The sequence below is a fragment of the Phalacrocorax aristotelis genome, chromosome 17 (assembly GCF_949628215.1).
Source record: "Phalacrocorax aristotelis chromosome 17, bGulAri2.1, whole genome shotgun sequence".
NCBI lineage: Eukaryota > Metazoa > Chordata > Aves > Suliformes > Phalacrocoracidae > Phalacrocorax > Phalacrocorax aristotelis.
Genome location: NC_134292.1, coordinates 709281 through 810432, shown reverse-complemented (window position 1 = coordinate 810432; position 101152 = coordinate 709281). Strand labels below are relative to the sequence as shown.

General features: G+C 57.5%; 8 protein-coding genes across 27 annotated transcripts; 6 read left to right on the top strand and 2 right to left on the bottom strand.

Annotated features, from left to right (window-relative positions):
- Nucleotides 1-9666: 9666 nt before the first annotated feature.
- AJM1 (apical junction component 1 homolog) lies at nucleotides 9667-19582 on the top strand. The gene is made up of 3 exons (XM_075112063.1): nucleotides 9667-9823; nucleotides 13381-13454; nucleotides 15361-19582. Exon 3 carries the CDS (start codon nucleotides 15424-15426, stop codon nucleotides 18664-18666), a length of 3243 nt encoding a protein of 1080 aa, XP_074968164.1. The 5' UTR covers nucleotides 9667-9823; nucleotides 13381-13454; nucleotides 15361-15423; the 3' UTR covers nucleotides 18667-19582.
- A 553-nt stretch (nucleotides 19583-20135) lies between these two features.
- Nucleotides 20136-21703, top strand: PHPT1 (phosphohistidine phosphatase 1). The gene is made up of 3 exons (XM_075112007.1): nucleotides 20136-20318; nucleotides 20673-20797; nucleotides 21302-21703. The coding sequence occupies exons 1-3, from the start codon at nucleotides 20156-20158 to the stop codon at nucleotides 21392-21394; spliced, it is 381 nt and encodes a 126-aa protein (XP_074968108.1). The 5' UTR covers nucleotides 20136-20155; the 3' UTR covers nucleotides 21395-21703.
- Nucleotides 21704-24884: 3181 nt separating this feature from the next.
- Nucleotides 24885-36178, top strand: MAMDC4 (MAM domain containing 4). The gene is made up of 29 exons (XM_075111921.1): nucleotides 24885-25050; nucleotides 25698-25811; nucleotides 26224-26397; nucleotides 26614-26739; nucleotides 27032-27177; nucleotides 27308-27392; nucleotides 27622-27750; nucleotides 27987-28133; nucleotides 28332-28426; nucleotides 28695-28853; nucleotides 29502-29586; nucleotides 30026-30175; nucleotides 30342-30449; nucleotides 30663-30794; nucleotides 31049-31179; nucleotides 31280-31391; nucleotides 31709-31825; nucleotides 32060-32194; nucleotides 32309-32439; nucleotides 32517-32733; nucleotides 32947-33084; nucleotides 33192-33313; nucleotides 33431-33521; nucleotides 33809-33955; nucleotides 34264-34398; nucleotides 34675-34802; nucleotides 34897-35011; nucleotides 35140-35315; nucleotides 35888-36178. The coding sequence occupies exons 1-29, from the start codon at nucleotides 25011-25013 to the stop codon at nucleotides 35933-35935; spliced, it is 3633 nt and encodes a 1210-aa protein (XP_074968022.1). The 5' UTR covers nucleotides 24885-25010; the 3' UTR covers nucleotides 35936-36178.
- A 1174-nt stretch (nucleotides 36179-37352) lies between these two features.
- On the bottom strand, nucleotides 37353-41021 carry EDF1 (endothelial differentiation related factor 1). The gene is made up of 5 exons (XM_075111946.1): nucleotides 40732-41021; nucleotides 40554-40605; nucleotides 39218-39378; nucleotides 38491-38584; nucleotides 37353-37908 (listed from the first exon to the last, which is right to left on the bottom strand). Exons 1-5 carry the CDS (start codon nucleotides 40807-40809, stop codon nucleotides 37847-37849), a joined length of 447 nt encoding a protein of 148 aa, XP_074968047.1. The 5' UTR covers nucleotides 40810-41021; the 3' UTR covers nucleotides 37353-37846.
- A 243-nt stretch (nucleotides 41022-41264) lies between these two features.
- On the top strand, nucleotides 41265-69670 carry TRAF2 (TNF receptor associated factor 2). Of its 11 annotated transcripts, none has more exons than XM_075111928.1 (11): nucleotides 41271-42067; nucleotides 45467-45687; nucleotides 46297-46375; nucleotides 46739-46837; nucleotides 57306-57377; nucleotides 59096-59170; nucleotides 59265-59441; nucleotides 59867-60226; nucleotides 61161-61338; nucleotides 64880-65028; nucleotides 65803-69670. In XM_075111928.1, exons 1-11 carry the CDS (start codon nucleotides 41942-41944, stop codon nucleotides 66019-66021), a joined length of 1755 nt encoding a protein of 584 aa, XP_074968029.1. In that variant the 5' UTR covers nucleotides 41271-41941; the 3' UTR covers nucleotides 66022-69670. The 11 variants fall into 11 exon arrangements, 10 of the variants coding, with proteins under 10 accessions (XP_074968029.1, XP_074968035.1, XP_074968031.1 ...); XM_075111930.1 differs by lacking the exon at nucleotides 41271-42067 and adding an exon at nucleotides 42096-43094; XM_075111933.1 differs by lacking the exon at nucleotides 41271-42067 and adding an exon at nucleotides 44019-44067.
- Nucleotides 69671-70806: 1136 nt separating this feature from the next.
- On the bottom strand, nucleotides 70807-90195 carry FBXW5 (F-box and WD repeat domain containing 5). Of its 6 annotated transcripts, none has more exons than XM_075111926.1 (10): nucleotides 90086-90195; nucleotides 89680-89893; nucleotides 86939-87096; nucleotides 86152-86326; nucleotides 78940-79088; nucleotides 77092-77572; nucleotides 74174-74321; nucleotides 73334-73546; nucleotides 72577-72829; nucleotides 70807-71036 (listed from the first exon to the last, which is right to left on the bottom strand). In XM_075111926.1, exons 2-9 carry the CDS (start codon nucleotides 89870-89872, stop codon nucleotides 72583-72585), a joined length of 1764 nt encoding a protein of 587 aa, XP_074968027.1. In that variant the 5' UTR covers nucleotides 89873-89893; nucleotides 90086-90195; the 3' UTR covers nucleotides 70807-71036; nucleotides 72577-72582. The 6 variants fall into 6 exon arrangements, with proteins under 6 accessions (XP_074968027.1, XP_074968028.1, XP_074968023.1 ...); XM_075111927.1 differs by having other exon boundaries at nucleotides 90068-90088; XM_075111922.1 differs by having other exon boundaries at nucleotides 70807-72829.
- Nucleotides 89727-94571, top strand: C8G (complement C8 gamma chain). 5 transcript variants are annotated; one of them, XM_075111945.1, is made up of 8 exons: nucleotides 89727-89812; nucleotides 91534-91673; nucleotides 92355-92414; nucleotides 92510-92580; nucleotides 92900-93007; nucleotides 93308-93409; nucleotides 93730-93768; nucleotides 94307-94571. In XM_075111945.1, exons 2-8 carry the CDS (start codon nucleotides 91621-91623, stop codon nucleotides 94318-94320), a joined length of 447 nt encoding a protein of 148 aa, XP_074968046.1. In that variant the 5' UTR covers nucleotides 89727-89812; nucleotides 91534-91620; the 3' UTR covers nucleotides 94321-94571. The 5 variants fall into 5 exon arrangements, with proteins under 5 accessions (XP_074968046.1, XP_074968045.1, XP_074968043.1 ...); XM_075111941.1 differs by lacking the exon at nucleotides 89727-89812 and adding an exon at nucleotides 90341-90756; XM_075111944.1 differs by lacking the exon at nucleotides 92355-92414.
- Nucleotides 94572-97275: 2704 nt separating this feature from the next.
- Nucleotides 97276-100453, top strand: PTGDS (prostaglandin D2 synthase). Its single transcript, XM_075111953.1, has 7 exons — nucleotides 97276-97608; nucleotides 98718-98857; nucleotides 98998-99074; nucleotides 99239-99352; nucleotides 99605-99706; nucleotides 99944-99969; nucleotides 100285-100453. The coding sequence occupies exons 1-6, from the start codon at nucleotides 97510-97512 to the stop codon at nucleotides 99967-99969; spliced, it is 558 nt and encodes a 185-aa protein (XP_074968054.1). The 5' UTR covers nucleotides 97276-97509; the 3' UTR covers nucleotides 100285-100453.
- Nucleotides 100454-101152: the final 699 nt, after the last annotated feature.

Here is a 101152-nt window from a genome sequence, read left to right as displayed (position 1 = left end):
AAAGCAGATGCGGGAGCTCTCTTTATTTACACCAGAGCCCCAGGAGGGTGCGTGGCATGTTTTGGCTTTGGCAGCAAGGCCAGAGAAATCCCACCCTGTGGGCGAAACGGGAGTATGGAAGGGGAATAGCAGCAAAAAGGTGTTTTTTAGACTTAAGACTTCTCCCTTTTTCAGGAAATGGTGAGCTGGTTAGAGCTACAGCATGAGGTGTAATCCAGTGCCAGCAAGCCTGAGTGAGGGGAGAAAAACAGGCCTTGTCTGAGCTGGGCTCTCCCATGCCTAGTCTTTCAAATAAGCTAAATATAAAAAATCTGTGTATGTGCTTGTTGTTATGGGGAAGCTTCTACAGGATCACATAGATATAAATAGTTCCTGTGAGCATCTCTAGAGGTACCAGCATATTTGCTTTTGAGTTTATCAGTCATCCAAAAAAAAAAAAGAAGAGCTTGAGGCTGAGGAGCTGCACTTTCTTGCAGTTAAGGCTGACCAGAGCTGCATGCTGTACAAGGTCTCAGTTTAGAGCGGCAGGAGGGAAAAGTGCAAATTTATCACTGCATTTGTAGCCTGCCAGCTGGGCCTGGTTCGCAAGCACAGCAAGGGGAGCCCTGTCCTCAGGGGCTGCTGCTGGAGGCACACACCTGAAAGCCATACTGCCCACTCCCCTGCCTCCGCACCGCCGGCTGGTTGAGATCCACAGGATTGCATCTTGGCTTCCACTGCGCCAGCTTGAAGCCACAGCGTTCGTGATAAGTCGTGACAGGTAACTCTAAGGTCCCCTGTTCCCACCTGCTCTGTCTTCCCAGCCATGATCGCTCAGCTGCTGACCAAGCCTCTGTGGGGTGTGGTACAAGAGCTGCCCGACAGCAGCCTCTGTGTGCTTGAGCATCAGGCTGGTCTGGCAGCCCTCCAGGAGGGGAGGAGACTAGTCTGCAGGAGTCTGTGTGCCTGCTTTGTGGACAGCACGTGTAGTATCCTGGCTGGGATAGCCGGGGCTGTGCTGCTAACCCAAGACGTGAATGAGAGCTGTGCGCCCAGCGTTTATTTTGGGGAGTGTTCCTCACTGTACCCGTCCCTGGAGTGGGACAATCCAGCGTGACAGTTAGCAGCTTCTGTCGCTCTTGGTGGGTCCTGGTGTGTGACTTGATGCAGCTGCTGCAACAAGACATGGGTGAAGTCATACTCTGAGAGCAGACTGATGTTTTGATCTCTGCAGGCTTCACAGTGTGTGCTGGCATCCCTGTGGCTCCCGGCTGGGAGATGATTTTAGCAAGACCTTCCAGCTCACCTGCATCTGCGTGGCCTGGAGCTGTCTGACTCCTCCGTGCTTGTACATCCTCTCCCCGAGGATTCCTCCTGTGCAAAGGCAACATGTTCACAGCATCTTTCTCCTGATGGCCCAGGTCTCCTTAGCACAGGTGGCTGTCCCTGCTTTTTAAAGCTCTCGCTCACGTTAATCTGTGGTGGATGTCACAAAACTCATCCCTGCAAGAGAATCAAGCTGCTTAGCGCTGCTGCTGAGCTGTGTACCCCAGCCCTGCATGGCACGGCTAGTGCTAAAAGGACCATGTCTCTTAATACCTAACCTATGGCTTCCCCCACCCCTTGTCAAAACAGCACAAGGACAGACTGATGGGTCCTTGTGGCTCCCACCACCCCTAAATCAGCTCAGTTCCCAGGATCCCTGAGGGAAGCTGTGCATCAGTTTTCTGCCTTGAGGCTCGTGAGCTGTCTGATAATTGCCACCCAGATTTATTCCTGGCCAGCTTATGCTTATTTGTTCCTTTGCCAGCACTGTTGTTTAAATACTGCTCCCTGCTCCTAGCCCTGTGTGGACGGGGCTCATATCCCTGCTCTGCTTTTGTTCTGCTGAACAGGTTGTCCCCTGGCTGTTGCTAGCAGCCGTCACTGGCACCAGCTCCCCTTTGAGTTCATCTTCCTGTGGCCGTGCCAGTCCAGACGAGGTCATGCCAGGGCTGGTACTTAATGATTCCGGTACAATACATCTCCTGCTGCACGCTGTGGTGGGGCTGGCCTTTTTCACAGCTGTATCCTGCTGAGGACTTGCAGCTAGCAGCTGGCTCACCAGTGCACCAGGTCTTCATCATTCCCCATGATTTATGACAAGGGCCACATGCAAGGAGCGCAAGGATCCTGCCCTTTGAGGGATTCAGCTTCACCCTGTTTCTGTTGCTCCCATAACATCATAACAAGTTTTTCCCTGGCTTGCTGAGGCCCAGGGTGGGAAATTTGCTTCCTTCCTTCTAGCAGCGAACATGAAAAGGTTATTGAAACTCAGGTTTTAGCAGAACACAAAGTGAATGTGGGAGCTTGCAGGTGCTCTTGGAGGAGGCGGCTGCTGGAGGTGCTGCGGAGCCAAACACCTGAGCTGCGACAGGCCCCAGCACAGGACAGGCAGGCAGAGCTGAAGGGAGGGCAGCAGGCAGGCAGGTGGCTGGGCTGGGGACAAGATGGGTGTGCTGTCTGCAACTTCCCTGCAGTCAAAGGTCCTGTACCTTGGAGAGACTGTAGTGTTTGCTTGTCCTTCTGGGATGCCCCTGTGCTCACCAATGAGTGATTCTGGGGAAGTCCCTCAGTAGGATGGACTTAAGCACCAGTTCTGTAATCTAGCAATAGTCTCAATCATGGCATCATATAATTAGTCCAGCATTGGCTCAGTCTGCTGCTTAAAGACACCAGGGCAAGTGGTTGAGCCTTTTTAACTTGTGGGTTTGCTTCCAAAACAAGCCTTCAGCATCTCAGATGTGTCACACATGTTCCTGGCCCTAGAGCAGCTCATGGTGAGTAGCCAGTCTTCATCTTCCAACCACTTCACGGGGAAGTTGCTGAGCAAAGGGAAATAATCCCCTGGCACCTTCAGAGAGCTGTTGTGGCTGAACCCTGTGGGTCCCGTAGGCTCAGGCAGACCTTGGCCAGGTGAGATGTGGCGTAGTCAGCTAAAGCTGCAGGTTCAGATGTGGGGCAGCCTGCAGGAAACCAGGTTAAAGCAGGAGGTGTTCCCTGTATGCACATACACTCTGCTCGGAGATGTATGTGGGATATTGCTGTGGGGCAGCAAGCCAGCCTGTGAACCCATAAAAATCCTAGTTATGGCCAAATTGTTGGCAGGCTCTGCCTTACAGCGGGAGCAAGCAGGGGAAGCAGTGGTGTAGCTTGCTGTCACCGCAGAGATGAGATGAGGGGAGGAGGAGGGTGCTGTGCCCCCCAGTGGCATGGGACACGTGAGAGATGCCGGTCTCCCCTCTTCCCTCTGCTTCTCCCTGCTCCAGGACAGTGTGTGTCGGCATGGGGGAGCTCTGCCTGTGCCTGAGGTTTGGCCTTGGTGGCAGCTGCAGACACAGACCATGCTGGCGTCTGCAGGCTGGCTGCAGGAAGGAGCCAGCAGGCTGGGAAAGAGCAGACTTTTCCCCAGAGCTGTTAGGAGAAACACCCCTTCTTGTGCCATTGGCAGGAAATGGCTCCATGGTAGGGTACGAGGTGGTGGGCTCCCGCCCTGGCTCTCTGCCTCCAACACTGCCTGGTGTTGGAGTCGTCAGCCTGGCACCGAGGAGGTCAGTTTGTGTGTCAGTGCAGGGGCTGACGGCTTCAGGGGATCATGAGTGAATGATGCTGCCATGTGGCATTGCTTGGGCAGGCTGGAGTGCTGCCCGGCAGCCCTGCCCAGCGCTGGTGCTGCCCGCTCTCCCTGGGCTGCCAAGGCACAGCTCCCACCACGTGCTGGTGCTGCATCCCGCTGGCAGGGCAACGCTGAGATCCTTCCTTGTGGGCACCATGGCTGGCACGGCACCCCAAGCGGGGCATCTTCTTGCCTGTGGCACTGCTGTGGGTCAGCAGGTGGATGCCTTGTGCTCGAGCTCAAGACTCGTTGCCTGCCGGCCTTTGGGGACCGACCCATCATTCCCAAGGAGGTGGGCAGGAATGTGGGGTTTACAACCCTCTGTATAGGCAGGGACCCTAAAGCCAGCAGCTGCCTTACAGACTTCATGCTCGCCCCTTTCTGCCACCAAAGCTGTTGGGGGCTGCGGGGCAGGCTCCAGCTCCCTCCTGAGCTCCTGAAGCAGGCAGCAGGGCCTGGCTTCTCCCTTGTTTCAGAGCTGGGGGAAGGGAGGTTATGCAAGGGAAAGGGGAAGAGAGAAGCTGGAAGGAGGGGAGACCCCCCTGCACTCAGCCTGGGCATCACACTAATGCCAGCCAGCTCAGCTGCTCCTTGCTCAGGGAAAATGAGAGCATCACCCCCAGATGGGAGCCGGGGGGTGCCCAGTAGGCAGGTGTGAGGGGTGAGCGAGCGAGCAGGCAGGCAGGGTAGCAGCCAGCATCCCATCTCATCCCGGCTTTCTGCCTCGCTCCCAGCTGTGGGATCCCCATGTTGCCTTGGAAACGGGGGAATTCGCATCAGCTTGCCATGGTGCTGCCTGCATTAGGGGTGGGGGCGGGGGAGGTCTTCCCCTTGCCCATGCCAGACACTGTCCTGCCCTACCTGCTCTGTCCTGCCCTACCTGCTCTGTCCTGCCCTGTGCCCTCAGGCCTGCCTGCGCTGCTCCCCACCTCATCCCTTTCCTGCAGGCAGGGCAGGGGGGTGAGGGCTGTCAGCCCCCAGCTCCGGCCACCCCAGGGCCACTCGGCCGCCCCTGCAGTGGATGCTCTGTTCCCCAACAGGCTGCAGTGCACCACATGCCTTGGCTGCCCATGCAGTGAGGATGGCAACCAGGGAATGGTGAGCCCAGGGTGAAGGGAAAGTATCAAATATTAATCCTTGCTGTAGATTCAGCAGCGTGGGAAGGAGTGGGGCATTGTGCAACATCCCCAACACCTTCCCGGTGACATCCATGTTGCACGTAGGTCCCCAGGTGGGCTTTCCCAGGGCCCCTGGGGGCACTGTGGGGCACTGGGTGCTCATCACCCCCATTTCCCATAGGGTGGCCATAGGTAGGTGCCACAGCCCCTCATAACGTTTTGGGGTGCCCCACACCATTCCCCCAGTGCTGGAGCCCTCACCCTGGTTAAACACTGCATTTGTGGCTGCAGCACTCATCGGGAGTGACCCAGCAACACGCTGAGCCCAGGGGCTTGCAGCCAACCCCTGCCCACCCAGCCTGGTCGGCCCCTGCCCATCTCCCCTCCCACAGCATCACGGGCCACAGGTGCCACACCCCGGATCCTGCATCGCCTCTCAATGCTCAGTACAGAGCGCCAGCCCGCTCCCTTAGCCTGCACCTTGGGTTTGTGCGGATGTTTCTGCTGTGTTCGGGAAGCCAAGTGAGACCCAGAAGCCATCTCCTAGCCTGCCTCACCAGAGCTGCTCACACTCGACTTGAGTCATGCCCTGGCCCCGTTTCTTGCCGAGCCATCACCCCACGGGTGCAATCGCCCTGACGCTGGGCTCTATCTCACAGGGGGCCCTGAGGACAGGTTGGTGGCTGCCTGTGCCATGCTGTCGCTTCCCATCACAGTCGCCATGCTGAGCTGCCCAACCTGCGCAGGTGCTGCTCGCCTCCCTCTCAGCTCTGTGCAGTGCTGTTGGGGCTACCTAGCCCTTCACCAACAAAACTGACATGGAAATCTCTGTGCCAGGCAGAAGCACATCCCAGGCTGCTGGCAGGGATCTGCCACATCGCACACCCACTGCCCTGGACAGCCTCAAGCACCCACGGGGTGGGATTAGACTGCCCTGTGACCTGGACTGGCAAGGGCACCCTGTGGGAGGATGGCTTGGCCCCCCTCTCCCAAAGCTGGGCATTTTCAGGACCTGCTGGCTGCTCGGCATCTGCCAGACGCTCATGTCCCACTGAGCACGTCAGGCGTGTGACCAGCACTGGCCTGGCTGCCCAGTCCATCAGGATGAGCAAGCGGGTCAGCGTTCCCAGGGGTCACGTGTGGGGACCCTGCTTTGGTGGCCCCTTCCTGCTGTGAGCTGCACCAAGGGGCTCAGGGGGCTGATGCTCAGGAGATCCGATAACCTGAGCCAGGTGGGTATTGAATCTCACGAGCAAGTGGGGAGAGAGCAAGGCTTCAGGCTGGGCAGGCAGCTAGTGAACCCAGCAAGCCCCGAAACCTTTGGGTTTTTTTCCATTTTCCTGCCATTCAGCACCAAGGCTGGCTCTGCCAGCTCATCCCGCAGCAACTCCCTGGCACCTGCAGGAACGTGCTGGTCAGAGGGAAGCACGGGTGATGATGCGCAGGAGGGCTGGGGACAGAGCTGGGCTCTTGATGACCTTGGCACCTGGACCGGCAGGGCAGCATCAAGGAGGTATCCAGCTCCACTGCAGCCATGGCATGACAGGTGGCCTTTCAGGACAGGGGTGGTGGGTGGCCCACAGGCGCTGCCTGTCTGCATCATCCTCTGGCCCTGCATTCCCAGCTCTGTGTGGCCTTGGTGGACTGGTCCTCAGGGAGGACCAGTGATGTGAGCCCCCATGTCCTCCCCAGGCCGAGGTCTCTCCTGCTGGGCCAAGTGCCCAGCATCACCACGGATCCCCAGTGTAACCTGTGGGCACATTGTCCATCTGTGCCTCAGTTTCCCCCTTGGCCAGGGCATGGCAGAGCTGAGCCTGTTACACACAGACACAGTGATCGGGGACACGCTGCACATGGTGACAGGGAGATGCACAAACCAAGCCCTCAGCTCCAGCCTCTGCTGCCCACCCTGTCCTCCCTGGCAGAGCCAGGGCATGCTGCAGCACCACGGGTGCTGGCAGTCAGTGGATGACTAGTGTGAACAGCTATAGCTACCGTGACCTGTGTGGCAGGGGGCGGGGGCCTCTCCCAGCTGCTATCAGCACAGACCACGGCAGGAGCACAGGAGCGTGCTGCTGGTGGTGAAACTGAGCCATGGGGATGCAGCACACATCTTGGCTCTGCTCCCTGTGGGGCTTGGGGGAGGACCCAGCACCAGCCCAGCCTGACAGAAGAAGGGGTTTGCCCCCGCACGAGCCCAGCCTGGCTGCTCCTGGCCCTGGTGGGGAGCCATGGCAGGGCAGGTGGGCCACGCACCCCAGACATGGGGACAGAAGCCACTCCTGCCTGCAGACAGATGCCAGGCTGGCCTTTTTGTTGAAGGGCTGTGGGAACAAGCACTGGCTCGTGTCATCCCTCTGGCTGCTCACATGTCCCCAGAAGCAGGGCAGGGGCTCCTGGCAGCTCGGCTAGGGACAAGCCTGGACCTGCACAGCCATGGCGAGGACCCAACACCACCGTCCTCTGCGCAGGGGTAGGGGACAGTCCCATCCTTCCCTGCAGAGCCCTGATGCACACGTGGGGCTGTTGCTGGGGACTGCGCCAAAGGGGTCTCCTCCATCTGAGGGGCTGCCACCCCTGAGGGCAGCAGGCACAAGGCCAGGGGGCAGCCCCCCACCCCTGGCTGAGGGCCACCCCAGGGCTTCTTGGTACCCATGGGGCTGCAGGGGAACCCCCGCACCAGACGCCCCAGAGTGGGTGCCCAGAGGTGTCACAGCTCAAAGCAGCAGCATGTCCCGGTGCTCAGGGGAAGGCATCAGCCACTGCCAGAGCCCCTCTGCCCACCTCCCAGTGAGCCTTGAACAGCCAACATGGCCACAGCCTTCAGTTCCCTCCTCCTGTGGGATCTTCCTCTTCTCCTCTCCCCCAGGCTATCCCCGGCTCAAGGAGGAGGAGGAGGAGGTGTCCACAGCCCCAGTGACCTCAGCACATGCCATGGTGCTGCCATCTCCAGTGGCACAGAGACGTGCCTATGGTCCGGCTGGATCCCTCGGCACTTTCTAGCCTAAAATAGAAGCCACACAGTGGGGAGCAGATGGTCCTACCACCCCTTGCCACAGGCTTTGGGGGACATGGTCCAGCCCGCTGATCCCCTGCCCTCAGGCAGCCGAGGCCCCGTGTCTTGTTGCAAAGCACAGAGCTCTGGAGAGGTGACCTCGATCTATGCAGGTGTCACCCAGGGCCACAGCTGCGTGGACAGAGGGTGGCACAGTGGGAGAAGCCCTCAGGGCAGGCATCTCTGTGCCAGCCTGGCAGCAGCATCCTCCATGCTGGGACTGTATGCATTCCCATAGGATTTGGGCTCCTACATCATTTTGGTGATGGCACCCATGGGTGATGCTAAACCCTGGCACCCCCTGGGCAGCGAGCTGGCCTGAACCGTGCTCCCACGTGCATCAGCGACCACGTCACAAGCCTTGCCAGTGCTCAGCTCCGGCACAGGGCTGGCTGGCATAAGACCAGCAGGAGGTGGGGAGCAGATGGAGTGGCACGGTGGGGGCCGCGGGGGCAGGAAGCCAGGGGCAGCGGGAGCGGCTGAACCGGCAGCCGGAGCACTGCATCCTGCAGAGAGGAAAATGGAAGTGCTGGGGGAGATGGTGTGGCCTGGCTGAGCGTGGCTTCAGGGCCCCAGGGGGCCACTTGGCCCTGTCTGTGCAGCAGGGATGAGCTGACCCAGCTCCCCCCGCCCAGCTGTTTTACCCTGCTTAGCCGTCAATAAGTTCCTGGGGCTCAGCCCAGTCCCAGGCAGGGCGCGTGCTGCTGGCCTCAGTGGGCTCAGCCGTGCCCACAGCATCCCTGGGAGCACAGGGCAAAATGCATCAGCCCAGGCTGCGTTCCTTCAGGAGTCATGGCAACACCAGTGTGCTGCAGACCAGCTCACCCCAGCGCTCCTCTGCCCGGTGCAGACACAGGTCTGCAGGAGGATGCTCCCAGCACCACAGTGGAGGGAGGGGAGGGTCTTGGCTATGGAAGATTTTGAAATCAAGAAAATCCCAGTATGCACCTACTGTGCAGAGACACATGGGGGGCGGCAGACCTCAGCTCTGGGCCTGGAGTGGCGTGAGCTTCTGGCAGGACCCTGGTGCCAAGGCCCCTTGCCAGGGCACCCACAGGTGCCGGGACCCTTGGCTGCACCAGGGGTGCCAGGGCCGTGGGCAGCGGAGGCTGGCTCAAGCAGGTGGGAGATGGGGAAACTGAGGCAGAGCTTCAGCGTTGGGGCCATTGCGTGCTGAGAGGTGTCGAATGCTGCCTTTGCCCATCTTGGCACATCGCCCGATGCATCACTGCATCCCCCCTGCGGGGCTCCGGCCACCACAGGCAGAGACAGCCCCAGCCTTGGGGAAACCAGGCCACTCAATGGAGGAGCTTAACAGGGGATTTCGTTGCCCAGTTGGCCACAGCCAGGCAGGGCCACAGTGATGTGCCAAGGTCAGGCGGGACGTGGCGCTGGCAGGGATGGGCCCAGGGAGCTGCTGGCACTGGGGGGGCTGCCGGCACTGGGGGGGCTGCCTGCATGAGGGCAGGCACCTGCGAGGGCACGACTCCCTGCAGGGGTGGTGGGTTCATGGCGCATGACATGGGGCTGAACCCCCCAGCACCTCTCTAGGAGACGCTGGTGCCTCATCGGGGGCACTGGGGATCCCGCGGTTGCCCACACCCGGGGTGCGGGGGGACACCCCGCGAGGGATGGCACCAGGAGAGGAGCACGGGGGCGCCGGAGGTTCCCCGGACCCTGCCCGGGGGTCCCGCAGTGGGCGGGGGATGCTGCCGTGGAGTGGGGACGGAGCCGAGAAGAGCTGGACCGGTGACCGGTGATGGGGACCGGTCACAGGGACCGGAGCCGGGGGCGGCGCCGGTGGGTGGCTCCCGGTGCCGGCCCCGGCCGGTAACTCCGCCTGCCGTATTTATGGGAAAACAAGCGGCGGCGGAGCCGGGCGGCCGTGGCGGAGCGTCGGGCCAAGCCGAACCGGGCCATGGCCACGGCCACAGGGGCGGCGGCAGCCCGAGCCTAGCGCGGCGGCGACGGCGGGGATGCGGCGGGGGGGCCGCCGGGGCGGCGGGCGCGGAGCAGGTAAGGGGGGCCCGGGCAGGGGGCTGGGGCCTGTCGTACTCCCGGGCGACTCCGACCGGGCCATCCCCCCCCGACCTCCCTCACCATCGCATCCCATCCCATCCCCCCCCGAACCCCACCTCATCCCCCCGTGCTCCACATACCCATCCCCCCGGAGGACCCCGTCCGGGCCATCCCATGCCCCCATGCTCCCCCATCCCCATAACCCCCTCCCCATCCCACCCACCCCCCGTGCCCTCCCCATCCCCTCCCTCCAGGCCCCCCGGGGCTATCCCCATCCCGCGCCCCCGGGCCGAGTCATCCCAACCCATCTCACTCCATCCCCCCGTGTCCCCCATCCTCAGCCCCATCCTCATCCTCAGCCCCATCCCATCTCTTTCCCACCCTATCCCGCCGCAGTGTCCGGGCCGTTTCCCGGCGATGCTGGCCCCTGGGCGGGCTCAGCGCCCTGCGCGGCCCAGCGGGCCCGGTGCCGCCCGCTGTCACCCGGTGCCGCCCGGTGCCGGTGCGCAGCGCGGGGATGGCCGGAGCCACCGCCCTGGGATCTGCGGGGCGCGGCGGCAGCAGCGCACGGGACAGCCCCGCTGCCCCCAGCTGCCTTCCCGGGGGCCGCCCCACGCACCCCCAACTCGGGCCCGGGCATTGCAAACCCACGCGGGGTCCCCCGGGCCCGGGGGTGCCCCCAGCCTTCCGGCCCTGCCCGTTTGCGGATGCCCCTCCAGGGTGGGGTGCCGGGGCCTGGCCGGCGGAGAGGGGAACGGGGGGCACCGGGGGCTGGCTGGGGTCGGAGCATCCCTTGCAGTCCCTGGGGTGCTGCTCACCCCTCCTCTGGATGCCAGCACCGGGGGTACCCTCCTGGGCTGCGGGTGCGGCTCTCCCTGGCAGGATGAGCCCCTCCAGGGGTGCAGGAAGGGCAGGGGGTGTTGGGGTACCCAGGGTGGCTGTGGCCATGCAGCCATGCGTGCAGGAAGCCTGGGGAGTTTCAGGGCAGGGGCTGGGGGGATGAGGGGGTTGCCGGGGCACACAGGCTGGGAGGCATGGGAAGGGGCACAGGGCTGTGGGAGTCAGTGCTGGGGGGCCACAGGGTATGTGTGGAGGAACAATGCCACAGGGGCACAGGGCGCTGTGTGTTGGGGGGTGCCCTGGGGGTGGCACAGAGGCGGGAAGTGTCTATTTGCCACATACAGGGGGCTGGGACCGGGGGCAGTGGGTTCCTTCACTGCGGGGCAGCACCACGTGCCAGCTCTCTGTGCGGGCAGTGCCCGGGCAGTGTGTGCCCGGGCAGTGTCGGCCATCGGCACCCTCCCGGCTGGCACACGGAGCCACAGGCCTGTGCGCAGTGGGGCTGTGGGCTGGCAATGCCCACGGCAGCACAGCCTGCATGGGCACCGCACCCATGGCAGTGCGCTGGTGGTACCTCCAGGGTATCTGCATGAGCAGAGCGGTCACAGTGCACGTGAGATGCTGCCCTGGCCGCGTTTCCAGACGCAGGCACCGCTGGTGTGCTCAGGGCAGTGTGGGTGCTGCCAGGGTGCTGGCAGTGAGCTCAGTGCAGCGCTGCGTGTGCTGGCAGCGCGCTTGGGCTGCCTGCGGGGTGGTGCACTGGCAACATGCTCAACTGCATGTGTAGGCAGTGTGCTGGCAGCGTACCCGGTGCAGTGCGCCCATGCAGCATGCAGGCAGGCAGCGCACTGCCTGTCTGGTCAGCGGGACCTGTGCAGGCAGCGTGCGAGCAGGGTGTGCAGCAGTGTGTGGGCAGCATGCGTGGAGCAGTGCCCTGGTAGCATGCTCAGTGCTGCATGCAGGCAGTGCCCTTGCTGTGTGCATGGGGCAGGCATCAAGCTGGCAGTGCCCGGGCAGTGCTCCCTGCAGCATGTGCAGGCTGTGGCGCACTGGCAGGGCGGTGTGTGCAGGCAGCTTGGGGCACTGCACAGGCAGCGTGGGGACAGCAGGCTGCCGGTGTGTGGGGCAGTGCCCTGGCAGTGTGCTGCGGGCAGTGCACAGGCAGTGTGAGGGAAGCATGCTGGCAGCGTACGGCACACTGGCAACACGCAGGCAGCGTGGGGGTAGGCTGCAGGGAGTGTCCTGGCAGAATGTTCAGTGCAGAGCAGGCAGGCAGCACCCTCACTGTGGGCATGGGGCAGGCAGTGGGTGGGCAGCACACAGGCAGGGTGCTGCAGTGCCCAGGCAGCACAGTGTGCACTGGCAGGGCACTGCACAGCCCCACTGGACAGACTGCACATGCCACATGTAGGCAGTGACTCAGTTCCTGGCAGCCTCCCGTGGGCCCCCCCAACAGCCCAGGGTCACTCCTGGCTCCCAGCACCCTTGCGCTGCTCCTGCAGGCTGGAGCTGCCAGAAGCTGGGTTCTCACGTGTGGCACGTCCGGAGCAGCATGCAGGCGGTGTGGGGGCTGGCCTGGGAGTGAGGGCAGCCCCTGGCTGTAGGCAGAGCCCCATGGGCAGTGGCGGGTGCATGGCTGGGTGCTGAGTGGGGCGGAAGCATGTGGGTGGCACCAGCTCTGCAGTGGTGCCAGGTTGAGCCATGGCGTGGTCCTGTGGGCTGGCACAGGGTGTCCCGCTGGGTGCCCCTGAGCAACACCGTAGGTGTGCTGGAGGGGAGCTGCTGTGCCGGGGACGTGCTGAGCAGAGGTGTCCGTGTGTCCTGCTCAGCAATGGGGGCATGGGGAGCTCTGCAACAAACTGCCTGGGTTCTTCCTGGGGTGGGGATGTGGGCACAGGGCTGGCTGTGTCCCCGGGGGCTATGTGCCCCTGGGGGGTGGCTCCCATGCAGAGAGCTCCGTGGGCATCAGCAGCCCTGAGCGCGCTGCCAGCTAGTGTCAGCATCCCCAGGGTGACAGAGTGGAGACCCTGGGCAGGTAGACCGCTGCCCGCTGAGAACGGGCAGGGCTGGGGGTGAAGCAGGGCAGCCGGTGTGTGCCTACCAGGGGGTAAGATAGCAGAGGGGATTCGAGAGGGGACTCAATGTTGGGGACACATGGGGTGTGGGAGCACGGCAGCATTGGCAGTGTTGGCGGGGCTGTCCCGGCTCTGCCCTCCTGATGGGCAGAGGATGCCCACGGCTTTGTGGGTGCTCTGCTCTCCCTGCGGTGCCGCAAAGTCCCAGCTCCCCACCGACCCCCTGCAGCACCGCCTCCCCAGCAGCCTCCCCACACACCCACAATGTCCTCGCAGAGGAGGAATAATTTGGAGAAACCATGGCAACCCCGGGCAGCGCTGGGGATGTCAGCACCATGCTGTCCCCGGGTTCCCCTGCCGCCATGGCCTCGTGTGGCTCCGCAGGCAGCGAGGTGCTGCCGGGGTGGGTGAGGGGATGTGCCAGTGCCCGTGGGATGCAGTGCCCATGTCCACAGGGCATAGGGGTGCACACAGTGGCCTTGCTGGGCTACAGTTCAGTTTGGCTCATCAGGACTACAGCTGCAGGGGGTCTCTCAGGGTGCTTGATGTCCCCCCAGGGTGCTCCGTGGTCCCAGCAGCTGCCCTGCCACCATGGCCAGGGGTTTCCTGGGACCCTCATGTGTCTCTGTTATTTTGCAGTGTTGGGATGGAGCCGTGGCGGAGCCCTCGGCCAGCCCAGTCCACCCACCACATCCCTGCTGCCGCTGGACCAGGTAGGACCCTGGGCTGTGGTTCCCTGCCTGCCAGCCGCCCCGACACCACAGGGATGGGCTTCTGAATGCCACTGTCGGCACTGCCACGGTGTGGGGTGCTGCCCTGGATCTGGCCCAGCTCCCAAGTGTAATGCAGCGGGGCTGATGCTGAGCCCTGGAGGACTGGGATCCCCATGTCCTCCTGGCATCAAGCTCTCCACAGCCATTGGGCTCCACAGCCCCCCCTGGGGAGAGACACACCCCAGCCTTCCAGCTTCACCCCAGCTCTGGCATCCGTGCCCCCCCCAGCTTCACGGCGAGACAGGGTTTTACCCAGGTTATGAGAGGGAGCCTAAGCGTCCACTCCCCATCTCCGCGTAGCCGATACTGCTTCTTGCCAAATAAAGTCTGTTCCTTTTCTCCCAGCAACACATTCCCTGTGGTCCTCTGCTGCTGTTTAAAGCCAAATTCCTTTTACTGGCCTTTGCCACATACCTTTACGGTTTCATGGAGCAGCTGACACCCACCTATACTGCCAGGCCCCTTGGCCAGGTGGCCAAAAAAACAAACCTTCATAGAAAGTGATGAGCATTAAAGCCAGCCAGGTATACCTGCTGTGGGCAAAGCTGGTTGTACGTCCACTTGGTGCTGATGGCAACCTGCAGCTGGCTCTCGATGGGCTGAGAGTGAAGATCAGTGCCACAACACACCAGGGCCTGCGGGCAAACTGCCTCATCTGCTCCCCAGGTCACTCTGGGGGGCTCGTGCTTGTGCCCCACCTTGACACACAGCTGTGTCATGCATGTGGCCGGGGAGCCGCACGGTCGGGGCTCTGCCATCCCCCAGTCACCTGTGCAGCATCATCCCAGAGTGGGTGGGATGCACGGCACTGGTGCACAGTGGGTGCCAGACCCCATGTCCCATGGGCATCGCAGCCATAATCCTGTTGGCTCTCCAGCCTGTGGCCCGGGCAGAAGATGTGTTCTGGCTGCAAGACACAGGAGAGAACAAAGGTAGCAGGTGCTGAGCCGCTACAGCCCCTCCAGTGCAGGGTTATGGTGGAAGGTCCCTGGCCTGTCCTGCTCGGAGCCGCAGGAAGCAATGGAGGAGCCACTTGTGTCACAGGGGGTTGGGGCACTGGCCATGGCACCCCTCGGCCAGCCCCCAGCGCAGCCTGTGCTGGTCCAGAGGAGACCCAGGGAGTGATGTGGCTGCAAGCAGCTGGGACTGCTGCTACCCTACAGAGGTGTTTGTGGGCCACAGTACAGCCACTGTGGGGAGGGGTTATGGCTCCTTCTCCCCCAGAGCCCCAGAGCTGCGTAGGCTTCCCAGGTGCCACAGCGGGTGCTTGTGGTACCCATCCCTGGGTGACGCTCCTGCCTGTGCTGCCCGCAACACTGGCACTGGGTGCAGCGTGTGCTAGGACACGGGCAAGCATGGTCCCAGGAGACCCCGCAGCCACTCGGATGCTCACAGTGCAGGGCTGGGCATGCATTTCCCTTCCACTACAGAAAACCCTGGTGTTGAGTCTCCCCAGCCTTGTTCAGAGCTGCCATTTCCCATGATGCTGCAAGAGTGTCCCCATGTCCTGTACCCCAGGAACAGGGGCATGGCAGTCGGTGGCCACCTCTCCTCGTGGTGACTGGCACCCCTCCCTGGCTGCCCTGTGGTGCCTGGTGCACCTCTAGGTGCCCTGCCATCTGCTCTTTTCATTGCATTCTGGATTTGGAGCCCTTTTCCAGCTTCTTCCCCCAGCTGCAACCCGACTACTAACGGCAGCAGCGGAGGCTGGGACACCCCTGAACCCCCATTTCTGAAGAGGTGGTGAAATCCCACCCCGAGCAGGAGCTATGTGGATTTATCCAGTGCCACTGTGGCTCCCTGAGGTGCCCGCCAGGATTTAGGCGCCTCATCTGTTCTCTTGCAGGGCTGGCTGCCTTCCTCTGAGGCTGTCTGAAGGGGAGCTGGCAGGAGAAGAGTTGCTTTTAAGATGACACGAACGGACCCACCTGACATCCTGGTGTCTACGGTATACCAAGACATAAAGGTGGCCACTGCAGCCCCCGGGGATTCGATTGTCTGCCAGCCCCTAGCACAATGTGATGCCTCCATGTCCTCGTCCCTGCCCCACGAGCCGCAGCCCTTCAACAAGCGCCATTGCAGGAGCTTTGACTTCCTTGAGTCGCTGGACGAGCAGCTGGGCACCACCCCAGCCATGGAGAACCCCTGCCCATGTCCTGGCACCCCTGAGCCTGCACCAGGGCTGCCAGGCAGGCGGGCACCACCAAAGCCGGACCCTTACGCCAGCAGAGCCCCTCCACCAAGGGGTGAGCCAAAGCGACGCGCCCGCTCAAAGAGTGCACCACGGGTGAAGTCCACCTTCACCCCAGTGCCCATTGCCGTCTCGGCATCACCACCACCAGCCCGGCGCGGGCGGGAGGTGCTGCGGGTGGCACGGGAGCCCTCCCGTCCCGAGCCCTCGCCACGCCGCGAAAGCCAGGTTCCCCTGCGGGCACTGGCTAACGAGGTGCACCCCATCAAGCTGCAGCCGCAGCGCAGCAGCGTCAGCCGCATCTCCCCACTCTGCCTCGGCAGCAACTGCTTCGAGGAGGGGCCAGGCGCCAAGGTGGGTGCCAGCCCCCATGTCAGGTGCCGGGTGGACATCAAGCCAGACGAGGCGGTGCTGGTGCATGCAGCACGCAGCCTGCGGGCAGCTCAGAACCGGCAGGAACTGCCGCGCTGGCCCCGCGCGCCCGGGGCTGCCCGCAGCCTGGCAGTGCCAGGGAGCAGGCAGGCATCTGCATCCCGCACGCCCACCCCCAGCGACTCCTACAGCGGGGATCCCCCGCTCCTGCCCTACCCTGGCGAGTACTATGAGGCAGACCCGCGGGCGTTGGCGTACCAGACAGTGCCGGTGCCGGCCTCGCGGGACTACAGGGAGTACCCTGAGAGGGGCTGCATGACCTTCTCGGCCCCCGGTGTCCCTGCCAAGTTCTTCTACGCTGAGGAGCCAGCACGGTGCCCCAGCCCCGCCATGCCCCTCCGGAGCTCTGGCTATGCCAGCTACCCCTACCCTGGCCGCCACAGCATCCCCCAGCACTTTTACGCCGAGGACCCAGCCAAAGCCGCCATCCACACAGTGCCACCCCGGACGTTGTACGTGGAGGAGGCACGGGGCTACCCGGTGCAGGAGGCGCCTGCCCGCGCCTTCTACGGGGACGAGCCCCGCTTTTATGCCCCCCGCAGCACCCCTGTCAAAACTCTGTACACTGAGGACACCCGGACATACCCAGCCCTTGGCTCCTCTGCCCGGGTCTTCTATGCTGAGGACTACGGGAAGTACCGGGAGCGGGAGGTACTGTCACGGACGTGCCCCCCGCCCCGCAGTGCCCAGCCCTTGCACTTCAGCGACTGGTACTGCCCCGAGCGGGGTGCGCTGCCCTACCAGACCTTGCAGGTGTCCCGCTTCACCCCGCAGCCGGCCGGGCGCGAGGCCATGCTCTCCTCCTGGCATGCCAGCTATGGCATAACCCCGCCGCGGCTGGGCCGGGAGAGCCAGCACTACTCCAAATCTTGGGATAACATCCTGGCACCAGCGGCGCGCAGGGAGGAGGTCCTGCAGCGCGGACGCAGCTATGAGAACCTGCTCGCCCAGGAGCAGCACCGTGCCTTATCCCCCGAGGAGCGCCGGCAGCCAGTGGTGATCAACCTGTCAAGCTCACCCAAGCGCTATGCTGCTCTGTCCCTCTCGGAGAGCTCCATTCTGGAGAGGGTGCACACCGATGGTGGCCGCGGTCCCCCAGGCCGCTCCTGGTATGTCACGCCGGAGATCACCATCACTGACAACGACATCCGTGCCGACGGGCTGGGCAGGAGTGAGAAGCGCTCGGCCAGCTGGGACGTGCTGGACGCGGGGCGGGAGCGCGGTCCCTACGCTGTGCCCTGCACCCCACAGCCCGTCCCCAGGGAGAGCAGCTCAGGGCGCCAGCGCAGTCTGGAGCAGCTGGATGAACTCATCACTGACCTCGTCATTGACTACAAGCCAGCGCCAGGCCACCGCGCCGGGGACAGGGACAGCCTCGCTGAGCAGCTCAAGCAGCTCCTGAGCAGCAGTGCCCCAGGGCCCCCCCAGCGGGGTGAGGGCAGGAGGGTCCCTCCCAGCGTGCCCGAGGGGCCCCGACCCACGAAGGAGCAGCCAGGTCCTAGCTCCCGTGCCAGCGCCCCACGCCCCCCACCTGCCCCGCTGTCTGTCGGCCCCTTTGAGAAGTCGCCAGAGAACTGCTCGCCCGACCTGAGCGCAGAGGAGGACGACATGATGATGTGCTCCAACGCCAAGTGCCGGCGGACGGAGACCATGTTCAACGCTTGCCTCTACTTCAAGTCGTGCCACAGCTGCTACACCTACTACTGCTCCCGGCACTGCCGCCGTGAGGACTGGGACACGCACAAGGAGAGCTGTGTCTATGGGCGCGTGGGCAGTGTCTGCCGTCACGTCCTGCAGTTCTGCCGGGAGAATGCTGAGGTACACAAGGCCTTCTCGCGCATCGCCAAGGTGGGCTACCTCTCCCGTGGCCGCGGCGTCCTCTTCCTGGGCTTCCCCAACGCTGGCTCGGCTGAGAACTTCCTCCAGTTTGGGCTAGAGAGCCTGCTGATGTCCCCCACCTACCTGTCCCTGCGGGAGCTGGAGAGCTACTCGGACAACCTGGGGGAGTATGCCCGGGAGCTGAGGGAGACTGGCAATCAGTATGACCCTGACGAATGTTTCCTCCTGAATGTAACCGTGGCTGTCACCCAAAAAGTGCCGGAGAGGCCATCGCCGAAGATGCAGGTGCCGACGGTCAGGAAATATGCCAAGGTGGCCTTAGCCTCCTCCAGCCCCGAGAAGAAGATCCTGAAGAAGGAGCGGGACATGGAGACGTTGATCCTGACGCCCCCGCCCGGCACAGCAGACATCGACAAGGAAGGGGAGGAGGGCCGCAAGGCGCGAGAGGTGTGCTTCATCAACATCCAGCGGGAGCTGCGTATCCGCGGTGTCTTCCTGCGGCACGAGTTCCCTGCTGTCTATGAGAAGCTCTGCGACTTCGTGGAGAGCAACAAGCGCTTCACCCCCACCACCATCTACCCCATCGACAAGAGGACGGGCAAACAGTTCATGTGCATGATCATGGCAGCCTCCGAGCCCCGCACTCTTGACTGGGTGGCCAGCCCCAACCTCTTGGATGACATCATGTGAACGTGGGGTGGGGACCCCCCAGCATCCCTGGGTCACCCCCCCTTTGTAGATAGGTGTTGCCCCATTGGTGTGGTGGGATGGGGGACCCCCAGCTTGGATGCAGCACCAAGGGGAGGAGGCTACGATGGGCTGCGGGCAGCCAGCATTGGCTGGGGGGGGGACCACAGCCAGAGCAGCGGGGGGCCTGGGCTGTGGGAGGCCACGGGGTGATGGGAACATGGGCCAAGGTTTGCTGTGGGACACAGGTTCCAGCCAGTGTCCTGACAAGACCCTGCAGAGCCCCCTCAGGGTGAGCAGTGCTTGGCCAGGGCAGGGGCACCCCAGGCACACCCTGGCCTCTGCCCAGCAGCCGGCCCAGCTTCCAGCACACCCAGAACCCCCCACGCCTACCCCACACACCCTGCCTGCACCCGGGGCCCTGCCCAGCGCTCCCAGCTGTGCCCCCAGCACCCGGGGTCCTGTGGAGCACCACGGCACCGGGGAGGCTGTACCAAGTTCATGGGTGCTGCTGGCAGCCCTGTAGGGTCTGCGGCAGTGGCCCTATGTGGTTCGTGGGTGGGAGCTGGGTTGCACAAGGCCTCTGTTCCTATAGCGTCTCTGTGTCCAGAGCATGCCACTGTATGATCTTCAGGGGCAGTGAGGACTCTATGAGGGTGTCTACAAGGCACCCTTGGGTGACCCCTGGGACCCTGTAAGGTCTCTGGGTGCAGGGTCCCTGCACGTGGGGTGGGGGCTGCAGGGGGTCCCTAGATGTTGACGCTGGCACAGAGCCATGCGGCCCGGGTGTGGAGCCGGGCCTGGCCCAGGTATGCAGCGGGAGGGTGGTGGGCGGCCACGGTGCTGCTGGGGAGCCCGTCCGCATTTCCCTGGGCTCGGGGTGACGGATCCGCGTGGGGCCGGCACGGCGCGGTGCGGATAGCCGTGTGCGGCGCGGGGGAGCAGGTGCGGGGGGTATAACCGCGGCAGAGGGGCACGGGGGGTCCCGCCAGGCTGGCGGTGAGGGTGAGCCAGGGAGCGCCCGCAGCGGGCTCTGGCTTTGGGGCTGCCCGAGGGGGCGGCAGGGACGGTGGAGGGGCGTGGGGGCAGAGCCGCGGCAAAGGCAAAGAGTGCACGCGCCGGTTCCGCGCCAACCGCCTGCTGCCCCGGGGCTGCCTCGCGGCCCTGCCCGGCCCCGGCTCACGCAGCTCTGGCCGCCCTGCCCGTGCCCTGCAGGCGGGGTGTCCGCGGCCCAGCGCCACAGCCAGGCCTCTCTCCCCTCCGCCGCTTCCACCACCGGCGGACCTCGGCACCCCGCTGCGAGGCGGCGGGACACGGTCCCGCTGCAAATGACCCCACCGTGCCCCCCCGCAGCCCCGCCCCGGGCCCCGCCCACCGCGCGGGCTCCGGGCAGGGCTCCGCCCATCGCTTGGGGGCGGTGCCTCAGGGGCGGAGAGGGCGCTGGTTGGTCGCTGGGGCGGAAGGGGCGGGGCGCGGCGGCGGGGCGGGCTCGATGGCGGCGGCGGCGGCGGCGGCGGCGGCGGCGGCGCTTTCGCGGGTCGCGGACGTGGAGATCGACGACGGCGGCGTTTTCAAGTACGTGCTGGTGCGCGTGCGCGCGGCTGGCGGGCCCGGGAAGGACGTCGTGCGTGGCCATGGCTGGGCCGAGTACCACGGTGAGAGGCGCGGGGCACCGGCACCGCCGGCCGGACTCGGGGTCCCCGGGGAAGTCTCCGGGTGGGGGGTCTTGTGGAGGGTCGGGATCCCCGGCAGGGTTGCGCCTGGAGCTCCACCCCGCCACACCCGGGGCCCGGGGGTAACGAGGGAAGCGGCCGAGGCCGCCCCACGCCACTGCCCCCTCCACGGGCCGCGGCCGGGCCCGGCAGCTGGCATGGGGCTGACCCGGGCTGAGGCCCGACCCTGGGCCGTGGCTCCCACGAGGGGGTCCCCGCGCCCTCCCACGGGCGTTCCCCGCGCCCACCCAGGCCCCTTCCGTTCTCCCCCCGCCCCACGGCTCCCTCCCCCCGCAGCCGACCTCTACGAGCGGACGGCGCAGGAGCTGGCGCAGCAAGGCCTGGGCTGCGAGTGCCTGGGGGGCGGCCGCCTCTCCCACCGCCCCGAGGAGAGGAAGATCCATGTCTACGGGTACTCGGTGGTAAGCGAGGTGCCACGGGGGTGGCGGGGTCGGGGGGACCCACCCGTGGACGTGGCTTCTCCCTCCCAATGGCAGTACAAGTGCCTGTGCCAGTCCTGCTGCTCGTGGCTGAACAGGCACTGCATCCCCTCGGGAGCAGAAGGGCCAAGCCGGAGGGTGGCAGAGGGATGCCTGTGTCCCCTTGGTGCTCTTCTGTGTGCCCCAAGGAGGGTATCTGTGATACCGGTGCCAGTTTTCCCAGCTCTGGGTGGCAGTGTCTCCCTACCTGGGTGCCGTTGCTGTCTGGCAGCTGGAGCCAGGCTGAGCTGCCCATGGTCTGAGCCGCTGCCACAGGGGGATTGGAGCTGATCAGTCTTTCATAGACATGGGCTCAGTGGCATCTTCCACTGCTTGGGGCTGCTGCCAGAGCCTCTGATTGCAGTGAGCCACCCCAGGGGTTTACTGAGCTCTCCCATGCATGGTAACCACCTCAGCTCTACTTCAGGACCCTCATTCCTCTACCAGGGCTTTGGGCGAGCAGACCACTCCGTGACTACAGAGAAGCTGAAGGCACAGTATCCGGACTACGAGATCACCTGGGCAGATGAAGGCTACTGACTTGCTCTGGCTGGGCATCAGCATCGGCACCAGCCTGGAGCTGGTGTGGCCACATCTGGCGTCGGGGTGGTGGCAGCAGGCCCCCCATGCTCGGCAGCGCTCTGGGCTCTCCTGCTTTTACTTTGTGTTGAACTCGTCCATTCTCCAGCCTCGCCATACTTCCCACGCACTGTGGGTGTTCCCCATCTCCCCAGCACAGCACAGCAAAGCCTTGGCGAAGCTGGTGGGTGCTCTGCCCCAGCCCCTCTGGTGGTGAGGGGGGTTTGTCCCACGTGTGTTATGTGAGAATTAAACACGTTGGGGAGTGCAGCTGCTTGTGTAGTCACACATTCATGGCAGATGAGGAGAAAAGTGATGGGTCCACCTGCCTGGTGGAGGGAAGGGCAGGGTGGTCCTGTGGGAAGGACCATCCTCATCTCCTGCTGGGGGGAAGCCGAGCTGCCTGGGAGCGTGGTTTGGAAGAATATGCCTATTCTCACCCCAGCAGGTGGTCACACCTTGAGGAAGACCATCCTTGAGTTGAGCCCTCTGGATGGCCAGGACTGGCTCCCGCCCCTCAGTATTTCACTGAGAGACACTCTTGCACTTCCATGAGGAGCAGGGTGGGGAGACTGGAAAAAGCTGCTGGTGGGAGGAGATCTTAAGGGAGACATGCGGGTCAGGTTGGCCAGGTGGGTTGCTCAATCTCTGTCCCATACAAGGTTGGGGCTGAAGGACCCTCACCTCCCCTTGTCCCAGCCCTGTTTCACTTGTCGAGCCATGATCCTGTGTGTGCCCGGCTCCTGCCCGGCCGCTTTGCCTGCTGCTGCCGCCTCCCTGCCTTACCCTTTCAGGTGATGGTTCCTCTGTGCCTAGAGCAGTGCAGGGTTAGCACAACCTGCTAAAGCTCAGCCCCTGTGCCTGTGTCCTGCCCCAGACTCAAAAGGGAGATCATGATGGATGGGGATGAGCTTCATGGGCCAGGCTGGGGTGCAGGGCCTGCTGCCCAGCTGGTGGCTCGGGGCTGGAGCTCTGTCTGCTGCGGAGGATGGTGCCTAAAGCCACCGCCAGCCTTGCAAGCTGGTGGAGGGGGAGGCAAGCTGGGGGCTAAGCCCAGGTACCCGAGGCATGCATGAGGTTACACTGGGCCTCTAGAAGAATAGCTCTGCTGTGCCTAGATCTTACTTCCTGCAAGGTGTTGACAGTCTCCCCCATGCCAGGGGTGAATGTCACCCAACAGTCATGCATGCGTGGGGTCTAATTCCCTACCATGAGAGCTGTTAAATGTTGAGCCTGGACACGTGGGGGCTGAGTGCCTTGCATTGTGCAAAGGGAAGCACAGCTTCCCTTTGAGTCACCAACTCAGAGCTTGGAGGCACCTTGGAGGTGGTCTAGTCCGGCTGCCTGCCCCAGCAGGGCCAGGCCCAGCAGGTTGCTCAGGGCTGTGCCTAGGTGGGTTTGGGGCATCTCCACAGATGGACACCTCACAGCAGCCTGGGCAACCTGCTCTGGTTTTCACGATTCTCACAGGAAGGAAGGTTTTTCTTAAGTGGTTTTTCATGTTCTTGCTTTGTTCTGTTGTCTCTTGTCCCTTAATGGGGCACTTGCTGCTCAGAAGAGGCTGGCTCCTTCCCATCAGGCCTTTATACACACGGGTGATGTTCCCCTGCACCTTCTCTTCTCCAGACTCAGCAGCTCCAGCTCTCTCAGCTTCTCCTTGCGGGAAGTCCAGTCCCTTCATCATCACAACCCCCAACTGGATCTGCTCCAGTATGCCCACATATCTCTTATACCAGTGCCCAGTATGCCCCTGTGTTTCCCCAGTGCAGAGGGGAGGGATCAGACCTGCTGGAGATGCCCTGCCTATGGCGCCCAGGAAGTTGGTGGGTGCTTGGCTGTAGGCCACGATGCTGTCTCATGGTCAGTTTGGTGCCTGCTGGGTTTCCAGACGGTAGGGGAAGGGCAGGGCTCCTGCCTGCAGGCAGTGCTGGCTGCAGGGTACCCTGGGAGGGTGCAGGGTTGCTGGCCTCTGGCTGCCCTTGCTTATGCTGGGGGAAGGAGCTGAACCCTGCGATTTACTGCATCTGATGCAATCATGCTGCAATCTGCTGTCCAAGGCCGTCGGCTAGGAGGGGAGAAACCTCTGCACTCAGCCTTCAGCAATGGGGGCCCCCCTCCAGGCACAGGGGTTGCTGGCAGCGGAGGCAGGAGAGCTCCCTGGGGCAGTGCCAACCCCCACAAGCCCTGGCAGCAGCTCCCCCTGGCCAAGTGGGGAAACAGAGGCAGGGCAGTAGTTGCCATTATCAGGCAGCTCTGGTGGTGTCATGGCTGCTGAGCCATGCTCCTTCCAGGCTGAATGGACTGTTCCTAGGGCTCGGCCAGGGTTGTTCTCCCCTAAGAGTGAGCTGGTTGTGACCCTAGAGCCATGCCCCTTTGCCCTGTGGCAGTCTTGAGCTGGGTGCTGAGATGCTCCTGCCAGGCAGAGTGGTGCAGGCAGGGGTGGAGGCTGTCTCCTGCTGATGGTACCTCTGGGGCCCCAGGGCCAGGGGCTGCCTGCTGGGGCTGAGGAACAGGGTACTGGCTGGGGAGAGGCAGCTGTGAGCCTGGAGGAGCACTGCAGGCAGCCTGCCAGGCTTTGCCCTGGGCACCCTCCCAAACTGGCTGCTGCACAGACCACACATGGCAGCAGGAGTGTGGGGCTGCCGGGCTGCTCTGCCTGGACTGGGCAGGCTGAGACCACCCTCCTACCTGCCATCGGCATGTTTCTGGGGACTGCCCCAGTGGGTCCCTGGGGCTGGGCTGTACTGGAGCCTCAGCTTTTGGCAAAGCCAGCTGAGCTGGGTGCTGGGACAAGCTGCTCCTTGAAGTCTCCAGACAGCCAAAGTTTTGTTCTGAATTCAAAGCCCCAACATCTTTATGGCTAAGTGCTCCCCCCAGTCCTATGGATCCATGCCTGCTGCAGTTCACCATTGCATCATGACCCATTTTTACCTTTCCTGCCTTGGGGGTTGCTCCTTGCACTCCATTTCCACTGCCCCCCAACACAGCTGCCCTCCCTAGCTGGGGTGCAACATGCTGCCAGCCTGTACCCTGCACCCAAAGGCTCTCCTACTGCTTATGCTCAGGGACTGTTTCTCCCTGTGGTTAGACATGATACAGCTCCGGCGGCTGGCACACCACAGCCCCCATGGCCCTGGCAGAGGTGCCAGCTTCTCCAAGTCTGGCAGCATCACAGTCTTGCCGGGAAGAAGTGGCCTTTTCCCTTGCTGAGCCAGTGTGTGCCACCAGACTCTGCGAGTGGGCTGTGTCCTGGTCAGAGTGGCACCCAGCATCTCAGCACGGTTGGAGAACGGGGACTGAAGAAGAGGGGTTTGGTGGGGAAAAGCAGCCGAAAGTCTCCTGGGGACGCACAGCAGTGCCAGATGCCAGGACCGTGGTGACCTGTCCCAGCCCAGCAAACCACCTCACCATAAACCCCGCTGCCGAGGCTGGGAAGCTGATAACGGCGGGGCTGAAGTCCAACACAGGGCAGGTCCTGGGGAGCAGATTCCAGCCCTGGGCGTGCAGCGTGGCCTCCCTCGTCAGCCCTGTGCCGCTGCTGACTCTGTTTCACCCTTGCTTTGGCCCGGAGGTTGAGATGGCCAGGCTGGTGGTGCTCGCCTTCCTGCTGCTGCCAGGTGAGCTCTCTGCCAACATGGGGGTCGTGCTGCAGAGAGGGAAGGGGCCATGGTGCTGCCTGCTTCAGTCCCCAGCATGGGGTCCGATGGGGATTGCTGCACCCCCCAGCTTTGGCAGGGCTGTGCTACTCTGGGGGTGCTGGAACAGATACAACCCAGGAAAACCCTCCTCTGGGCTCCGGCATCAAAGGTCAGCCTGGGATTCCACAGGGAAGTGCGTGCCGGAGGCACCAGCACTGGGCTGGGTATTGCCAATGGCTTTGCTCAGCATAGGGAGGGAAATGCCCAAATTCTCCTGTTTCCCCCAAAATGGGGGCTGAGACTTGGAGCAGGGGTGTGAAATACTAGGCTGGAGGGTCAGTGCCCCAGCCCTGGCGGGCTCTGGCATCCTGAGTGTGAGCGGGAGTGGGGCTGGTGGTGGGAGATGGCAAAGCAGGAGATGTGGTAAGTGGGGGGTTCTGGGGCAGTGGCGGCAAGTCCCGTCCAAGGGACAATGCTGCTGGGAGCTCAGCGCTCCCCCCAGCACGGTCCCAAACTGGGGAGGGCAGATAAATGTCACCTGCAGACCACGTGTGCCCTCTGTCACCTGCCATGGGCACCGTGCCCAGAAACTCGCTGGGTTTTTAGCCCAGTTATCTCTCCCATAGCTGGGACCATCCTCCCTGGTGGGTCCACGGTCATCAACAGCTGCAGCAGCGCAGCTGAGTGGCTCTGTGACTTCATCTGCGACTGCAGCGCCTGCTCTGATGAGAACAAGTGTGGTGGGTGCCCAGCCCCCCCAATCCCCAGCCCCACTCCCAGTCCCTGCTCCTGGGTGGCAGCAGGCAATGGAGCTGGGGGCACCATGGGTGCAGGTCCCTAGGGTGGGTGCAGGGTGCTGTGGTGGGTGCTGGTGCCAAGGGTGGGTGCAGGACCCCATCATCGGTGAAGGTCCCCCAGGTAGGCACAGGTCACCGGAGTGGGTGGAGATCCCCAGGCTGGACACAGGTCACCTGGATGAGTGGAGGTCCCCTGGCTGGGTGCAGGACCCCAGGGTATGTACACACCTACCCAGGTGGGCAGAGGTCCCTGGGGTGGGTGTAGGACCCCAGCACGAGTGTAGGTCCCCCGGCTGGGCGCAGGTCCCCAGGGTGGACCCAGCCCTGCCCTGACACCCTATCTACCTGCTCTCAGGGTACTTGCGGGGCTCAGCCACACTGGGCACCCCCTTCACCTGTGATTTTGAGGAAGGCGACTGTGGCTGGCAGGACGTGAGCACCTCGGCTTACAGATGGGTGCGGGGCCAGGCCAGCCCGGCCATGAGGGGCATGGGGCTCCACTCAGACCACACCATGGGCACCGACCTGGGTAAGCGGGAGCTTCTCGGCCGCTGATCAAGCTCTGGGCACCCACGGCACTGCACCTCTGGGCCATGGGTGCCCTGAAGCCAGGGTGCCAGGACACCCGTTCTTGTAGGGTGCAGGAGACAGAGCAGACCCATGCTGGAGCAGGAGCAGAGCTGGCTGCAGCACCAGTGCCATCCCATGGGGCTGCAGCCCCCACTCTGCTCTCTGCCCTCCCCAGGGTGGTTCATGGTGACCGTGTTCCCCCCGGCAAAGGCCACAGCCACGGCCTGGCTCAGGTCACCGGTGATGCGGGAAGCAGCTGCCACATGTGAGATCAGGGCCTGGTACCACCTCTCAGGAAGCGGTGAGGGTGCCCATGGCGGGCACAGATGAGCCTTGGGGTACCGGGCACAGGGAAGCAACAATGAGGGGCAGTGGGGAGGGATGGGACTACCTGCCCCTATGGCAGGGGCAGAGCCACTGGCACCTCAGGATGGCTCCTTGCCACCCTGCTTGCCTCTTCCGTGCTCCACAAGCAGAGCTGGTACAACCCAGGGGTCTCATCTCCAGTCCCCAGTGGTGGTAGGGCTCGGTTCATCCCCATGGGTACCCTGGGATGCTCAGTGCCGAGGGCTGCATTTTGGGGCTCCCCGCAGGGCTCAACCAGACAGAGCAGCCGGTGCTGCGCCTGGCCATGGTGTACAGGGACGAGGTGGTGGGGCTGTGGCAGAGCCCTGAGCACAGAGGCGAGGGCTGGCACCAGCTGGTTGCCTACACAGGCCGGATCAATGAGCAGTTCCAGGTGAGACAAGGCCATGTCAATACCTGGGCACCAACCCCATGAACAGGGGTCAAAGGAGCAGTTCCAGGTGATGCACCATGAGCCAAGGATGCCCGGGCAGCTCAGGCTATCCCTGTTCTCTCATCGGCAGCTCATCTTCTCCCTGACAAAACCACCCACATGCAGGGCAGAGCTGGCACTCGATGACATCATCTTCAGGAACTGTGGCTTGCAGGGTGAGTCCTTCATCCACTGGGATGAGATGGGATCCCCAGGGAACTTGGTTTGGGCTTTGCACACTGCTGCCTGCTGTGTCTTGAGGACACCTTTCCCTGGCCAGGGCATGGAGCAGGTAGCAAAAGTCTGTCCCTCAAGCAGCCCAAGGAAGGATGTGGGGGGAGCCCAGCACATGCTGAGGTCCCTGCAGGGCCAGCCCTGTGCTGATCGCATGTCCCACCACCTCAGAACCCAGGCAAGAGGTCTGCAGCGTGGGAGAGAGCCACTGCCGCCGGGGGTCCTGCCTGGCACAGCACCGCTTCTGCGACGGCACTGATGACTGCGGGGATGGTTCAGACGAGGATGTAACACAGTGCAGTGAGCATTCCTGTCCCCAGGGAGGGGGTCCTGCCCCCTGGCCCCCCGACCATACAGAGGGGCTGAGGATCTGCCCTTGGCAGGGCAAAGCAAGGCTGTGGGGCTGGCAGGGTTCACTCCAGCTGTGCCCATGGCTGTGCAGCTGCAGGGGTAAAATCACCCTGAGGGTTTTGTGGCAGGGTCAGCCCATCACAGGGATCTCCCTGGGTCACTCTGCTCTCCTCCCCTCTCTGCAGAGCCCTTCATCCACTGCTCCTTTGAGCAAGGTCTTGGCATCTGGAAGGCAGAGGTTGGGCAGCCAGCGTGGGAAAGGAACACGAGCCTGAACCTGGGGACCGCGTACAGCATCCCCACCCGGGACCACAGCAATAACAGCAGGGCAGGTACATGGCTGGGCACTGTCACCCCAAGGGAGCCCCACTGTGGGTCCTTGGGGCATCACTGGCCCTGGGGTGGACGTGCCCTCCAGCCCCTCAAGTAACCCACATGTGGGCTCGGCCTAAGGCTGTGCTGGAAAAACAGCATCTTGCACCCACATGCCTGCTTGGCACCACTCAGCCCCTTCCCGGTGTCTCCCGCAGGTTTTTTCCTCCACGTGGGCAGTGCCTCAGCCACGGGGGCCAGTGGTACGGCACAGCTGAGCAGTCCCACTTTCCAGGCCACCAGCTCCTGCTCCGTAAGTCATGGCTGGGACCCCGTGTCACAGCCTGCATGGGCATGGCCCCACATGGGGCTGGGGCTGTGACTGGCCCTTTGCTGGAAATGGGCAGTGGATTTTGGGGGGTGGTTTGGTGGCATCTCCAGTGCCCCTTGGGAGCTCTGAGCTGCTCCAGCCCCACCTTTGCGAGCATCCTGTGGGGTGGCAGCTGTGCCGTGGGGTGCAGGGGCCTCCGTGCCCCTGCCCTGAGGCTTTGGTGCTTGCGCACCCCCCTCCCCATCCCCAGCTCGTGCTGTACTGCTACCTCCACGGCTCTGCCACCAGCAGCCTCAGCATATCCTATGTGACCAAATCAAGCAAGCACCTGGTGAGAGAGAGGATGGGCGACCTGGGCAGCTGCTGGGTCCGGGAGAGAGTGCACTTCAATGTGACGGAGAGCTTCAAGGTCAGTTGGCGCTGTGCTGGGGCAAGCTGGGCTGCCTGGGGTGAGGGGCACAGGGCCACCCCCAGTATGCACCCATGGGACCAGGGTAGGAGTTGAAACGGGAATCGGACACCAGAGCTGAGTCTCCTGGTGCTGGCATGTGTCCCTGTGCCCACACCTCCAAATCCCACTACTAGTGCCCCCAGCCCATGGACCATCCCACTGGAAAGGGGAGGGGGAAGGTGTCTTCATCCATCCCATGTCACCCCATACCTTCCCACTGTCCTGTTTTCTGTCCCCCACAGCCACCCATACAACTTGACCCCTTCTCAGCTGGCCCTGAAGGGCACCCCAGTGGCCTCCTGAGGGCACCCAGAGAGCACCCCTGGGCAGCCACAGGCCATGGCTGTGTGCAGGGGCAGCACCATCACCCCAAACCCACATGGCCCTGCCAGCCCCACCCCACACCCCCCTTCCAGCCACAGCATCACCCCGGCTCCCACTGAGCCCCTTCCTGGGGGAAGCGCGTGTTGTCCGATCACAGGAACTGACCCTCAGCTGTCCCATCTCATGGCTCCTCAGTGTCCCCCCTGCCCCGCTGCATCACCCATCCCCTCCATGCTGTGCAAGACCCTGTGTTGATGATGCTGGTGTGGCGCTTCCCTGCAGGTGCTGATCGAGGGGGTGGCCAGCGGCACTGGGACCGTGGCCATCGATGACCTGATCCTGTCTCCGGGCTGCATGCAGGAGCAGGGTGAGCCAGTGGGTGGCTTTTCCGCCCCTGCTCTGGTGTGGCCAGTGGTCTCCACGTGTCTTGTGCCCATGGCACCATCCATAAAGGACCCACCGCAGGGTCTGTCTGGTCCTCACGGTGACCATCGTGGGCGTAGCATGGGAAGCTGAGGCTCCCTTGCTGGGTCTCACAGCTTGGGTTGCCTGGGCTCCTTGTCTTGCAGCTGTGACACTCCATCCCCTGTGCCAAAACCTCCTGCCCGAGCCCTGTCACACAGGCAGCTATCATCAACCCCCTCTGTCCCCTTTGGTGGCAGTGGGCAGGACAGGGATAGGGCTGGGGGAAACAGAGAGCTAGGGAGATGGGCAGGGACAGGGGACCGTGGTTTGAAGGGGTGATGCCGATGATGCTACCAGGCCCTCTCACCACTGCTCTCCATCCTGGGGTGTTTCACCATCAGAGAAGCCTTCAATTACACTGCTGAGTCATGCGGGTGCCAGCCCCTGCACAGCTGAGGAGGTGACATGCGACAGCGGGAGATGTATCAGTGCGGAGCTGGTCTGCGACTTTGCCAAGACATGCAAGGACAGCTCTGATGAGAAGCACTGTGGTGAGAGCCATGGGCAGGCAGCTGGCTTCCCAGTAGCCAAGCGGCAGAGGGGACCAGGGCAGGGTGACCCGGGCACCCCTTGGCTGGCACAGCTGGGGTACATGGGTGCCCGTGTGGCTGCTGGGAAGCGTGGTGGCCTGGCGGGGCTGAGCCTGGGCTTTTGCAGGATCAACCACCTTTGAGATGGGGGCTGGGGGCTGGCACGATGTTAGTGTGGGGCGGCTGCGCTGGGGCGTGCAGAAGGCCACCAAACCTGCTGACACCTTCCTCACAGGTGAGGCTGTTCCCACTACTGAGATGATGCTTTTTGGTCCCCAGAACTGTGGGGACTCCAAGGGTGCAGGGACTCCCCGCTCCCTCCCGACCAGGGTGGGTGGGTGCCGCCAGGGGAAGGGTTGGGGTGATGCCCAGGCAGGGTGCTGGGCTGGGTGTGCTGCCAGTGATGCAGGGACCCTGCCCTGAATTCTCAAGGTGTTTCCTTGCCCAGGGAATTTCCTGGCCCTCCAGGCAGGAGAAGGACAAATGGTGGCTGCTGCAAAGGCACGCACACCTATGCTGGGCCCCTCTGGCCCTGCCTGCGCCATGGAGATGAGCTACCGCATCCACAGCAGCCCCCAAGGTAACCCCAGTGCCTGGCCCTGGGGTGCTCTGCCTGCTTTCCTGCCCAAACCTGGGGTGTCTTGCCTGCTCCCTGCCTGCTTTTGCTGCCTCTCTCAGCTCTGCTCTGCCCCATCACACCATCCTGGAGCTGGGATGTCCCTGTCCCTGTCCCCTGCGGCTGTGGGCTGGGTGGCTGCCAGGGCCCTGGGGGGCTCCCAGGATGCGGCTGGGGCTGCTGATCCCTGCAGCCTCCTCACCACCTCTTGTACCCAGGCTTCCTGGCTGTCAGCATCGTGGATCACAGCACTGGCACCACCCACCTGGCCTGGCACATGCCAGGGCACGGCAGCGCAGCAGGGGGACACATCCGCATCCTGCTGGGGGAGAGGCCAAGGCCCTTCCAGGTGCGCCTGGTGGCACAGGGGCCAGCCCGGGTGGGTGCTGGCAGGGCAGTGCCAGTGCCACGAGGCACCCCGGGGCTCACTGCTGCCATGCCACCCCCAGGTTGAGCTGCAGGGGCTGGTGGATCTGGATCTGCAGGACCCGGTGAGCGCCGCCATTGACAATGTGACGTTAGTGCAGTGCCACCCTGATGTGGTGCCACTGGAGGCCACAGGTATGGCATGGGGTCTGCAGGCAGGGAGGGTGCCCATGGGCAGGAGGGGACCCCGGCCCCCCACCTGCAGATATGGATGCTGCTCCGCAGGGGCTGCTTGGTGACCGTCACTTTGTCCCCAGCCCAGGGACAGGACCTACCATGGTGCAGAAGCCATGGGGCCAGGGCTGAGTATGCATCCTGTCCCTGGGCACCTGCATGGGTTGGACCTGGGGAGTGGGGTGGGGGAGCAGAGGGAAAGGGACATTTTGGGGACCTGTTTGTTTTTGGGGTGCCTTATCCCCCCTCCCTTGCCATGGTTGCCTCTCTCCGGCCAGAGCTGTCCTGCAACTTCGAGAGGGGCATGTGCGGCTGGTACCAGGATCAGTCCAGCGACTTCAAATGGGTCCGTGGCACAGGGCAGGGGCAGGGCTTTGACCACACCACTGGCTCAGGTAAGGGCCTGGCTCCTCTCCCAGGGACCCCAGGCAGCCCAGGGGACCCCACAGCCTCCTGTGCCCAGGGCCAGGACATGACCTCTGCACTCCAAGCAGCCCCATGCCTGTGGGGCGAGCTCAGCCACAGTAGCCCAGGGACACCAGATCCAGGACTGGGGTGTGGGTGATGTGGGCGCAGCTTGGAAAATCCATGTCCATGTCCCCTCCACTCTGGCTGTCCCTCACACTCAGGCTACTTCTTGGCTGCGGACCCCTCTGCACCGTGGAGCCATGGGCAGCGGGCACAGCTCATCACCTACCGCCAGGAGCCTGCTGCCACCCCACGCTGCCTCTCCTTCTGGTACCGCCTGGCTGGCCCGCAGATCGGTACGCAGCCTGACGGCACCCTCCCGGGGATGCCTCAGATGGGCTCCACTCCCCTGGCGATAGCGGGGTCCCCAGTGGGTGCAGGACAGCTGGCCAACACTCCCCTCTGCCCAGGCACCCTGAACCTCAAGATGCAGCTGGAGGGAGCAGAGGAGACAGTGCTGTGGACCCGGCAGGGGACCCAAGGCAGCATTTGGCACCAGGGATGGGCAACGCTGCCGGCCACGGGCCAGCAGCAGTACCGGGTAAGGGCCAGGTGCCCCCTGTGCCACCAAGCACCAGCAGGATGCAGAGCCATCCGACACTGCTGCCTCGGTGGCAGGTGGTCTTCGAGGCCCTGCGGGACAGGTTCCTGGGGGACATGGCGCTGGACGACTTGACACTGACAGCAGGGCCCTGCGGGGCAGAGCTCTCCTGCTCCTTCGAGGCAGACACCTGTGGGCTGGCAGCCAGTGGGCAGCACACCTGGCTGTGGCAGAACAACAGCACCGGCACCACTGCTGGCCCCCTGGCTGACCACACCACTGGCACTGCCGCAGGTATTTGGGCCACAGCTTCCCTGGCCTCTGGTGGAGCCCTGCTGCCTGCCCTGCCTGCCCTCTAACCCTGGGGCTCCCCAAACTGGGGGGGCTCCCCATCCTGGGGGGAATCCCCAGTCTGGGGGAGGGGGCTCCCCAGCCCCTGCAGTCCCCTGGAGCCCCTCTGAGAAGGGCCAGGTGGGGATCATGGCACAGGGGCTTCTCTCCCCCCAGGCCATTATATGGTGGTGAGCACGGGCAGGGGCTCCCTGCCTGCAGGCCATGCAGCTGCCCTCACCTCCCAGCCCTACAAGCCCTCCACACCCACCCAGTGCCTGGCATTCTGGTACCAGCTGAGCACCGGGACCCCAGGTGAGTGCCAGGAACCCAAAGAAGTCCCCGGGGGCACCTCTGGATGGGTTGGGGTTCTGACATGGCACAGCTCTGGACCCCTCCTCCATGGCGGGGGCCCTGGGCAGGCTCCCTCGGTGTCTTTGTGGAGCAGAGTGGTATGCGGAGGAAGGTGATGAGTGTGAGCACCATGGAGGGGGATGCCTGGCATCGCGGCCACGTGACCCTCCAGCCAGATGGGGTCTGGCAGGTGAGACGGGGCAGGGTGCCAGGGACCGCATGGTGGGGAGGGGGACAGACAGGGGACGACAAGGGATGCACAGTGGCTACCAGCCTCAGAATGCTGCCCTGTCCACCCCTCCGGCAGGTGATATTTGAGGTGGTGGGAGCTGGGGGTGACCACGGGTACATCGCATTGGATGATCTGCACGTATCAGGTGGAGCCTGCCCCGAGCCAGGTGAGAGCCCCATGCTGTGGGGACACTGTGGACTGGCCGGGGGAGATGGGCACCCCATGGGAGCCCACAGCCATAGGGATGGGGACAGCCCGTCCCATCCATCATAGCTCTGCTGTGACTGCTGGGCACCCTGCTCCTGCCCTGAGCTTGGCCTGGCCCAAAGCTGAGGACAGTGGGGAGTGGGCTGGGGGCTGCCCCCAGATCCAGATGCCCCATCTCCCACTGGGCAGTGCAGGGCAGTAGGTGCCTGCAGTGCTGGGTGCATCACAGCCCTCCTTTCCTCCCAGCATCCTGTGACTTCGAGTTGGACACGTGTGGCTGGAGCAGCCCCTCAGAACCACACCTGCACAGCTTTGCCTGGGGCTGGAAGAGCGGGGTACCCCTTGCCAAGTACCCTGGCCCCGAGCAGGATCACACCCTGGGCACAAGGCATGGTAGGAGACACCCATCCCTCCCAGGGCACCCTGGCATTGCTGGAGGGAGGAAGAGGAGCTGGGAATGGATGAGGTCACCAATGAATATCCCCCCCACAGTGCATCCCAGGGGGCTGGCTCCACAGCATTGCCATCCCCTCCTTGCCTGAGAGGGACGGCTCGGTCCCAAAGGCTATCAGTCAGGAGTGGGGCTGGGGTAGGGAGGTGCAGTCCTCCGGGCCCTGCTCTGGGCATTTTGGCAGGGAACAAGACACATGTTGGGCTGCAGAACTGGGGGGACACCCTGTGCTCTGTCCCTGCCCATCCAGGTCACTATGTGCACTTTGACACCAGCGTGCTGGGCCTGAGGGGCACCACTGCCCAGCTGGAGAGCCAGCATCTGCCTGCTGCTGCTGATGCCTGCCTGCAATTCTGGTACCACTTGGACATCCCGGAGCACCTCTGTAAGCACTGCAGGGGCAGGGAGGAGGCGCTGTCCCTGGGCAGAGTGTCATGAGCCCACGATGGGAGCCGGGGGGCTCAGTAGGGGCTGCAAACCCCCTCCCCACACACGGGACCATGGACACTCTGGTTTGGCTCCAGCCGGGCAGTGGGGATGGCCCATTCCCACCATGTACTGCCATCCCAGCAGAGGATGGCATGGCCAGGAGGGCCTGTGGCTCTCAAGGGGCTCTGTGTAGCCACTGATGCTGGCGCGCCTGTCCCCCTCCATGTTGCAGCCAGTGGGGAGCTGCGGGTGATGCTGCGCAGTGCATCGGGGCAGCACACGGTGTGGAGCGTGGTGGGGCACCAGAGCCGGGGCTGGCAGGGCGGTGTGGTGCCTGTGCAGAGCCCCAGCGAGTTCCAGGTGAGTGAGATGGCCCTGGGGAAGAGGATGCCCTACGGAGGTGTGGGGTCCCCTCCCCGTACATCACTCCCCCACACCGCACCTTCCCCTGCAGATCATCTTTGAGATCACCACACAGAGGTGGCCGACGGAGGGGACGGTTGCGCTGGACGACATTGTGTACAGTGCCACGGGGGGCTGCCGTTCCAGTCTGGAGGTGTCTGTGGAAGGTGCAGGACCAGTTCTGGCTGTGAAAGGTCAACCCGGTGCCACTTGGGGTGCTGGCACTTGAGGCTGGGGCTGAGGCCAGCTCTCCTGGGTGGTGAGTCAAGCCTGGCAGCATCTCCTCTCCCTGCAGAGAAATCCTCCGGCAGCTTTGTGGCAGAGGTAGTGCTCAGTCTTCTCCTGGCCATTATCATTCTGGTGCTGGTGGCTGCTGGAGGCTGGTACTGGCTGAAGCGGCGAGGGCTGGCGAGTGGGACACCGGCAGAGACCAGTGCTCCCCAGGGCTTTGACAACATCACTTTTCGAGATGTAAGGCCAGGGGTGAAGGACTCTCCCGCTTGCCCCTAACTGCGCCAAAACAACATTTTCCTAAAAGCTCAGCAAATCCCAGCAGAGCCTGCACTCTGTCAACACTCAAGGAGGTGCAAAGGGCTCTGCTTCTTATCTGGTTGTGAGCAAACAAGTGACCCCCAAGCTGTAGGACTGACCTAGAACTGCTCCTGCTGCCATCAGGGAGTTGCTCCAGAAAGAGCTGAGGCTGTGATCCTCCTCCCCAGAGCCCTGCAGGGAGCAGGTCATGCAAACACTGCTCATCCTCTTCAAGCCCGCAACTTAAAACCATGAGAGGCAGTTTAAGCTACAGTTTCCTTTGATGGGTTTGGTGTCATGTGGTCCCCAGAAGAGCCACAAGCCCTAGGACCAACCCCAAATGAGGATGTGGAGCCCCCCCCAGCCATGCTGAGGGGTTTGGTTCCTCTGCTGGGGTCGTGGTGGGCCAGCACACGGGTTCTCCCCTCTGCAGCCTGGAAGAAGTCCTTGTACTTCAAATTAGACACAGCCTACACTTACTGTAACCAATTCCTGTTCACCCTCCTTTACAGGACAAGGTCATTATATCTCCAGTGCCAACAGAGGGGGATGAGGATTGAAATAAGCCAGCAGCAGTAATTGCCTCCTCACAGCTGTGAGGTGTACGCAGGGCTGAGCATCCATCCAGCAAAGCCTCACACTCCAGCAGCCGCCTCTCAGCATGTGACATCAGGCAGTGGGGAGCTGCCACGGGCACTCACCCCAAGGTGCCAGCCCCACAGAGGGACATGCCTCTGTCTCCACTGCCTCCAAGCACTCGGAAAAGCGTTGTTGTCTTTTGTAACACAGACTTTCTGCACCAAGATGTAGTGATGTGCCCATGCTTTGACAGGTGCTGTCAGCAGGAGTTTCTCGCAGCAGCTGTCCTCACCCGAGCAGGGTCCTGGCTGTGGAAGGGGGCAAAGTGCACAGTCCTGGCCACCCCAGGGCTGGGCAGATCAGCAGGTGCTACCTGGAACAGGAGCCCCTTCCCACACCCATGATTAAGCACAAGAACTCCCAGGGCACAGAGCCACCATGAGGAAGCCGGGGGGCTGGGAGGGCAGGGGGTAGAGGGGGGGCACCATCCAGCACGCTTCCAGGCAGAGAACAGTCCCGGCCCCACTGTATGGGTGCCCACCTACCGCAGGACTGCCCACATGCTTTTCAATGGCTCTTGATAATTTGCATTTAAATGTCATTGGGAAAAGAAAAATGTTCCCAAGGTACAGGCTGGGATCAGGGCCAGGGTGCCCACACCTGCACCCAAGGCCACCCTAAGGCTCAGGACCCCTTTCTTCCCCCATAGCTTTCAAAACTTAATTTAATACTGTGCAACCCCTAAGCAGCCCATGGCCAAAGCGGCCACCCAAGTACAACAGCAGATGGACTGGTTCAGCCTCTGTGCAGGTGATCCACCGCACAAGCATCCTGCTCTCCTCAAACCCCCGGAGCTCATCCGGAGGGGCTCAGGGCATCCTGCTTGTTGACCAAAGCCTGTTTTTCCTCTTGCCCTGCCACAGACAACTCTCCCTTCAATTCTGTCCCACTTAGATTACACCACAGTCACATCGAGCACCATCCCTACAGCTCCACCACTGCACTGTCCTGGCAGCGCCCTGCAGGAATGAACCCCCAGCAAAGCTGTGCTCATGCAAGCTGGGTAATGGCAGAGGTGAGAGGTAAGGAGTGCTCTGGCTTCACAGAACGCCTCCCCATCTGTCTTGCTCTGTAGAGCTCAAGAGACTCCACTCACCTCCACACAAGATAAAACTACATCATTGATTTCATCGCCGGGCTGCAAGCCAAAGCTGCAGCCCTCACCAACAGGCAAAGGAGTGGAGCAGCTGGGAAGGCTGGGACAGCACCAGCCGTTACCCCAGACACTCCAGGTAGTCCCACTAACTGCACTCCCAGAAGAAAGAGCGTGCTGCAGCTCCAGTCACACCCAACTACAAAAATTTACTACCAGCTGGCAAACATGCAGAAACTACCCTGTGCAACTGAAGGGTATCAAACTTTATTATAGATCTCTTTAAAACAGGCTGGAAGGAACAAATATTTTTGCCATTGTGATGCAGTGACTGAGTCATTTCAAATGCAGACACTGATCAACCCCCAACTCTCCCTAATTATTTATATATAATATATCCCACCCATTCCCCAAATTGTTCCAATTAAAGGATCACATTTCAGACCATCCCAAGTGTCTTAACATTAGCTGCTTCTAAACACCAAGACGCACAAGTTTTCTGGCAAATCAGATGCAGTATTTTTTTTGGTTTAGTTCCTCAATCTCTGGATAGGAGGAAGGAAAAACAAAATCAGGAAAATCGCGCCTTTTTACAGCAGGTACAGATTCGGCAGATTTCCCCCCAAAGCAAGTCTGAAGCCCTCTTGTCCAGCTTGGCAAAACGAAGAGAGATTCTGGTGGCTAAGGAGAACCAGCCAGACAAGATCAGTCTGAACAAACTGATTTCGAGGCTTTGTTGTCATTTCCCTTTGGGGCCAGTTTCCAGCGGTTTTCCAATATCCTTCCCACGCAGTTTAAGGCCTGGAGTAAGACAAAGGAGACAACCACCATCAGCTGCCATCAGCACTTGATCACTTACCTGATAGATCTGAGGAAATCAAGTTTCGCTATAAGGAAGAGAACATCCAAAAAAGAGGGCAGGGAACCAGAGTCAGGGAGAATCCTACTGTAGTTTCTAGGAGCACCAGACTAGTTTCAGACAAAGCTCCAATTCTTGCCTATGCACCAACTATCTTCCTAGAAAATGGTATCTGAACTGGCCTAGGAGAGTAACATCAACACTGGTGGCTGCAAGACGCTTTCCCAGGTATAACCAGGCCTTCATGAGTATCAGTATGTTGTTGATTTTGGAGGGACAGCATGCAGGGCCTGTCACCAGGACATAGCCCCACTCATGAAGAACAAAGAACATGAGCTTTGAGTTCTGATTTCACTCAGCAGATCCAAGTTTTACCAGAACACGGATTAATGACTCCCCACCCACAATAACCTACAGCCAGCAACTGATCCTGATGAGGAAACTGTGAGTAACGGAAACCAAAACATCCCTCCTAGGCACTGAAAACATTATCACTATTTTTGAAGTCTCCTTTCTTAACTCACCAATGGCTCTTTCAATCTTGCCCATAACCTGGTTATTGGGGATTGCTCTTCCTGATTCGTAGTCAGCAATAACCTGTGGTTTTTCATTGATTTTCTAAAAAGAAAAAAGTAGTCTCAAACACTGGCTCCATACACAGCAAACAATCAGCACCAACCCCCCCAGCACTCACACAGGTAAGTAACAGCCTCTAATTATGCCAGATCAGAAGACAAAGTGCTACTTCCAAGCTTACTTCATCACTGTTACTGCCTCCCTCCACTATTTGAGTGTCACAGCAATGGTGACACCCATCCTGGACAGACTTCTATTTCCCTCAGCCTCCCAGGAACAGCAGTAACACTACGTATTGCTGTTCCTTAAGACAGCAGTGAGCTTCTGAACACTGTGTCAGACCCAGATGGTAAAAAAAAGCCTCATGTCAGTGCTGAGTTGATGGGAGGAAAAATAAAAAAAGCCTCCTACCAGCTCACCAGCCGCAGCAATGCTCCATCTCCAAGCAAGTGTTCAAAGGCTGCACAGAAACCCCCAAAACATTTCCTACATAGCTAATATTGCCTGGAGACCAGATATCGGAGATGTTGTGTTCACCAAACTTCCTGCTCATGATATCATCCCACCACACCTGCCCACAAGGGGACAGGAAAAGTGTCCACCTTCGCCTCAAGGTGCCTAAATCTGCCTCAGGAGAGCGGGAGCAGAGGCCAGCGGGCCCCAGGCCATACTCACGGTGGCCAAGTCCTTCTGTGTCATGCCCTTGCTCTGTCGGCCCTGCTGGATCACTTTGCCCACCTCCAGGGGAACTCTGTCATGGTGCAGCTCTTCTGTTTCTCGGTCGAGCTTGGCCGTGTTCTTTGTAATAAAGTGTTGTTTGTTTTGGCCTGCTGCCCCTATCATTCAAAGCAAGGACAAAAAAAAAAACCCCAACAAACCCAAAATAAACAAAGGACAGAAAAAACCCCAAGGCTCAGAGCTGCGCCAAAAAGTATCAAAGTGCTTTTCCTAAGCGCTCGGCTGCCCAGGATCCCAAGGAGCTTTCAGGACTTCAATATACCAACATCAGCACTGATCTCAACCAGGTCCTGCCCACGGCAGGTCAGAGGACATGTTATCTTAATCCTGTTAATGCTGGTGTCTAAACACAGCCATGCAGAGCTCTCCCCTTTCTTGACTTCACATCTGAACTTCACGCCAGATAGGCTAAATTTTGCTATTGCTCAGGGATTTAATATTCAGATTTTACCCCAGGCACACGTTTATGCTACAGCGTGGAGAGGTTAATATTTGAACTTGCACATTGTTTGCTCAGGTATGAGGCAGCATGAATAAGTGGCTTTTAATCAATTTTCTGATGCCTTTCACATGTAAACTGTAACCCTACTTAGCTTTCCTGAAAGCCTGAGACTCAGAAACATGCTACTTGTTTTGCCTCACTTTAGTTACAGTGAACTGTAAGTTTTTAAACTTTAAGTCACAGTTTGAATGCTTTCTCTCAAATTAGTCTCTGACATTCAGTCTCTTGATAAAGCTGACTAAACCTCGTTCAAGGACCACCTATTTATTTACTTCCAGCTATCATAATCTCATCCCTACAGTGAGAGAACCTGAGAATTTACATGGGACAGGAAACAGGGAATTTTAAAAGAGCAACACCACAGGAAGATAAGCAGACATTGAAACCCTTAGGAATATGTTATCAACAAGAAAAACAAGCTGCAAAAATTGGCAGTTTAAGTTTCATGGTCACAAAGGCTCTTCCAAGAGCTTTGCAGCCTCAAGAATACTAACGTTCCTGTTGACATTTTTATTTATATTCGCTCTGATGCCAGACACCGGCCAGCGCTCCGCTCTGGGCAACCAGAAGCTCGAAGGTGGCTACAGGGGAGGGCCCCCCGCGTCCCCGGGGCGCTGCCCGCCCTCCCCAGCGCGCCCCGCTTTTCCCAGGTCTCTGTGGCACCGGTCAGGACGGCCCTTGGCTTAGCAGGGGTGCTGCCTTCGGCCCCCTCCCGGCGCCGCTCCGGGGGCGGCGGGGGTCCCAGCCACCGCACGGCCGCGGGATACCCACACTTCTTGGAGGTCTCCACGTCCTCTCCGCGCCGCTGCGCCGCCAAGATCGCCTGGGGAGAGCAAAGGTGCCGCGATGAGCGCTCCGCCGGCCCCGCCGCCCCCGCACACGGCCCGGGCCCCGCACACGGCCCGGGCCCCGCACACGGCCCGGGCCCCGCCGTTTCCCTCCCGCTGACCTGCTTGGACTTGGCCTGGGCCGCGCTCGGGCCCTTCTTGCGCAGCACAGTGACGGTGTCCCAGTCACTCTCCGCCATGGCACCGACACCGACCCCGCCCGCCGCCGCCCCAGGGACGCACCCGCCGCCTCGGGGGCGCAGCCCAACGCCCGCCCCCTGGAAGGCGGAGCCCGCCTCCTAGCCCGTCGATAGGGCAGCACGCACGCCCTTCAGGAAACACGACCTCTCATTAGCTTGGAGAGGCACGATGGCAGCGGGCGGGGCCTCGGGGCGCCTCAATAGACTTCGTGATAATGGCGCTTCAGGCGTGACGCAGTCGCTCGTAATAGGCACAGAAACCTAGCAATCAGCCTGCTCGCTATTCAATTGGCTGGTGTACACAGGAGGCTGGAGGCGGGCAGGCACGCGCCTGTGCACTCCGAGAGGGTGCGGTCACTGCCAATAACCTAGTGCCCAGAACGGATTGGCTTAGTCCGCGGTGCTGTCAGAATCGCTGACCAATAGTCGTACCCGCCTGGGCAGAGCCGGGCATGCGCCATGGCGTTGGTTCGCGGCGGGGCCAGATGGCACGGTCTGGTTGCTGGCGGCCCCCGGGAGGCTGCGGCAGGACGCTGAGGACCCGCGGGGGCGGGCGGCGCGGTCCCTTCCGCCACCGGTGGAGCCGCCACGCCGCGCCTGCGCACGGGGCTTCCCTTGGGCCTCTCGCAGGGCGGAGCGGGAGCCGCGCCCCGCCTCCTACCCCGCCCCCGCGGCGCAGGTCGCAGCGCTTCGGCCGCTTGGCGGAAAAATTCCGCGGTTCGCGTCCGTGTTTGTAGAAAACCCGGGTAAGGCCGCGGGTGAGAGGAGGGGTGTGCCTCTGAAGGGCATCCGGGAGACAACAAAACCCCTCCGCTCTGCGCCTGAGTCGCCCGAGAAGTTCCGCAGTAAAGGCAGGAAAACCCAAACCTCTCGCTCTCGTCATTTCTGAAATACGGGCGCGGGGCGGCACGGCGGGAGTTACAAATCCTTGGCACTGCTTTTGCTCCTCGTAGCAGAGGGCAGGGGAGCGGCCGGGTTCCAGCGCGCGTTGCTCAGAAATCGGGCGCCCAGAGAGCACGGGGGATTCCCCTCCGCCCCGGCAGGCCCTGGCCTCCGTCCCCGCCACGTACTCGGCCCCGGCTGCCCAGGACACTTAGGAGAGGCTAGTTCTGGGACTTGAAGCGGAACATTAATGAGGTGCGTTACTCTGCGTTGCAAGACTCGCTCCTCCAGCCCTGCGACGGCAGCTGGAGGGTTGCAACAGCAGGTTCAGTCGGAGCAGCCCCGCGTGGTTCCCGACCTGCCGCTGGCGCTTCAGGTGAGACGCTGGCAGTTTCCTGCCTCTGTGGGAACAGCACGCCCTGCCCTTGGCGCTGCTGCCAGGGTCACAGTTCATTCAGGAAACGGAGAAGGGGCTTTTCTTTGCCGAATTACATAATCCAGCCAAGAACTTCAGCAATGTAGAGGTTTGCATACCTGCTTTCGCAGACAAGTGCGGCTGTGCCAGGGAAAGGGAGGCTGCAGCGGAGTGAGCGAAGCAGTTCCAATGTGGACACACAGCGTGGCTCATCCCAGAGAGGGCTGCATTGCGGCGTTCCCAGTGCCGACATGTGCTCGGGGATGCGCCTCGTCCCCAGCGCCCCGGCCCCTGGGGGAGTCCCTGGAATCACTCGCCCTGGCCCTGCGGGGAGCAGTTCACCTCAGTTGGTGCCTGAGCAGCACATGGGCCCTGCACAAAGGGCTCGGTGCCTCCCCGGGCTCACCGGCAGCACCAGGCCACAGCGAGCTGCCCTCGCTCGCCTCCCTCCTCTGGCCCACTCTGCTCCTGTGCTGTCCTTGCAGCCGGGGTCACCGGGAGAGACACCTTGGCCAGCCACTGCACCAGGGGTTGCACCTGACTGGTCGTGCCTTCTTCTGACCAGGGAGGATTTCCCCGGCGCTGGGTGAATTCCCTGTGCGGTGAGAGCGAGACCTTCCCTACCCCACCGGCGCAGGAGGTGGTAAAGCCCCGAAGCCTCCGCGCCGCCTCATCGTGAGTGCAGGGAGGGCACCGGCAGCCCCCAGTGTGTGAGCTGAGCTGGGGGGACACACAGGCTGTGGAGCCTGAGCGAAAAAACCTGCCACTGTGACCTTTTGCTGAGCGAGTTCCCCTGCAAAAAGCACCTCGCGCTGACCTCACTGCCGCGTGGCAAGTAGCTGTGGTTCCCCAGTAATTTTTTTTTTTTTTTTAACAATTAAACCGAAACCCGCCTGCCACCACCCGTCCTTCCCGGCGCCTCCGGCGTCCACTTTCCCTCTGAGCGGGTGCCGCGGGACGTGGGGCGGCCATGGCGCTCTGCACACAGGTAAGCAAGTGCCCAGTGCCACCCAAAATGGCCAAAGGCATCTTAAATCACCCCTCTGGGGCCGGGGGCTCACGCCAGGCTGATCCCCATGGGCCAGGGGCTTCTCGCCACAGCCTGACCCGGCTCTGGTGGGTGAGGGGGGTAATGGCAGGAGGGTGGCCATCCCCACAGGGTGAGACCCTGGGGTGGGGAGTCAGGGATCCCTCAGTGAGGGTGCCCAGGGTGCACCACTGTCCCTCTGCGTCCCCCAACACGGGCACAGTGGGGATGAACGGGTCCCAGGGGGCTGGGCCCCTTCCCAGCAGGGGGGGCCTGAGGCAGGGATATGGTGGGGGCAATGGGGGGGCAGCAGGGGGGGGATGTTGGGGGATAAGTGGTATGTCGGGGTGATGGGAGGTGGCTGTGTGAGGGGGTGACACGGGAGAGGCAATGCTGTGTGTGTGGGTGACTGGGAGTGCTGAGGAGAGGTGACGCTGGAGGGGGCCTGAGGAAGTCACTGCGGGAGAGGTGACTGTGGGGGTGACTGGAGTCGTAATGGGGCGTCTGGCGGTGATGGGTAGGTGCCGGTGTGGGGGTGCCTGTGGGGTGACGGGTAGGTGCCGGTGTGGTGGTGTCTGGTGGGGTGTCAGGAGTGGGTGCCGGTGTGGGGGTGCCTGGGGGGTGACGGGTAGGTGCCGGTGTGGTGGTGTCAGGAGTAGGTACTGGTGTGGGGGTGCCTGGGGGTGACGGGTAGGTGACGCTCTGGGGGTGTCGGGGCAGTGACAGGGGTAGGTGATGCTGTGGGGTGCCGGAGGGTGGGGCTTGGCGGTGACGCAGACGCCGCTGGCCCCGCCCCAGGCCGGCCCGTCGCGAGGCGGGACCGTTGCTAGGCACCGACGCGGCCGGGGGGCGTGGCTCGGCGGGGCGTGCCACACGTGTCCGGTGGGTGGGGCCTGGTGGCGCTTCCGGTGCGGGGCGCGGACGGAGGCGGCCGGTGAGCGCTGTGTTGTCCTCCGGTACCGGGTCACGGGGGTCGGCGGGGCCGGGGGCCGCCAGCAGGCGGACGGGCCTTTCTCCGTGCGGCGGCGACCCGGGCCTCGCTCCGCCTTGAGCCCGGACCGGGCGCGGCCCCTCCTCGCGGCGGGCGGGCCGAGGCGCTCGGGGGGAGCGGGGCGGGGCCGACTCGGTCTCTCCCCGGTCACGGTGGTGCCGGGAGGCGCTGCCGCCGCTTGGCAGCCTGGGAGCGGTTCCGCCCCGCGAGGGTTAGGGCTGCAGCGGGGCCAGCGGTGACGGGGGCTCCCGGAGCCCCGAGGCCCGGCCCGGCCCGCGGGGGCAGGCGGCGCCCGGGCCTCCCGCCCGCTTCACGTTCCCCATTGTGGTCCCCGGGCCTCCCGGGAAGTGCGGGTGTCTGCGGCCGTAAAGACAACTTGGCGGGGAACAGCCAGCCTTGGTGCAGCTGAAAAACTGCGTTTGCATTGAAGACCTGGTTACATACACGCAGCACGGGCTGCAGGCCGCAGCCGGCCGGCGCGGCTCCCGCTGCCGGCGGGAATCGGTTGTGGAAGGGGATCTTCCTCGCGGCTGTCCTCGCTGTCTGCGTTCTGGGGTCACTTTATCGGCTTCAAGAAACCCCGGTACACGCAGAAGCTGGACGTTACCTGCCTCGCTGCTCCCTCAGCTGCACTGGCTTGAAGGAAATACCTGGATGTTCACCGTGGTGTGTTTTCAGTGGCTGTGGGATGTAGTTGCAGGGCGTGAAGGCAGGAGATGCATCTTTAGATCATTAAAGTGATCAAAGCAGATGCATTTAATTATTTTTCTCCTTTCTGATTTGCCTGTGCCTCTCAAATCTTTGTTTTCCAGGCCTCTGGAGAGCCCTGTATGCCCACCTGGGCATTGTCAGTAAGTCCGGGCTCTGCTGTGTGCACAGCATCCCCCTGTGGCCCCAGGAACTGCTGGCTCTGGGCAGTTATGGTTCTTTCTGACAGATGTGAAAACAAGTGGTGGTAACCTGTGGTTGCCTCACTCGGTGCTTGCAGGTTTTTGGTGGACTGAGGTGACTTATTTGTATTCTTGATCAGCTTTAGGATGTTTGTTTTGGGGTCAGAAACCTTGATTTTTCTGGATAGGCTGCATTTCAACAAACTTGGACAGGAATTTTAGTGAGGTCTGTCCACCCTGTCTTTTTGTTCTGGGTTTAATTCTAAAATTAACTGTAAAGTTTCCTTCCATATTTTTAACTAGGTGGAGGCGGACTTGTGGTTTACATCGGTGTATTTACATGTGCTGTTGGGTTTTGGGTGCCAGTGTAATATGCTGTGAGTAACATAGTTTATGTGAAGAATTACCACCATCCAGTTATAACTGAACAGGGAAAATATTTATATTTTCAGGCTCTGGAGAGACAGCCAGAATTTTTTGTTCACATGGCAGCAGCAAACTCTACTCCACCTGGCTCTTTGGATTTAAACCAGCCTGGATTTGCAAAGGAGATACTGGGAACTAAACTGGAGGTCAAATACCTCTGCTCTGATTGCAAGAATATATTGAGGAGGCCGTTTCAAGCTCAGTGTGGACATCGCTACTGTTCCTATTGTCTGAAGAAAATTATAAGGTAACTTTTATGCCTTCAGTCTGAAGGCAAAGTGCTTGAAAAGGCATTTTCAAGCAGAAAAGGAGAGAAAAGTCTCATTTTTAGGGCCTTCTCAGTGAGGGAGCTGCGTTTAATTGTTGAGCTTCAGTATCAGGTGTTCTGTAGGGAATTTGTAATCTCTGATTTGCTTTTATTGTTCTGGGGGTTGCTTCAGAGTTCCCTTTTCCTGAATCTCCCAGATTGTTTTTGCTGTTCAGGTGGAGATCCAGGTGGATCACCCATCTCCTTCAGTCTTTCTCACAGCTACTGCAGGAACGTGCTCCTAAAAGTCATCATACAGTTGTCGTGCCAAAATGTGAGAAATTTAAACACACACTGACTTCCAGAAAAAGTTTCGTAGCGTTCTGTCTTACTCTTGTCTTTAAGTGAAAGGAGCTGAACAGAGTGGTTAATCAGGAGAAGAAAAAAAAATGGGAATCAGAAATGGGTGTCAAAAATACACATGAGCAAAGGCCCAATGTGCTGTTTTAGAAATAAGAAAATGCTTTAATTTTATAAAGCTACCAGAAATCGTTTTACTGTTAAACCATTAATCGGTCTCTTTTTGTTGTGTTTTTTTCTGCCTGCTAGTGCTGGACCTCAAAAGTGTGCCACCTGTATTCAGGAAGGAATATATGAAGAAGGAATTTCTATTTTGGAAAAAAGCTCGGTAAGCAAAAATGCATTTTAAAAAATAAAGAAGCTCGCTGATGTCATTAATACCACTTGCGATTTTTGTTTAAAATACAGGTTCTGAGAATCCCTTATTCCTGGGAAACGTTTTCTTCAGTAGTGAGAGTTATGATTAATCTGATGGACTCCCCAGCTTCTGAAGTCCAGGTCATATTAATATAGCAGTGGCCTACTTAAAAGCTATTTACAATTTGTTTGCCATTAGCACACCTTTGAGGATGTCGTATGGCAACTGGCCTGGGAGGAGTCTTAGTACAGTCTTAATAAAGAATGAATAGACCCAACCAAAACTGCAACCCCTCAGTAATTTTTGTGATTTGCTTGGTTTTTCCCATTTTAGGCTTTCCCAGACAACGCAGCTCGTCGGGAGGTGGAAAGTCTGCCTGCTGTCTGTATTAACAGTGGCTGCACTTGGAAGGGGACTATTAAAGAATATGAGGTAAAGATCAAAGCAAGGCTTCCGGTGTCTACGTCCTTTTTATTTCCTCTGTGTTTGGGGAAGACTCAGGTGGTTTTGCTTGTCCACTGACACTGGTGGCAGTGGTGGGAACTGTCAACTCCCTGGACTTCACTGTAAGCTGGAGCTATTTCTTGACTAAGCTGGGTCTGTGCCCTGCTGAGGCATAGGCAGAACTGAAACAATTTCAGATTTGCTTGTGATCACAGGCACCAAGCACGTTATTTCTGTGGTGGGAAGCCCCTGCTCTGTCTTCAGCTCCTTTCTGCTATAAAAGCCAAGTGAACTGGCAAGAAACTGCTGTGCCATGAAATTGTTGTGGAGTTCTCTGTGTTATGCGAACCTAAAACCTACTTCAGACCTGTGAGCTTGGGGAAAGTGGCCTGGCCACAATCCTGTTTTGAGCTAGCTGCCCCTGTAGCTGTCAGGGCAGTGAGACTGGCCACCTGTTCACTCTAAGCTGCTCTGGGCCCGTGAGCCTGCTCTTCTTGAGGAGCCCATCAGCTCTTTAATCCAGGCCTCTTTTTGTGGCCCTGGGCATTTGGTCCTTAGCATGCCTATGGCTAACATACCTCATGAGAAGCGTGTTCTTGCTGAGGATGGCAGCGGACCCTGTGCTTTCCAACAAGTCAGCTCTGCTGTGGCAGTTTGCATCGTTAAAATGCATTGGCAGTTAGGAACGAATGTATGTTCACCTGTGAAGCTTTGGTGCTCCTGAAGGACAGTTCTGTTGTCCCTCTTGGAATGGAAGAGCCACCACATGGGGGGCCTGAGATAAGAGGAATAAATTTCATTTCCCTCTAACGCTTGCCGTAGGTAAAGTTTGTAACCCTGTGGTTCGTGGAGCTTTGGTAGTGACCGAGATGTGTGTTGGGAAAAGGTTTAACCTCGGTCTGTCTAGGCTAATGTTTGGATTCTCTTTGCAACGCCCCTGCAAGATGGCAGGAAGAAACAAGAGCTGTGGATTATGCCTGAGTTTTCTGCCTAGCTTGCTGAGCCTGTTGAGAGGTGCTTCTGCACCTCTCCTTCCTTGTCCCACTGTCCAGAACCTTCTGCTTCTTTATGCTAAAAGTTCAGTCCAGAAGATGAGGGGATGTAGGGTGCTAAATGGTCCTCCTGCCCTGGAATCTTCGTTCATAGATTTGTAAGTGGCTCGTGGTGTGGATGTATGACTGAATAAATGTCAAATTAAAAGCTTCACACTGATGCAGCAGAGTGTTTGGGAGTTGCGTTTCAGGGTACAGTGTGGTTTACTGATGTTCCAGTTCAAGCTGTGCTGTTGGTGCCTGCGGATTGTTTGACCCGTGCTTTAATTTCTGCTGGTGACCAGTAACTAGAAGTCTGGTGCCCACTGCAGTGTTCAAAATGGTCATTGTAGTAGTGAGCTCATCTCCACTAGACTAAAACAAGTAATATTTGTCTTCAGCTTCCAATGCTATCGATTGTGCTGTGACTGATGAGCTCTTCTAAACTTTTTCTCCTGGGTTTAAAAAAAAAATCTTAAGAGTTCCTGCAGCGCTCAGCAAAAATCATCAGCTGCCAAAGGTCCTCCCTGTGTGGTCTTACAAGTGTTTGAACGTAGGCTTGAGTCCAGCCAGGACTTGCACTAGAAGTTTATAAAGGCAACAAGCTGTGGTGAGATGTCCGTCTTCTTGCAAGGTTTTATGTATGTGATGCTCTGGGATCTTGTGCACAACTGATTAAGAGCATCTGAACTGATAAGGCTGTGCCTTTTTTTTGCTCTCCACCTAATCTTCAAAAGGTCCTGTTAGGTGCTTTGCTAAAACAGAGTATGTTTTGTAGAGGTGGGGCTCTGGAGCACTTGGGCTGCAGGTCTGCAGCACTGATCTCGACTGTTAGGGTTTTTGTTAGTCTTGGGACAGTCTTGTGTGATGAAAGGGGAGCAGGGATTTGGAGCAGTGCTAGTTGGTTTGTCTGGGGACTGAGCTTGCCTTGCCTGCCTACCACAGGTGGCATTCAGTCTAATGGGGGTAAGGTTAATATGGGTAAGGTTATTTTGTGCCTTCTTGGGAAAAAACTAATTCTTTCCTGGGAATTGGTGGGAGGAGGCAAGGTCTGGCTTATGTTATCTGTCCCAGCTGCCTGCCAAAGAGCTGTGGCGTTTAATCAGGCCTGGCTGTATTTGTGGAGTCAGATCGTAGGAGATGGTATCTGTGCCTGAGGAGGGCCGATGAAAGGAGGCATCAACCAACCATGTTAGCCTAGAGTCTCTCTTGGTACCATGGGCTAGCATTAAACCCTGCCTTATGGGTGGGCTTGTTAGTTTAGTACCACAAAGCAGTGTTTGCCTCATGTAGTACCATTGCATCTGTAGCCCACAATGTGTGTAACGTCCTGCAGCAGCTCAGTGCTCCCGCTATGGAAAGTCCCTTGCTGTGCTATTTCCGACAGGACATGGAAAGTCCCTAAGAGCAAATTCATTGTTTGCTAATTTAAAAATCATGCAGTTGTACTGAGAGAGACTTAATCGGCTGCTATCCATGTACGAATCGAGATACTGTCACTTTTGGTTTGATAATCTTACTAGGGCATGAACAAGGAAAAAGGTGTTCAGCTGAAAAGCTCTCGGACTTCTAATAAAACTGATTTCAGTTTTGCTTTCTGTTCAGGCAGCCCAAAGTTCAGATCTCAAAGGGGCATACAAAACTGAAAGAGTGCAATGTGCTTGGACATGACTTGCACTTCTGCTTAAAGCTGGATGAAGCATGTGAAATATTTAAGTGCTCAGCACATGTCTGGGTTTATAAATGCATTTTTCAGACTTTGTAAATATTTGGTGGCATTTGGATAAAGCAGTTTGTGGTGGGGCTGCAGGGGTTTTCCTTTTAATCAGTAACCTCTTTTCATGTATAAGTTTCCTGATGAGTCTGCCAGAATGTACATACAGAAAAGTAGGCTGTGGGCAGGAGCCTTTAGATTTAGATGGAAAGTCTGAGGAGGGTTGCTGAAACTAAAACTACTAGCCCGTTAGAGCAAAAGGAAAGGCCAAGAAAACACGTCCTGTGATATCCACGTAGAGGGAGTTTGTGGTTTCTCAGCATTGCAGCGCTTCTTTTCTTGCCTTGCAGTACCTCCAATTGCCTACACCTCTCTTCTGTTTTATCAACATATCTTCAGTTCTCATATACCTTTTATTTCTGCTTTTCATACTGCCAGCTTCCTTTCTTTACCCCCCACCAGGACTGGGATGGGAGGAAGGGGCTGCAGGGGGGTGTTCGCATGGTCAGCCTTGGCATTTGCATTTGTTACCCCAGACAGAGGTTTTAACGATGCCCTGTTCATCTCAAGAGATACAGATTTATCTGAGACAGAAGAAAATGTAATTGTCTAAGTTTTGGAAGGAGAACTAAGTTTTAAGCTTAATCCTGACAGCAGTGTTGAAAATAAGTTAGTGGGGGAGGGGGCATTGCTAGGAGAACAGATGAGCTCAGCTAATGAGGATAGGTGACTGTCATCTGTGGTGAAAACCTACCCTGATCCAAAATGGAGGGGATGTATTTTCCTTGTGGTCAGTTGTCACCTTGGTTTTAAAGGGTTCACTTTAACTGAAGCCTGGAAGGCTGTAGAAGATGCAAAACTCAGAATTTAAGCGATGTTGCTCCACAGCCCGTGGTGTTGGAGAGTATGTCTGCAGCCCCTTCTGGTCTATGTGGTTTCCTGGGGCCCAGAGGGCAAGGTAGCTGGGCAAGCCCTTCTTGCCCAGTGTTCCTACTGAGAGATGCTGGAGAAGCCCTGCTGCACCTTCTGTAGAGAAAACTGTCCCTCTTCAAAAAGGCTGCTGGTGTCCCTGAGCCAGGGGTGTCTCCTGCTTTGTGATGCTTCACCATTTCATGCCTTGCCTTTCCAGCTGCATCCTAGGCATACCCTGATAGTTTTTCGTGGTGATTTTCAGGTTATGCTGAAATCTTCAGTTTCAGGCTTTTGCACATTGCTTAAGAGCAGAGATGCTGGTCTTCGAAGCTAGTTCACCTGGCTCCTGTTGCCTCCAAAGTGTACTTCTGAGTGTTTTATGGTGGTGTTGTCTGCATGGGATACAGCATTTTAAGGGCTGTGGTAAGCACACTTGACAATGCTGCAGCAGGACGACCAGCCTTCCTTTTAAAATCAGGTCCAGCTTTTATTGGCTTTTTTCCGAAGGTTTTGGCTTCACGTTACAGTGTGGTGTCGAAGTGCAGTTTGCAGCCAGCTCCAGCCTGATCAGCAGTTTGCCCAGGACCAGATCACTTTCTTGTGGGAGGAATCATGACTTGTACATGCAGGTGACCAAAAGGACCTCCTGCTTCAGAAAAAGGGTTCTGACACACCTTTACTTTCCAGAACTGGAGCTGAGGTCCCCAAACAAAACCTGACCTGCCTTTCCCTTACAATCCCTGAAGTCAAGTTTATGTAGCTGGCTGCCCAGACACGAGACAGTTTCCCATCCAATCTCGTGGTGGGAGGTAAGCCACGGGGAGTGCCAGAGAGTGTGCGTGGGAGGGAGTTGGAAAGCCCCAGCTGTAGAAGGTCTGCTCTTAGCTTCGAAAACCAGCTCAGCCTTCTTGTGGTGGCCCATTGAATTACCAGTTTTGGCGTCTGCCCCATGGAAAACAAAAAGCTGTAAGTTGTGAACTTTGAAGTTGAGGTGAGTGCTATGTGTCCCTTCTAAGCCATGATGAAACCCCTTTTCAAAGTCGCATGAATGCAACTTTGGGAGTTGTGGAGCAGCACTTCATGCCCAGGGTGATGTTCCTGGGGCTCTGGGTGTCTGACAGGAGCCAAAGCCACAATCACACACACGTCCTTGGGCACTTCCAACTCTTCAGACAGCCTAGAGAAATTGGGTTTGAAATCAAGCCACTCACCACAGGCTTGACTTCTACAGCACGTGAAAGACACCCATCACAGTTGTAATACTTGTCTGATTTCCGCTTTTCTGGGTGCCAGTGGTCTCAGCCTTGTGCTGTAACTGCCCTTCTGTTCACAGCCTGCACCTCTCTGCTGGCTGCGAGGCAAAGGAGTCGATCTTGCCACTGCCCACCATTTGTAGCTTGCAGAGTTTGGCCGCCAGCAACACCACCCTTTCTAATGTGAAGGTCAGGCAGACCACTGAGAAGCTTCATCCTGAGGCTGTCCCTTTTGATTTGAGCTATTAAGGTGAAGCTCTGCGTGCTGGTGAAGGTACTGCTGGAAAGGACAGAGATCTCTCCAGGGGTGTTGTCCTGGGACCTGGTTGGTACAGGCAGTGCTTTCAGTCTGCTTAGAGCACAGCCGTCAGCACTGCAGCATCTCCTGCAGCTAATGCCAGTGGTTGGCTGTTAGAAGTAACTATTGGTGTTGGATTCAGATCAGTGCTACAAACGTGCCAGCACCTGGCATCATCAGTGTGATGGTATGATTGGTGTTTGCTCCCTGGGGACAGGTTGTTCTCAAGCAGTGGCCTCATTAGATGTGAACAGCACATCTTGGGCATTTTTCATGTGACCATGATTGTAACTGTTAATTGTAGCCTAGAAGACCAGTGGATTCATCTCTGTGAGATGATCCTGATTGCTTTGAACCTCCCTTACGTGTCAACCAGCTGTTTATGGAGACTTGGTGTAGTCCAATGCTGTAACTTTTAATTTCCTTGGCAAGTGGATGTAGTCTTTTCATTTTGCAATGCAGCTAGCCGTGTCTGAGATGAAGGACAGTGGTGCACAGGCTCCAGCTGGCTGTGGTGCCAGGTGAGGTTCAGAGTCAGGCTCATCTAAAATGCTCTGGGGGTCCTGCACAGCTCCGTTTCAGACTAGAGTCTCCCTAGGAAAACTGATCCTCTGGGATGACGGAGGGATTTGGAAAAGTGTTCTGGAGCATCCCACTGCCTTGTGCTCATGTAGCTCAAAGCAAACACGGAAAGGCAGAGTCTGTTTTAGGAAATGCTGGAAAACTCACTGCTGCTTTCAGGTGTTTCTTACACCTTCAACCTTCTTCAAAACATGCTCTTGCTTTCACATCCGTCTTCAATGGAAGAAACGCTGCCTTGATGTTCCTCTACCAATAAACCCCAAATCAAATGTCTGTCTAATCAGTCCTAAAAGCCCATGAACAAAAGCATTGAACCCTGAAAGCAAAAGTTCTTGTGCTGGCTCTGAAAAGAGGTGTGAGCGAGGCCCCTGGGAACCCCTGACACCTCTTATGCCAGTTTTTCTCCTCAACTTGGGTGGATGCCATGGCGTTGGACAGCAGAGTGAAGGTGATGCTGGTTTCCCGTGCCATCACTGCCACACGCACACCCACTAAAGCCACAAGCAGTTACTGATAGGAACTTAGTCTTTGTTTTTGACACTTTCTTTGAGGTTTAATTTTCTGTGATGCTAAGTGGACTTGCTCAGATCTCTATTACCAGTGTGTCCCAGCAAAGGGGAGCAGTTTGTGTCTGGCAGCAGCTGATGCGATGGTCTTGGGAAGCTCCTGTTCCCAGTTGGCACTGTGAATTACAGATTGGGTTCCTGCTTTCCAGCCCTGTGTTGCTAGGCTCCGTGCAGTAGAGCAAGGACCATGTGCAGCCCAGCCCACCTGTGTGGGGAAAGCTTTGAGCAGGCCTGGCTTTAAACCAGCCTTAGGACTGCCCTGCTGAGGAGGGGACACAGCATAGAAGGGCATGTTGACTTCAGAGGAGTAGGACATCCCAAAGTACCTCTGTTCAGTGGCACATTCCCCTCTTGGAGGCTCTGGAGCCACTGGGGACCTGGCAGAGGTGCACAAAACAACTCATACTTCTTGGTACAAGGAATTCAGGTTCCCTTGAAAGCTAGGCAGGTGTCTCTTTTACATTGACGACCCATTTTAAGTGTTTTCTCTATGGCTCTGTGGGCCCACCCTTTTTCTTGTAGCCAGGCTAAGATGCCAAAGGAGCTGTGTGCTGGACGTAGCGATGCTGGGGCTGGGGACTGCCGAAGTCCACTCCAGTGAACCCTGTGTCACTTCAGCTGGCTTTCCTTTGCCATCCTGTTAATTTTTTTTTCCTTTTTGGTGCTCCCTTCCTGCTGCCAGGCCCTTCAGCTTTGTCTGTGCTTACGGATGCTGTTGCCATGCTCAGAGAGGACTAGTGGACTAACTTTGAAAGATCAACCTGCAGGAGACCGTTCGCAGAAGCGCTGCAGTGTGCACCTCGCACCAAGCCTGTTCTGCTGCACCTCATCTCTCTGCTAGCCCTGCCCTTTGCGATAACCTTCCTGCAGGGCTCTGGAAGAGGCATCCTACAGCAGCTGTTTCAAAGGTTGCTTTTCTCAGCCACCTGCCTTGCCTCTTAGCTGAAGGGGGAGCATTGTGTCATGCTGATGGATTTCCCAACACAGTTGCAAGGCCTCCATAAAAACCGGCTTGCATTAATATGGCAGGTTATGAGTGGGGCAGCTAGGGAGCTCTGCCACCACGATACAGGGGTAATAATTTTCAGCAGTAGCCTCTTCCATAGTTCAAGTCAAGTTTAGCAAAGCACTGAGGGGCGAAACGGCAACGGGAAACTGCAGTTTTACCTTTTGTCTTACTTCTGGAGGCACAGCAGAGCAGCTCATCCTGGCATTCATCAGGAAATGAACATTGCATCCTCTAGGGATCAGCTGCTGTTATTAAAACCAGCTTTTTCCCCTCTGTGTGTCTGCACTTTTCTGCATGGCTGCATTGAAATGTGCTGCCCTTGCTGTTGCAGAGCTGCCATGAGGGGAACTGCCCGTTCCTGCTGGTTGAGTGCTGGGGGTGTAGGGGGAAGATCCTGCTGAATGGGAAGGCCCCAAGAAAAACCTCAACTCCAAATACTGCGAATCGCTTTTCTGCTTCCCTGATACTGAGGTAGGAGAGTTGCAGCATGTGCCCAGGCAGTTCCGTTTGCCAGCAGGCCTACAGGGGAGGGGGGCTGAACACCTCCATTGCAGCCTGTTGGTGCTGCTCCAGAGAGGAGCACGTGTAGGTGCTGGAGGACTGAGCGGCCGCAGCGGTAGCCCACGAATGCCTGTGCCCTGGGCAAGTGCTCATAGGCTGCCCTGGTCCTTCCAAAGGCGGCAGTGGTATCTGATTTTCTAGTCTCTCAGGTGGGCTCCCAGAGAATCGCCTGTTCTGATGGCAGCATGTGAGGTACAGGCTGCCCCTGGGTTGTCTCAATGCTTATTTTTAGGGAGCAAAATTATTGTGTGGATCAATCACTGGTTTTTATTTTAATTGAGTGGGAAGAGCGAGGTGTTGTGCAGGCGGTTAAGTCTGCCCAGTTTGATTTTTTCCTACCCCTGCTGTGGGATGCTGAAGGCTGGACTGTGCCTCAGTTTACAGCTGGTGGGTGAGAAGTCAATGCTGAGGTAACTGGAGAGTAGCCATGAAGGTCTGAGCCAGACTGTTGTCTTCCAGCTCTACTTTAATTCTTCTATTGCAATCCCCTCTCTTCAATCCCCATCTGACTTGATTTCCATGACAGGTTCACTTTGGGAGAGTGACTCTGCTCTCACCCAGCCCCATTCACACTGATGGCTTTCCAAAGCTGCCTGAAATGTTCACAGCAAATGCCTGAGTGGCAGAGATGCTCATCACTGCTGCAGAAGCTCATGGCTGTGGGTTTGGGAAAAGTGTAAACAGAAGGATTGCCCCATTCCTGGGGGAGTAAATAGTGGCAGATCAGGCTGGAATGCCAACCCCTGCTCTTGGCTCCTGGGTGGGGTGGATCTTCCAGCAGCGATACCATCCATCTCTGTTTAGACACCCATGTAGAGGGGGAGGAACAGGGGATTCCAAAGAGGCCGAAACTGTGTATACAAAAATGTTTGTCTAGAGGTTTGGATCTGTGCTGGTTAAAGCTAATGCTTCTGGGTGTCTTAAACAATTTACATATGGACCAGTTGCACTTCCAGCTTAGCCATGCGGGATGGTTTTCCTTCTTGTGTTGCAAGCTGGGCCCACTCTGCAGGGCTGCCTGCGTGTTGGGTGTTATATCGCAGTGCAGCGTGAAGTTGGGATGGAAGATAAATGCTGGGAGGTGGGGAGTACAGAGGGGGTGGTAGTTTCACACCTAGCAAATTGGCACGGGAGAACATAAGCTTTAAATACTCCCTTTTTAAATAGTTGCCTCTACGGTGAAGTTTCCTTCCTTCAGCCAGACTGTCTGTTCTTATGCCAGCGTTTTGTGGGTCGTGGGTAAGATGCTATCTGGTGTTTCTAGAACATGAGAGTAGTAGGTGGGGAGAAGAAAGGTTTCATCCCCTCTGAGTGGGATGGAGGAGGTGCTTTGCCTCATCTGCTTCTGCCTCCGCAGGCAGCGCTGTCTGTGCAGGCAGCACTGCCTGGATGAGCCGTGCAGGCTAGCCGGTCACTCTTCCAGGGACAGTGCAGTGAGGCTTGGAGTCTGATTACTCATTTGAAGTATAAAAAAAGAGAGAGTAACTAAGAAGCTGAAGCTGAGCCACTAATGGGTTTCACTTTCCAGTTTCTGATGTGGTAACAGCGTTTAAGTTTGTACATGTTTCCCCTCCCAGATAGTAACCTGTTTTACTGAAGAATAAATATTTTTGAAACAAAAGTTTTTGAAGCATCTGGTTTCAGATTACTACTTCATAAATTCTTCTGGGTTTTTTTTTCCTGTTACTACCATGGCAAGATACTTCAGCGCACTTATCTTTTAATCTGAATTTTGAACTGCATATTCATGACATTTACAATACCTTGTTTCAGCTGGTTGGTGTATAAGGAGAAGGTTTAAGCAGTGTGGAAATGACACAGAAAGCAGAGGCACATTCCAGCATTCCCAATTTAGCCGGTATTGCTGGCCCTAGTATCTGCTGAGGACAGAGTATCCCATTGCCCTGATCATATCTTCAGCTCCGCTGGCTGCCAAAATAGACTGTGGGTGCTCTTGCTGCAGGGGTGGGTGTTTGTGGGCAGGGGGCGTTGAATGAGACAGAGGTAAAATTTTTTTCTTTCGGGTTGAAAAATGGTTTTTTGATTTGAATGTGAAGATACTTTTAGGCAGCTCAGCCCAGTGTGTGATGAATAGGTCATGGTTTCGTACTTCAGCTGACCGATAACAATTACAGTGGAAAAACTAAACAAATTATCTTGCTGAGATAGTGGCTTACTTCACTCAACCTGCCTGAATGTGTATTTTCCCAGCAGAGCCATAAATGGAGCTTCCTGTTGATTATCTTGTCCATCAAAGTAGTAATTTGATTTGTTTTTTTCTAAATTATAGCAGCTTTTTAAGTTGAGGCTGAGGCTACATAGGCACCCAAAATCCTGGTAGCCTGGAGATCACACAAATGAGTCAGTATGCAAAATATCAGCGTGACCAAGATTTCAGTATAGGTTGGTAGAATACAATGCTTTACTGTAATAAGGTATAGAACGACTCCCGTTGAATTGTACTCATCATAGAACCTCATTGGAGCTTTTATTTAGAGGATCAAATATTCTGCTGTTTATTCCTTTACAGGCTCATGGTGAAGTTTGCCCTGAATTTCCACTGACTTGTGAAGGCTGTGGGAAGAAGATTCCAAGGGAGAAGGTATCCATCTGACTGCCAGTGAAGTGTGTGCCATGGTGGCGTTTGGCGTTCTGATGGGCTGACACCGGTGTTCTTGGAGTGGGGGGAAAAACAGAGACCATTAGAAAGTGGGGGGAAAACCAATTAAGGGGCAGCTGTTAGTACAGATGTGACCTTTCCATAAGGCTCAAAATACTGGTTGGGTACCGGTGAACATGACTCATTGGCACTTGTAGTTTTGTGTTAGTGCTGCCAATGCCACCTCCCTTTGAGTGGTGTGTTTGCCATGTTTGGTTGTAGAGTCTCCATGGGAAAAACGTGTTTCTGGGTTTAAAGGGTACTTATGTCATATGTAAAGCAACTATATCAACCACAGTTATGGAAAGGGAGCCCATGTCCAGCTAAATTAGTTTATTTGTAATCAATCATGTAATGGAATCCACATCTATAGGGTCTTCATGCTGCTGGCTCCTGGGGCAACGCTCAAAAGTCTGAAAATCAAAATTTTGGGAAATATCTTCAAAAAGCGCGCTCATCTGAAACTGTCCTGCCTGCTACGGGCAAATATTTAGTAGCACTGATGCAAAAGGCCCTTGTAGCAGGGTAGCGGGGACAGAAGCATCAAAAAGATGAGCAAAGAGTTCTTCTAAATGTGCAGCATAATGAAGGACTTCACTGGGGTCTTGGGATACAGATCCGTTGTCTGCAGGCTGAAGGTGGAGCCCGGCAGAAATGAGGCTTGTAGGATTCCTATAGGTGATCTATCCTTTGTTTAAATATTAGCTCCCTCTTCTTATCTCTCTCCAAACTTGATTAGCTGCAGCCATTGTAACTCCGAGTAACCTGGCTTGTTAAGCAAGCCAGATGGATCTAGAAGCTTTTAAAAACAGTTTTTATTGACATCTGTTGTAGCAGATGTAGGTGTTAAATGTGGAGTATTGTGGTTGTTTGGAACAGACCACTGATATCTATCTGATGATGACAGGTATATCAAAAACAAGATGATAATGTGCCAGTGCTTGTTAGCATTAATCATACATTGTGTGGGAACCCAGACGAGTCATCTTGGTGGCTGCGGGGGTATTAGTGGTACTTCTCTGTAGAAATATCCACTGCTGGCCTCCGTTCTTCATGGCAGCTGCCATGTGGTGGCTGAGGTGTGGCCTTTTTTGGCACCCCAGTGAGGGGATGCTGGATCCAGCAGAGCATCTTTGCTTGCACAGGTGGACTTGCAGTAATTGTCGAACATACTCAGGCAGGACCACTGGGAAGCTTTCTGTCCTCAGATTTGTAATGCTTAGCTGGAAGTAAAAATACCAAGCTGTGGCACACCCCAACCAGGGTTACATGAAGTGCACAAAATTAAATGGCTGTCTGTTTCACAGGGTTGTTCCTCATGCCCTCATGCCTCATGCTTGTTGCTCAGCATCCATAACATGTGCCTGTGCTGGTTGCTTCTTCTTTCCTGCATGTGCAGGTGAGACCTGAGACCCCGTGGCCATCAAGAGAAAGAGAAATAAACTTTCCTCCCAGGTGTCAGTGCTATATTTATATATGACAGTGGAAGTCATATAGGGTAAGGGTAGGCAGTGTCCAGGTTTAACCACTCACTTTGGCAGCTAGTGATTAGCAATGGCTTGGCATTCTTGAGATCGTCTTCAGTTTCCTAGACATCAGCAAGATGGAAAGGGAGCTAATGGGGATACATAAAATCTAATGTTGCTTTCCTTTGTTTCTAGTTTCGGGACCATGTGAAGACTTGTGGCGGATCTAAAGTGCCTTGCAGATTTGAGGTTGTCGGATGTGCTGAGGTGGTAAGGGCTCATCTGTTGATGTTTATCCTGGGACTTGTTTTCAGTTCCATTGTTAAAGTTAACCTGCAAACTGCTGTCACTCCAACTGTTACAGATGTTTGCATTCAGATATTCGAACAAAGTGGTGCTTCAAACCCTTTTCAAATGGAGCTTAACATCATCTGCTGTCCAGAGTTTGGGTATCCAGAGAATGAAATTAACGTGGAAGGAAACCTCCTCCTTGAGGAACACCCTGAGTGTTTTGAGACTGGTGTTTATGCTTCTTTCAGCTGTAAGCACAGAACTGGGGCCAGGCCATATTTCTCCACGTGACTTAGTTTTCCCAGCTCCTACTGGTGATGTTCATATAAATCCCTCCTTGGGGGGGATTACAGGATATTTGCTCTAGTCCTTTTGTGCTGTTAAGTACATCTGACAGAGCCCTTTTGGGAAGTAATGGAGGAAGAGAGTAGAACTGTGTGTACAGCTGGGGAAACGTTAAACATCCGTCATTGTATGTGATCTGCAGCATTTCTAAACCAAAACAAAGAAACCCGCCCCCACCCCAAACCAGGTTTTTTAACTATCTTTCTTTGGTTTTTTTCCTTTTTATAATTTAAAGCTAATGCTGTGATCTCAAGAGGAGGAATTTGTTCTGTGGATGGTGACAGTGTAGACTGAGCTTGCTGAATGGGGGATGTATTTCTTTTCATGTAGGTGGAAAATGAAAAGCTACCAGAACACGAAAGCAAGTGTTTGGCGGAGCATCTCTACATGCTGCTGAGTTTTGTGCTAAGCCTCAAGGCTGGGTCTGGAGACCTAAAGCCCCTTCCTGCCATTTCTTCATCACAAAACAACTCCCCACAACTGGCAGCAAACTCTCTGGGCTTGGAGTCGAAGCTCTCCAAGTCCCTGGAGCTCTTGGGAAGATGTGAGGCCCTTGAGAGGAAAACGGCAACCTTTGAGAACATTGTCTGCGTGCTCAATCGGGAGGTGGAAAGAATGTCTCTAACAGCCGAAGCCTACAGTCGGCAGCATCAACTAGACCAGGAGAAAATTGAAACACTGAGTAACAAGGTGTGTAACCACTAGCTTGGGCTTTCCAGCACTCTGCTCAGAGACTTTTTTCAGTTTCCTTTCTGTGTTAATAGCAAAGCTTCACCGCCTAGCCCTGAATCTCCACAAATCTGAAGGCAGAACTAAAATATCATTTGTGCCTGTGCCCAACCCTCAAAAGCCTCCTGGAAAAGATGGGTATTAAACTGACATGCATAAAGCATTCAGATCTCTGTTGGTAATCAAGTTATGCAGACACCAAGATGTCGTTCCTAGGTGAAGTTTTCCAATGAGAGACAGGGCACTCAGCATTTCACTGGATCTCCCTGAATCTGTGGGGCTGCTTACCTTCCAGACCTTTCAAAAGGAGTGTAATCATTGATCCTGTGCTGCAGCATTGTGCCAAGCACAATCTGGAGTTGTGAAGAAGCTGGGCAACTTCACCAGTGTGCTGCAGCACAGTCCCTTCTGAGCGCTGCCAGGGGGTCTTGGCAGCTGGGAGCTGTGCAATTTGCAGCTTATCTCTGCTCTTGGCAAGGGAGCTGCCAAAACCGGTGTGGCTCTGTCAGCTAGCAGTGATTAACCCTGTGGAGACCTTGCTGGCTGGGTGTAGGTTCCTATCTTTCTCAATCTAGTTTTGTCACAGTGCTGAGAGGTTTTTTCCCCCCATCCTCACTTTTTGAGCTGCTCATTGGGAGGATTTTTCTGTTTGCTGTGGGGAAGTTTCCAGCTCAAGCACTGAGTTGTATTGATATATAATGACAGGGTTCAAAAGGAAGCTTCAGTGAGTTGGCTTATGATGCTAAATTTCTCCCTCCCGAGACCCCTGTCAGTTCTGGAGGATGTCTCTCACTGAAGAGTTGTCCTGAAGGGGATGCTGGTGTCTGCTGGCTTTCTTGGGTCTCACAGCAGTACGTATTTCTAACCAGGCTGCACCGTGTATCCCACTGAGCAGGTCCGGCAGCTGGAAAGGAGCATTGGGCTCAAAGACCTGGCCATGGCTGAGATGGAGGAAAAGATCCGCAACATGGAAGCTTCCACCTACGACGGTGTTTTCATCTGGAAGATAACGGAATTTGCCAGGAAGCGTCAGGAGGCGATAACAGGCCGCTCTCCTGCGATCTTCTCTCCAGGTTATTGCCCACAAATTTGCAAAACTGCAAAAGCCTTTTGCATCTCAGCTGGGTGTGGGGTTTGCAGTGGTGTCCTTAGCAGGGGAGATGCTGGCCATTCAGATGTACTTCTCTTCTGTCCCTCTTTCCCTGTGGAGCCTGGAACTTTTTTTTTTTAACATTGGCCTGAATGAAACTGCTCTGCTGGAAGAGGTGCTTTTTTGATTGCAGAAAACGTTTTTAATGGCTTGGAATAGAGAATGGAACCCTCTCGGCTCTGGAATAGCCCTGCATAACCCTTTAGTTAGAATTAAAGTAGTCAGATTATAAAACTAGCAATGAAATGGTTAAGGAAGGGAGGAAATATATATTAGAGACCCAGAAATATATTTCAGTGCCTAAAGCATGACGGCGCAGGAGACAATGTCTAAATAAAGCCCAAACCACACCTAGGGGAAGTGCTTGAATATCTGCTAGTGGAAGGGGCTCTCCTTGCCAAACTGCCCCAGCTCTGCACTGTTCTTCCTGTTCTTTAAAAAAAGAAAACCTCAGACAGCGAGCAGTAGGTTGTGATCTGGCTTCTTTGCTTATGAAAGCATTTACCAGGCTTGGAGCTGTAAGATGAAACCATCTCTTCACACAATTTCATTGCTCAGTGGGGAGCTCACTTCGCAATGTAATGGTTGAAGGGACGAATTTGTGTTTGCCTGAGCAGGAATTGCTTAGATCTAAGCGTGCTGGAGAGCTTTTTCAAAATGCCCAGAGCTGCTTGCAAACCTAGAGCACGTACCTTACGCCTGCTTCCTGGTGCTGTGAAAAAGCAAACCTGTGGCTGGGCCACAAGATAAAAGCAATTGAATTTTAAAAAACTATTTTAAAATCTTTTTTTTTCTGGATGAAGGCTGTTCAGAGTCCTTTTTCTCTTGAAAAACTGAAAGAAAAAATGATTCCCCTTCTTGAGGGGAACTAAACTGCTCCTGAAACTGTGCACATGCAATTAGCATTTCCTTTTAAAAGTCAGCAGCAGCCGTGGAAAACCCCTGCTGTCTGTCCCCTTCGGGAAGGGCAGAACTTCCTTCCTTTTCCCAAAGTGAACAAATCTGCTTCAAATCTATTTCATTTGACTTAGACGACCTTAACTCTTGCACCCTGTTCATCTCCTGCACTGTGCTCAAGAGCTGCTTGACCTGAATGTCTCCAGAGGCTTGTGGTTTTGAGGTAGATGCTGGACAGTGCTGGCTCTTGCCCTCTGGCCGTGGGCATTCTGTCTCGCTGTGCCCCAGCCTGGGGGCTCCTCCGGCCCCTCCACAAGCTGATGCCAGCTGGGATCCTCACAGTGGGGTGGGATTTGTTTGTTCTAGGTTGGAGAATCAAGTCAGCTGGTGGAGGGATGTAAGCGTCAGAGTCAGGACAAGGGAGGGAAAGGGGTGAAACCTCTCTGAATGCAAGAGGCTTCGTCTGTCCAGACATTTGTTCGGCTGTGCTCTGAATGCACAGTTCCTCCTAGAACTGCAGCTCGTGGTTGCTGGTGCCTCTTCCATGCTGCATGCTGGCCAGTCTCCATCCTGTGCCTGCCAGCGGTGGCAGGGCAGCAAAGGCAGGGCTCAGGGCTTTTGTAAACTGTTTCATCAAAGGAGAAACTACTTTGGAGGCCACCAGACTGTGTCTTGTGTTGCTGGTTGGTCTCTGCTATCTGCTGATCAAAATCTTGTATGTGGCTGGAGGGATTGGAAGCTGAGGGTTGCCTCTGCCTAATGCTGGGACTGCCTCTGGAAAAGGCAGGACTTTTTGTTTTATCTTCAAAGTGCAAAGTACCAGGGTTTGTTTCCTGCAGTAGTAGATTGTGTTCCGTAGATGAAAGCTCCTCTTTCCTAGTGCAGCTTTAGCTGAGAAAATTAGGCTGAGAAGCAAATGTTTCTTGTGGAGGTGGGCTTTTTTATCTTAGAAAGTGAAGTAAATAGACTAGTGCTGTTCAGTCTGGGAAGGGAAGAGCTGGGAGGAGAGGTCTGGGTTGGGAATAGGATGAAAAAAGGGAAATTAGTAGAATTGTATGGTTTGTATTTAAATGTAAAGGCGAGGAAATACCAAATGAAATCAGTGTTAAAGAGAAGGAAGTAGAGTTGCCGCTCACTTGCGTTGTGAGGACACGGTGACTGCCACAGGGTTTTGCAAAGGGTAAAATGAGAAGAGTTCCAAAAGGAAAATCTGCACAAGAAGGGTTCACTGGGGTCATGAACCGGGACAGTTCAAAGTGAAGCTCCTGTTGGAAAGGCACCCGCCGCTGGCCATCGGATGCCAGCGGGGCAGCTTGCTCGGCTCTTGCTTTGCTTCTGATGCGCTTTGCCTTTGCTCAGGCCGGTGGGAAGCAGGATGCCTGTGCTGAGCTGATGGCATGGTGCACAAGGTGCTTAGCACTCTGGCTACCTGGTGCCTTTTCCTGGGTACTCCAACTGCTCTGGGGCCATCCTTCCTCCAGTTCCCTGCCTGGTTTTTACATTCACAGTGTTACAAGAGTGCTGAGAAGCACCAGGTAGGCTGTGAGCATGGGCTGCTTGGACTAGCAGAGGGTGGCATCTGCCCTGAAAGCCTTTGAGTGAAGCAGGCAGAGAGGAAGGACTAGAGGAAACGATCTGGGGAGTGCCAGGAGGGAACTGGGTGACAAAACCCTGATCTCTTGCACCTTGTCCTGTGGAAGTTCACAGTATGTCTGCTAGTGCTGGTCTGCCTGTTCATAAGAATGCATGGACTCCTGCAGTAAAATACCATCTCTTATCTCCTGCCCCATGCTATGGGGCTGCTGAGCATCACCAGACCTGAAGCACGTAGCTCTGTGCCACTGGGAGAGGGTGGTTTGCAGTGAGTCGCCCTCCAAGACCTATTTCTGTGGCCCTGCACAGGTCTGGTATCACAACATGGGCATTCCCAGAACTGAGAGAAGGAAAGAGCCCGAGGTCCCAGAGCCCATACCCTGCTGTGCCCATACAGGACAGCATGAGCCGCTGGGATCCTAATGGGACACCAAAGCTCACTTGAGCCTCTGCCCCCATTAGAGGTAGCCAGCTTACAAAGAGGGTGCAGTGAGTACTAAGGATGGTCTGCTTCATGTCGGGTTGTTTTTGGGGTGGTTGTGTTCCCACTCGTCAGTGTTACTGCCACGAACTGCAGCTCCTTCAGCAGTCACATGCTGCGCAACTGGCGACTCTGTTATGGGATGCAGTGGGAAGCACCCAGCTCCCGGGCAGAGCTCCAGGTTTGGGCTCTGCCTGGGGTACTTGTGCCTGCGGTGGCAGGTGGGGAGAACTTGGGAGGCTGGCGGGCGCCCTGCTCTGTGCCACAGCACTCAGCATCTCAACTAGACCAGAGGCTTGTGACTACCTGACCTTGGGCTGTTTGTTTGTACCTGGTCCCTTTATGGACCACCTCTGTGGTCCATGTATTTTAAGACTTAGACCTGGTTTCTTCCAGGATCCAAGCTTCAGAGTCCTCAGTTCAAAGGAACCTGTTGGTGCCAGGCTTTGCTGGGCTTGACACTCACTGTGTCTGTTTTTCAACTCTTTGATAGCATTCTACACAAGCAAGTATGGCTACAAGATGTGTCTGCGCATTTACCTGAACGGGGATGGCACTGGGCGTGGGACCCATTTGTCCCTGTTTTTTGTGGTGATGAAAGGACCCAATGATGCGCTTCTGCGGTGGCCCTTCAACCAGAAGGTAGGTGTGGGACAAAGCCGCTATGCCCAGCAACATGCCTCTCTAGTTTTGCACCCACTTGAGCTTCTAGACACCATCAGTCTGGCCTACTTAGCAAGCAGAAGAAGGAAGGACTTTGATATGTCGGCCACTCTGGGGATTCCCCAGTTGTGCTGAAAGCACCAAGCGTGCTACAGGGCAGGGGCATGAAACGGCAGAGGCTGCAGCAGGAGAGTGGCAGCATGTTTGGAAAGTAAGTGGAGCAGCAGCATGATTTGGGGCGAGGGGAGGTTCTTGTGGCCTCGGTGCTTGGGGTGAAATGGATGCTCACTTGATGTCAGAAGCTCAGATTGCAGTTCCTAGACATTGCACTTTTGCGAAACACTTCAAGACTGAGCGGGCGAAGTACTGATGGAGAGAGTGGGGCTGCCGCCTTTTGCAAAAGGACAGCAACCCTGCGACTTAATGAAATACCTGCATGGGGTATTGGTGTTGGGGGTGGTTGCCATGCTGGCCAGTGTTAGGTTTTCAGAGTTGGTGTGACAGCCCTGTGCTGCCACACAGAAGTTTCCAGTGACGGGGCAGGATGTGGGAAGGTTTCTGCAGAATGTCACGGAGATGACGTTCTCTGCTGACCCTACTTACAGGTATTTCTCAGATTTGTAGGTGCATGATGTGACTATGGTTGCGTTGGTTCTCACACGTTTCACAGGCTTCAAGTGAGCAGGCCACTGGCCTGGGTTTGCATGTGCTTTTTATTCATCCACTCTTGTATATTTTCACATTTCCCTGCAGGTAACCCTGATGCTCCTGGACCAGAACAACCGGGAGCACATCATCGATGCCTTCCGACCTGACGTGACATCCTCCTCCTTCCAGCGACCCATCACGGAAATGAACATTGCCAGCGGCTGCCCACTGTTCTGCCCTGTCTCTGTGATGGAATCCAAGAACTCCTACGTGCGTGATGATGCCATCTTTATTAAAGCCATCGTTGATCTCACAGGCCTCTAACCCTCCTCACCTCCAGGAGCAGTGAACACACAGCCAGCCCCACGTGGGGCATTCCCCTCTTGTGCTGCCCTTCAGGCAGGTCTCGGAGCAAGGAAGGGGCAAAAAGCAGAAGGGGAAAAGCCCTTCCCAAAAAGGGACCTTCGCTCTGAGTGGAAACAAGGTGTCTGATGGGAACCTTCTTCCCTGGTGTCAGACAGACCTTCCCTGAGAAGAGGTTTGGGTGGACGTTCACAGTCTGCAGGGTACAAGATGATTTCCTGCAGGGACTTGGGTGTCTGAACTGCCGCTGTCTAGGCTTCCAGTGGAAACCAATGCAGCTCTTGCTTTACCAGTTTAGTGCACAGCCTCAGTGCTCCCTAGTAAAACAAGGGTTTGGCCTGCCTGAGCACCACCTCGTGTGGATGTTTGGCTCAGCCATCCAGGATTTTCTTCAGAGATCTCCATGTTCCTGGAAGTGTTGTGTGCTGCAGGGGTGCCATTGCTCTGCGCTGCTGGCTGGTCTGCACCTTGGTGGACAGGAAGGGTGTGTGGCAGGCCCGGTGCAAGTGGGGCGAGAGAGGTGCCAACTGGTTTGCTGCTGTTTTGGTGCCATCGGTGCCTGCAGAAAGGGCTGCTGAACCAAGTTGTGCAGCAGGCAGGGGAGCAGTACCCTGTGTCTGGCCCTCGCTGTGTGTTTGATGGGTGGTTTGTGCTTTGAGCAGGGTGCTGGGAGTATGGGATGGGTCAGGCAGTGCCCTTGCCTGGGAGGGAGTGTGGGGCAACACTGGGGATGCCTGTAGTGAGAGGGAAGCGAATCTCCCCTGGAGACTGCCCGTCCTGTCCCAGGAGAGGAGGGTGACGCAGGGCTCAGTGCAGGACTTCAGCCCCTGAACCCTGGGAGCCCCAGGTGGGTTTTTAGCCAGACCCCATCGTTCTCTGCCTGCCTGCACCTGAGCAGCGGTGGGCAGGATGGTGGCAGTGCTGGAAGCTGTCTTTACACACGCACAGATGCTTCTGAGCTGACTTTCAGCCCCATCCCGGGGCAACTGCAGCAGCACAGATGTGCCAGCCTTCCCAGGGCCCTCTCCAGCTGCTGGGCACATTACGGCCACAGCTCCGCTGCTGTCTGCGCCTGCGCTGCAGCTGTCCATCTGCACAGGCACTCTGACCTCTGCAGCTGCAGTGCTGATGGACACGGCCTGTCTCTTGTCCACCTGTGTGGTGGGCAGTTGCTGGCCAGCCCCTGCCCTCTCCACATGCCTGCCTCACCCACGAGCAGCAGCTTTCCCCTGTCCTTCCCTCAGCTCTGGGAGCACGGTGCCTGCTGCTTTCCAGTCATTGCACGCTGGAGTGCTCTGTCTGCTTGGCCCCTCATTGAGCCTTCAGCCACCTGAGTAGGATGTGGGGTGGCTGGAGAAGTCCTCAAACGAAGCTTGCTGTTCCTTTTTTGTCTCTGAGCTCCTTGCACTGCTCCCTTCTGGGCAGCAAGTGCTCAGCACCCACAAGAAGGTCTCTGTATTTGTGAAGAAACTGCTGCCATGTCTCCATCATGGCTAGCTGGGCCTTCTGGAGTTGTTTTGTTGTGGCCATGAGTAACTCCAGACTGGCAGTTAGCCAGGCTGGACTCTTGAGGCTTTGCTGCCTTCTCTGTCTGTGCTTCCCTTACTGTGTCCGAATGCGCTGCAGGAGATGGGTCATTGGTGACAGCTGGCTACTGACCCCACCTTGCAATAATAGTCCAGGGCCCCGTCCAGCTCCTGTGCTGCTCCTCTGGCTGGGAGGGGGGCCAGCGAGGCTGGAGGGTGGGCACCCTCTTCTTGCTTGTGGCCGCAGTGTGTCGCCCTCGGCTGGGAGCAGCAGCAGCTCCCCGGGGGACACAAGGCTATGGTGTGGGCACGAAGCCCTGCTGCTGGCAGGGCCTTGCCTGGCACCCAGCCCTGGGCCATGGACATGGAGCCCACCCTGCTCGTGGTCTGCTTCCACCTCTGCTCTGGCACAGCTGCACAGCCACCCCGGCAGGGCCAGGGGAATGAGCTGTGACCCAGGCAGGGCTTGGGGAGCCCTGCCAGGGCTGGCTGGCCCCCCACACCCTGTGTGGTGCCACTGCCCTGACTGCTGGCTCTGTGGGTGGTTTGGCGTGTCCCTGCTGCTGCTTGGGGGGACTCGGGGTGCCTGATGTCCTTCTCCTGGCTGGTGGGCAGCTGAGCCAGACCCTGACCCAAGGGTGCTGTGCTGGCTGGGGGCTCTTCCTGCCTGGGAGCGGGTGCTGGGACAACCTTTGAGCCCCTCTTTGAATTCTCCATGTGGATCTTTCCATACCTGTTGTGTGCAAAGGCTGGGGGTGGACTCTGCTGTTTCAGCAGAAGTGGGGGGAGGCTGTGCCAGCACAGCAGCTCTGGGTGAGCTGGGGGTGCTCATCAGGTGGGGTGGCTGCAGCAGGGTGGGCTGAGAAACCTCTGGGCATGGCTGCTATGAAAAGGTGAGGGGCCCTGTACAGGCAGGGCCTGCCTGTTTCTTCCCAAGGGCAGTTGGTCAGTGGGTGTGTGTCCACCTGGAACTGCTCTTCGCAGAGCAGGGCTGAACCACTGCCTGTGCCCTGCCTTGCTGCTGCCTCCCCTGAGGCCCTCAGCTCTTCTCAGCAGTGACGAGTGGCAGGACCCTTCCTTTCCACAAGCCACTTTCCAGCCTGTCCTGAGGAATGGAGCAAGCCCTGTGCTGCCCCTGTCAACCTGTTACCTTAGGAGAAAAAAAAAAAGGCCTAGCAAAGCCCAGCGCTGCTCCCACCTGCAGCAGCTCTCCACAGCCAGGCCCAAGGGAGGCTCCCAGCCCTGCAGAGGCTGGGAAGGGCCTGGAAAGGGGGAGGAGAATCAGCTCTGCTCATTTAGCAGTTGGGAATTAAGTGTATTGGCCTGGGGCAGGGGGAGGTGTGGAGTGTGGTCTGAGTTGATGTGAATGTCTTTTTGCTCTTGTGGTGCTGGACACCCCCCCAGCGGCCTGCAGCAGGGCCGGGTGGCTCTAGCCAAGTGGTCCCGGGGGTGCCTGTGGAGACACTGGCTCAGCTGGGGGGTCTGGGCTGTTTCAGGGGGTGGGTCCTGGTCCTCCTGCCCCAGCAGGCATCTGGAAGGTCTGTGCTTCAAGCAGAGACCAGGCTCTCCCCGTTGATCCTGCAGAGGGGACAGCGGGGCTGTGCTGGTGTTGGGGAGGGGCATGGCAGGGGTCTGGCACAGCAGGTGAGTCCCTGTGACAGGAGATTGTACTCGCTGCTGGTTTTCCCTTCCCTCGTGGTGTGGCTGAGGAGCGGCAGACCTGGTGCTGACAATGCTGGCTGGCCCTTTTTCATTTTTTTTTTTTAGCAGCTCTGGAGCGTGCAGTGGTAATTGTAGTGTGTCCCATGCATTTCAGGCAGGGCTATGGTACCTTCCTGGGCACAGCTCTGCCAGCCTGTCTGGCACACAGACACTTGGCACAAGCCACCACTGGAATTTCTGTGTTGGTTTGGGTTTTTCTTCCTTCCCCCCCTTTCTTTTTTTTTTCCAATTTGACCACAGCTATCAGAGAACACCCATCTCAGCCTGGCACTGTGAAGTAAGTTGTTTGGGTTTTATTTTGGTTTATTTTCTTTGAGGATGGAGTATGGGCAAAACCACCAATAAAAGCCATTGGAAGGGCACTGTTGTATAATCCATGGGATCGTGGGGCTCCAGCACTGCGCAGGCTGGAAGAGGAGCAGTGGCAGGATTACCTCAGGGTGGGGGGGTTATTGCTGTGCTGGAACCTTCCCGCCACCACTGGTTCCCTGCGGTAATGGCGCAGCCTGGCAGGGTTTGCCACGCACCAGCACTGCAGCTTCCAAACACAGGGTGCCAGAGCAGGCAGGGAAGGGACTCCTCGGAGAGAGGGGTATGCGACATGGCCCCAGCCCGGCTGCTGGAGCGTCAGACACGCAGGGACCACAGGGCTGGAGGGAGAAGGTGCAGCAGTGCTGGGCCAGCTTCACCAGCAGCAGCAGAACAACTGGAAAGGTAAATGCAACACATTACACTCACGGTCCTGGGTGCTATCCACTGAGTCGCTCTAAGACAGGCTGGTTTTTCTTATCCATTGTTAGGAGCCAAGTACCTGTGCTGCTCCCCCTGTCCTTGCAGTAGGCCCTGTCCTGCCCCTCCAGGGCTGAAGGACTAAACCCATGCTAGGGAGTAGCAACACAGCTACCTCTGCATGCACAGCTGTACAACAGCCAAATTCAGGGGCCTGGCTCCAGCCAGACCCAGTCCTTACAGGTGCAGCTGCTGCACAGTACACCAAGGACCATGGGAAAAGCCTGTTACAGGGATGTTGGCACTGCAGCTCATGATGCTGCTGCAGCTCAGGAATTCCTGCCAGCAGCACAGGGCTAGCCCCAGTGCTTGCTCCCTGCCTTACCTTGTCAGTGTCTGTTAGTGCTTGGAAAAACAAGAAACCAAGGAAGCCAGGATGCTCCAGCCCCCAGACTGTCCTGGAGCCTGCAGCGATCAGCCTTGGCAGAGAAGAGCTTTCCCAAGGCTGCCATGAACTGCTATTCCACTTCCCCAGGGCTGTCCCATCCTCTTCCCTGAGGGCAAAGATTTGGGCAATTCTCTGTCTCTCTCCTCTTCTGTTGTTTCACAGCTTTCTGCTCACACCCCACAGCCCAGGGCAGGTTACCTTCACGTTGGTCAGCTACTTCTGCAGTGCCCCAGCAGATGCAGGTGCAGCAGCATGACACTTCTGGCCTCGGTTCTGTTTTAGTAGAACAGCACTTAGAAAAACAAATGCACATTGCAGAGATGCTTTAGCAGAGTATTTATTCAGTGCCATAGTGAAGAGCAAAACTCAGTACAAACATAAACCTTCAGTGCCTTGTTTACAGCTACACCGAGCCGAGGGACGAGAGATTTCACAATTGTGGGGGAGGAGGGAGGAAGGTAGAGGCTGTTCCTTCGCTGTGTGACTGGACAGAGCTGGATGTGGATCCTGTGCACACACACACACAAAGGACTCCCTTGTTTCTGGAAGTCCTACGATGACAGAAAACCTGAGTTCAGAGGTTTTGGATACAGCCATGGGCACCCACTGGGGCACAGCAGAACGAGGGTACAAACCCTCCTGCCAAGGGCCACAGGAGCTGTTAAAGCCATCAGTGCATATCAAGACAGTATCTGCTGCCTCTGTTAAGTCTATTTGCAACCCAAGGCTGTGAGTGGCACAGACAACTGCCCTGAGCGTTCCCAGGCGAGTCCTGAAATGCCTCCCCCAGCCCCTGGCTGCAACATGGCTCCTTTCCAGATACAGCCCAGAACCCAGCTTCCAAGAGCGACTGCAGCTCCCAGAGTCACCACTGGCCCCCAGCCATCTATGTTCCATATCTTGACTTGGCCTAATTTTAAGACTCTTATATTTGGGTACCTGCTGGAGGGAGAAAAGCTTCAGGGACAGACAGAGTAAACACTACCGAGTTTGTAATCCCTTCAAGTGAGGCAGCTCCACACTCAGAGGGGTCCCTGGGAGGAGCTGACCACAGAACGCACAGCCTGTCAGCCCAGGTGGAAGGAAGCTTATTCAACTGTCACTTCAGGCAGAGGAGGGCTCCGGTCATCTGTGGGTGAATACCTGCAACCACCCATGGGTGCCTACACCTATTCACGGAGAACATACCAAGAGAACCTAAAGTGCCACAACTTCAGTAGCGTGGGAGGGAAGTGACCGCAAGACCCACCAGCCATCCTCATGGCTGCCCCCTTGGGAAGGGATGGCAGATCCCCTTAGAATAAATACATTACCAATGCCATAGCTTATTTAAGTGCTACTTACTTAGCAGAGGAAGACAGAGGCAAAGCCAGCACCATGTTGCCACCAGTCCCCCCCCCCCACTCTCAAGTTTGGAAACTGGCAATACCAACAGGTAGTTGCTAACAGAAGGCATCGATGGGGCATGGGCTGCATGCCCAGGGGCCGCACGAGACCCCAGCCAAGCCCCTCCAGCCCTGCCTCCCCCACTGCCCTCTCGTCCCTGCTGCCCTTTGGGGTCAAGATGCCATGTAGGAGGAGGCACTCACACCACCCAGCAGCCAGATGAGTTTTGGGACAAACAAACATTAATAAAACTACTATATTACGAGTCCTGCAGTAAGGCAGCACAGCAGTGTACCACGGCTTCTGCCAAGTGCTCTGCAGCCAGTAGCTCTCAGCAAGGTCAGCCACATCCCACACTTGCACAGTACAAACACTGGAGACGTGCCTCAGTCTGTTCTCAGAGACCAAAGCTCACCTAGAGAGAGCTGTGTGACCAAGTAGCAGCGTTCATGAGAAGCTGTGGGGAGCCTAACCTGCAGTGACCAGCTCGGGCTGCTGCCTGCCAGGCCCAGGAACGGGCCCTCAGCTCATACATTCTGTCTTTGAAGCAGATGCTCTGAGGAGGAAGCAATTCCCACTACAGGGGTCCCTCCTAACTTGGCAAATGGGATTCGTGTGCCCAGAGCTTGTCTCTGTTGTGCAGGCCTCAAAGCTCTGCAAGCTCCAGAGGTGGCTGCAGTGAGGAAGCTGCAGGAGCAGGTGTACCTGGGTTCAGCTTTTCTGGTTCATGAGCCAGGAGAACAGCAGTTTCCTAGGCCCAGGCTTCCTGGCCTGCTGGACGCGCACCACGCGAGGGGAGCGCCACACCTTGATGGTGGTGTCATCGCTGGCTGTCAGGAGCAGCTCCTGCTCCACTGGGCTGAACGCCACCGAGTTGACCACGTTGTCATGCTGCAGCTTGGCTAGACAGATGTTATAGTGCCGGTCCCAGATGTAGCCGTGGCGATCCTCTGCCCCACTGTGGTGGACAAGACACTGGTAAAAGGACCTCACCCCAGCAGCCCTGATAACCTGCTGCTCCCAACCCCCTTCCTTCTGCACAGACGGAGGTGGAGGATACCCCAGCCTGGCCAGAGGCCCCAGCCTCCATCTGCAGCCCTGTCACCCATGAGCTTCAATCCGAGCAGGCCAGCTCCCTCTGGGATCCAGAGGCTGTTTGAAGTGTCCCTTCAACTCGCCCCACCGCACCTACTGCCTGCAGCCACCTGCTGCCAAACATGCCACAGCCCAAAATTTCCCCGTTCCTCACTGATTTCACAACAGGACCAGAGCAGACAGCCTTTACCAGCACCCTCTGATTCAGTCCTTCTGCGCTTTATTAACCTCCTCCTGCTCTGCTCACAACACACAGGAGTTTCCAGCATGTGGACCAGCCCTGCTTGCACAAGCCATCCTGCAGTGACAGCCCCAAAGTCCTCCTGGATGCAGAGTCAGCATCCTGCCCACCCCCATCACCACACACCTTGCTACGAAGTCCCTGCTGACATCCAGGAAGATGAAGAAGCACTCCTCGTTGGGCGTGTAGGCCCGATGCGCGCGGAGGGCTCTTTTCACCTCCTTCATTGTCTTCAGATCGAACACGTGCAGATCGATCTCCTCGGCGATGGGAGGCGGCTGCATCGGGTCAGAGATGACGCAGTCCCGAGGCCAGGCACGGCTGTTCACGTACAGGTACCTTGGGGAGGGGAGCAGAGGGGTTACCCTGCACCTCACCACAGGTGGCAAAGGTCACAAAGCCCCAGCAGTAAATGTGCAGCGTGGTCAGGGAGGGCAGGGACTGAGCAGTTTCTCTGGTCCTTAGCAAGCCTGCAGTTCTGCTCACTAAAATCCAGGCTAACACAGAGGAACATGTTGCTGAACCACCTTCTGCACCATTTGGAAAGGAAAGGGCTACCACAATTGGGAAGGTGAGTCCTAGGGGCTAGGTCAAGCCTCTTTAATCCCACTAAAACCAACTTTAAGGATGGCAGTGTTATTGATCTGCCTCGGGAAAAAGACATGTTGGTGTGGGCGGCTCCTTCAATCTTAAAATGCTCCTTGCCTGACGCTATCCTGAACCAAGCTCAGCAGCACAGAGGAAGGAAAGCATTCCTGCTGAGATCTGGGGGGATGCTGAGGCCATGACACATGTCGTTAGCAAAAGGACACACATGGGATGTGAAAGAGCAGAGCAGCCTATGCAGGCACTCTGCTCCACCTGCTACAGTCATTTCTTCTCCTGTTCACCCCACAAAGCCCCCAAGCAGCCGAAGCCCACGCCCTGCAGTGTCTGACGCCAGCACTGCCATCTTGCCACACTCACCTGTGGTCCGGGGAGAGGCCCATGCCAATGATGTGCCCATGGATGTCAATGACGTGATCCAGTGAGTCAAAGAACTCATCAGAGCGCCTCTCCTCCCCAAGCACCGGCCCAGCAGTCGTCATCTGATGGGGCAGGATTCTTTTAATCCCTTGGGGACAGAAAGCAGAATCAGGTGGTTCTGCAGGCTGCTGCCAGCAGACAGCGGGGCTGGTGGAAGTCCCCAGGCTTCAAGAAGGGGCTTCCCTTAGTGCTGCTAAGAAAGGAGAACTGGCTCACTGGCTGAGGACTGGGACAGGGCTGCTGCCCCTGCCAGGCTCCTTCAAGCTCTCTCAAGTGGTGCTTTTTGCCAGGACGCTGCCCATAGTGACGCACTGGCATGTTCAACCCCAGCCAGGGAGGTGCTCAGTGCCCAGCTGCCAACCCCGCTGGTGCAGCCACACCTTGCACCAAGCCCAGACTGCAGCGCACTCTGAAGCACAAGGAAGCCGCGCTGGCCTGCAAGACACTAGTTGCAGAAAAGTTCTTCTCCTAAATGAATCCTTGGGCTGGGCCCATTTCCTGCAAAATCCAGCCTGGAGAAGGCACAGCAGGACATGCTGGCTGTGGCAGGGCTTTCCCCCACCACTGTCAAGCGTAGACGGGGGTCAGCCCCAGAAAGCTCCAAGGACAGGGGTTTTGAACTTCCTGACTAAGGGAGACACATACTATGGATCAAGCCCTCTCCCCTTCCAGCTCTAGACAGAGGTCCCAAACACAAGCCACCCACAACGGCTTCCTAGAGGACTCCTGTGAGCCTCAGCAGCTCTTGGCCACACATGGTCTTAATCCTCAGTGGGTCCAAGAGGATGTCCCATCCCATTGCCCCTCCAAGGGAACCACAGCCCAACACCCTTGATTTTAGTCCTCTCCCACAGACCTACAAGGTAGGGGTGGCACTGCACTGCACCTCAAGTCCAAGACCCTTCACATCACTGCATCTGAACCTGGGCAGCTCAGGGCCTTCAGGACAGGACCTTCACTCTTCCACCTAACTGGCATTGCTCAGCGACACCTTCATCCTCTTTTCCACAGCACTACACCCCCAGTTCCAAACTCAGCTACATGGCCCATGCACACAAGCAGAACAGATGGCTTTGCCCATGACTCAAGCCTGCCACCAGCACAAGGGAGACAGGAGTTCAAAGGACACTCCTGTGGAAGTGCTGGTGTGCCACAGATCAGGCAGGATAGTGCCGATGTCCAGCAGCTGGAGCACAGCTCCCATCAGCAGCTCCAGCCCAGCAGCCTGGCAAGAGAAAAGCACAACAGAAAGCTCTTTCAAGTACCAGCTCCCTGAGGGCGGACAGCAGATGTACAAAGGCCAGTTCGACACATCAACCGATGGGCAAAAATAACATTGTGCAGTGACTCATGGCTGGGAGAAGAGCCGAGTCCCTCCAAACAGCCAGTCTGTGCCACAGGCACTGGCTGCCAGCCAGGGAGTCACTGGAGTTCAAAGGCACCAAAACCCATGGCCCTGGGAGGCTGCGCTGGAAGTCAGCAGAGTCCAAAGGCAGACACTGCCTCTGCACCATGCTTTGCCTTTGCTCGCTGCAGGCCCCAGCCTGTGAGGTGGTGTTTGCTCAGCCCGGCAGATGAAGATGCCGCGCTGCTTACAGGGCTGAGTCAGGGCAGACCACCCACCACGCGTCCCGAGGCAGGCCAAGGTCCACCACATCTGTCTGCAGATCCAGCCACGGACAGGAGCACAGAGCAGAGCTACACTCAGTCCAGGTCACATTCCTAACTTGGGTGGGCAAAGACCAAGTGACTTCTCTGCATTTCCTACAGCTTTGGAACTGCCTTACTGGGCTGTACTGGTGCAGGACCAAGTAACAGAAAGGTTAGAGAGCCTGCAGCAGGAAAGCGAGGCTGTAATTGTGCAAGCTGCAAAAGGAACTGAAACTGTCTAGCTTTACAGAAGTCTTCTTGCCTGGAAGCAGCTCTCCTTCCCTCCCCACATTTCTACTAATCTGTCTTGTCCTTTCCACTGAACTTCTCCGCTACCTTTAGGGGCTTTTGGAGAAGCAGCCAGGCTACCTGCTTCTGCTCATCACTGCACCGATTTCCTATAAATTCAGACTCTGCTAGTCCCCGTGCCTCAACAAGAGAGCCCTGGATGAGCAAGGGAAGTCCTAACCCAGAAAAAGGTCACCAGCAGCACCATTGCCTGGCTTGTGCTGCAACTACAGCCCACTGTACCCCACTGAGCAAGGAGGCCGAGTGCCAGCAAGCTGCCTGGGATCAGCTTGCCATGGAAACACCTGCTGGGGCAGCTAATAATCCACCGTGAAGCCTCTTCAGTACCAAAACAGAGGTGTCCCAGTGTCTTGCTGAGGCCAAAAGGCATATGATACAGGGTGATCACATGCTGGGCAGTGGGGTAGTCCAGAGCTGAGGTGCACTGCACAAGCAACACACGTGAACTCCAAGCTGCTCAAATTAGTCTTGCCCTGATGCCCTCTCCACCCCCACAAGACAACAGGACCGAGGCCCTTCCACACACTCCTGTCAGGGCAATCACTGCCCTTCACATCCACCCACTTGTCTGCGACTCATGGCTGATGTCCTTAACTCAGGAGTTCCTTCTTGATCTTCTGCTCAGCCCTTGCCATGACATTCTTGTTTGGCCATGTGTCAAGCCTGGTAGCCACCAAACAACCCTCAGGCAAGTGCTTGCAGGGTGCAACCCCCTTCAGTGACCACAGGCATCTCAAAAGCCTCCTGTGTCGAAAATCCAGTAGGCCCTCGCAAAACTGCAACTCACCACAAACAGGCAGCAAATAAAACAGGTCTTTTCCAGACTCAAATTCGGAGCATAGCTGCAGCCCACAACCCCAGGGAGGATGGCATGCCCTGGGCTCAGACCACAGCCTTACCTATCTGGTGTGGGGAGTAGGTGAGGCATCCTGTGGTGAAGATTAAGTATTTTGTCTTGCTGTTGCTGTCTGTGGAAAGCAGGTTCAGCTCAGGCGGTTTAGTTCTGTTGCGTACGAACAGCTCAGCCACCTTCGTCTCCAACTCTGTCTCGGTCATGGCAGGCCTCACACGGCCCTCCATGATATCATCAAAGAACTGCTGCAGCCCATCCTCTGCTGTCACACCCCTTTCATCTGGCAGTTCCTGTACTGCTGGCTTGGGAATTTGCTTGGGCTTGGCTTCCTCTTCCTCACTGTCACTGCCAAGATCAAAGACTGGGCAGGTGGAGGAAGCAGCTAGCTGCTCCTCATAGTCCAGGAGCAGGTCCGGGGAATCATATCGGCTGCAGTCAGCCACCATCACGGTCCGGATAGTGCTGGCATTCAGGTTCTGGATTTTGAACAGTCTCTTCACTACATTCACATTCTCAGACTCTATGCCCTGCAAGTAGAAAGGAGAAGTAAGCAGGAACCACCTCACGTCACTCCTGCAAGCTCAAACCAAGAGCCACCTGCCCAGACCTTGAGCCAGCACAGCAGACACCAGCCACACACCAACCTCTCTTCGCACTGCTGTATGGAGCACTGACCATGAGAACCAGCCCAAGAGGCTGGCCAGCTTCATTGCACTCCTTCTTACCTTGGGGGTGGGCACACCGAGAAAAATAGCTCCTGCAGGCAGCCAACAGCAGAGCTGGGGAACACAGAGGCTGGGCAGCCTTGCTGCCACCGCCCCTGCCTGAAGTCATTAGCTGGTGCTGCTCGGTGCTCTACACAACCTTCAGGAACAGGCCTCTGCGATAAACAGCTGCAGCATGAAGCGCCATCCCCCTGGCCTACAAGCAGCTCTGGAGTTTGAACTCCATGCTCCTGGAGTTCGCCTGTACCCCTCAGCAGGACCAGCCTGGTTATCTGCTCACAAACACAAGTAGCAGGTCTCTTCCTGCCTATCTGCTCTGGCAGTCTGCAGCTGCACTTCAACAGCCCCTGTCAAAGCGTGCAAGGTCCTTCCTCACCTCTTGGAGAGGGAAAAGATAATGATGTAGTGTCAGCACAGCACAGAGATGTGGTTAAAGGAAGGGTCTCTGCTACCAGAAGATTTCACCCAGGGCCAGCATCAATCATTCATGTTAAAAAACACAAAACGCCAAGATGTGCAGCTGTGACACCAAGACAGAGGCAAAATATGGGAGAGGAACATGTCTGAGCAGGACAAGTGCCAGAGAACGAACAAACAGCAAATGAGCAGCCTAAGGCCAGCACACACTGATCTCCAGGTCTGATCACAGCATAAGAGACAGCACCTGCCCCACAGAAATGTCAGCAAGGACAGGCAAGGCTGAGCTCAGCCTCCCAGCTGCTTCTGGCTCCTGGGAACAACATGCTGAGCTGCCAAGTGGGAAAATGGCCGTTGCTCAGATACATGCCAGACTACAGCCATCCCAGGCCCAGCTTCATACTATCGAGGACCTCAGCAACCCTGCTGCAGTTCAGCCACTCTCCTTGTTGAGCAATGCATGCTCTAGGGCACTGTAGTCAAGTCCTCATCCCAATTAGTGGGGCAAAAGTTAATGGAAGCTGAGGGTAGAGTTGGCATATTGCAATGGGTACCACAACACCAAGCATTGAGGAACCTCACACAAGGGTTGCCTCAAGCTCAAGAACCTGAGGGCAAGTCAGAGGAGACAAACAGGGAGGATGGGAGGACTGGGCTGTTCTTTCCTGCTCACACCTCCTCCGCAGCTTTTCCTCCCCCAGGAGCCAGCAGGAAGCTGGACTGCCTGTGGAGCTGGAACAAAGGCACCTCACCTGGAAAGCATTGTTCAGCCACAGCACAGAACAGGAGGTTATACGCCCAATCCGATGCAGATTGCCAGATATCAAGTTGGTTTCATTCAGCCAGCAGCCAAACACATCATAGGGTTTATTCCTCACCCTGGAAAGCAGCGTGAAGTTCTCTGGAAGGGAGGGGAAACACGAACGTGAGGCAACAGCTCCCAGCAAGGGCTCTGGAGGAGCCATGGCAGAAGACATGGAAAGTGGACTCATGTCTCTGCAGGAGAGGCACTGATACAGCACCTCTGCTGCAAGCTGAGTGGACACTGCCCAACAACCTTCCAGCTTCCAGCCACCACTATGGAGATGGATTATTTTTGTCTCTTTTAGAGAGATGTGTGGGGAGAGTACACCCATGGGAAATCTAAATAAAAGGGCAGCCAGATGGAGGCAGACCAGAGAGCAATCTAACCTCACAGCCTTTCTCTGAGCAGACACCCCAAGGACAACAAGTCAAACACGTACAGAACTTCTTCACTCCTGCCCCTGGGGCTCCGCCTTTCTGAGCAAGACAGCTGTGCATTTAGCAGCACTCCTTGAATTTTGGCACAGTGGGACTATAGCACATCTCTGTCTACATCTCAGCATTTCGCTGAGAGAGAACACAGTTGGGATTACCAAGTTTCACAGAACTGAAGCAGAAGAGGTGATGCAGACCCAGATGAATGAGCCTCAGAAAGCCACATGAGACCTCAGGGTGGGACTAGCACCACTTGAGTCAGAGATGGTGGCTTCAAGACAAGAGGTAATGTGGATGACTCTTGCCTCATCCAGACTGTCACTTAGCATAGAAGTTAAGTGAGAATAAATATATGCCACACTGCCTTCAGGTGATGATGTGGTGACCTGAGCAGAGTTAAGGCTATCTGGAAGGTTTACCCTATGAAACTGTGTCATGGTTTTAGCTGGGATAGAGTTAATTTTCTTCACTGCAGCTGGCACAGTGCTGTGCTTTGGACTTTGTATGAAAACAATGCTGATAACACACTGATGTTTTAGTTGTTGCTGGGTAGTGCTTGTACTAGTCAAGGGCTTTTCCAGCTTCCCATGCTCTGTTGGGGGCACCAGAAGGCGGGAGGGGAGGGGCACAGCTAAGAGAGTGGATTCAAACTGGCCAAAGGGATCTTCTATATCATGTAATGTCATGCCCAGTATGTTACCTGGGAGGAGCTGGCCAGGGGAGGGAGGCAGCAATCGCAGCTTGGGGACCAGCAGCATCAGTCAGCAGGTGGTGAGCAGTTGGATCATTTGTGGTTTGGGTTTTTTTCCTTTTCCCCTTTTCCTTTTTATTATATTATCATTGTTATTATAATCATAATCAATATTATCATTATTTTAATTATTAAACTGTTCTTATCTCAACCCACAAGTTTTTTTTTTTGCTTTTGCTCTTCCAATTCTCTCCCCCGTCCCACAGAGGTGGGGGGAGTGAGCGAGTGGCTGCGTGGTGTTTAGGTGCCGACTGGGGCTGAACCACGACAGTCCTTTTTGGCGCCCAACATGGGGCTCAAAGGGTTGAGGTAATAACAGTTGCTGGCCACAGCATAGACTCTGTTCTCAATATTAGTTTATCCAATCTGCACCCTGCTCTTGTATTTGCTGTGTCTGTTACAAGATTGGTGTTGGTTTTTGTGGTCTGCTTTGCTCTGCAGTCATTAGTGATGTTCTGCCTGGGAGAGCTGTTTTTAAAACATTGGCCTTCAGTTTTATTTGGTATTTGAAGTTTATATTGAAGCCGTTACTGTACGGCGGGTACCACCTCATGGATACAATTAGCAATTGTACCTCCTCCTCTGAGAGGTTTTTTATGGAGGAAATACAGAACGGCACCTTAGCTGCCATCGTATATAATGCCTCCTCCTTTATTACAACAACTTTTTGGTATCTTGAACATCCTTGGAGAGTTAAGATACACCTGTTGGTATTGCTTTGGCAGACGGTTTCAGCTCTGTCTAAGGTTAATAAGCAATTTAAGAATATCATTCAGAGATCTGCCCCAAGGCTCGATAGCTATGCGTGGCAGGGTATGTGGGATAGTGTGGGCAAATGCCTAAGACAGTGGGCACCCCCCGTGACGTGGGACTTTACTCCTGAACAAGTGCAGAATCCTGAGAAATTAGTAGAATATTTGGAGGAAGTGTGTTGTCACCCTGGCCATCCCAGAGAGATACAAATCACTGCAATGGGCTGGGGCCTGGCCCATGCCTATCGAGCCCTGTTTAACACTGTTCAGTACCCCCAAGGGGAAGAGAAGGCCTCTGTATCTAAAAACAGAAAGACAAGGAAAGCAACAAGCACTGCAGCCACTCAACCCCCCATGACAGATGCTGTGGCTACTCCAACCCCGGTGACAAGCGTTGCAGAGAATCAACCCATGCCAGTATCAGTTGCCCCCATACACAAGAAGAAATCCTGGAAGAGAAAGTCAACTCATTTGGAAAGAGACGATGAAGAAGCAAGGCCATCATGAGGAGAGGAGGAAGAAGAGGAAGAACTTGTACAAGAAACAGAAACTACCCGATCCCTGTCCTTGAGTGAGTTGCAGGATACGCAAAAAGATTTCGGCCATCGTTCAGGTGAGCACATTGTCACCTGGCTGCTCCGATGCTGGGATAATGGTGCCAGCAGTCTGGAATTAGAGGGGAAGGAAGCCAGACAACTGGGATCTCTTTCTAGGGAAGTGGGCATTGACAAAGCAATTGGAAAAGGAACACAAGCCCTCAGCCTCTGGAGGCGACTCCTGTCCGGTGTGAGAGAAAGGTATCCCTTCAAGGAAGATATTGTATTTTGCCTAGGAAAATGGATGACCATGGAGAAAGGTATCCGGTATCTGAAGGAACTAATTGTGCTTGAGGTGATTTATAGTGACCTGGATGATCAACAGTCATCCAAAGATCCAGACGAAGCCCAGTGCACACAACCCATGTGTCAGAAGTTTGTATAGCGCGCACCATCGACGCATGGGAACTCATTGGCAGTAATGTCCTGGAAAGATGGCAAGGCACCAACAGTGGCAGAGGTGATTGACAGACTCTGGGATTACAAAGCAACTCTCTCTTCCTCCCTCATCTCAGCTGTGGAGAAACTGTCCCGGGAGGTCCTGGAACTCAAAGAAGGTATGTCCTACTCCCCAGCGGTACGGACCAGTATCTCAGCCATTAGGAGTAAGCGTCCCTCTGCTCCAGAGAGAGGATACACACCATGAGGCACCCTATGGTTTTACCTGCGTGACCACGGAGAGGACATGAAGAAGTGGGATGGAAAAACCTACCTTGACCCTAGAGGCACGGGTACATGAGCTGCAAGGGAAAACAGTCACTCAGGGGGGTTCTTCCAGGAAAGCTGCTGTTCCAGGTTCCAGCAAGCAATTCCCCAGACAGAGGAGCAGAAGCGCTGATTTTATTTCTGATCCTAATAGAGACACTGTGATTCATATTTACAAGAAGTGAGTGACGAATACTATGATCAGGACTAGAGGGGTCCTGCCTCCAGCCAGGTGGAGGAAAGGGATAACCGGGCTTACGGGACTGTGTGGATCCAATGGCCTGGCACGTCCGACCCACGGGAGTATAAAGCTTTAGTGGACACCGGCACACAGTGCACCTTAATGCCATCAAACTATATAGGGGCAGAACCCATCAGCATTGCTGGAGTGACAGGGGGATCCCAAGAGCTAACTGTATTGGAGGCCAAAGTGAGCCTAACCAGGAATGAGTGGCAAAAGCACCCCATGGTGACTGGCCCAGAGGCTCCGTGCATCCTTGGCATAGACTGCCTCAGGAGAGGGTATTTCAAGGACCCAAAAGGGTACAAGTGGGCTTTGGTGTAGCTGCCTTGGAGACGGAGAGAATTAAACAGCTGTCTCCCGTGCCTGGCCTCTCAAATGACCCTTCTGTTGTGGGGTTGCTGAAGGTCAAAGAACAACAGGTGCCCATCGCCACCACAACAGTGCACCGGCAGCAATGTCGCACCAACCGAGACTCTCTCATCCATGACCTCATTCACCAACTGAGGAGCCAAGGAGTCATCAGTAAGACCCACTCACCCTTTAACAGTCCCATATGGCCAGTGCGGAAGTCTAATGGAGAGTGGAGGCTAACAGTAGACTTATCGTGGCCTGAATGAAGTCACTCCACCATTGAGTGCTGCTGTGCCAGACATGCTAGAACTTCAATACGAGCTGGAGTCCAAGGCGGCCAAGTGGTATGCCACAATTGATATCGCTAATGCATTCTTCTCAACCCCTCTGGCAGCAGAGTGCAGGCCACAGTTTGCTTTCACTTGGAGGGGTGTCCAGTACACCTGGAATCGACTGCCCCGGGGGTGGAAACACAGTCCTACCATTTGCCATGGACCGATCCATAATGCTTTGGAACAAGGTGGAGCTCCTGAACACCTACAATTCATTGATGACATCATCGTGTGGGGCAATACAGCAGAAGAAGCTTTTGAGAAAGGAGAGAAAATAGTCCAAATCCTTCTGAAAGCTGGTTTTGCCATAAAACAAAGTTAAGGGACCCACACAAGAGATCCAGTTCTTAGGAATCAAATGGCAAGATGGACGTCGTCAGATCCCAATGGATGTGATCAACAAAATAGCAGCCATGTCTCCACCAACTAGCAAAAAGGAGACGGAAGCTTTCTTGGGCGTTGTGGGTTTTTGGAGAATGCATATTCCAAATTACAGTATGATCGTAAGCCCTCTCTATCAAGTGACCTGGAAGAAGAATGATTTCAAATGGGGCTCTGAGCAACGACAAGCCTTTGAACAGATTAAACAGGAGATAGTTCATGCAGTAGCCCTTGGGCCAGTCTGGGCAGGGCAAGATGCAAAGAACGTGCTCTACACCGCTGCTGGGGAGAATGGCCCTACCTGGAGCCTCTGGCAGAAAGTGCCTGGGGAGACCCGAGGTCGACCCCTAGGGTTTTGGAGTCGGGGATACAGATGGTCCGAAGCCCACTATACTCCAACTGAAAAAGAGATATTGGCAGCATATGATGGGGTTCAAGCTGCTTCGGAAGTGGTTGGTACTGAGGCACAGTTGCTCCTGGCACCCCGACTGCCAGTGCTGGGCTGGATGTTCAAAGGAAACATCCCCTCTACACACCATGCAACTGATGCTACATGGAGTAAATGGGTTGCACTGATCACCCAGCGGGCTCGAGTAGGAAACCCCAGTCGCCCAGGAATCTTGGAAGTGATTATGGACTGGCCAGAAGGCAAAGATTTTGGATTATCACCAGAGGAGGAGGTGACACGTGCTGAAGAAGCCCCACTGTATAACAAACTGCCAGAAGATGAGAAGCAGTATGCCCTGTTCACTGATGGGTCCTGTCGCCTTGTGGGAAAGCACCGGAGATGGAAGGCTGCTGTATGGAGTCCTACACGACAAGTAGCAGAAACTGCTGAAGGAGAAGGTGAACCGAGCCAGTTTGCAGAGGTAAAGGCCATCCAGCTGGCCTTAGACATTGCTGAACGCGAAAAGTGGCCAGTGCTCTATCTCTCTACTGACTCCTGGATGTTGGCAAATGCCCTGTGGGGCTGGCTGCAGCAATGGAAGCAAAGCAACTGGCAGCGCAGAGGCAAACCCATCTGGGCTGCCGCACTGGGGCAAGATATTGCTGCCCGGGTAGAGAAACTGGTTGTAAAGGTACGGCATGTGGATGCTCACGTCCCCAAGAGTCGGGCCACTGAAGAACATCGAAACAACCAGCAGGTGGATCAGGCTGCCAAGATTGAAGCGGCTGAGGTGGATCTGGACTGGCAGCATAAGGGTGAACTATTTCTAGCTCGATGGGCCCATGACACCTCAGGCCACCAAGGGAGAGATGCAACATACAGTGGGCTCGTGATCGAGGGGTGGACTTGACCATGGATGTTATTGCACAGGTTATCCACAAACGTGAAACGTGCGCTGCAATCAAGCAAGTGAAGTGGGTAAAGCCTCTGTGGTGTGGGGACGATGGCTGAAATATAAATATGGGGAGGCCTGGCAAATTGACTATATCACACTCCCACAGACCCGCCAAGGCAAGCGCCATGTGCTTACAATAGTAGAAACAATGACTGGCTGGCTGGAAACATCTCCTGTCCCCCACGCCACTGCCCGGAACACTATCCTGGGTCTGGAAAAACAAGTCCTGTGGCGACATGGCACCCCAGAGAGAACTGAGTCAGACAACGGGACTCATTTCTGAAACAACCTCATAGACAGCTGGGCCAAAAAGCACGGCATTGAGTGGGTGTATCACATCCCCTGTCACGCACCAGCCTCTGGGAAAATCGAACGGTACAATGGACATTTCATAGACATTTTATGGGGGTGGTCCATAGACTAGGGGAATGATAAGTGAAATCTGTATGAGAAGGCAGGTATGGGTTGAAATTGTATTGGATAGTATGGGACCTGAGCATGACGTAAATGATACGAAATAAGGGGTGGATACTGTCATGGTTTTAGCTGGGATAGTGTTAATTTTCTTCACTGCAGCTGGCACAGTGCTGTGCTTTGGACTTCATATGAAAACAATGCTGATAACACACTGATGTTTTAGTTGTTGCTGGGTAGTGCTTGTACTAGTCAAGGGCTTTTCCAGCTTCCCATGCTCTGTTGGGGGCACCAGAAGGCGGGAGGGGAGGGGCACAGCTAAGAGAGTGGATTCAAACTGGCCAAAGGGATCTTCTATATCATGTAATGTCATGCCCAGTATGTTACCTGGGAGGAGCTGGCCAGGGGAGGGAGGCAGCAATCGCAGCTTGGGGACCAGCAGCATCAGTCAGCAGGTGGTGAGCAGTTGGATCATTTGTGGTTTGGGTTTTTTTCCTTTTCCCCTTTTCCTTTTTATTATATTATCATTGTTATTATAATCATAATCAATATTATCATTATTTTAATTATTAAACTGTTCTTATCTCAACCCACAAGTTTTTTTTTTTGCTTTTGCTCTTCCAATTCTCTCCCCCGTCCCACAGAGGTGGGGGGAGTGAGCGAGTGGCTGCGTGGTGTTTAGTTGCCGACTGGGTCTGAACCATGACAAACTGCAATTGGGATCCCTTTGCACAGATGGTGGGAGGCAGGACAAGCAGAGGTCAAGGCCACCATGCACCCAAAGGGGAACAGAACCCCAGCACCCACCATTTCACACCTCCCAGGAAGCCCCACTGAGGGTGAGGGTGGTATTTACCCATGCTGATTACAGCAATCTCTCCTGACGAGGAGTTGTGAGGCCCCACAAAGACACCTGACACCAGAAGGAGGGAGTCATCAGAATTGAACTGGGAGAACTGTGTGTAGCTCCAGTTGTATGGCCTCATGTTGGAGCTGTGCTGCAGGGAGATGTCCAACTCATTGCTCCAGATCTACAGACAGAGAGATAAACAGTCAGGAAGCTGTTGAGAAGCCTGAGAGTGGTTCCACTTTATCTGTTCTGCCAGAACGCACCAAGGCAAGAAAAAAAAAAAAATTTAATCGAAGACCCTATTTAACTGCATCCCATTCCTGATTTCCCTGTCAATTCCCCTGACAGAAAATAACCAACAGCTTTGGAGAGTGGCTAAATGTAGGACTGCTTCTCCATCAGCCAGTGAGAAGGTGTTCAGTGAATGGTACAGTTCAAAGAGATCTCTCCCAAGGCAACCTCTCACACAAGACAACTTCTGCAGTGGACAATTATCTCCACAGCCTTCGTTAGACCCACAGCACAACAGGACTGATTTGCAGCCAGAAAGCAGCTAAAGTGAGGAAGGCACCTTCACACAGGCTGGACCTGGAATCCACAGCCCTCAGGGCTACATTTGCAAGAGTCATTAGTTCTGAGTCTTTGAGAACAACTCGGCATCTGCAGGAACCAGCCTAAGCCCAGGTACACCTGGTCAAACCTCCCCTCCCCAGACTTCCTAAAGGCTGCTCTCACAGCTAAGCCCCACTACAACAGCGCTGGAAGGGCTGTGCAGGGCAGTCTGCCACTTTACCTTGACAGTACAGTCCTTGGAGCATGATGCAAACAAACAGCCAGAGTGGGAGAAGCTGAGGTGCAAAACCTGGTCATTGTGCTCCTTCAGGGCCTGCACTTCCACACAAGGGATGGTGTCATAGAGCCTCTGGAACTCGTCATACCAGGAGACAGCGGCTGTAACACACGAGCAGGGACACAGGACAGGAATATAAGTGAAGAGAAGGGACAGACCTGAGCTAAACATGGCAGCCGCAGAGTCAGGCTTTAATAAGTGCAGACATGACTGCTGCTAGCAATGCCAGGAGCTCCGCTGGGGCCACCATCCCTGCAGCTTCAGGCCAGTTAGCAGGGCTTAACGTTTTCTCAGTAGCTTCCCCACTCCCACACACAACTTGCTTTTCTTCCAGTAAGCACACAACTCCACACCGTACCACTACTTTCTAAACAAGTACAGCCACTGCAAGAAACATCCAGGGCGTAGCTGTTAGCTATCTAACAAAAAAGCCTTGCTCAGGACAAAACAGCCGTCGGAACTATAGACGTGCTCCAGCACAATGCAAACAAATCTATCATGTGATGAGAGAGAAGCTGCTCCTCAGGGTATCGGGCTCTGCTCTGATTATCTTTATCTTGTCTAACACAGAATTAAGAAGGTCCAGAATGGGTACGAGACCAGGAAAAACACATCTCCGCAAGATAAGAGACTAGAGAAAACAAGACAGAAGAACAGGAGCTGGATGCAGTGTGCCAGGGCTGAAGAGGAGCCCTGCAGAAGGGGAGATTGGAGCACACTCACAGAAGTCACACTGATGGCCAGTTAAGAGACAAATAAAGAGGATTTTCAACAAAGTGGCCGGTAAGGCAGCCTACAGACTTCTTGCAGCAGCAAGTCCTGAGGAAGCAAAGAGGATTAGACATATATATGGATAAGGGCCAATTTTCCCAGTTACACTGAACAGGACTGAAGGTTTTTTTGCAACTTGCTGCAGCCCAGAAGGCACCTGCTCCTGCAGGCAGGGAGCAGCTTGCCACCAGGACATCCCACCACTCCTCACCTTCATCCCCCTCTGAAGCTCCCTGTTCTGGCCCATTTGGCTGGGAAGAAGCCTGGACAGATCCTATCTGACCAAGCAATCCCAACATTTCCTCTCATAAGACCCACTGGATACCATTCCCTAAATCACAGAGGGGTCCAGGGCAGGCCAGCTGGCAGGGGATTCCCCAAACTCCTTCCTCAGCCCCTTCCTGAGCCTGCCAGCCACCACCTGCCCCCACTGCCTCATGGAGCTGCCTCACAGCTCCAGAAGCACAGCCTGGGAGGCGCTGGAATACATTACTGAGTTACACCAACTACTCAATCCCCATTAGTGCTAAAGAACAGGGCTGGCAGCTTACTAATTGTAGGAGGCTGGAATTGAAGGAGCTTGGTCAAAGAGCCTCAGATAAAACCTAAAGGTAACTTCCCCAGCCCCATGCAGCTCGCAGGTTCTGTGCAAGAGGAATCATGCAGCCTGAGTCCTCCCATCCACATCCCACCTATCCTCAGGAGCCTTTTGCACTGGTGTTTCTCACTGCAGGGAGATGGGCTCCCACTGCTTGATCTTTGGTGTTTCTTCCTGTCCTTCTGCAGCAACTGCAACTTAAGATCAAGAAGCCAATTCCCTCTGCTGTGGCCACAGCTGGGAGCACCCACCACATCCTCAGGACAGAGGATGGAGCATGGCACCCCCAGACCTCTGCAGCACACTGGGAATGGGCTTTTCAGACTCCCAAGAGAGACCCACCATGGCAGCAGGTCCCTGAGGCTGATCTCAGCTGGTACAACAGCACTTGGTTAACCTTCCAGATGCACCTGGTTCCAGCAGGGAACAGAGCTGTGATCATACAACTGCTGACAGCTCTGCCCAGGGAATGCCCTGCCAGGCTCCGTTGATGCGGACTATTAATGGGTCATTTTCCTACTGCAATTCGAGGCCAAAAATCAAGTCTGACCAGCCCTCACAAAGTGGGTCAGCAACTGCCTTAGTGTTTACCCACTGTACAGTTAAATCGCTGCACACCCACCTCCCTCTCCAGGCAGCACGCACACACATTCTCTCTCCACAGCCAGGCTGCAGCTGCTGCCTATGTCTTATGGAAATAGTCTGATCAGCTAATGTGTACTTGCAGCTCTTCCTAGTCCAGATGATAAAGGGACAGAGCCTGAAGCAGAGGCTTGCTGTGAGGTCCTGATCAGGAAAAGCCAGCTGTCATTATCATGGAATCCAACTGGGCTGTGATGTAGCAGCGCACAGTGACTCACTGCATCTCCTTAGCATCTCCCTCAGCAACGGCAGCACCCAGACAAGCTGTACAGTAGCTACCAGAGAGCACCTGCCTACAGAGAGCTCAGAAACCACCTTTCTGTGAAAGAAAGTCAGAGCATTTTCAACCATCTGATGCGCCTTTCTGAAGGGCTTGGGCAGTTCCACATGCACATCGCCACCCACGCCTGCAGACTAACGTGATACAGTTCAGCGGCTCCATCACCCTCGACGCCACAGGACACAGCAGCAGCAGGGGAGGGTACTTCCCCCTGCTGGGCTCACAGCAGGGGGACTCTGGTGCCGCCGCCCGGGGAAGAGTCTCCCAGGGCCGCCGTAGGCCTCGGGCGCGCAGCCTCCCGGCCCGGCGCGCCTGCCGTGCCTGCTCGGCGGGTCCGGGGCGGCAGCCAGCCCCGCGGCAGCCCCGCCAGCGCCTTCCCGCCGCGCAGCGCACCTGGGTGCCGGGGCACCTCCCGGGAGACACGGTAGTAGCGGTAGAAGAGCTCCTTCCAGAGGAACTCGTCTCGGGCCACGGCGCGCCACTGCTGGCACACCAGCCCCACCGAGAGCACGTCTACGTGGTCCAGGTAGAGGAAGATCTCGTAGAGGACGCTGTCGGGGAGGAGGGGGCCGCCGCCCGCGTCCATCGTGTCATTCTGCCGCCGCGCCTGGAAGCAAACAGGGGTGAGGCCCGGCGTACGCAGCCCCGGGCCGGCGTCCGCCCCGCCTCCGCCCCCCACGCCGTCCGTCCGCGGCCCCACCAGACCGCCCGGGCGGCCGCCGCCGCCGCCGCCCCCTCACGACACCTCGGCGGCCCCCGCTGCCCCCGCCTCCCTCAGCACCGTTTCCGACTTCCCCACCCCGCACTTCCGCCCCGGCTGTCGTGGGCCGCTCCGGCCGCCCCTCTCAGTGGTTCCCCCCCCTTCCAATCACCGCGCCGCTTTCTGCCGCAGGCCAGAGAGCATGAGCCCAGAGCGCCCAATAAGGCGCTAGGTGCAGCTAGCCGAGCGCGGAACGCTCGCTCTCAATCGCCCCGCCCAGCCTGATCAGACCACGCCCCTCCGGTTCAGCCCCCCGCCCCGCCCTCCCCAGTAGACACCGCCCCATCCGAGCAGGCCACGCCCCATCGCCTGCGGGGGCGGGACTGTCCGAGACCCCCGGGACCCCCGCACATCCCCGCCCGGGATCGGGCCCCGCCGCACCCCCGGCGGCCCTGCCCGCCCCGCTCAGGGCGACCCCCCCGCCGGTCCCGACCCTGACCCTGGCCTGCCGCTCCTGCAGGCCCCTGCCGGGCCCGGCTCCAGCCATGGTGCCCGCCTGACCCCGTCGCCCTCCCGCCCCCGCCGCTTCCCGGCAGAGCGGCCCCCGCCGGACCGGCACCATGGCTGCCCTGGGCACCCTCCTGCTCCTCGGCCTGCTCCTCACGGCCGCGCCGGGGCTGGGGCAGGGGCCGGGGCGGCGGCGGCGGCCGCCCCCTCCCCAGAGGCCGCTGGAGGAGGTGGCGGCTCAGGAGGGGCTCAGCCTCCCTGAGGTGAGGGGTCGGGGCCGGGCTGGGCAGGAGGCTGGGGTGCAGCCCGTCCCCCGTGCGTCCCCCTCCAGGGCTGGCCCTGCAGTGTCCCCCCGGCCCACAGCATCCCCCCCTCCAGACCTGCCCCTGCAGCCCCAGCCCCGCGGCGCAACCCCCACACCGCAGTAGGGGGGGCACAGGAGCCTGAGCCCAGCTCAGCCCCCCAGGCGCTGCCCGCAGAGCTGCCCCGTGAGGCAGGTGCAGGGGCCGAAGCCTCGCCAGGGATCCCCGTCCTGGCCGGCGGCCACCCGGCCAGACCCCCGGCTCCACGGCCACCTCCATCCCCAGCCCTGTGGCTAGTACGGCCGTTCTCGGGTTTGGCTTTGGCTCTCGCTTCCCCCCGCGGCGCTGGGCATGGCCTCCAGCTCAGGGCTCTGCTGGGGGATCCAGGGCAGGGTCGGGCAGGGGAGTGGAGTGCCTGCCCACCACACACTCAGGGCTGCACTGGGGTGCTCACAGCCTCCCTGGCAGTATGAGGCATGGAGGAATGCCTTGGACAAGCCCATCCCGCAGCCCCCCTGCTCCAGCCTGTCCCTATGCCTGGCTGTCCCACCTGCCAGCTCCCAAACAAGGGCAGTTGGGCCCCATGGGCACGCCAAGAGGCCAGGCTGTGGGCGGAGGTGCCAAGCGAGCAGAGACAGCACCGAAGAAGGGTGCTCGGGGTGGTGGGTGCTCAGGGCAGCGGGGTGGTGGCACCCCAGGGTGGTGGCCTGGCAGATGGTGCTACCCCCATGTTTGCAGCTCGCAGGGAGGTGGTTCCTCGTCGGTGTGGCCTCCCGCTGCAGCTACCTGGCAGAGCACAGCCACCAGCTGGAGGCCACTGCGGTGATGGTGACGGTCCTGGATGGGCAGAGCCTGGCCATCAGCACCTTCAGGAAGCTGTGAGTGACGCCAGCCACTGAGGCCACAGGCAGGGACAGGGACGCTGCAGGCAGGTCAGAGCAGGGCCAGAGCCCTGGGATGGGGACGCTGGATGGGATGGGGACGCTGCAGGCAGGTCAGAGCAGGACCAGAGCCCTGGGATGGGGACGCTGGATGGGATGGGGACGCTGCAGGCAGGTCAGAGCAGGACCAGAGCCCTGGGATGGGGATGCTGGATGGGATAGGGACGCTGCAGGCAGGTCAGAGCAGGGCCAGTGCCCTGGCCACAGGCTCTAAGGAGAGACCTGCCCCAGAGCAAAGTGTGGATCTCCTCTGGGATGTTTTGTGGTAGAAGCCCTGGCCATGGCAGGGCTGGTACCCTGCCACCCGCACAGCCACCAGCCCAGGGTGGGCTTGGGCTGCCCAGGCTGGGCAGGGTGGGGGGCAGCCACACTGGGGAAACTGAGGTACTGATCAGGCACGTGGTTGCTCCATGGCTGCCCAGCCAGGGGCCTGTTCTCAGGCCCACCCCAGCAGCAGCATGGCTGAGGAGGGGGGTCCTCAGCACATCTGTGGGTGCTTCCCCCCATCCCCAGGGGGTCTGAGGGGCTAAACCAGTCTCAGAGCTGCAGGGAGGGGGCAGGGACCCCTTGGGTTCAGCAGGTTTTCAGGCTCTTTGTCGCTTCCTGTGTCTCTGTGAGGCTCTGGGACATCCTTCTGCAGCACCTCCCTGAGGAGAAAACAAAGTCCCAGGAAAACAGGTCCTGTGTGTGCCCTGGCAAGTGGGGCAGGCAGGGATCTGGACTGGATCCTCTCCAGCCTGTCCTGACAATCTCTTCCTCTTCTTCCCATACAGAGACGGGATGTGCTGGGAAATCAGGCAGCGCTACCTCCCTGCCCAGGCCCATGGATGCTTCCTCCTGAAGGGTGAGGGAGGCCAGGCTGCAGTGGCAGGGGGGCTGCAGGGACTGCAGAGCTGCAGCCCCCCACTCCTGCTCTTGGCAGGGCTTTGGTACCAGTGTCCTCCCTCCCAGTATTCCACCTCTGGGGTCTCCAAGTACCCCAGTGCCAGATGCCATTATGGGCAGTGCCATGGCCTGGTGCCCACTGGTGGGGAATGGCACCCTGTGGGGCTGCATCCACTCTGGACCTGATTTTCACCCCTTGTACACCCCACTCATGGCAAAACAAGGCCCCTGGATGGTGCCTAACCAGGACTAACCAGGGCTGCCATTGTCTTTCCTAGGCCGTGGCTATGGTAGCAGGGTGGATGTTGTGGTGGGCGAGACAGACCACAGCCACTACGCCATCCTCTATTACCAGACAGGTCGGAGCATCTCCATCAAGCTCTACGGTGAGTCGGTGCTTGGGGTCTTGTGGTGGATGAAAGGCAGGGTGGCAGAGGGATGAGAAACCCATGCTGGGCTCAGGGGATGCCCGCCAGAGCCCTGGAGGACCCAGAGGCAGAGATGGGGTCTCCCTGAGGATCCTGGTCCCCAGATGGAGAGTTTTGTCCCCGAATGCTGTGGCAGGGGAAGCCAGTAACCAGCATCTCTGAGCTGAAAGTCCCCTTGGCCCTGACCTTTGCCATGGGGGCATGGGGGGCTTTGGGGCAGAGCTTGTGGCTGCTGACAGCACCTCTCTCCCCACGCAGGACGGAGCAGCCAGGTCAGCAATGCTGTTGTGGACAAGTTTGAGCAGCGTGTCAGGGCTATGGGCCTGAGTGAAGACGTGATCTACTACTTCCCCACATACGGTAGGTGGCACACAGTCCCCTGGGAGCAGGGGGCATCCATGGCGAGGGCTGTGCCCAGGAGGGGCCCGGCAGTGGGTCTGGGGTCTGTCCCCTCCAGCATGGGGAGCAGGAGGCATATTCAAATAGGTTTGAGCAGCTTGTGACCCTGTGTCACCCAAAGTAGGGCCACGTGTGGGGTCTGTCTTCATGCTGTGGTCACCCCAGGGACAAGGGTGCAGGGTGCAAGTACTGGGCTGTGCTGCACAGTGTCCCTGGGGTGCAGGACCAGGAGGTCCCGGGTGCCCAAGCAGGGTGACAACCCTGGGCTCTCTCTCTTGCAGGGTTTTGTGACGCTGCAGATGAGTTTCACATCCTCGATGGTGAGTTGCAGATCTCAGGCGATGCACTGGGCCACCCCATGTGCCAGGCTTGGTCCCACGCTGGGCACTATATGGGTTGTTCCTTCCCTGGCTGTGGGCTGGGCACACCAGGCTGGATCCACACTGCACCACAGCTGTGTGGTCCTGCCCCAGGAGCACAGAGAGGTTGGTCTAGCATGGGGGGTCCATGCCAGACCATCCTCCAGGACAAGGTCCCTCCATGCCCTTGTGTGGGGCAAGAAGGTGGCAGACCATCACCCAATATGGGCATCAGATGCACCCTGGCAAAGCAAAGCCCCATTTGCCCCCTACATGGGTTAGGCTGGGGTTAGTGTGGTCTATATTGGTGTTTCCTGGGGTGGGGTCTGGTCTGGGATGCAATATCCTGGGACAGGGACACACTGGGGTGACGGCTGGGGTCCCTGGGGACAGCTCCATCCCTTGTTGGTGGTGCTTGGGGAGGCAGAGGTGGGTCTCCAACCCTGGTGTTGGGCTCTGACACCTCCCCAGGCCCTCAGCACTTTTCTTTCCCTTCCAGAAACAAAGCCATAGATGCATATGGCATTGCCAGGAGGTCCCCAGAGCTCAGTCCTCGCCTTATCCAGCCACCTACAGCCATGGAAGACCTAGCCTGGGTTTGGTCAGACACTGCTGCAGCTAACCCTGGGTTCCCCAGCTCCTCCAGCTGCACTGGCAGCTGTGCCTGTCCCTGTTCTGTCCCCCCACAGCTTTGTGTTGCCCCTCTGCTCTGCACACCGGTGCCCTGCAGCAGCCTGTGACACCCCAATAAATGCCTCAGAGAAAAGTCTGTGTCGAGGCAAGTCACCCCTCAATGTGCTCCAGCAAGGCCAGCGCTGCCTCCACCCCTGGTCTGCTGGTGCTTCTGGCCTGGGGGACGCCGGGGGGTGCAGCGGGCCCATGCAGCCTGCAGCCCCCTCCATGCAGCACCATTGTCCTCTGCCCAACCATGGGACACCAAGGCAGGAATTGTGGCAGTTCCCAGTTTACTCTGGGGTACTGTAGTGCACAAGAGTCTGGCTGGTGAGCGAGGGAAAGCCCTGAGCGCCCAGCAGAGTGCGGGGAAAAACACCGTGCCTGGTGCCATGGGGCCAGGGCCTCTTGGGCTTGGGGGGTGCTGGGGACTGGCGCAGGATTAGCCCTTTGCCTGGCACTTAAGCCAGGAGATCCCTCAGGGAACCCAGAGGAGGAAACCTTGGCCCCGCAGTAGTCCTGCTGGTCCCCAGGGCCTCTGAGGCAGTGAAATACTTCGTTCTGCTGGTCCAGCCCTGTGGACTGCATTCCCCAAGGGGCTGCTGCCCAGGCCAGACTCCTGCCTGCAAGGGCTTCCCAAAGCCTGCCTGCACAGTCAGCACCCCACTGCAGAGCCAGGCAGGGGACATCCTTTGCATGCTCTGAGCACGCTGCAGGTGGTACAGAGGCTTGGACTAGGGGTGCAACCAGGGTAGAGGGGCTGCAGCCCCAGATTTAACACTGCAGGACCCCTCTCCCCTGCACATCCAGCCTGGCCAGGGCTGACCTGCCAACACGCTGGGGCCAGGGTGTTTTGGGCAAGCGGTCCCAATTTTGTGGTGCAGGCTGGGCTATGGAGGGGGATAGGGAGCAGGCCCCAGCTGCAGGCTGGTGTGCTGCCCCGGCCACCCTGCAGCCCCTGGGGTGGAGAGCAGCCCTCTGCCCCAGCACCAGCGTTTTGCAATCTTTGCGGAAACTGGTAACACATGTTGTTTATCAGGGACTTATGTAATGGCCCACCACGTGACTTGCGTGAAGCAGCCCCTGTCCCCGCTGCCCACGAGCGGGGCAGCCGTGTCCGGCCATGCTTGCAGACCCCCCAGGCTGCCTGGCTGAGCCTGGCAGAGTTGGGGTGTTATGGATCCAGCTCACTTTCTGCCCTGCACCCACCTGCACCCCAGAAGTGGCTGCACTGTGGTAGAGCTGTGGCAGGGCAATGGGAGGTGAGGGGAGAGCCCTCCCCTCCCACCCTGGGGAGCTGGGCTGTCCCCCAAGAACCCCCCCTGCACTGTGCACCCCGGTTCAGTCCAGCACCCATTTATCTGGCATGAACCCATTTCTGGGGTGCAAACGCCCCGGTTGTGCCTAAGGGTCTGTGTCCAGGCACCGCAGTGATCCACAGCCCGGGTACCCCCATCCTGCCTGTGCCCCCCCAGCCCTGGCAGCAAGGTCAGCCTGCCCCATGCTGTCACTTGTGCCCCTGTTTGCCCCCATGCTCCTGAGGTTGCACCCAGCTTTGCCACCCCCAGGAGAGCTGGCAGAGCAGGCACCTCCTGGGCACCCCCACTGGCCACCTCGGCAGGGCAGAGAGCCAGGGACACCCAGGCAGTGGGGGGCTCTGTGTCCCTGCTCCAGCACATAACTACAGTGGCACCCATGGGTGCTCCATGCCTCTGATGCCCGATAGAGAGAGCTCCTCCCAGCATGCTGCACACTGAGGGTGGGCTCAGATGGGCTTAGCCCCCAGCCCAGTGTTTAGGGGAGCCCCAAACAGTCTGTTGTGATGCTTGGTCCTGCCTGGCTCAGCTTTTGTTTTAATAAATCAGCGGAGCTGGGGCCAGCCCAGCCCCTGGCGTGTGGTGTGCAGGGACGGGCCAGGCTCGCAGCTGGGTGCAGGGAAGGGAATGTGCTGGGGAGGATGGACAGGGTGGGCTGCCAGAGGAAAAAAACAGCTGTTGTGAAAACATGGTCCTTACATAAAGCACCTTGGCAGCGCCATGCCGCAGGGAGAGCTGCCAGAGCTGATGCTCTGCCTGGCATGGCCAGCCCTGCCCAAACTGTGCCAGACCCATGGGTGCTGCTGCTGGCACCCAGTGTGCATCACCAGCCCTCACCCTGCGGGTGCTCAGGGTGTCCCCAAATTAAGGGGGGGGGGGGGCAGCTCAGCTCCTGCTGGTGACCCCAAACAAGGGGGAGGACATCTCCCAGCCCCTCTTGGCAAAGGGTGCAGGACGACATGGCAATGGGGGGGTGAAGCACTGGGGGTCCATCTGGCTGCGTGCTGGTCCCCAGGGAGTTGGGCATCGGGGCTGCCTGAGGCTGGGGTCTGGCTCCCCTCCAACACCCCCAGCTCACTATCGGGGTGCACCAGAGCTGCACCTTGGTGGGACATGTCCTGACAGGTGGCGGGGCCAGCCAAGATACTTCCTTGGGTAATGCAGGGACTTGGCTTAGGGCAAGGCAGGGCATCCCACAGGAGCACCCAAAGGTGCCCACAAGTCCCAAGGGTTGGATCAGGGCCTAGCAGGCACTTGACATTCCCTCCACCTCGCTTAGGCCCCTCTCTGAGTCTGAGTGAGGCCATCGTGCAAGGACGGGGCAGCCAGCAAGCCCTGGAGCCCGATCCTGGCTTCCTGCCTGTGCCTGTGGGTAGCCCCAGCTGCCCACTCTGGCCCCTGGCTATGCAGCGCTGGGGGCAGGGACAGCTGCCGTGCTGGCTGCAAGCTGTATTTTTGCTGCGGAGTAGTTTGGCACCCCGAAGCAAACATGTCATATCGACAGGAGGGAAACATTTGCAGGTTCCCCAACTGCCCTTTGGCTTCAGCGCTTGCCCCTGCTCTTGCTTGCATAACGGCACTGGGGGGGAGGCAGGGCTGGCCCTCCTGGGGCCACTGCACAGCCCGCCCATAAATAGGGGCTTGCCTGATTCTCCAGCACTGCAGCACTCCACAAGTCTCCTCTTGCTCCGCTCAGCTCGGCTCGGCAGCAGACATGCACACCGCGCTGCTTGGCTTCCTGGGACTGGCCCTGCTCGGGGCACTGCACGCACAGGACAGCATTCCCGTGCAAACCAACTTCCAGCAGGACAAGGTGACCCAGCCGCCCGGCATCACCTGCATGGGGGTTTGGGGTGTTTTGGGGGATCCTCGCCCTGAAAATGTGCGGAGATGGTGTTGCAGGTGGATTTGGGGCCAGGCTAGCCCTGGCACTGGGAGGGGCAGGGCAGCCTGTGCCCCAGCAGCCCCCGTCCTTGGGGAGCTTCCAGGGCCTGGGCTCAGTGGGTCCAGAGCGGATGCAGGATCCAGGCTCCAGCCTGTGGAGCAGAACTGAGTAGGTGTGGGACCAGGCCACCTCCTGTGCTCTGGGGTGGGTGTAGATGCACAGGGATTTTACAGGAGGGACTGAGAAAAGCAAGCTCAGTTTCACAGGCAGCACGGAGCTGGGCTAAGGACCCCTCCAACACAGACCCCATTCACCCACAACTCAGGGTCCCAAAAAACCAAGGGTCCTGTGCTGGGGGATCCCAGGCACCCTGCTGCTCTCCCAGCCCTGGGGTGCTGGAGTGCTCGGGTGCTTGCACCCCCCTTCCTACCCCCAGTGCAGGACAGCCCCAGCCCAGCTACATGCTGGGGTCCCAGCCCCACAGCCCTGGGGTTCTACTGAGCCAGGGCAGGGGCCATGCTGCCTACTCCTCCAGAGAGCCCCTGGAGGGGTCCTGGGGGACACAGCTAACCCCAGGGAGGTGATGAGGATGGAGGCACATCCTGCAGGGATGTCCTGCCAGGGTGGTCCCTGCGCAGCCCATCTCCAAGGCTCCCCTCTGAGTGGAGCAACCAGGCTAGGATGAGCCGTGCTGGCCCTGGGGTGCTGACATGCCCCTAGACGGATACAAATGGCATCTCAGGGCCAGGCAGTCCTGTCACCCCCTCCCAGGCTTGGGGTGAAGAGGAAGGAATCACCCCAAGTACCAGGCAGTGAAGAGCATGTGGTAAATCAGCGCTCTCCTGGCTGCTGGGTTTTATGGATGCCAAGAGCTGTAGCAGCTCCCTGGGGGAGAACGATGATCCCCAGGATGCTGTCCTGTCGCTGGGTGCAGGCTGGCAGGGGAGGGGAAGGAGGCCTGGGCTGGGGCTGGCAGGCAGCTGAGGGGTGAGATGGGGTCTGTGCCAAGCTGGCAACTGAGTGGAGGTCGTGTGCAGCTCACAGGGAGATGGTACAGCATTGGCCTGGCCTCCAACTCCAACTGGTTCAAGGAGAAGAAGCACCTGATGAAGATGTGCACCACGGTCATCTCCAGCACCGCAGATGGGAACCTGGAAGTCACCTCCACCTACCCCAAGTATGAGCATGGGGAGGGGGTGAGTGAGCAGGGGGGGCTCCCGCATCCCGGCTGGGGTGGTGGGCACTGGTGCCCGGGGCTGTGTGTGGGCTGGAGCATCCCCCTTGGCCCCTCTGACATCCTCATGCTGTGCTCCCCAGGGGTGACCAGTGCGAGAAGAGGAACAGCCTTTACACCAAGACGGAGCAGCTGGGGCGGTTCAGCTACACCAGCCCACGTGAGTGCCTAGCTCCCAGCCCATCCTCCTGCAGGGTAGACCCTGACGTGCCCCCAGTTCCCAGCCCAGCCCTGCTGTCTCCTGTCCCTGCTCCTGCCCTTGCCAGAGCACTTTGGGGCTGGCTCCATGCCCAGAGCTGAGCTGTACCCTCTGTGTCCCCGCAGGCTGGGGCAGCAAGCACGACATCCGTGTGGTGGAGACCAACTATGAGGAGTATGCCTTGGTGGCCACCCAGATCTCCAAGAGCACCGGCTCCTCCACCATGGTTCTGCTCTACAGTATGTCTGCCCTGGGACCTCCATGCCACCCACCCCCCAGGACCCCCCGGGATGTCCTCAGTGGGGGATATCTCCCATGGGAGAAGGGCAGCATTATGTCCCAAGCTGGGATGACCCATGAGGCAGTTGGGTTGGACCCTCCTTTGTGGGGACACTGTCCGTTGCTGGGCTGCCCATGCCCTGGGGCAGTGTGACCCCTCACTAGAGGGTGCGGGGGGGGGGGGCTGCCTCTCACCCTGTTTTCGGCTGCAGGCCGGACGAAGGAGCTCAGTCCTGAGCGCGTCGAGAGGTTCACCCAGTTCTCCAGGGAGCAGGGCCTGATGGATGAAGACATCCTCATCCTGCCCCAGACAGGTGAGAACACCAGTGGGAGAGGCTGGAGGGGCAGGAGAGTGTTGGGGAGCAGCGGGTGAGGTACCCCAGGCGGGGCTGAGAGAACACCCTCCTGCCTTCTCCTTGCCTCCCTGTGGGGCCAGCATGGGGCCAGCCATGGGGTGCTGCTAGGCAGAGCTCCATGCAGGGTCCCTCAGCAGGGGTCAATGATCCCCCAGCCCCTAGAGGAGCTGATCTCTGCTTTTCTTCCTCCTGCAGACAAATGCATGGCAGATGCTGCCTAGGTGAGTCCTGCCTTCGCTGGGGCTCAGACCAACCATGTGGGAGGGTACAGGGGTTGCTCAGAGCTGCTCCACCCCACAGAGTACCCATTCCCTTCCTGGGCCCCCGAGGCTGCTCCTCTTGCTGGGGTCCCCCTTTCCACTGCTGGGGATCCCCCACCCCAACCCATCCCATGGGGTGGCTCTTTTGTTGCCCCAGGCCCTGGGTGGTGGGTGCCCACCCACTTGGTGCTGAGCTGGCAGGGCCGATGTCCCCTCATGTGTCCCCCTGATTCCCCCAGCTCAGCTGCGCTACCCCCTGCCCCCCATCTCTTCCAGGCAGATGTACCAGTTGCTGCTGGCCAGAGTCCCGAGAGCACCATGAGCTGGCAAGCACCCTGTCCTACCCTGTCTCGCCCCCACCACACCCCCAGCACCACAGCAGCCTTCGCTCCCTGGCTTCACATCCCACACCTGTTCCCCCATCACTATTAAAGCCTGTAATAAAACCAGACCCCTGCCCTTGCCTACTGGGTCATTGCAGAGGAAGCCCTAATGGGGCAATGGGGAGGGGGAAGCACAGCTGGTGCTGGTGGGCTGGGCTGGGGCTGGCGCTGGGGGTCAGGGCTGATCCCAGTTCCTGGCTGTGGGGCTTCCAAGGGTGGGACCCCATGTGGACTTGCAACCCTGCGCCATGGTGCTGCCTGGCCACCAAACTTGCCCCATCCAGAGAAAAGGAGCACCCAGGACTGGGATCCACTCCTGTCTGCCCCCTCGGGCACCCTGGGCAACTCCTGCCTCCCTGCCTCAGTTCCCCTGTCGGACAGCAGGCTGGCAGCATGGGGATGGGGCAATGGGCAATCACAGGGGAGTTCTCTCCAAAAACGTGGGGGCAGGACGGACATGAACCAGAGCAACAACTGTGAGGTCTGGATGTGGCTTAGCCCTGGCTGCCTGCCTGCTCTCCATGCCATGAGCCTGGACCTTCTCCGGGAGCGGGGTCTGTGCCCACTGCCAGCAGCCTGTGAAGCCGCAACCCCTTCTAGGGGGGCACAGGGCTGAGGCTCAACCCCAGGCTAAATACTAGCCCAACCATCCTCCTTCTTGAGGCAGGATCCATCCCGGCACTGCCAGACCCTAGGGCCAGTGGGCAACAGCCAAGAGTGGGGGACTGGGGGTACTCTCATCCCCCTCCCTAGACACAGCA

Excerpts from the sequence above, each read along its gene's own strand:
- C8G (XM_075111941.1), top strand. The coding sequence starts at position 90,607 with ATGGCTGCCCTGGGCACCCTCCTGCTCCTCGGCCTGCTCCTCACGGCC. Across the intron at positions 91,674-92,354 it reads ATCAGCACCTTCAGGAAGCT|GCTCTGGGACATCCTTCTGC; the intron begins GTGAGTGACGCC and ends TGTCTCTGTGAG. Across the intron at positions 92,415-92,509 it reads ACAAAGTCCCAGGAAAACAG|AGACGGGATGTGCTGGGAAA; the intron begins GTCCTGTGTGTG and ends CTTCCCATACAG.
- PTGDS (XM_075111953.1), top strand. The coding sequence starts at position 97,510 with ATGCACACCGCGCTGCTTGGCTTCCTGGGACTGGCCCTGCTCGGGGCA. Across the intron at positions 97,609-98,717 it reads CCAACTTCCAGCAGGACAAG|CTCACAGGGAGATGGTACAG; the intron begins GTGACCCAGCCG and ends GGTCGTGTGCAG. Across the intron at positions 99,353-99,604 it reads CACCATGGTTCTGCTCTACA|GCCGGACGAAGGAGCTCAGT; the intron begins GTATGTCTGCCC and ends TTTCGGCTGCAG.
- FBXW5 (XM_075111922.1), bottom strand. The coding sequence starts at position 89,872 with ATGGACGCGGGCGGCGGCCCCCTCCTCCCCGACAGCGTCCTCTACGAG. Across the intron at positions 74,322-77,091 it reads CTACTCCCCACACCAGATAG|GGATTAAAAGAATCCTGCCC; the intron begins GTAAGGCTGTGG and ends TCTGTCCCCAAG. Across the intron at positions 72,830-73,333 it reads AGCAGGGACTTCGTAGCAAG|TGGGGCAGAGGATCGCCACG; the intron begins GTGTGTGGTGAT and ends TGTCCACCACAG.
- AJM1 (XM_075112063.1), top strand. The coding sequence starts at position 15,424 with ATGACACGAACGGACCCACCTGACATCCTGGTGTCTACGGTATACCAA.
- TRAF2 (XM_075111928.1), top strand. The coding sequence starts at position 41,942 with ATGAGGTGCGTTACTCTGCGTTGCAAGACTCGCTCCTCCAGCCCTGCG. Across the intron at positions 45,688-46,296 it reads TGTCTGAAGAAAATTATAAG|TGCTGGACCTCAAAAGTGTG; the intron begins GTAACTTTTATG and ends TCTGCCTGCTAG. Across the intron at positions 59,442-59,866 it reads TGTTTATGCTTCTTTCAGCT|GTGGAAAATGAAAAGCTACC; the intron begins GTAAGCACAGAA and ends CTTTTCATGTAG.
- MAMDC4 (XM_075111921.1), top strand. The coding sequence starts at position 25,011 with ATGGCCAGGCTGGTGGTGCTCGCCTTCCTGCTGCTGCCAG. Across the intron at positions 27,178-27,307 it reads GGATCAATGAGCAGTTCCAG|CTCATCTTCTCCCTGACAAA; the intron begins GTGAGACAAGGC and ends TCTCATCGGCAG. Across the intron at positions 30,450-30,662 it reads TGCTGACACCTTCCTCACAG|GGAATTTCCTGGCCCTCCAG; the intron begins GTGAGGCTGTTC and ends TTCCTTGCCCAG.
- PHPT1 (XM_075112007.1), top strand. The coding sequence starts at position 20,156 with ATGGCGGCGGCGGCGGCGGCGGCGGCGGCGGCGGCGCTTTCGCGGGTC. Across the intron at positions 20,319-20,672 it reads TGGCTGGGCCGAGTACCACG|CCGACCTCTACGAGCGGACG; the intron begins GTGAGAGGCGCG and ends CTCCCCCCGCAG. Across the intron at positions 20,798-21,301 it reads ATGTCTACGGGTACTCGGTG|GGCTTTGGGCGAGCAGACCA; the intron begins GTAAGCGAGGTG and ends TTCCTCTACCAG.
- EDF1 (XM_075111946.1), bottom strand. The coding sequence starts at position 40,809 with ATGGCGGAGAGTGACTGGGACACCGTCACTGTGCTGCGCAAGAAGGGC. Across the intron at positions 40,606-40,731 it reads CCCAGGCCAAGTCCAAGCAG|GCGATCTTGGCGGCGCAGCG; the intron begins GTCAGCGGGAGG and ends TGCTCTCCCCAG. Across the intron at positions 38,585-39,217 it reads CACAGAAGGACTTGGCCACC|AAAATCAATGAAAAACCACA; the intron begins GTGAGTATGGCC and ends TTTTCTTTTTAG.